Source organism: Thamnophis elegans, chromosome 7 (genome assembly GCF_009769535.1).
Source record: "Thamnophis elegans isolate rThaEle1 chromosome 7, rThaEle1.pri, whole genome shotgun sequence".
Classification (NCBI taxonomy): domain Eukaryota; kingdom Metazoa; phylum Chordata; class Lepidosauria; order Squamata; family Colubridae; genus Thamnophis; species Thamnophis elegans.
The window spans coordinates 2350031-2488087 of record NC_045547.1 but is presented as its reverse complement, the minus strand read 5'-3'; the positions used below and the strand labels follow the sequence as shown (position 1 = coordinate 2488087).

General features: G+C 48.1%; 5 protein-coding genes across 6 annotated transcripts in view; 3 read left to right on the top strand and 2 right to left on the bottom strand.

The window, feature by feature from the left end:
* The first annotated feature begins 22749 nt into the window (after positions 1–22749).
* On the top strand, positions 22750–38355 carry TUBAL3 (tubulin alpha like 3). Its single transcript, XM_032221215.1, has 4 exons — positions 22750–22862; positions 30197–30440; positions 34670–34818; positions 36966–38355. The coding sequence occupies exons 1-4, from the start codon at positions 22860–22862 to the stop codon at positions 37944–37946; spliced, it is 1377 nt and encodes a 458-aa protein (XP_032077106.1). The 5' UTR covers positions 22750–22859; the 3' UTR covers positions 37947–38355.
* A 1101-nt stretch (positions 38356–39456) lies between these two features.
* COPG2 (COPI coat complex subunit gamma 2) lies at positions 39457–78030 on the top strand. The gene is given in 31 exon segments (XM_032221217.1): positions 39457–39622; positions 44230–44282; positions 46322–46402; positions 48874–48945; positions 50464–50543; positions 52937–53012; positions 55206–55271; positions 55273–55299; positions 55442–55528; positions 58060–58217; positions 59122–59178; positions 59180–59225; positions 59227–59254; positions 61092–61159; positions 61434–61622; positions 63000–63095; positions 64516–64759; positions 65424–65501; positions 67167–67187; positions 67190–67267; positions 67736–67880; positions 68754–68803; positions 69907–70046; positions 71797–71915; positions 71917–71966; positions 73260–73357; positions 74132–74192; positions 74195–74251; positions 74254–74268; positions 75822–75920; positions 77547–78030. Coding segments are annotated over 31 exon segments (2607 nt in total). The 5' UTR covers positions 39457–39585; the 3' UTR covers positions 77678–78030.
* A 1843-nt stretch (positions 78031–79873) lies between these two features.
* Positions 79874–99759, bottom strand: MEST. Of its 2 annotated transcripts, none has more exons than XM_032221528.1 (12): positions 99694–99759; positions 96606–96760; positions 94572–94651; positions 94377–94454; positions 91817–91953; positions 88790–88848; positions 87939–87979; positions 85710–85780; positions 84861–84962; positions 83430–83506; positions 83249–83312; positions 79874–81046 (listed from the first exon to the last, which is right to left on the bottom strand). In XM_032221528.1, exons 2-12 carry the CDS (start codon positions 96757–96759, stop codon positions 80929–80931), a joined length of 981 nt encoding a protein of 326 aa, XP_032077419.1. In that variant the 5' UTR covers position 96760; positions 99694–99759; the 3' UTR covers positions 79874–80928. The 2 variants fall into 2 exon arrangements, with proteins under 2 accessions (XP_032077419.1, XP_032077418.1); XM_032221527.1 differs by lacking the exon at positions 99694–99759 and adding an exon at positions 99173–99195.
* Positions 99760–101913: 2154 nt separating this feature from the next.
* Positions 101914–119682, top strand: CEP41 (centrosomal protein 41). The gene is made up of 11 exons (XM_032220603.1): positions 101914–102008; positions 107790–107853; positions 108927–108974; positions 112452–112513; positions 113005–113074; positions 114383–114527; positions 115900–116048; positions 116523–116590; positions 116780–116894; positions 117772–117993; positions 119475–119682. The coding sequence occupies exons 1-11, from the start codon at positions 101976–101978 to the stop codon at positions 119621–119623; spliced, it is 1125 nt and encodes a 374-aa protein (XP_032076494.1). The 5' UTR covers positions 101914–101975; the 3' UTR covers positions 119624–119682.
* Positions 119683–126676: 6994 nt separating this feature from the next.
* The window catches only part of CPA1 (carboxypeptidase A1), a 16651-nt gene continuing 5270 nt past the window's right edge, over positions 126677–138057 (bottom strand). The window contains 13 exon segments of the mRNA XM_032221750.1: positions 126677–127097; positions 127100–127195; positions 129119–129163; positions 129166–129206; positions 130411–130480; positions 130483–130594; positions 130713–130856; positions 132073–132180; positions 133529–133630; positions 135355–135456; positions 135590–135691; positions 137046–137180; positions 137478–137559. Of these exon segments, the coding sequence (XP_032077641.1) occupies positions 126856–127097; positions 127100–127195; positions 129119–129163; positions 129166–129206; positions 130411–130480; positions 130483–130594; positions 130713–130856; positions 132073–132180; positions 133529–133630; positions 135355–135456; positions 135590–135691; positions 137046–137180; positions 137478–137559 (1381 nt within the window). The 3' untranslated portion in view covers positions 126677–126855.

Below are 138057 nucleotides of genomic sequence, written 5' to 3'. Positions count from 1 at the left end.
CTGGTCCTTGGATATGATTATTCTACACTATCATGCTCATATTTATAAAACTCAGTGCCTCTGTGAAAGGTAAGGGTGACTACTGCGTTTGTGGTGCAATCGGAACATTGCGTGTGTCGAAGTTGTTTTAACGCAAACCAAAGATGCCTTTTAAAAAACAAGTTTATATCATATTCTTATGCATGCCAGTGCTGTGTGTGGGGTAATTTAAGGTGGTTCTGACAAGTGTCGTCGGCATCTTCGTATCCGCTCACATGGGTGGCAAGCCACTCCCATCCGGTCACATGGGTGGCAAGCCACTCCCACAAAGGAGGCCACACCCACAGAGTAGGTTCGAACAATTTTTGAAACCCACCACTGATAGATAGATAGATAGATAGATAGATAGATAGATAGATAGATAGATAGATAGAGACAGAGAGAGAGAGAGAGAGAGAGAGAGAGAGAGAGAAGAAGAAGAAGGGAGGGAAGGAAGGAAGGAAGGAAGGAAGAAGTACGGTTGTTATCAAATGAGATGGGCGTAGTGATGGCAGAAAAGGCACCTCGATTATATTTCTAAATTTAAGAGGAGAAAAATTGTTATAAATGTTAAAAGATAACACATATCGTTAATAATAGTTAGATTATATATTTGTGAGTGTATGTATGAGAAATAAAAATTTTAAAAACTGTGTGACTACCAACAACCACAGTGATTCGCTTAACAGCTGTTGGGCAAGAGGTTGTAAAAGGGGGCAAAACTCACTTAACAAGCTGCCTTGTTTAACAAGGGAAATTTGGGGGTTGGTTACGGTCGGAAGTCGAGGAGGTTGCATATCCCATTAAAAAGGCATAAAAGTGAAAAGAGAGGATCTGTTTCTTATCTACATTGGCAGTTACTGGAAAGGGGGGGGGGAGAGAGCATTTTTGGGAATTTTCCCACAGACATAACACTCATCCTGCAGATATTTCACTTCTAGGCCAAGGACGTTAGAAGGGGCAGACGGATTCCCCCACCACCACCACTTTCTGAAGTGGGTGGGGATAAAAAAAATTTAGGAGTGTGTGTTTGTGTAAAAATGAATTAAAGTTCAGTTATCACTTGCTTTCTGTCGTGGCACGACAAAACCGCGGTCCACTAAAGCGCGCCCGATTAAAGCGCGTACCTGACGTCATCAGCAGCGCGACAAATACGACCGCGGGAAAAAAAGGGCGCTTCAAAAAGCGCTTTTAAAGCAAGCCGATTCACATAAAGGTAAGGGTTAGGTTTAGGATTAGGGTTAGGGTTAGGTTAAGGGTTAGGGTTAGGGTTAGGGTTATGTTAAGCGTTAGGGTTAGGTTTAGGGTTACGTTAAGGGTTAGCGTTAGGTTTAGCGTTAGGTTAAGGGTTAGGTATAGGGTTAGGTTTAGGGTTAGGTTAAGGGTTAGGCTTAGGGTTAGGTTTAGGGTTAGGTTTAGGGTTAGGTTTGGGGGGGTTAGGTTTAGATTTACACGTTAATTTTAAGTTTACCGCTCACAGCGTGCTGTTTTCGTCGCGCTGTGATGATGTCACGTACGCGCTTTCGTCGAGCGCGCTTTAGTCTACCGCGGTTTTGTGGTGGAACCGTTTTCTGTAACTTGTTTTTATGGGTTAGCTCTCGACTTAGGACCACAATTGAGCCCAGCAGTTTTCTTGGTTTAGTGAAATATTTGTTAAGGGAATTTTGCCCCATTTTTCTACCTTTTGCGCCGGAGTTGTAAAGGGGTCTCCAACCTTGGCAACTTTAAGATTTCAAGATTTAATTAATTTGTATGCCGCCCAATCCCGAAGGACTCCGGGCAGCTTACATAAAAACAGTTTTAAAATACTAAAAAATTTAAAAGACAAAGCCAGTTAAAAGAACACACAACACGCACTCAACCTTAATGGGGCTTTAAGACTTGTGGACTTCAACTCCCAGAATCCCCCAGCCAGTCTTGCACTCCTACCTGTATTAACTGGGAGCAACCCATCACCGGAACGAAATCCAGAAGGACGTTTCTTCCAACGGAAACCATCTCACAGGGTCGTCGTTGTGAGGAAAATAAGAGGAGGGAGGTGTGTTGGATGTGTTCAGTGCCTTGAGTTATCTGTGAAACCAACAAAAGCAGGATACCAATAAAGTGGGATAGGAAGGAGGAAGGGAAGAAGGTAGGGAAGCAAGGAGGGAAAGAGGGAGGGAAGGAAGGAGAGAAGGAGAGTAGATAGGAAGGAGGGAAGGAGGGAAGAAAGGAGGGAACTTAAGAGAAGAGAAAGGAAGGAGGGTAGGAGGAAAGGAGGGAGGGAAGATATGAGAGGAGGAGGGGGGGAAGAAGAGAGGAAAGGGAAGGGGAAGGAAAGGCGGAAAGGAAAAGAAAGGAGGGAAGGAAGGAGGGAAGGAGAGAAGGAGGGAGGGAAGGAAGGGGAGTGGGAAAGAAGAAACAAGGGAAGGAAAGAGGGAGGGAGGGAAGAAGATACCTAACCTTTGATGTCTATAATGATTTTGATATTATGGGAATGTCTTGAAACACAGTCAATTGTAAAGCGAAACAGTGGATGTTGTATTGTCTTTTACCAGTTATTGGTTGTTGTATTTTTCTTTTACTAATAAAAATACTTTAATTAAAAAAAAAACCCTGACAATCTCACTGATATTTTCTTTCTTTCCAGTATTCAGTTTATTATGCATTAACTTACACCCAGCAATTCTTTGTTGGAAGAAATGTCCTTCTGGGTTCAGCTCCAAGTGGGGAAAAAGACACCGGAGACATGGAGGCTGCTTGGAAAGATGGTTTATTGTTGGACAGGGCCACATGGCTTGAGCCCTGTGCAGAAAAGGTGATCACATGCTTCAATGTTGGTGGAGAAGAAGAGAAGGGTTGAGGGAGGGGCTTGCTAGGCTTTTTATAACCTGTTCAGTCCCGCCTCTCTGTTTCCTGTTCCTGTGTAAGAAATGTATTCTGATTGGTTGTCAGACTCCCATGGTGCCACACAGGGGGCTACTCTCTAGGCTGTGATGAGTTCTCAGATGCCTTGTGGTCAGTTGAGTATATTATCATGCCTTTCTGTAGCTGCTGGTGAAGTCTTTATTATGTAAAGTGGGCTAGCCTGGCCATCTCAACGGCCCATTAACTGGGGATGGGCAGGAAGCTACAGGCAACTATTCTGTCTTTTAAAACATGTTTCTTTCTTTTCACATCCAGAGAAATATTCTGCCTTTTCAATATTTCCTAGGATATTTCATTTTTCTGGGAGAGGGCTGGATGATAACTTCCCACATCTTCTTTTTAACTTTTATCTTCTTTCCTGCTTTGGGCTCTTCTTCTATTTTTTGACCAGCTTCCTTTCCTACAAAGACAACAGTTGCCTGTCCTTTTTCCTTCCTAAGGCAGATTCTTACGATGCCAGGGTTATGACCAAATTGTGGGCTAGAAGAAGCCATGATTTCAAGAGTTTATTAGCTATTCTTGTTCAAAATAATAATAATGATGCTTCCTCGACTTCTCAGCAGAGGGCGCTGTGGGTTAGCGTACATTGAAAAAGATTCTGCCTGCTTTCTTCCCCATCCATAAGAAGTTGGTGCGGGAATAAAAGTTTATATTCCATAAAAGAACTTTTTTTAAAAACTTTCTTTGAAGTAAAGCGGGGGAAGAAGTAGAAAGAGAGCCACGTAGGCGCTGTGGTGAAGATGAGGGCCTAGAAACCAGGAAACTGTGAGTTCTAGTCCTGCCTTAGGTGTGAATATGGCTGGGTGACTTTGGGCCAATCGCCAGGAGACGGTGAGTTCTAGTCCCACCTTAGGCATGAAGGCCAACTGGGTGACTTTGGCTTAATCACCAGGAAACTGTGAGTTCTAGTCCTGCCTTAGGTGTGAATATGGCTGGGTGACTTTGGGCCAATCACCAGGAAACTGTGAGTTCTAGTCCTGCCTTAGGTGTGAATATGGCTGGGTGACTTTGGGCCAATCGCCAGGAGACGGTGAGTTCTAGTCCCACCTTAGGCATGAAGGCCAACTGGGTGACTTTGGCTTAATCACCAGGAAACTGTGAGTTCTAGTCCTGCCTTAGGTGTGAATATGGCTGGGTGACTTTGGGCCAATAGCCAGGAGAGGGTGAGTTCTAGTCCTTCCTTAGGCATGAAAGCTGGCTGGGTGACTTTGGCTCAATTACCAGGAGACGGTGAGTTCTAGTCCTTCCTTAGGCATGAAAGCTGGCTGAGTGACTTTGGCTCAATCACCAGGAGACGGTGAGTTCTAGTCCTTCCTTAGGCATGAAAGCCGGCTGGGTGACTTTGGGCCAATCACCAGGAGACTGTGAGTTCTAGTCCTTCCTTAGGCATAAAAGCTGGCTGAGTGACTTTGGCTCAATCACCAGGAGACGGTGAGTTCTAGTCCTTCCTTAGGCATGAAAGCTGGCTGAGTGACTTTGGCTCAATCACCAGGAGACGGTGAGTTCTAGTCCTTCCTTAGGCATGAAAGCCGGCTGGGTGACTTTGGGCCAATCACCAGGAGACTGTGAGTTCTAGTCCTTCCTTAGGCATAAAAGCTGGCTGAGTGACTTTGGCTCAATCACCAGGAGACGGTGAGTTCTAGTCCTTCCTTAGGCATGAAAGCTGGCTGAGTGACTTTGGCTCAATCACCAGGAGACTGTGAGTTCTAGTCCTTCCTTAGGCATGAAAGCTGGCTGGGTGACTTTGGGCCAATCACCAGGAGACGGTGAGTTCTAGTCCTTCCTTAGGCATGAAAGCTGGCTGGGTGACTTTGGGCCAATCACCAGGAGACGGTGAGTTCTAGTCCTTCCTTAGGCATGAAAGCTGGCTGGGTGACTTTGGGCCAATCACCAGGAGACGGTGAGTTCTAGTCCTTCCTTAGGCATGAAAGCCGGCTGAGTGACTTTGGTTCAATCACCAGGAGACTGTGAGTTCTAGTCCTTCCTTAGGCATGAAAGCTGGCTGGGTGACTTTGGGCCAATCACCAGGAGACGGTGAGTTCTAGTCCTTCCTTAGGCATGAAAGCTGACTGCGTGACTTTGAGCCAATCACCAGGAGACGGTGAGTTCTAGTCCCACTTTAGGCATGAAACCCAGCTGAGTGACCTTGCCCCAGGCACTCTCTCTCTCTCGGCCCAGCCCACCTCACAGGGTTGTTGTTAGGAAAAGGGAAGTTGTGTTCGGTCTGTTCATCACCTTGAGTTACTGATAAAAAATAATAATAATATTAGCCCATTCGTATTACCAACGGAGCCCCCTGGAAGGATTTAGTCCCAGGATTTTTACAAGGCTCAGCATTTTACCGGTGACTGCTTGTGGCTGCCTCCCTGAGCGACGAACTGCGGCGGCTTGGTTCGGCGGCTGCGGCGCGGGAGAGAAGATGGCGACGCCGCGCTGATGATCTCGGCGTTTGCAGCTTCTCGGCTCTCCCCCCCTTCCTGCTGGTCGTGACGGGCTTGGAGTGGTGCGGAGAGCTTGAGGGGGCTCAATTGACTGATTTTTGCCATCTTTTTGCCGTCTTTTTGGCTCAGCGTTTTGCGGCTTCTCGGCGCTCCCCCCCCCCCTGCTGGTCGGGACAGACTTGGATTCGTACGGAGAGCTTGGGGGGTTTAATTAATTATTTTACCATCTAACCATCTTGAAGGCGAAGACTAACCAGTTAAGGACTATTGGGAGTTGTGGTTGGGGTGGTTGGGGTGATTGGCTGCGTTTACCAGCTCGTAGCCCCCACCCCCCCCCGGACATCCTCCTCCCGTTATCTTGCTGACTCTGCTGCCAGCTGCCTGTCTACTCCTAGGGTCCCTGGGCCGTTGCCTGCTTGGCTAGGGGACTGAACGGAGGACAGAAGATGGAGCTTTGAGTAGGACGTTTCGATCTGAGGAGGAGGAAGAAGGTCCGGACGCCCCTCCCCCCCCCCAGCCTTGTCCCATTTACCATCGCAGCTGCCTGAATCATCATTCCTTGTTATTAGGAATATTGGGAACAACAGATAATGGCAGCAGTAGGGACAAGGTTTGGGTATCAAGAAAACCATCGCTTTCCCCCCCTTTGCCTTTGCCTTGAGCAGCTGGGGCCAGCCCTAGATCTTGGCCCACCAGACTATGGACATTATATAACCCTAGGAAAGAGACTTTCTCCTATGTGGTCCGCTGATTCTCTCTGGGACTTTAAGGGAAATAAGACTGAACAATTCTTGCTTATAAACATCAGGCATTTCTGCCTCCCCTTTATTACACACGACTGCCTTGTATATTATCGAACTTTGACCTTCCGGCTGTGGACTTTTCTTTGGGGCATAGCAGAAGGAGAAGAGTGGAGCCCCCCATTAGGGTGTGACCCCCCCCCCCTCAGGAGAGGGTGGATTATTACGTTGGACTATTACGAACTTAATACTATCTTGAACCTGCGCAACCCTATCATTTTCTAATTTTAACTGGTATGTTGAGTGCATGGGATTGTCTGGTTGTATGAATGATCTCACTTTTATTTTTATTTAGCTGTATTTGTGTTTTAATTCTATCAGTGAGGACTGCTTGTGTGAGAGTTTGAGTATGAATGATTCGGAGGACCTGGCGGGACAAGCGGGGGCCATGGGGGTGGTTGGGGGAATTATGCCCACGGGAGAGAGTCGGAGCATTGCGGTCATAACAGGGAGAGGCAGATATGGCGGGGACTTTAGGGCTGGCCATTATAGGGGAAGGAGGGTTCGCTATATTGCAGAGATCCCTCCTTCCGGCCCTATGAGTCCCACTCCAAGGTCAGATGGCGTGAGCAATCAGGACCCTGGTCTCAGGCTGCTGTCGCTAAATGCCAGGTCTGTTATCCATAAGGCTCCCCTCGTCCGGGACTTGATTGTAGACGAGGGGGCAGACCTGGCATGTATTACTGAAACATGGCTGGGCACGGAGGGAGGAGTCCCCCTCGTAGAGCTGTGCCCAGACGGGTTTCAGGTGCTTCATCAGCCGAGAGCCCAGGGAAGGGGTGGCGGTGTGGCTATTGTAGTCCGGGAGTCTTTAGCTCCTCGTAGGATCCCTGCTCCGGAGCTTGTCGGGTGTGAGTCCCTGCTAGTGAAGTTGGACCTCAAGGGTCAAGCGGGTTTGCTGCTAACGTACCTGCCTCCCAACTGCGTTGCAGCGGCCCTCCCTGCGCTCCTCGAGTCAATAGCCGAGCTGGCAGTTGAGTTCCCTAGACTGATGGTTCTGGGGGACTTCAATCTGCCTTCGCTCGGTGAACGCTCTGATGGAGCGCAGGAGTTCATGGCTTCCATGACAGCCATGGGCCTGACCCAGGTAATTCGAGGCCCTACCCACTTGGCAGGACATACACTCGACCTCGTATTCCTCTCGGAGCAGTGGAGTTATGATCTTGGTCTGAGGGGAAATGAGATCATTCCCCTGTCGTGGTCAGACCACTACCTACTGAGGCTAGACTTCCGGAGGCCAAACCCCCACCGTAGGGAGGAGGAACCGACCAGGTGGTTCCGCCCCAGGCGACTGATGGACCCTGTTAGGTTCCAGACGGAGCTTGGGGTCATTCCAGATGCTCTCGCCCACAGTTCGGCGGAGACTATTGCTGCGGCCTGGCACTCGGCGGCATCAGAGTCTCTAGACCGAATTGCGCCACTACGGCCCCTCCGGGTCAGCGGCTCGCGGAGACCCCCTTGGTTCACCGAGGAGCTCCGCGAGATAAAGCGCCGGAGGAGACGCCTAGAGCACCGGTGGAGATCCGACAGGTCCGTATCGAACCGAGCACTGTTGACAACTTGCACCAAGGAGTATATTTGGGCATTGAGAACCGCCAAAAGATCACACATTGCCTCCTTGGTAGCGTCCGCCGAGTCTCGCCCAGCCGCCCTGTTCAGGATAACCCGCTCCCTCCTAAATAGGAGGGAGACGGGGAACCCCCTGCAGGGTAAGGCTGAGGAATATAGTCAGTTCTTGGCGGACAAAATTGCTCGGTTTCGATCGGAACTGGACTCCACCCCTGCAGATCCAGCCGGGACACAGGGGAATAACTTGGTAGACCATCTCTGGGTTGAGTTTCAGGATGTTGCCTCCGGGGATGTGGACAAGGCTATGCGAGCTGTGAGTTCCTCCACCTGCATACTGGACCCGTGTCCCTCTTGGCTGACTGCCAACAGCAGAGAGGTGACACGAGGCTGGATCCAGGCGGTTGTTACCGCCTCTCTTCGGGAGGGATACCTCCCCACCGCGCTTAAGGCGGCGGTGGTGAGGCCCCTCCTGAAGAAACCGTCCTTGGATCCAGCAGTTCTTAACAACTATCGTCCAGTCTCCAACCTCCCCTTTCTGGGGAAGGTTGTTGAGAAGGTGGTGGCCTTACAGCTTCAGCGTACCTTGGAGGAAGCTAACTACCTTGACCCCTTCCAGTCTGGCTTCAGGCCCGGTTACAGCACTGAAACCGCTTTGGTCGCATTGACCGATGATCTCTGGAGAGCCAGAGATGGAGGCTATGCGTCCATCCTGGTTCTCCTCGACCTCTCAGCGGCTTTCGATACCATCGACCATGGTATCCTTCTGCGACGACTGCGGGAGGTGGGGGTGGGCGGCACTGTTTTACAGTGGTTCTCCTCCTACCTCTCGGACAGGTCGCAGTCGGTGTTGGTGGGGAGGGAGAGATCGTCCCCGAGGCCCCTAACCTATGGGGTGCCGCAGGGTTCGGTTCTGTCCCCCCTGCTATTTAACATATACATGAAACCGCTGGGCGAGATCATTCGAAGGCACGGGATAAAATACCACCAGTATGCGGACGATACTCAGTTGTATCTGTCCGCCCCGTGCCAACTCAATGAAGCGGTGGACGTGATGAACCGGGGCCTTGAGGCTGTTAAAGACTGGATGAGAGCTAACAAACTGGTACTCAACCCGGAAAAGACCGAGTGGCTGTTGTGCTTTCCTCCCAAAAATTTGGCTAACGTTCCACCAATCAGGCTGGGGGGGCAAAACTTATCCCCCTCAGATAGGGTCCGCAACTTGGGAGTCCTCCTGGATCCACAGCTGAGTTTTGACCACCACTTGTCGGCTGTGACCAGGGGGGCATTTGCCCAGGTTCGCCTGGTGCGCCAGTTGCGGCCCTACCTGAACCGGGAGGCTCTCACAACAGTCACTCGAGCCCTTGTGATCTCTAGGCTGGAATACTGCAATGTGCTCTACATGGGGCTGCCCTTGAAGAGCATCCGGCGACTTCAGCTAGTCCAGAACGCGGCCGCGCGAGTGATCATGGGCGCACCACGGTTCGCCCATATAACACCAATCCTCCGTGAGCTGCGCTGGCTACCTGTTGATCGTCGGGTGCACTTCAAGGTCTTACTTACCACCTATAAAGCGCTCCATGGTAGTGGATCTGACTATTTGAGAGACCGCCTCCTGCCAATCACCTCCCTGCGTCCCATCAGATCGCACAGAGTAGGCCTCCTCCGAATTCCATCCGCCAGTCAGTGCCGACTGGCGACTACGCGGAGGAGAGCCTTCTCGGTTGCTGCTCCGACATTATGGAACAACCTCCCCGTGGAGATCCGTACCCTCACCACAGTCCAGGCCTTCCGCACAGCCCTTAAGAACTGGCTATCCCGTCAGGCCTGGGGATAGGATTACTCTCACCCCGCCCGAATGTTGAGTGAATGTTGTGTTTTTATGATCAATTTTCTTTTAATCACGATTCCTTTCTTTTTAAGTCTTGTCTTGCACTCCCTTCCCTTCACTGTTGTAAGCCGCCCTGAGTCCCCTCAGGGAAAAGGGCGGCATATAAATTTCCAATAAAATCTAAATCTAAATCTAAATAAAGGTGGGATTAAAAATCTATTTAAAAAAAGCAAAAGAAGAGAAAGATGGGGAATGGGCCCAGAGAAGGAAGAGAGTTAAAATAATAACGAGGGGGAATCAAAAAAGCAGGCATCAAGCTTAATTCCTGGGGATTTCATAAAGACGTCCAACTAGTTCACAGGTCAAAAAAAAAGCGTGTGGATCAAGCCAGAATGCGCATTTTTCACATGTGACAGGCAGCTACGTCCCTGAGCGTGCCAAGTTTCACGCTGAATCGTTTTAAATCTGGAAGATAACTTACGGCTTATTCCCACGTGGGAAATACAAGAGGCCCAGACGTAATTCTGACAAGCCGGGGTTTTGCCTAAGTCAGCAAGTGAAATAGTATCTTTTTTTTAAAAAAACCCAAAAAATGGAATAAAATAAAGTCCACGTTGGGCCTGAGGATCTTCAAAACAGATGGTTTGAAGTTGAACCTAATCCTCAGGCTTCTGACGGCGAGGGGCGTTTTAAATGAAGGACGTCTGGGCCAGGTTCAGTACTTTTGCAATTCCTGCACGGAGGAATTGCCGAGACATCGCTGTATATTTTTATCTTATTTTTTCCCAACAAAATAACAGCACCAAAATAAAAGAAGATGAAAGAGGAAAGAGGGGAGGAATGGGAAGAAGAGGGGAAGGGTAAAGGGGAGGAAGGGGAAGGAGAGAAGGGAAAGGAGAGGAGGAAGGAAGGAAGGAAGGAAGGAAGGAAGGAAGGAAGGAGAGAAGAAAGAGAAGAAAGGGGGGTAGGAAGGAGGGAGGGAAGGAGGGAGGGAAGCAAGGAGGGAAGGAAGGAGGGAAGGAAGGAAGGAGAGAAGAAAGGAGGGAAGGAAGGAGGGAATGTAGGAGAGAAGAAAGGAGGGAAGGAGGGAATGTAGGAGAGAAGGAAGGGGGGAAGGAAGGAGGAAAGGAAGGGGGAAAGGAAGGAGAGAAGGAGAAAAGAAAGGAGGGAAGGAAGGAGGGAAGGAGAGAAGGAGGGAGGGAAGGAAGGGGAGTAGGAGAGAAGAAACGAGGGAAGGAAAGAGGGAGGCAGGGAAGAAGAAGTAGGACCGTTGTAAGATAAGATGGATCTATGGGATGATAAAAAAGCAATCTTCAAGTATATTGTCAACAGTAGGGAAAAATGGTTATAAATACATATTATTAATAACAGTTATGAGATCATATAATTGTGAATGTATATATGAAATTGATAAAATAAAATTATTTTAAAAAAAATAACAACACCATCATAGAGTTGGAAGGGACCTTAGAGGTCTTCTAGTCCAACCCCCTGCTCAAGCAGGAAACGATTCCATTTCAGACAAATGGCTGTCTCATCCCTTCTTAAAAAACCTCCGGTGATGAAGCACCCAGGGAGTCCTCGACTTATGACCCCAATCGAGCCCCGAATTTTTGTGGCCGAGTGAGCCGTTTTCCTAAGGGAGTTTTGACCCGTTTTATGACTTTTCTCCGCCACGTTTGTTAACCGAATCGCTGCAGTCGTTAAATTAGCCAGATGGTTTGTTAAGTGAATCATGGGCTTCTCCCGTGGATTTTGCCTGTCAGGAGGCCGCAAAGAGAGTCCGTGTGACCCCCAGGAGGCTGGGACGGTCAATATTTTGTCCCCAGAAGTGAGTTGGACAGAAAGGATTCAAAATATGGCTCTGAAGCCAATAAACTGAGTCCTGAGGGGTCCCTGCTGCTCCTTGAGCTTGGTGGTTTTCTTGCAGACGTTTCGTGACCCAGCCAGGTAACATCATCAGGGCAAGTGTGATGTAGTAGCACTGGTATTGTTAGCTAGTGTGGGCCATGAAACGTTTGCAAGGAAACCACTGAGCTTGGAGACATCAAGGACTCCACAGTTGTTGTCATCCTCCTCCTCTTCTCCTCCTCTTCTCCTCCTCTTCTACTCCTCCTCCTCCTCTTCTCCTTCTCCTCCTCCTCTTCTCCTCTTCTCCTCCTCTTCTCCTCCTCCTCCTCCTCCTCTTCTCCTCCTCCTCCTCCTCCTCCTCTTCCTCCTCCTCCTCCTCTCCCTTTTCCCCACCACAAACTCACTCCCTTGAGCCCTGATGATGTTCCCTAGTTGGGTCATGAAACATCTGCAAGAAAACCACCAAGCTCAGAGACCACCAAGGACACCCCTACAGACTTCCCTCTCTCCCTTTCCTTCCTCCCTTCCCTTTATTCCTTCTCCTTTCTCTTCCTCCTCCTCCTCCTCTCCACAACCCCCCTCCTTCCCAGCATTGATGACGTTACCTAGTTGGGTCACGAAACGTCTGGAAGAAAACCACCAGGCTCAGAGACCACCAAGGACCCCCTCAGTTCAACCCCGAGTTACAAATATTCTCTTATAAACCGAGTTCTCTTCAGCTGGATTTCCCTCTGCCTTTTATCTCAACCAAGGGGGGGCTATCTATGCAAGCCAGTGGTGGGTTTCAATTTTTTTTTGAACCTACTCTGTGGGTGTGGCTTCCTTTGTGGGAGTGGCTTGCCGGCCATGTGACCTGGTGGGAGTGGCTTGCTGGCCATGTGTTTTCTTTCTTTCTTTGTTTCTTTCTTTCTTTCTTTAGAAAGAAAGAGCCGAGGTGGTGCAGTGGTTAGAGTGCAGCACTGCAGGCTACTTCAGCTGACTGTAGTTCTGCAGTTCGGCTGTTCAAATCCCACCAGGCTCAAGGTTGACTCAGCCTTCCATCCTTCCGAGGTGGGTAAAATGAGGACCCGGATTGTTGTTGGGGGCAATATGCTGACTCTGTAAACCGCTTAGAGAGGGCTGAAAGGCCTATGAAGCGATATATAAGTCTAACTGCTATTGCTATTGCTTTCTTTCTTTCTTTCTCTCTCTCTCTCTCTCTTTCCTTCCTTTTGTCTCTCTGTCCCTTTTTCCTTTTTTTCTTTCATCTCTCTCTCACTTTTTCTTTCTTTTTTTCTTTATTTCTTCCTTCCTTTCTTTCTCTTTCTCTTTCTCTCTCTCTGTGAGTCTGTGTGTGTCAGTGGTGGGTTTCAAAAATTTTTGGAACCTCTTCTGTAGGTGTGGCCTGCTTTCCGGGTCCACTGGTGGAACCTCTTCTAACCGATTTGACGAACCGGTTCTACCGAACTGGTGCAAACTGGTGGGAACCCACCTCTGATGCAAGCCCAACCTTATTCCTCGGTCCTTTTGCAAGCTGCCTCCCACCCACCCTTTGTGCCTTCTCCTTCCAACTCCCCCCCCCCCCGCTCCCCGCCCCACCAACTGTGTCTGAATCACTTCACCTAGCCTTCGGCCTCCCCCTCCCCACCCCAGCCTCTGCATTCCAGCCCTTCCCCTGTCTGGGGAGCCACCTGTTAAAAAACATGCCAGTTATTTTTAAAGGAGCTGGCCCCCATCTGTTTCCTTTCCTCGAGGCCGCAAGAAAATGGAACAAGCGCCGACCTTCAGATCTTTCCCCGGAGACTCTGCCGAATAGCCTCTACGGTGGCAGGCTGGTTTGCTGGACGGAAGGCTGGAGGGTGATGGGATTCAGTGATGGGATTCAGCCGGTTCGCGCCTATTCGGGAGAACCGGTTGGTAACTTTCTAAGCAGTTCGGAGAACCGGTTGTTGGAAGAAATCTTATTTTTTTTAATTATTATTATTTTAATTTTTATTTTCAAAACAAACACAACACATAAAATCTTCCTTTTTTACATACTGTAGGAAGTGTATCAGTTGGTTTCAAAAGACTATCGTGCATCTCTTCCACAGTCATCAAGCATAATTCATATTAACTGAAGTATTTTAACTCAGATATTTATACATATTACCATCATCATACCTCCATTTGACTACAATTGTTTAATTGTTATCCCTCCTTCCTTCCCTCCTTCCTTCCCTCCTTTCTTTTCTCCTTCTCTCCTTCCTTTCCCCCTTCCTTTCCTCCTTCCTTCCCCCCTTCCTTCTCTCCTACATTCCCTCCTTCCTTCCCTCCTTTCTTCTCTCCTTCTCTCTTTCTTTCCCTCCTTCCTTCTCTCCTTTCTTCTCTCCTTCCTTCCCTCCTTCCTTCCCTCCTTCCTTCCCTCCCTCCTTCCCTCCCTCCTTCCTACCCCCCTTTCTTCTCTTTCTTCTCTCCTTCCTTCCTTCCTCCTCTCCTTTCCCTTCTCTCCTTCCCCTTCCTCCCCTTTACCCTTCCCCTCTTCTTCCCATTCCTCCCCTCTTTCCTCTTTCCTCTTATCTTATTTTTTAGGCAGGAAGGAAATAATGCTGGCGTTGTTTCTAGCCTGATCTTCATTGCCCTGCTTACAGAAACTGCCTCTCCGGTTAACCCTGATTGCCATTGTCACAGCTAAGGCGAAGCGCCCATCGATGTGAGTTGGCCACGCCCACATGGTCACATGACCACCGAGCTATACCTGATCATTATGGCAGAGAACCGGTTGTTCAATTATTTGAATCCCACCACTGGGACCTCTATGCCATCGATCAATCGGAATAGAGCTGGAAGGGACCTTGGAGGTCTTCTAGTCCAACCCCCTGCTCAAGCAGGAGACCCGGTTCCATTTCAGACCAATGGCTGTCACCCAGTTGGCTTTCATGCCTAAAACAGGACTAGAACTCCCAATTCCATTTCAGACAAGCGGCTGTCCAGTCTCTTCTTAAAAGCCTCCAGTGACGATAGGATGACAGAAGGGGCCTTGGAGGTCTTCTAGTCCAGCCCCCTGATCAAGCCCCTCTTGACAAATGGCTGTCCGGTCTCTTCTTCAAGGCCTCCAGTGATGGAGGAGCACCCACAACTCCTGGAGGCAAGGAGTTCCACTGGTTAATTTTTCTCACTGTTAGGAAATAGCTCCTTATAGTTCCAGATTGGTTCTCTCCTTGATTAGTTATTATTTCTTTCCAAGGTTTGAACTACAGAATAATAACACAATGATAACAGTTGGAAGGGACCTTGGAGGTCTTCTACTCCAGCCCCCTGTTGAAGCAGGAGACCCAATTCCATTTCAGACAACTGCTTTGTCATCCAGTTGGCTTCCATGCCTAAAACAGGACTAGAACTCCCAATCTCCTGGGGATTGGCCCAAAGCCAATTGGCTTTCATGCCTAAAACAGGACTAGAACTTCCAATCTCTTGGTGATTGGCCCAAAGCCTCCCAGTTGGCTTTCATGCCCAAAACAGGATTAGAACTCCCAATCTCCTGGGGATTGGCCCAAAGCCATTCAGTTGGCTTCCATGCCTAAAGCACTAGAACTCCCAATCTCCTGGTGACTGGCCCAAAGCCATTCAGTTGGCTTCCATGCGTAAAACAGGACTAGTGTTAGATCCGCAGGCTTCAACAACTAGAACTCCCAATCTCCTGGTGATTGGCCCAAAGCCTCCCAGTTGGCTTCCCTGCCTAAAGCACTAGAACTCCCAATCTCCTGGGGATTGGCCCAAAGCCACCCAGTTGGCTTCCATGCCTAAAACAGGACTAGAACTCCCAGTCTCCTGGCGATTGGCCCAAAGCCACCCAGTTGGCTTCCATGCCTAAAACAGGACTAGAACTCCCAATCTCCTGGGGATTGGCCCAAAGCCATCCAGCCGCCTGTCATTCCTAAAGCAGAACTGGAACTCCCAATCTCCTGGTGGCTGGCCCTAAGTCACCCAGCTAGCTTTCATGGCCAAGGCAGAACAAGAACTAACGTCTGCAAGCCGACCACCCAGCTCAGAGTGCACCGCGCACCCCCATGAAACAGTGGCTGTAAGCCGAGGACCTCTTATCCGAAGCAGGACAACTTGGAGCCTTGCCACCTTAGGTGGGACGCAATGATTTTCAGTGATTCGTGTATTTATTTTCGCTGTTCGCGGGGTCCTCGGGGGCGACGGACGGACGGGGTCTTTGCCCCCCCACCCGTCCCCAAAGTTCAAAAGGGTGAATAGCAATAGCAATAGCAATAGCAGTTAGACTTATATACCGCTTCATAGGGCTTTCAGCCCTCTCTAAGCGGTTTACAGAGTCAGCATATCGCCCCCAACAACAATCCAGGTCCTCATTTCACCCACCTCGGAAGGATGGAAGGCTGAGTCAACCCTGAGCCGGTGAGATTTGAACCGCTGAACTGCAGCCTAGGTCAGCATATCGCCCCCAACAACAATCCGGGTCCTCATTTTACCCACCTCGGAAGGATGGAAGGCTGAGTCAACCCTGAGCCGGTGAGATTTGAACAGCCGAACTGCAGAACTGCAGTCAGCTGAAGTAGCCTGCAGTGCTGCATTTAACCACTGTGCCACCTCAACACACAACTGCAGAAGAGCAGAAGTGAGGCGTGCCAATGGCCTTAATAAATGCAATTAAAGACACACCCTTTAATCAAATTATGCGCTATCCACACAGACACCGCGGGCTGTGCAACAGGAACGGTTTCTAACATGTTCCTCAGGGCCCTGGGAGAAGGCACCGTTGAGCATTTCCTGCGGTCAGCATATTCCGTACAGTGGAGCAATCGTGGAAGACGTTTTCCGCGCTGCAAAGCGTGTGCCAGGGAAGATCTAAGACAGGGGGGGGGGAAAGGTTCTCACGGGTCGAGCAGACCCAAATTGGGTCAGGAGGGGGGTCCCTCGTCGTAACTACCTCGTGCCCCCACGCAAGGCGCCCAATGTAGTAAGGATCGGGACTGGCAACTGGCTTCCGAGGTTTACTGCAAATGAGGGCTGCGCTAATTCTGCCAAACAGCCACTGTATCATGGGGGTGCGCGGTGCCCTCTGAGCTGGGTGGTCGGCTGGCAGACGTTTCGTGGCCCTACCAGGGAACATCCTCAGTGCTAGAAGGGGGTGGGGGTTTGTGGAGAGGAGGAGGAGAAAGGAGAAGGAATGAAGGGAAGGGAGGGAGGGGAGAAGGGAGGGAAGGAAGGAAGGAAGGAAGGAAGGAAGGAAGGAAGGAAGGAAGGAAGGAAGGAAGGAAGGAGAAGAGGTTGTAAGTCAAAGACTACAAGTGGAGGAGAAGGAGGGAAGAGGAGGAAGGAAAGAAAGACAGAAGGAAGGAAGGAGAAGAGGTTGTAAGTCAGACTACAGGTGGAGGAGGAGGAGGGAAGAGGAGGAAGGAAAGAAAGATGGAAGGAAGGAAGGAGAAGAGGTTGTAAGTAAAAGACTACAAGTGGAGGAGGAGGAAGGAAGGAAGGAAGGAAGGAAGGAAGGAAGGAAGGAAGGGCTGTGGTGGGTCCTTGATGCTCTCTGAGCTTGGTGGGGTTTTTGCAGACATTTCATGACCCAACTAGGTCACATCATCAGTGCTAGAAGGGAGGGAGGTTGTGGAGAAGAAGAGAAAGGAGAAGGAATAAAGGGAAGGGAAGGAGGGAGGCAGGGAGGAAGAAAGGACTATGTGGTGCTCTCTGAGCTTAGTGATATTTTGCAGACATTTCATGACCCTACTAGGGAACATTATCAGTACTAGAAGGGGGTGGGGTTTGCGGAGAGGAGGAGAATGACTTAGTGGTCTCTGAGCTTGGTTGTTTCCTTGCAGAAGTTTAATTACTCAACATTGTTCCAATATCTCAGGGGTTGCCAAAAAGAAGAGGGAGTCAAACTATTCTCCAAGGCACCTGAGGGTAGAACAAGAAGCAATGGGTGGAAACTAATCAAGGAGAGAAGCAACTTAGAACTGAGGAGGAATTTCCAGGCAGTTAGAACAATTAACTAGTAGAACAAAACTTGCCTCCAGAAGTTGTGAATGCCCCAACACTGGAAGTCTTTAAGAAGAGAATGGACAGCCATTTGTCTGAAATGGTATAGGGTTTCCTGCCTGAGCAGGGGGTTGGACTAGAAGACCTCCAAGGAAGGAAGGAAGGAAGGAAGGAAGGAAGGAAGGAAGGAAGGAAGGAAGGAAAAGAGTGGGAGGAAAGAAGGAAGGAAAGAGGGATGGAGGGAGGAAAGAAGAGGAAGCAAGGAGAGAGGGAGAGAAGAATGAGGAGGAGGAGGAGAAAAGGAAGGGAGGAAAGGGAGAGGGAGGAAAGAGGAGGGAGGGAAGAAGGAGGAGGAAAGAGGGAGGGGGAGGAGGGAAAGAAGAAAGAGGAGGAGGAAAGGGAGAGGGAGGAAAGAGGAGGGAGGAAAGGAGGGAGGAGGGAGGGAAGGAAGGAGGAGAAAAGAAGGAAGGAAGGAAAGAGGGATGGAGGGAGGAAAGAGGAGAAAGGAAGGGAAATACGGAGGGAGGAAAGAAGAGGAAGGAAGGAGAGAGGGAGAGAAGAATGAGGAGGAGGAAAGGAAGGGAGGAAAGAGGGAGGGAGGAAAGAGGAGGGAGGAAAGAAGAGGAAGGAGGGAAGAAGTAGGAGAAAAGGAGGAAGGGAGGAAAGAGGGAGGGGAAGGGAGGGAGGGAGGAAGCTTTGTTTTGCGCCCAGAATTTTCTTTTTTCCTTTCTTTATTTTTGTTAAATTCACTTACTGCCTGTCTGGCCCTGGGGCTGCTACTCCAGGCAGCTTATCACAATAAAAAAGAAGAAGGAGAAAGGAAAGGCGAGTGAATAGAAGTAAGATCCCAGAGCAATAAAACAGGCAGACAGAAAGAACACAGTGAGAAATACAACGGAACGACGAGCAAAAAAGAAAGACGGACGGGGAGAGAACAAAGGGACGTGTGTTTCACTGTATAGATGGACAATTGTGTACATTGGAGAAACAAACACGGTTTGGCAGCTTCCCCTTTTGATAAATGACTAAACCTAAAAGCTGTTTTCAGTTGGTAAGATGGGGAGTCATGACAGCCATGCTGGGAGATGCTAGCTGGCTCATTGGCCTGCGGGTTGCAATCAATGTCTTATTGACAATCAATAGAATTAGGGTGGGAGGGAGGGATGTATATTAGGCTTGACGAGGGGTGTTAGATTTTAATGTAATATGATCGCACATGTATACTCTCTTATTTTTTCTTTAAAACTAAGATATGTTAAGTATATTGATATGGGAGCATAAATACCATCAACATAGAATGGAGTTTGCTCAGAAGCGGAAATACACCAGTGAGAGGAAGAGTGGGAAACAGAGGAGAGAAGAAAGATGGGAAGAGAGGGATAGGAGAGAGGGGAAGGGGGGAAGATGAGGAGGATAAGGAGGAGTGGAAAGGGGAGAGAGGAGAAGGAGAAAGGAAGGGGAAGTAGAGTAGGAAAGGATGATGGAGGGAAGAAAGGAGGTAGGAGAGAGGCAGAAGAAAGAGGTGTATGGAGAGCAGAAGAGCCAATAATGGGTTTTTATCTTTCTGGGCGTTGATGGCAAGAGGAACTGATGTAATTACTACTTAATACAAAAGGATATTGGCTATGGCTAATAGTATACATGTGATTATATGTTATGAAAATGGTAACTAAAAAAGTATATTTTAAAACAAGAATTAGAATTAGAATCCCCCTCCCTTCTGACACTGATGATGTAGCCTAGCTTGGTCTTGAAATGTCTGCAAGAAAACAACCAAGCTCAGAGAGCACCAACGACCCCAGTCCTCCTTCTCCTCCTCCTCCTCTTCCTCCTCCTCCTTCTCCTCCTCCTCTTCTTCTTCCTCCTCTCCACCAACCCCCCTCACTTCTAGCACTGATGGCGTTATCTAGTTGGGTCAGGAAACGTCTGCAAGAAAACGACCAAGCTCAGAGAACAGCAAGGACCCCCTCATTGCGCCGAGGTGGCGCAGTGGTTAAATGCAGCACTGCAGGCTACTTCAGCTGACTGCAATTCTGCAGTTCGGCTGTTCAAATCTCACCGGCTCAGGGTTGACTCAGCCTTCCATCCTTCCGAGGTGGGTGAAATGAGGACCCGGATTGTTGTTGGGGGCAATATGCCGACTCTGTAAACCGCTTAGAGGTGGTTGAAAGCCCTATGAAGCGGTATATAAGTCTAACTGCTATCGCTATTGCTATTTCAACCTTGAGCTGTGACTATTATGGCATGGCATGGCATCATGGAACAGAACAGAATTCTTTTATTGGCCAAGTGTGATTGGACACACAGGGAATTTGTCTTCGGTTCCTAGGCTCTCAGTGTACCTACGAGCCACAAGCAGTAAATCATAAATCATAAGATACAACACTCACTGAGAGTCATTGGATACGAAATAAGCAATCAACATAAATCATAATCGGATACAAAATAAATCAACAAAGTCCTAAGAAGCCAAGGACATAAGTAATAGGAAAGGTAAGAAGGATGATGATGATAATTAATAATAATTACCATTAGCACCAGTCACTGGTATTTGTGATGTATTTTTGAATGTTCAGTTTATTGAGTTTCATGTTTAATGAATAAAGTATATAACAACAACAATAATAGTAACAACAATAGCAATAGCAATAGCAGTTAGACTTATATACTGCTTCATAGGGCTTTCAGCCCTCTCTAAGCGGTTTACAGAGTCAGCATATTGCCCCCAACAACAATCCGGGTCCTCATTTTACCCACCTCGGAAGGATGGAAGGCTGAGTCAACCCTGAGCCGGTGAGATTTGAACAGCCGAACTGCAGAACTGCAGTCAGCTGAAGTAGCCTGCAGTGCTGCATTTAACCACTACGCCACCTCGGCTCTATAATAACAATAATAATAATAAATAGGGATACCCATTGTCATCGGGGCACTTGGCACCATGTCCAAGAATTTTACAAGATACATCCACAAATTGCAGCTTCCTCTAAAAACACCAGCGGAACTGCAAAAAACTGGGCTACTCGGAACATCTTATATTTTCAGAAGGTCCTTGGTTGATACCTAGGACGCTGGCAGAAAACCGTATCAACCATTAGCACCAGTCACTGGTATTTGTGATGCATTTTTGAATGTTCAGTTGGCTGAGTTTCATGTTTAATGAATAAACTATATAATAATAATAGTTAATCCAATTGTAATTGGAGCCCTTGGAGCAATACCTAAAGGGCCACCTCGCTATTTGGAAATTCTATATTTTTTTCGGACTTGAACATTCTGATTCTACACAAAACCACCCTACTTGGAACAGCTGATATCCTCCGACGTTACCTTAACACAGTGTTTCTCAACCTTGGCAACTTGAAGATGTCCGGACTTCAACTCCCAGAATTCCCCAGCCAGCATTCGCTGGCTGGGGAATTCTGAGAGTTGAAGTCCGGACATCTTCAAGTTGCCAAGGTTGAGAAACACTGCCTTAACAGTTCCTAGGTCCTTGGTTAGGACTTGAGCTGTTGAGCTACCAACCAGCCCCAAAGGCTGTGAATCTCACCAAAGATTAACAACAACAACAACAACACAGCCCTAGTAGATGGTTTGACATCCCAGGGCATCAGACAAGTGTTGTAAGAGTTAGTTGTGTAGCAGAGTGATGGCAGGGGGACAAAACCTGTCTTTGGGTCCAGTTCTTTTGCTGTGCAATGCCCCATTATAATGTCGTCCTGTGTGGAAAAGCTGAAACACTTTAGGTCCGGGATATGTGAGATATTAATTCCAGCTCGGGAGGGCTCGGCAAACATGGTGATTGGAGGATTCTTCTGAAAGCCCTTTGAGATTTTGATACACCACCCATGATCATTAGATGAGAGGTGGGATTCAGCCGGTTCTGACCAGTTTTGGAGAACCGGTAGAGGAAAAGTTGAGTAGTTTGGAGTAGTTTGCAAATGCCACCTCTGGCTGGCCCCGCCCTCCCATCTATTCTCTGCCTTCTGAGTCCCAGTTGATCAGGAGGGAATGGAGATTTTGGGTCCACCACAAAACCGCGTTCGACTAAAGCGCGCTCAACGCAACCGCGTAGCTGACATCATCACAGGGCGACAACAGCGCGGAGACAGAAGTACGCTGTAAACGCTAAACCTGAAATTAACCCCTAAACCTAAACCTAACCCCCCTAACCCTTAACCTAACCCTAACCCTAACCCTAAACCTAACCCTTAACCTAACCCTAAACCTAACCCTAAACCTAACCCTTACCTTAACTTGAATCGGCTTGCTTTCAAAGCGCTATTTAAAGTGCTCTTCTTTCTCCGCTCTCGATGTTGTCGCCCTGTTGATGATGTCAGCGACGCGGTTTAATCAGGTGCGCTTTAGTCGAGCACGGTTTTGTCGTGCCATGGGAGATTTTACAGTATCCTTCCCCCAGAGTGGGAAGGGAAGGGAGATTTTGCAGTATCCTTCCCCCGGAGTGGGAAGGGAAGGGAGATTTTGCAGTATCCTTCCCCCGGAGTGGGAAGGGAAGGGAGATTTTGCAGTATCCTTCCACCTGGGATAGGGAGAGAATGGGGATTTTGCAGTATCCTTCCCCTGGAGTAGGGAAGGAAGGGAGATTTTACAGTATCCTTCCCCTGGAGTAGGGAGAGAATGGGGATTTTGCAGTATCCTTCCCCCTGGAGTAGGGAGAGAATGGGGATTTTGCAGTATCCTTCCCCCGGAGTGGGAAGGGAAGGGAGATTTTGCAGTATCCTTCCCCCGGAGTGGGAAGGGAAGGGAGATTTTGCAGTATCCTTCCCCCGGAGTGGGAAGGGAAGGGAGATTTTGCAGTATCCTTCCACCTGGAATAGGGAGAGAATGGGGATTTTGCAGTATCCTTCCCCTGGAGTAGGGAAGGAAGGGAGATTTTACAGTATCCTTCCCCTGGAGTAGGGAGAGAATGGGGATTTTACAGTATCCTTCCCCTGGAGTGGGGACGGAATGAGGATTTCACAGTATCCTTCCCTTGCCCATCAAGCCAAGCCAAGCCAAGCCCATAGAACTGGTTCTAAAAGAATATTGGATCCCAGCATTAGAATCAAGGAATGAAGGAACCACTAGAATCAAGGTTGGGCAATTTGAAAACCCCATGGACTTCAACTCCTAGAATTCCCCCAGCCAGCTGGCTCAAACCAGGAAACCCACCACCCAGGCTAAGGATGATGCTCTCTGGAAGTGTGTGTGTGTGTGTGTTTGTGAGTTCACACCCGACCCCACACGCCTGGAGACCCTTCCAAAGGACCCCCGGCGGTGGAATAAACAACGTGCATGAATTCTGACCACAGTCCCTACCCCATTTCTCCCTCCCACCCCATCCCACCCCTTTGCCTTGAATGGGTGCCTGTTGCTTTAAATGAGCAGAAGACTTCATTTTTCAGGTGGAGTCTGGTCTTGCTTGGGTTATAAATTTGCAGGGAGGAGAGGCAGCAGCTGCTTTACTGGAATCCCGACACAGGCATCATGGTAAGCCCAAAGTCTGGGGGCCTGGGGTGGTCTTTTTTTGGGTGGGGGAGGCACTGCTAAAATCAGGAGTAAAGGGCAGAAGAAGCATCCTTTGTAAACTTTTTATAAAGTTTGTTTTTTGGAGGGGAATCAGGTACGGCTAAAGATTTCCTTCGGGACGATCTGCTCCTTATAAGGCGAAAATGTAAGCTCCAGGAAAAAAAGGGGGGGCTGTTTTGCTTGAGGAAGGGGGTCTCTCTCTCTCTCTCTCCCTTTTGGCTGCCTCCCCCTATCATTTCTCAGTGCAGAAGTGGGGCAAAGTTTTATGTGTTCAGCGTGGGACACTTCCCCCCCCCTCTCCCACCCAGTGGCTATCTTCAGAGGCTTAGAAAAAGTACAGCAAATTCCATATTTATTCATTTATTTTTGCTTCTTCCTCTGTAACATTTCACCCTGCCACTACGAACACGGTGCCCTAACATTGCTTTACTTTAGCACCCAAAAAAATAAAATAAAATAAAATAAATTCCCCTTTCTCCGTCTCTGGTTAAGAGGAAACTGCCATATTGCCTTTGTTTGCTGTAATCCCAAGGGTTGATAAAAACTCAAAACCAAAAGGGAAAAAAAAATGTGTTTTTCTTTTTTGCAAAAATCTTTTATCGGAGGAACGGTCCCAAGCTGGGAAACTTTTTAAAACTTGAAATTCGAAACTTGCTAGCGAAAGCTCCAGGGAGATTATACTGATTGCAATGGCCTATTCATCAACTTTTTTGGGGGTGGGTGGATAGGACTGCAAAATTATTATTTTTTTCTCCCCTTCCAAGGTTAGCCAGAAAACCTCCCTTTGGATCCAAGAAACTAGCTGTCAGTTTATTCTCGAGGCTGGCCCAGGAAAGTTGGCGTAGTTGGCGATAGAATAGATGGGTGTCTTCCTTAGCGTCCCAAGCAAAACTAGATTTAATTGGATGTGTCTAGTGGAATGACGAGAAGGACAAGGGGGTGACATGATAGCAGTTTTCCAGTATTTGAAAGGCTGCCACAAAAAAGAGGTGTCGGAGGGGGGGGGGGGTTTAACCTATTCTCCAAAGCACCTGAACGCAGGAGAAGCAACGGGTGGAAACTAATCAAGGAGAGATGCAACCTAGAGCTAAGGAGGAATTTCCTGACAGGGAGAACAATTAACCGGTGGAACAGCTTACCACCAGAAGTTATGGTTGCTTCATCATCGCTGGAGGCATTCAAGAAGAGTTTAGACAGCCGTTTGTCTGAAGTGGTGTAGGGTTTCCTGCCTGAGCAGGGGGCTGGACTAGAAGACCTCCAATGTCCCTTCCAATTCTCTATTCTATGGATGGATGGATGGATGGATGGATGGATGGAAGAAAGAAGGAAGGAGGAAGGAAGGAAGGAAGGAAGGAAGGAAGGAAGGAAGGAAGGAAGGAAGGAAGGAAGGAAGGAAGGAAGGAATTATTGTGTTATTATTCTGCAGTTCAAACCTTGGAAAGAAATCATAACGAATCAAGGAGAGAAGCAAAGTAGAACTAAGGAGGATTTTCTTAACGGTGAGGACAATTAACCAGTGGAACTCCTTGCCCCCAGGAGTTGTGGGTGCTCCATCAGCTGGAGGCTTTTAAGAAGAAGAGACTGGATAGCCATTTGCTTGGAAATTGTAGGGTTTCCTGCTTGAACAGGGGGTTGGACTAGAAGACCTCCAAGGCCCCTTCCAACACTCTGGTTATTCTCTTAAACAGGATCTTTCGGAGGGCGGAGAAAGGATTCCAGTCCTCTTTTAGCAAATTTAAGATATCTTGTCCATACCAGCCGAAACCTCTTTTGCAAGTTTTGAGGTTTGGGGAAGGCGTGCGCGAATGAGGCAGCCGCCGGGAGCTGCCCCTTTGCCCGTCGGAGGAAGAAATAACACAAATACCAGCAGTTGTTTTGTGCAGGACAGCTGGTGCCACTTGGCACACTTGTTTAGCAAGCGTGCGAGGGAGCACATATGGCCCCGGCCGGGGGCGACTCCGGCAAATTTGGCCAAGAAAGTCTACCCTAAATGGGGAGGCCAGGAGACAAAAGCAAAATAGAAATAAAATAAGAATTTGGCCCTCTTTGGAAATGGTGGTTTTTCAGCTGCGGGCAGGGGACGGCGCTAAGCAGGACACCGCAGTTCTCCCTGGATGAGTTCGGTCGTATAGTGAAGCTTCCGGTTTGTTTTGTTTTTCATGTGGATCAAGGTAGAGTCCTCGCATTTCGACCGCAACTGAACCGCAACGTTTCCGTTGCAAAGGGAGAGCTTGGTTCAGGGGGTTTTGTACCATGGTGAGGCTTTTCTTGCCACCGTCGTTAAGGGAATCCAGCTTCCCCGTTGATTTTGCTGGCCAAGTGGTCGCCGAAGGATGGAATCGTCCCATGGTCCCGGGACCACTGCAACTGTCCTAAATACGAGTCACAGTTACCAAGCGCCCGAGTTTCGATCAAGTCACCGTAGCGATGCTGCAGTGGCCAATAAGTGTGAAAAACGCTTATCAGTTGCTTTTTTGTGGCAACTTTGAACGGTCACTAAACGAATTGCCGTACGTCGAGGACTACCTATACGTCCTCAGTGTACAAGCAGGACTCAGACCGGAAGAATTTCCCTTGATAAACCAAGTTGGTTGTTAAGTGAGACTGGTTTGGGTGTGTGACCTCTTTGGCCACGATGGTTAAGCGGATCACTGCAGCAAAGTGAATTGTCTAGTCGTTAAGTGAATCGCGTGGTCATTAAGCGAAGGCAGGTTCCCCCGTTGACTTTGCTCGTCGAAAGCCGGCTGGGAAGCTTGCAAAGGGTGATCACGTGACTATGAAGATGCGGCGATGGTCGTTAAGTGGGAAAAATGGTCATAATTCCCTTTTCGAGGGCGTTGTGACTTTGGTCGTTAAACGAACGGTCGCAAGTTGAAGCCTACCTGCAAGGGGAGGTACAGATGGTCCTCGACTTACAACAGTTCGTTCAGTGACCGTTCGAAGTTACAACAGCACTGAAAAGAGGGACTTGTGACCGGTTTTCCCACTTAACGACCCCTGCAATATCTCCATAATCATGCAATTTATGCATTGGGATCCTTGACAACTGCTTCGCATTTATGACGGTCGCAGTGTCCCGGGATTACGTGATCAAAGTTCAAACGCTAACAACGGGCTCGTATTTATGACGGTGGCAGCATCCGGGTGGGGGTGGGGGGGTCATGTGGTCCCATTTTACGACCTTCCGATGAGCAGAGTCAATGTGGAAGCCGGATTCACTGAACGACCGTGTCACCAACTTGACAAGTTCCGTGATCCACTTAATAACGGTGGCAAGGAAGGTCGTAAAATGGGGCAAAACTCACTTAGCGACCAAGGTTTTGGGCTCAATTGTGGTCGTAAGTCGAGGACTACTTCTAGAGCTAATTAATTGACGCCTTTGAGTAACAGGCAGTTGGAGTTTCTGTAACTGGTGCTTTTCTCACGCTTGGCAACATGAAGATGGGTGAACTTCAACTCAATACTAGCTGGGGAATTCTGGGAGTTGAAGTCCTGAGGTCTTAAAGTTACCCAGTTTGGCTCCCTGGGGAATTCTGGGAGTTGCTCATCTCTTAAAAGTTACCAAGTTTGGCTGGCTGGGGAATTCTGGGAGTTGAAGTCTTCATGTCTTAAAGTTACCCAGTTTGGATCCCTGGGGAATTCTGGGAATTGAACTCATCTCTTAAGTTACGAAGTTTAGCTGGCCAGGGAATTCTGGCAGTTGAAATCCTCATCTCTTAAAAGTTACCAAGTTTGGCTGGCTGGGGAATTCTGGGAATTGAAATCCTCATCTCTTAAAAGTTACCAAGTTTGGCTGGCTGGGGAATTCTGGGAATTGAAATCCTCATCTCTTAAAAGTTACCAAGTTTGGCTGGCTGGGGAATTCTGGGAGTTGAAGTCCTCATGTCTTAAAAGTGGCCACATTTGGAGTCCCCTGGCCGTATAACTGGGGTATCAAAGGCTCAAATTATCTTGAGTTCTGAGTTCAAGGAAGTAGTTCGAACACCCATATTTCCTTAGTCTAACTTTCCTTAAAAATGGTTAATTGCTCAGAAAAATGAGATGTTTCTCAATATCCATCAGCCTACGCCCATGGCAAATTGATACAGATAGTCCTCAACTTATGACACAGATGTACAGACAGGTAGTTTCAACTTACAGCCATTCGTTTAGTGGCCGAAGTTACACCGGCACTGAAAAAGGTGACTTATGACCATTTTTCACACTTAACGACCTTTGCAGAATCCGCCTGGGTCACCTGATTTACATTCAGACACTTGGACGCTGACTCATATTTATGACGGTCGCAGTGTCCCGGGGGACACGCGATCCCCTTTTGCGACCAGCGAAGTCAACGGGGGAAGTCATAAATTCCCTTAAAAACTGTGTCATGATCCGCTTAACAACTGTGGCAAAAAATGTCGTAAAAAGGGGGGAGAAAACTCACTTAACAACGGTCTTGCTTAGCACGTGGCTCCATCGTGGTCGTAAGCTGAGGACTACTTGTGCTCACGCGATTCACCGACGGACTGCAGCAAGAGCTTGCAAAATTGGCTGTGACCCACATAACAACCAACTCGTTTAGCGGCAGAAGTCCCAGCCTCCACCGTGGTCTTAAGTGGAGGATTTGACCCATTGAGGGTTGTTCTTTGAACCCCAAATACTCCCTTCGCTGCGATGCCGAGTCCTTTCGACACACAAAAGCGAGAATTATTGCTAAGAAAATCTGGGCTTTAAAGTTGAGGAGTCACCCTGGAACTCCCGCAGGGTAAAACATTCTTTTCCCAAATCTATTCTGGCAAACTCCCAAACGGATTAAATAATTCACAGATGTTCTGCGTGCAAACACACCCATGTTCCCCCCCTCTCCCTCTTTCCAGGGTGAGCAAATGGCAGAAAATACATTACGGAGCGGAAAAAATGGGAAGGTAGAGAAGCTGAAAGGGGGAAGAATCGAAGCCAAGCGTCGAGGCTGTAGATTTTTTCTAGATTTGCAAAACCGTCTTTTTTTTTTTTTTTAATCTACCACGTTTATATTTTTATATTTATATTTTTTTTCCATTTTTTAAAAAATTCTCTTACATACCGTTTTAAGTGTACGTTCACGTAATGGTTATTCTTCTTTACATTTCTCATTCTTATACATGTCATTCTATTTCAGTGTTTCTCAACCTTGGCAACTTGAAGATGTCCGGACTTCAACTCCCAGAATTCCCCAGCCAGCATTCGCTGGCTGGGGAATTCTGGGAGTTGAAATCCGGACATCTTCAAGTTGCCAAGGTTGAGAAACACTGTTTTATTTAACTGCCTGTTGTAACACCACCTTCTTTTTCCTTTCTTTTCTCCTTCCCTCCCTTCTCTACTTCCTTCCTTCCTCCTCTCCTTCCTCTTACTTCTTCCCTTGCCTTTCTCCCGCTCCTCCTCTTCCTCCCCTCTCTCCTTCTCTCTCTCTCCCTTCCACCCTCCTCTCCTTATCTCTTCCTTCCTTCCCTCCTCTCCTTCCCCTTCCTTCTTCCCTTACCCGTCCCCTATTCCTCTTCTTCTTCTTCCCCTTCCTACCCTCTCTCCTTCTCTTTCTCTCCCTTCCATCCTCCTCTCCTTCCCCTTCCTTCTTCCCTTATCTCTCCCTTACTCCTACTGTTCCTCTTCCCCTTCCTACCCTCTCTCTTTCTTTCTCTCCCTTCCATCCTCCTCCTTACCTCTTCCTTCCTTCCTTCCCTCCTCTCCTTCCCCTTCCTTCTTCCCATGTCTTTCTCCCGCTCCTCCTCTTCCTCTTCCCCTTCCTACCCTCTCTCCTTCTCTCTCTCCCTTCCACCCTCCTCTCCTTACCTCTTCCTTCCTTCCCTCCTCTTCCTCTCGTTCCCTCCTCCTCTCTCCCTTTCTTTTTCTGTTGTTATCGGTGTCTCTTTCAAATCCCACTTTATGTTTTCTTGGGATGGTGTTTCCGCGAACCCAAATTTAATTTTATAATATTTATAGTTCAACTGCTTGTTTTTAAGATTTGGAACGGATTTGAAAGTGGGTTTCAAAATGACAGCTCGGAAGAATGAGGTGGGAAAAAGATGTTATGTAAGAAATCAGCTGATGCCTTCCTAAGTAAAAGGGATATACAGGAAGCCCTCAACTTACAACAGTTCACTTAGTGACCGTCTAAAGCTACAACGGCGCTGAAAAACGAGACTTAGGACTGTTTTTCATAGTTACGGCCTTTCCCACATCCCCGTGTTCATGTCATCAAAATCCGGACAACTGGTTCATACTTATGACCATTGCACTGAACAAATGTCTCACTTAACGACAGACACGTTGGGCTCCGTTGTGGTCGCAAGTCGAGGGCTGCAGATCGTCCCCCACTCACGATCACAATTGAGCCCGGCGTTTCTGTTCTTAAGCGAGACATTTCTTAAGTGAGCTTTGCCCCATTTTTACGGCTTTGCTTCCCGCCGTTGCTAAGTGAGTCAAGGCAATTATTAAGCTAGTAACACGGTTGTTAAGTGAATCTGCCTCCCCCATTGACTTTGCTTGTCAGAAGGTCGCAAAAGGGATCACGCGACCCCGGGACACTGAAACCGTCATAAATATGAGTCAGTTGCCGTGGCCAATCCTCTGAATTTTGATCACATGACCCTAGGGAGGCTGCAACCATTGTTAGTGTGAAAAACAATCATATTTTTCAGTACCGTTATAACTCTGAATGGTCATTAAATGAACGGTTGTAAATTGAGGACAACCTATATTGGCTCACTTAACTACCACAATTTTATTTCACATCTGCCGTGTTTGCTTTATTTTTTGTTCGCTTAACAACTGCCCTCCAAAAATGTAAGTTATGTCAGTCATGGGGGTGCTTCGACTTACAACGGTCATGCTGTATGACAGAAATTCCAGGCTCCTTTATGGCCGCAAGTCAAGGACTTTCTATTCAGTAAACTAGGTCTCCGCAATCTACATGAGGTAAAAAAACTGAAGTCCTCATCATCTTCTTTTAACGACCCCATAATCCCTTGTCGGGTGGCGTCTGGGCAACTGAATGGAGTTGGATTTACTGGCCGGATGCCGTCCTGTTGCCAATGAGGAGTTTTGTTCGGCAGAAATATTCTCATTGTGCCCAGAGAGAAAGAGAGATCTGCCTCTACCTAGGATCGAACTCAGAACCTCCTGATCTTGAGGCCAGAGCTCCACCTCTAGGAGGAGCACCGCACCACTCCGAGGTTAAAAAAAAACAAACCACACACACAAAACTGAAATGCAGATGATGAAAATGTAGCCAGATGTTGCTGACTCTCCCCAGTGAAGTCTTCTCTGCTCTTTTCCAGAGGGAATGTCTCTCCATCCACATCGGCCAGGCGGGAGTTCAAATGGGGAATGCCTGCTGGGAGCTGTACTGCCTGGAACATGGGATTCAGGCGGATGGCACCATCCTCGACAACCAAGCCCTTCCGAAGGCTATGCCCGAGGCCGAGCAAGTGGATTCCTCTTTCGAGACCTTCTTTTGCGAGACGGCCTCCGGGAAGCACGTGCCTCGGGCGGTGTTCGTGGATCTGGAGCCCACCGTCATTGGTAAGAGACGCGACCAAAATCTCTTGGAAGAAGAAGAAGAAGAGCATCGATTGAGGTTCTTCAACAAGGGTTAGGACAGGGGTGGGCAACCTGTGTGGCTCCGGAGCCGCATGTGGCTCTTTCATCCCTCTGCTGCGGCTCCCTGTCACCGGTCGGCTCCACAATCGATAGGGCTTTCGGTTTGGACAGGTAGAGGAAAAAGGGTACCGCTCTATGAGGAGACTCTATGGTGGGGGAACTGTACTTCCCCCGGAGACATCCCTAGAATGCTTCCGATATATTCTCGCACCCCTTAAAAAAAATAATTTTATATATATATAATTATACACATACACTATCATTTTGAAACTTCTAAACCAGAGGTCAGCAACTTGTGGCTCCGGAGCCGCATGTGGCTCTTTTATCCCCCTGCTGTGGCTCCCTGTCGCCGATCGGCTCCACAGTTGATAGGGCTTTTAGTTAGGACAGGTAGAGGAAAAAGGACGCCGCCCTAGGAGGAGACTCTATGGTGGGGAAACCGGACTTCGGTCGGCTCCATAATTGGGCTTCCGGTTAGGACCTTTGTGGCTCTTTGAGTGTTTAAAGGTTGCTGACGCCTGAGGTAGAACTTAGATCCAAAATGTTTGCAGAATTTCAGAAGTTGTGGCTTCCATCCCTGGAAGTTTTTAAGAGGAGATTGCCCTGCCGTTTGCCTGAAATGGTGGAGAGTCTCCTGCTTGAGCAGGGGGTTGGACTAGAAGACCTCCAAGGTCCCTTCCAAGTCTGTGATTCTGTTAGTTCAACCCCTACTCAGGGCGGGAACCTGATATCATCTCAGTCAAATGGTTGTCCAGTCTCCTCTTAAAAATCTCCACTGTTGGAGCATCCACAACTTCTGGTAGCCAGCTGTTCCACTGGTTAATTGTTCCCACTGTCAGGAAATTCCTCCTTAGTTCTAGGTTGATTAGTTTCCACCCATTGCTTCGTGTTCTGCCCTCCGGAGCCCTGGAGAATAGCTTGACTCTCTCTTCTTTCTTTCTTTCTTTCTTTCTTTTCCTTCCTTCCTTCCTTCCATAGAATAGAGAATTGGAAGGGACCTCGGAGGTCTTCTAGTCCAACCCCCAGCTTAGGCAGGAAACCCTACGCCATTTCAGACAAATGGCTATCTAACATCTTCTTAAAGACTTCCAGTGTTGGAACATTCAAAACTTCTGGAGGCAAGGAGTTCCACTGGTTAATTGTTCTCACTGTCAGGAAATTCGTCCCCAGTTCTAAGTTGCTTCTCTCCTTGATTAGTTTCCACCCATTGCTTCTTGTTCTACTCTCAGGTTCCTTGGAGAATAGCTTGATTCCCTCTTCCTTCCTTCTTTCTTTCTTTCTTTCTTTCTTTCTTTCTTTCTTTCTTTCTTTCTTTCTTTCTTTCATCCATCCATCCATCCATCCATCCATAGAATAGAGAATTGGAAGGGACCTTGGAGGTCTTCTAGTCCAACCCCCTGCCTAGGAAGGAAACCCTACACCGTTTCAGACAAATGGCTATCCAGCATCTTCTTAAAGACTTCCAGTGTTGGGGCATTCACAACTTCTGGAGGCAACTTCTGTTCCACTGATTAATTGTTCTCACTGTCAGGAAATTCCTCCTCAGATCTAGGTTGCTTCTCTCCTTGATTAGTTTCCACCCATTGCTTCTTGTTCTGCCCTCAGGTGCCTTGAAGGATAGCTTGACTCCCTCTTCTTTGGGGCAACCCCTGAGATATTGGCGCACTGCTATCATGTCTCCCCTGGTCCTTCTTTTCATTAGTCTAGAGATACCTTATGCGTAGCCTATGTTAGGTAGCCAGGTTTGAATGCCATCAAATCACTTCTCCTACCCACCTTCGTTTCCTTCCTCACCCCGTGAGGTCTCCTTTCCCTTCCCTTTGGCTCCTGTCAAAATGATTGTGCCGTTTTTTTTCGTGACAAAAGATGGAAGTGGTTTTTTAACCTTGTTTGGACTTCCCGGCTGAAGTCGACAATTGTGTGGTTTCCTGTTGGCGCCTATCACACTCTCAAAGGAGTCCGGTCTCTGTAGCTGTAGGGATGAGGGAAGCTTAGCATCCAGCCCACATCTCTGCAGAGTGGAAGGAAATGCGGAAACGGTGTGTGTGTGTGTGTGTTATATTTGCACTTTTGCGCATCTTTTTTTGAAATCAGAAGCTTAATTAAAAAAAAAAAATTAAGAAAAAAATACCCCATTGCTGGTTTTCTACCCCTGAATTGCAGCTAATGTTTCTTGCACCCCAAAGCTGCTGAAATCTGTTTATCCGTGGCTGTCTTTGGAAAGCTTTTCAGTAAGAGCTCTCTTGCTTTTCGTGAAATGTGTATTTATTTCTCGAATGAAATGCAAGCGTTTTAAATTGAGCAACATTTATTAAATGCCATGCTATTTATTTATTAAATAGCTGGTCTTCGCAATGAAAAAGGGAGAGACCTTGATGGATCACTGAATATTGGGGGAAATCGAGCCATCTCCAATATTGATCCGCAGGAAGCCAATGATCCACCGGCAGAAAGTTCCAGAAAAATCTGAACTGCGGCACTAATCCCTGAGCCCTAAAAAAAGGGGGGACAAACTGGTTAGAAAATGGCATTTTTATGTCCTCAAAAGGATGGCCACAAATCTGATGTGAAGACAACAAATGTTGCAGAAGGTTGGAAAAAACCCCAATCTACGATACCGATAAGAATATATTTGTAGTTTAGGGATTGAATGGTGGCATCCTCAGCGTTCTCGGAGCTTCATTGGTTCTTGCAGACGTTTCGCGACCCAACTAGGTAACATCATCAGTTCTGGAAGGGAGTGGGGTTTGCGGAGAGCAGGAGGGGGATAAGGGGAGGAGGCGCAAGGAGAACTGTGGGGTCCCATGTGCTCTCTGAGCTGGATTGTTTTCTTGCAGATGTTTCACGAACTGTCTAGGTAACATCAATGCACGGAAGCTAAGGAAGGTGGCTTCTAGCACTGATGATGTTACCTAGTCAGGTCATGAAACGCCTGCATGGAAACAACCCAACTGAGAGCATCAAGGACCCCACAGTCCTTCTCCTCCTTCTCCTCTCCACAAACCTCACTCCCTTCGAGCACTGATGATGTTATCTAGTGGGGTCATGAAACGTCCTCAAGAAAACCGTCAAGCTCAGAGAGCACCGAGGACTCCTCCTCCTCCTTCTTCTTTTTCTCCTTCTCCTCCTCCTTTTTCCCCTCCCCCCTCTTCTTCTCCTCTTCCCCCTCTTTTTCTCCTTCTCCTCTTCTTCTCCTCCTACTCCTTTTTCTCCTCCTCCTTCTTCTTTTTCTCCACCTCCTCCTCTTCTTCTTTTTCTCCTCCCCTTCTTCTCCTCCTCCTTCTTTTTCCCCTCCCTCTCCCCTCCTCTTCCCCCTTTTTCTCCTTCTCTTCCCCTTCTTTCCTCTCTTCTCTTCCTTCTCCTTTTTCTCCACCTCCTCCTCTTCTTTTTCTCCTCCCCTTCTTCTCCTCCTCCTTCCTTTTCTCCTCCTCCTCCTCCTTTTTCCCCTCTCCCTCCTCTTCTCCTCCTCTTCCCCCTCTTTTTCTCCTTCTCTTCCCCTTCTTTCCCCTCCTCCTCTACTTCTCCTCCTTCTCCACCTCCTCCTCCTCTTCTTCTTTTTCTCCTCCCCTTCTTCTCCTCCTCCTTCCTTTTCTCCTCCTCCTCCTTTTTCCCCTCTCCCTCCTCTTCTCCTCCTCTTCCCCCTCTTTTTCTCCTTCTCTTTCCCTTCTTCCCCATCCTCCTCTTCTTCTCCTCCTCCATTTTTTCCTCTTCTCCTCCTCCTTCTTCTTTTTCTCCTCCTCCTGCTCCTCCTCTTCTCCTTCTCCTTTTACTACTACTCCTCCTCTTCCCCCTCCTCCTCCTCTCCCCTCTCCTCCTCCTCCTCCTCTTCCTCATGATATCATCATGAAACTAGCAAAGTTCAGACAACATTCCTCCTCCCAAACTCCTCCCTCTCTCCACACACCCACTCCCTTTTAGCGCTGATGAAATTACCAAGCCGGGTCACGAAATGTCTGCAATGAAACCCCCAAGTTCCGAGAGCACGAAGGACCCCCACCGTTCTACCCTAGAGGCCTTCTCCTTCTACCTCCCTTCATTTAGCCTTTCCCTGTGGCTGGCCGACTGTGGCCCTTTCCAAAACGGGACTTTGAGTGGATGAGGCCCATCCGCTAATTCTCCTTCTCTCTCCCCCCTCCCCCGCACCTTGGCAGATGAGATCCGGACCGGGACCTACCACTCCCTGTTCCACCCGGAGCAGCTCATCAGCGGCAAAGAAGACGCTGCCAACAATTACGCCCGAGGCCACTACACCATCGGCAAAGAAATCATCGACACCGTCCTGGGCAGGATTCGCAAAATGGCAAGTCCCCATCTCATTTCCCACCCACCCATCCCCTTAACGACTGCAACTGGAAGCTTTCGCAGGGTGAAATTCCCAAAATTCAAGTTGCATAAGTCTTCGCTGGCAGGGCGGAACGTGGACTTCAACTCCCAGAATTCCTCCCCCCCCCCCAGCCAGTTAAGAGCAGAGATTCCCCCAATCTTGAGACCAGTGGCGGGTTTCAAATTTTTTTAGAACCTCTTCTGTAGGTGTGGCCTACTTTGTGGGAGTGGCTTGCCAGCCATGTGATCAGGTGGGAGTGGCTTGGCAGTCATGTGAGTGGGTGGGCATGGCCAACGTGGTGAAACTCACTTAACAATGCTCTTGCTTAGCAGCCAAAATGTTGGCTCAGGAACTCTGGCATTTGAAGCACGCAAGTCTTAAAGCTGTCAAGTTACAAGACTCTTGCACCCCTAACCCTTTAAAAAAAAAACCCAGGGGTGTTCAAAGTTGACAGCTTTAAGACTTGTGGACTTCAACTCCCAGAATTCCTCCTCCAGTCATGTTGGCTCAGAAACTCTGGCATTTGAAGCATGCAAGTCTTAAAGCTGTCACGTTACAAGACCCTTGCACCCCTAACCCTTTAGGAGAAAAAAAAAAACCCAGGGGTGTTCAAAGTTGACAGCTTTAAGACTTGTGGACTTCAACTCCCAGATTTCCTCCTCCAGTCCTGTTGGCTCAGGAACTCTGGCATTGAAGTGTGCAAGTCTTAAAGCTATCAAGTTACAAGACCCTTGCACCCCTAACCCTTTAGGGGGAAAAAAAACCCAGGGGTGTTCAAAGTTGACAGCTTTAAGACTTGTGGACTTCAACTCCCAGAATTCCTCCTCTCGTTCTTCATCTTGATGATGTGCGGACGGGCAGGGGGGGAGGGAGCTGGAACCGGTTCTAAACGGCACTGTAGATTTGTGGAACCTCTTCTGTAGAAGAGGTTAGAACTGGCAGGAACCCTCCCCTGCTCGAGACCCCTGCTCCACAGGGACAGAAAGGCCATAAAATGGGCCAAAAGTCTTTTAACAATGGTCTCGTTTAGCAACCAAAATTTGGAGCTCATTGCGGTCAAGCACTGCAAGTGGGCAAACTTGGAAATATGCTCTGCTGGCCAAAACGGGCCACAAGGGTAGGCGTATGTTTTTGGCCGGCAGATTCCTTCTGGAAGCCAGGGAGGCTGAAAACAGGTCCCACAAGGGCCTTCTGGGGGCTCTACGTGCCCTGTTTTTGGCCAGCTGGAGGCTGGGGGGTACTATGGAAAGAAAGAAGGGGGAACGTGCATCTTGAGCCAAGGTCAAACGCCCACCATGACCAGGCCCACCCCCAGCTCACCCTGTTCTGACTGAGGCTTCCCGAGAGCCTGAAGCCAACTTCCTGGTCCCTACAAAAACCCCTTTTATTAATTGACTGTGAATTCTGCTCCTTCACATCCAGCAAAGTCTTTCAAGGGAGGATTTACAGTCACAGACCTTATCTGGCTTGGAGAGCTGCCAGGCTGATCTCTGCAGAACCAATGAAGTGAACTAATTGCCTCCTGCAAACTCCACTCCCCTGTTGCTCCCCTTTTATTCCCTCTGGGAGGGGCCATTCACCATCCAACTGAGGCCTTACTCCCAAGTCGACCCCTGTTCTTTAGCTCTTCCCTTCCTCTGGCAGATCTGCGCATGCACACACTGGGAAGAGGCTCCAGCTGTTCTTCTGCCCCACTGATGTCTGACTCTGAAGGCAGCTGATAACCCCTCTCTGCCTCCGACACAGAGCCCTCATCCGAGCCCTCCCCAGACTCCAGAGTCGGCCCTTATTCCTTAGCTGTTCCCTTCTCCTGGCAGCTCTGTGCATGCGTACACTGGGAACAGGCTCCAGCTGTTCTTCTGCCTCATTGATTTCTGACTCCGAAGGCAGGTGATAACCTGCATAGGGCCCTGGCCCCCTCTCTGCCTCCGACACAGAGCCCTCGTCAGAGCCTTCCAGGACTGGCTCATCTTCCTCCCCAACCTCCTTGGGCTACAACACCCCCCAGCCCTCCAAGGTCAAACATAACCTTGATGCGGCCCTCAATGAAATCGAGTTTGACACCCCTGGCCTAGATTTTCTTGAGATGGCGCCAATAACCCCATTTTCTCTCGCCAACGCAGGCTGACCAGTGCAGCGGCCTTCAAGGTTTCCTGGTTTTCCACAGCTTCGGCGGCGGCACCGGCTCCGGCTTCACGTCTCTCCTGATGGAACGGCTCTCGGTCGAATACAGCAAGAAGTCCAAGCTGGAATTCTCGGTGTATCCGGCCCCTCAGGTCTCCACTGCCGTGGTGGAGCCATACAATTCCATCCTGACCACTCACACCACCCTGGAGCACTCGGACTGTTCCTTCATGGTGGACAACGAAGCCATCTACGACATTTGCACCCGAAACCTGGACATCGAACGCCCAACCTACACGAACCTCAACCGGCTGATCGGGCAAATCGTCTCCTCCGTCACGGCTTCGCTGAGATTCAACGGGGCCCTGAATGTCGACCTGATCGAATTCCAGACCAACCTGGTGCCGTACCCCCGCATCCACTTCCCCTTGACCACCTACGCCCCCATCATCTCGGCTGAGAAAGCCTACCATGAGCAGCTCTCGGTGCCAGAGATCACCAACGCCTGCTTTGAGTTCTCCAACCAGATGGTGAAGTGCGACCCGCGGCGGGGCAAATACATGGCGTGTTGCCTCTTGTACCGGGGAGACGTGGTGCCGAAGGACGTCAACGCGGCCATCGCGGCAATCAAAACCCGGCGGTCCATCCAGTTTGTCGACTGGTGCCCGACCGGCTTCAAAGTGGGCATCAACTACCAGCCGCCCACTGTGGTGCCCGGGGGAGACCTGGCTAAGGTCCAGAGGGCCGTCTGCATGCTCAGCAACACCACGGCAATCGCGGAGGCCTGGGCCCGTCTGGACCACAAGTTCGACCTCATGTACGCCAAGCGGGCTTTCGTCCACTGGTATGTGGGCGAGGGCATGGAGGAAGGGGAGTTTGCGGAAGCCCGAGAAGACCTGGCGGCTTTGGAGAAGGATTACGAAGAAGTCGGGCGCGATTATGCCGACGGGGAGGAAGAGGAGGCAGAGGAAGATTTCTAGAACCCCAAAATTTGGGCTTAACCAAGAGAATTACCACCCCGCCGAAAATATCCCCTCAGTTAGCATCGGGATTCTCCCGCCGTGTTTTCGTATGTTTAAATTTACGATTTTAAATCTTCTCTTCTTCAAGGACTATAGAACACGTTGTACTTGGCTAGAAATCACCCCCTCTGTATCCTTTTTAAAAAAAAATATTCTTCCTAGCTAGAGTGATAAAAATAAAAAATAAAATTAACGCTCGAGTGAGGATTGGGGAATTTTCAGGATTGACAAAAGGCATTACGTACGGCTGTTGTAAATCGTTTTCTGCACTGCTTGAACAATCGTGTGAGGGGGGGGATTCCCTCGATATTATTATGAGATGCATTAATCCGCTTCTTTGTACTTCATTAAAAAGTTGAAATAGCAATAGTGCTTGGATTGATCTGGAGCTTCACAGTGTTTTGCAGAGTCAGCCTATTGTCCTGAAAAATCTGGGTCCTCGTTTGACCGACTTTGGAAAGATGGAAGGTGGAATCAACCTTGAGCCGGTCAGGATCGAACTGCTGACAGTTGGCAGGGTTTGCCTGCAGTACTGCCTTCTCACCACTGGTTCACCCATGACTCTTTTGGTAGGAGGAGGAGGTGGCGGCCTTTTTTCCCATGTAGCAATGGGGTCTTTCAGATTCTGACAAGGGTGATGCTTTGCCCCACAGAAAGATGAAATCGTTCCCCTGCGGATCCTGTACTCATCCTATTTTCCTCTTTAACAGTTTCAGGTACAACTAGTCCTTAACCACTTGAAGTCACTAAACAAACTCCCAGAATTCCCCAGCTGGCATGCTTTAAGATGGGTGGACTTCAATTCCCAGAATTCTTTAGTCCGCAAGTGTTAAGAATGGTGAACTTCCATTCCCAGAATTCCCCAGCTGGCATGCTTTAAGATGGGTGGACTTCAACTCCCAGAATTCCCCAGCCGACATTCTTTAAGACGGGTGGACTTCAATTCCTAGAATTCCCCAACTAGTATGATTTAAGCCTTGTGGACTTCCACTCCCAGAATTCCCCAGCTGGCATGCTTTAAGTCTTGTGGACTTCAACTCCCAGAATTCCCCAGCCGCCATGCTTTAAGACAGGTGGACTTCAACTCCCAGAATTCCCCAGCCGCCATGCTTTAAGACAGGTGGACTACAACTCCCAGAATACCCTAGCCAGCATGCTTTAAGATGGGTGGACTTCAACTCCCAGAATTCCTCAGCTAGCCATGCTGGCTAAGGAACTCTGGGAGTTGAAGTCCATACATCAACGTTTCCAAGTTTGAGATACACTGGTAATAAACCAAGGCCGCCTGCAGGGGGCGTCTATGGCTCCTCCCCAACAAGTCGCCGAATCCACCGCGCTCCTTTAGGGCGAGGAGGAGGCGTGGTGGGAAAAAAAAGTGGGCAGGGCTCATGCAAATAGGCAAAACGAGACGCGCGCGCGTGACGTTACCAGGGAGGCCGTTCCCGCCGCTTGAGCGTCATCCCCGCGAGCCGCTGACGTCGCCGAAGGTTGGCCGGGCGGCGACCGGCGAACGAGGCGGGATTTCCTGTCAGCGGGCCGAGCCGGGGACGCCGAAGCGAGCGGCGGGGGGGTTAGCCAACCGGCCGCTGCCGTCGCCATGATCAAGAAGTTCGACAAGAAAGATGAGGAGTCCGGTAGGAGTTTCCCTCCCCACTTCCCACCGCTGCGATTGAACTTGAAGCGGTTGCTGGGCAGATTTGAAGAGCTGCTTCCCTCAACGGGGCCGCCAGCCCCGTCGTTCCATGAGAGACCTATTGGCTCCGCCTCCTGGGAGGCGTGGCCCATGCATCCCCTTCTGAGAGGCTCGAAGCGGTTAGCTGAGCGTGGTGGGCGGGGCCAGAGAAGGCGGGGCCGGCGAAGCGGAGGCTGTTCACGCTTAGCAGTCTTCCCCCCCCCCCCCCTCCGCGTTGCCTGGTTTAAACCCAGCTTCGCTTTGCACGTCTGGACGGAGGGGGTGGACCATGCAAAGCGGGTCAGCAGATTGGTCCCTCTGGGTCAAAGAGCTCCTGGGGTCCCCGGGGCTGAGCGCTCCCTATGTTGCCTCTGGGCGTTTCTCAGGTGTGTTACTTAGCAACCAGCAATTACGCCCCCTCCCCAAATAGAGGGGATAGGGCAGGTGACACGTGTCTCTCTCTGGGGAAGGGCTAGGGGGGGTAGATGGGGGGGAGGGTCTAAATGGACCCACCACTCAAGGCTGGTTGCCTTTTGGGGGAAAGGGGTGAACATGGGAGGGAAAAGACCAGGATTTAAATCCTAGGGAGTGGAAGGGACCTTGGAGGTCATCTAGTCCAACCCCCCCTTTATACAGGTGATTCCCCAATTATGGCATCTTGGAGAATCTGGGTGGATTTCAATTCATGGGGTCTCCCGAGAAGCCTGATACAAGTGGCCCTCCGCTCACAACGGCTCATTCCGTGACCGTTCGAAGTTACGACGGCCTCAGGAAGAAAGATTTAAGACCGTTGTTTCACACTTGCGACCGTTGCAGCATCCTGACGGTTGCAGTGTCCCGAGGTCATAGGATTCCCTTTTGGGGTCCCGACCGGCAAAGTCAGTGGGGGGCGGGAAGGCCAGACTCACTTCAGTGATTTGCTTAACAACTGCAGCAAACAACGGTTGTAAAAGGGAGACAAAACTCAAATTTTTCACAGAGCTGCATGAACGTTGGGCTAAACTGTGGTCTTAAGTCGAGGACTACCTGTACCAAAGATGTCCCATCCCGGCAAATTTGAGACCGGTGGACTTCAACTCCCAGAATTCCCCAGCCGGCCACGAATGAATGACTAGGTGTGTTTAATCCAGTGTTTCTCAACCTTGGCAACTTGAAGATGTCCGGACTTCAACTCCCAGAATTCCCCAGCCGGCCACGAATGAATGACTAGGTGTGTTTAATCCAGTGTTTCTCAACCTTGGCAACTTGAAGATGTCCGGACTTCAACTCCCAGAATTCCCCAGCCAGCATTCGCTGGCTGGGGAATTCTGGGAGTTGAAGTCCGGACATCTTCAAGTTGCCAAGGTTGAGAAACACTGGTCTAATCTACTCTAAGATCTGTGCACTTTAACTCCCGTGAGCGGCTTGCTGGGGAATTCTGGGAGTTGAAGTCCACTGGTCTTAACAGGGGCCAAGGTTATCCTCCCTTGCCTTATGCAATCCTGGTTAAATGGTGGTTTGTTTTCAAAACCCTCCAGCAATGGAGCATTCCCAACTCTGGGAAGAAAATCTGTTCCATTAATTCTCACAGACAGGAAGTTTCTCCTTAATTCCAGGTCGAAAATCTCTCTCCAATGAGCTTCCGCCCGTTTACTTGCCTTGGAAAACTTTTTGTCTCAGTCATGGCAACTTCAAGATGGGTGGACTTCAACTCCTAGAATTCCCCACGGATCGGAGAGGCGTGCCTTTATGGACCACAATTTCTTGGCTGTGTTCCAACTTCAGGACACCTAGATCTAGAACATTCATCAGATAGCCATTGAGTCCCAATACACGCCGGCTGGGGAATTCTGGGAGTTGAAGTCCACCCATCTTCAAGCGGTTGAAACGGAGAACCATCGCCATAGACACTGCTTGAATGCAATGACATTCAACTTGCCGTGTAAAACTCTCGTGTTTTATATGTTGCACAATCTCTGTTATAAAGACTCTGCTTTGATTGATTAGCAACCACGTAGCTGTCCTCATCCTGGCCCTTTAGGCCTTCTGGGTGCAACAACCATGAAGAATGAGGATTACACATAAGATTCAAGATTTAATAAATTTGTATGCTGGCCAATCCCGAAGGACTCCGGTTTACATACAGCAATTCTAAAAATACTAAAAATATTAAAATAGAGAGAGAACAAATTAAAAGGCACATCACACACTCAACCTTAGTGGGGCTGGACCTCGTTGATGAGGTCAACAGCCCCAGGCCTGCTGGAACAGCCAGGTCTTAGTAGACTTTCGGAAGGCTGCGAGAGTGGGGAGGGTCCGGATCTCGGGGGGTAGATCGTTCCATAGGGCCGGGGCAGCTATAGAGAAGGCCCTCCCCCAAGGAGCCACCAGACAACATTGTCTCGGAGAAGGCCCATCCTGTGAGATCTTATTGGACGCTGGGAGGTATGTGGCAGAAGACGGTCTCGTAGATATCCAGGTCCTAAGCCATGTAGAGCTTTAAAGGTGATAACCAGCAGCAATTTCCAGTTCAGAAGATTTATTACTCATGTCTACCCACAAGGATCTAGTTAACCAACGGCCAGCACTACATTGGCTCTGGATAAAAGTCAATGTAATTCAGAGGGAATTGGGCTTGGTGCTTTTGTGACAACGTAATGATTCCAGCCCGATTCCTCTCTTGACTCCACCCCCAGGCTCTGCTTTTTCTTCTCCTGCAAGATCTTCCATGTCCGAGCAAAGGCAGACCTTCTCTAGCCCAGCCCCTTCCCCAAAGAAAGCCCCTGACTCTTGGATTAAGGGAGACGGACTGGCCCAAAGCCCCCCCCCCCAGATTGCCTCCACGGCTCAGATTAGACTCGAACTCCCATCTTCTCAATCTTAGTCAAAACTGAACTACAAATGAGGGTCCGAAAGGGGCTTTTTTCAAGAGGCAACTGGATTTTCTGGGTTTTTTGTAAGACATTTCACTGTTCAAGCAGCTTCCTGGGTTCTGACTAGATGGTGGAGGATGGAAGGATTGATATTCCTTGCAGACAGCTGGTCATTTGCACCCTTTTTTAGAGAGTTGTTGAGGCCACTTGGAGGTTTTATCTGTGTCCTCGGGGTCACCTGAGTGATGTAAATGGGTGTGGAGCCTTCTTGGACCTTGTTGTAGACTGGAGATGGACAACTGTTGAGGGAGAGCTGTTTAATTTTGGCCTAGATGACCTCCTTGACCCCACTTTCAAACCATTGGGCCTCTCTGTCCAGAAAGTAGACTTTGCTCTCTTCCAAAGAGTGGTTTTTGTCTTTGAAATGCAGATGGGACTGCTGAATCTTGTCCCAATGCATTTGTTCTCCGATGTTGTTCATGAAGTGGTTGGTTGTTGTTGTTGTTGTTTTACAAACGAGGGTCCCCAGGTTTAGAGGCCATCCACACCTATCTTACCTCCAAGTGTTTGGTGTCACAAGGTCCTTGCATGGCAAACATTGCCGGGCAACATATTACCATAACTCTCACTGTCATGATCTTTCACCAGGCGAAGCAGTGCGCCATAGGGGGTGATTTTGGAACCAGTGGGCCACTGTAGAGAGTGTGCCCAAAATCTGGGATCTCTTCTTTCCCAGGGAATGAAATTTGCGGGAAACGGTGGCTGCTTCAGTGCTGCTGGGTGCTGCTTGCAGTCAACACGATCTTCATTTTCAACCTTCTGTGACAGTTTCCCAGCCGCTCTCGCAATCCCTCATTCCCTCTGATACTTGTACAGGTAGTCCTCAACTTAGAACAGCTCATTCAGAGACTGTTCAAAGTTACAAACAGCCCTGAAAAAAAAGTGACTTAAGACCGTTTTTCACACTAAGGACCGTTGTGGCATATCCCCCCTCCCCCATGGTCAGATGATCAAAATTCGGATGCTTGGCAACTGGTTCATATTTATGATGTTTGTAGTGTCCTGGGGTTATGTGATCATCATTTTGTAACTTTTTGTAACTTTTTGTAACTTTCAACCGGGAAGCCAGATTCACTTAAACGCGTTACTCGAAGACCTCCAAGGTTCCTTCCCAGCTCTGCTATTCTCTAGTTCAAGCCTTGGGAAGAAAAAGTTCATGAGGCCAAGAAGGCCTGTTTTATTTATTTATTTATTAGACTTATATACCGCTTCATAGGGCTTTCAGCCCTCTCTAAGCGGTTTACAATTTTTTTAGCAAATTGAGTCAGCAACTTGCCCCCACAGTCCGGGGCCTCATTTCACCCACCTCGGAAGGATGGAAGGCTGAGTCGACCTTGAGCCGGTGAGATTTGAACCGCTGAACTGCAGATCACAGTCAGCTAAAGTGGCCTGCAGTACTGCACCCTAACCACTGCGCCACCTCGGCTCATTAATATCATTTGCTTCATATCATATCATTTGCTTCACAGCCTCATGTATGACTCCTATTTCTTGCTCATTTTCACATTGCCAAAAAGCGTCCATTCCGTGGGGATGGGTCCCTTTGATGGGAGCGCCTCACCTGGCATTGCTGAAAGTATCTAAGGGAGTGTCGCAAATCTCCCCCCCCCCATTTGAAACGTCAAGGGCTCACGTCATGTATGCTTGTCTCCTTCAGGTAGCGGCTCGAACCCTTTCCAACATTTGGAAAAAAGCGCGATCCTCCAGGAGGTATGATGGGGCCTTCTTATTTGACTTTATTTTGTGTTGTTGATTCTGTCTCTATGACCATCTGTCTCTGGCTGGTGTGCTAACAGATCACTCTCTATTTTTGTGTGTAATTGCTCGTCTCCTTTGCTGAATTGGTCGGCCTGAGGGACTGGAAAGGACTTTCTCTGTGGTGGCTCCCTCCTTATTATTTGAAGGAACTCACCCTCTCCTGGTGATTGGCCCAAGGTTGCCTGGCTGCCATTCACGCTTAAGGAGCTGCTAGAAGTCTCCATCTCCTAGCGATTTCCCCAAATCACCCAACCAACTTTTATGCCTAAGGCAGGACTAGTATAGGTAGTCCTCAACTTACAACAGTTTGTTAGTGACCATCAAAGTTGTAACATCACTGGAAAAAGTGACTTAGGACTGCTTTTCACTCTTACGACCATCACAGCATCCCCATGGTCACGTGACCAAAATTCAGACGCTTGACCACTAGCTCCCATTTACGATGGTCACAGCATTCCGGCGTCACGCGATCCTGTTTTGCGACCTTGTGAAGTCCGTGGGGAAGCCGGATTCGTTTAACAACTGTGTTAACTTAATAACTGGAAGGATTCACTTAACAACTGTGGCCAGAAAAGTGGTAAAACTCGCTGAACAAATGTTTCACTTAGCAGGAGAACATTTGGGCGTTCAATTGTGGCCGTAAGGCGAGGACTACCTGTACTCGCAGTCTCCTGCTTTCTAGTTTGGTGCCTTTACCACTAGACACAACTAGAGGAATCTTCTTTCTGACAAGTTAAACATACTCAGTTCCTTTAACTACTTCTTGGTGGACGTCACATTGCCTCCCCTGACTATCAAGACTGGGGGTGTCAAACTCAATTTCTTGACGTCACTTGTGTTGGGGGCGCCGGTGGTGGCCTGAGCGCTCTGTCAGCGAAAACGGGCTCCCGGGCTCCATTTTCGGCTACCGCGTCCTCCTGCAATCCTCTGCCAGTAAAAACTCTGTTTTTGGGTACTGCAGCCTTCTGCAACCCTCTGCCAGTAAAAGCTCCCGTTTTTGGCTACTGCATCCTCCTGTAACCCTCAGCCAGTGAAAACGGAGCTGGGGAGTGCCGTTTTTCACTGGCAGAAGCACCTTGGTCCATTCCTTCACTGTTTCCAGGGCGGCCCCGTGGGCCAGATCTAAATTCCCTTGCAGTCCGGATCTGGGCCCACGAGCCTTGAGTTTGACACCCTTGATCTAATGCAAACCTCTCAAAAATAAGTCGTTGAGAGTCGGGAGTTTTTAAAATCTACGTAAACAGAATTGAAAATATAATATAGAATATTCTTTTATTGTCCAAGTGTGATTGGACACACGGGGAATTTGCCTCCGCTGCAGGATTTCCTAGTGGACCAACGACAAAGTGATGAATCGTAAGATATAAACATCAAGGTGATAAAAATGAGTAATGAAAATGATGCTTAACACAGAGTCCAGCTTGATGTCACTTGTGTTGGGGGCGCCTGTGGAGCCCCGTGCGCTCTGCCAGCGAAAATGGGCTCCCGACCTCTGTCTTTTGGTGGCGGGAGGCTGTTGCAGCTGAAAACGGAGCCTGCGGGAACCGGGCACAGCCCTCCCGATCTCCGTTTTCGCTGGCAGAGGCACCGCGGACCGGGTTTATTCACGGTTTTCAGGGTGACCCCACGGGCCGGATTTGGCCTTGAGTTTGATACCCCTGATCTCGGCTGCCCTTCTGTGGACTCCAGCGTATTGACGGCTCTTTCGAAGAGTGGGGTCCAGACGTGGACCCAGAGTCCGACGGGAAACGTCAGCAAATCTTCCCGGAGTCTGACTCTACGTTTCCTGTAGCGCAGTGTTTCTCAACCTTGGCGACTTGAAGTCCTGTGGACTTCAACTTCCAGAATTCCCCAGCCAGCTACAACTATGCTGGCTGGGGGATTCTGGGAGTTGAAGTCCCCAGGACTTAAAGTCGCCAAGGTTGAGAAACACTGCTGTAGCGTTTCCTGTAGCAATGTGAAGTCCTGGATTTGTCTCTCTCCCTCCCCAGGCTCGTATTTTCAACGAGACGCCCATCAACCCACGAAGATGTCTGCACATCCTGACCAAGATCCTTTACCTGCTGAACCAGGTAAATGCCATGTCAGCGTTCCAAATAGTCTCCGAAATTAAATCAGAGTCCGAGGCAAAGGATTCCTCAAAGTCCCAATTGATGAAGAGAGCCATGTTGGCACCTCTGGGGAAACCCGAATCTGAAAGCTTCCCGGTTTTCCCCACCCAGTTGAAAGTTCAAGATCTTGCCCCCCACACCCACACCCACACACCCCCACCCACAAGCCCATCCCACGGTCCAATCTCCCACTGCCATGCTGGCAGTTGCCCCATGCTAGAAACTCCCCATTGCCTGAGGATTTGCCCAAAGATACACATCCAACTTTCATACCTAAGGTGGGGCTAGAACTCCCAATCACCTGGTGATTGGCCCAAAGTCGCACGACCAGTTTTAATGCCTAAGGGGGGGACTCGAACTCCTCGTTGCCTGGTTGGCAACCACATCTATATTTTTCCCCCGGTGAAACACCCGCCTAGACAACAGGTCCATTAAATCGACAGGAAGCGAAAGAGATCCAAGGTCATCTTTACCTTTAGATGAACATTCTTGATTTATTTATTTTATTTCTTAATTAGACTTATATACCGCTTCATAGAGCTTTTAGCCCTCTCTAAGCGGTTTACAAATTTTTTTAGCAAGTTGAGTCAGCAACTTTCCCCCACAGTCCGGGTCCTCATTTCACCCACCTCGGAAGGATGGAAGGCTGAGTCGACCTTGAGCCTGGTGAGATTTCAACCGCTGAGCTGCAGATCACAGTCAGCTAAAGTGTCCTGCAGTACTGCACCCTAACCACTGCGCCACCTCGATGTTTGAGGTGTATCTCCTTAGCACAGTGGTACCTGCTGTATCCCGGAAGCTGATGTGAAATTAACTGGGTCTGTTTTGGTTTCTTTTGTGGGGCGGTCCCATAATTTTTTTTTTATTGAGAATTTTAGGGAAAAAAAACTTTTACAAATGTTTACCTCCCCCCCTATCCTCCCCATCCAACCCCTCCCCCCAAACCTCCCTCCCCCACTTCCCAGAACCAATACAGGGTATAAATCTTTAACAAAGATAGCAATAGCAATAGCAGTTAGACATATACCGCTTCATGGGGCTTTCAGCCCTCTCTAAGCGGTTTACAGAGTCAGCATATTGCCCCCAACAACAATCCGGGTTCTCATTTTACCCACCTCGGAAGGATGGAAGGCTGAGTCAACCTTGAGCCGGTGAGATTTGAACCGCTGAACTCCAGATAACAGTCAGCTGAAGTGGCCTGCAATACTGCATCCTAACCACTGCGCCACCTCGGCTCTTTCTAGGTGTTCTAAAATAAACTTTTAAAAAGTTAGTATCATCTTTCATTTGAGCTCTAACTCCTCTTTGCTAGTCTAAACAGATTATATCATTCCTTGTTTCTTCAGTCATAAACTATCTGGAATTTCTTAGTCCCGTATTTATTTTGAATATAGTCAATCCATCTTCTCCACTCCAATTTATATCTCTCATTGGAAGGGTCCTTGAAATATGTTGATATTTTAGCCATCTCTGCTAGGTTTGTTGCTTTTAATGTCCATTCTTGAATAGTAGGCAAATCTTCCTTCTTCCAGTATTGCGCCACCAACAGTCTTGCTGCGGCTATTAAATGCAAAATCAAGTTAATCTCTATAACTGTACAGTCAGTAATTATACCTAACAAGAATAACTGAGGGGTAAACTTTATCCTTTTTTAAAGAACATTTTGCATAATCCACCATATTTTTTAATCCAAAATGCTTTAACCTTTTTACAAGTCCACCATATATGAGAGTATGTAGCATTGAGACAATCACATCTCCAGCATTTAGATTGTAAATTGTAAATTATGGGCGGTCCCATAATTTGAGACCAGGAGAATTGACAATTGAGTCTAGCAGTTGAAGGGAGCGTTGCCTTAGCCTAAATAGCAATAGCAATAGCAGTTAGACTTATATACCGCTTCATAGGGCTTTCAGCCCTCTCTAAGCGGTTTACAGAGTCAGCATATCGCCCCCAACAACAATCCGGGTCCTCATTTCACCCACCTCGGAAGGATGGAAGGCTGAGTCCACCTTGAGCCGGTGAGATTTGAACGGCTGAACTGCAGATAACGGTTCCACCACAAAACCGCGGTAGACTAAAGCGCGTGTGACTAAAGCGCGGTGACAAAACCGCACCGTCAAAACCGCGCGACAACAGCGCGCCGACAACAGCGCGCTGACAGAAGCGCGCTGTAACATAACCCTAAAAATAACCCTAAACCTAACCCTAAACCTTACCTTAAGTTAAATCGCGCTTCTGTCGGCGCGCTGTTGTCGGCGCACTTTTGACATCGCGGTTTTAGCGCCGCGGTGTTGTCGGCGCGCTTTTGACGTTCGCGGTTATGTCGTGCCACGCAGATAACAGTCAGTTGAAGTGGCCTGCAGTACTGCACCCTAACCACTGCACCACCTCGGCTCTTAAAGTGTCCGCTGATTGCTTGTCTCCTTTAGGGTGAGCATTTCGGGACGACGGAAGCCACCGAAGCCTTCTTCGCCATGACAAGATTATTCCAGTCCAATGATGTGAGTCATTTCTTCCATGATTGATCCTTGGTTTCCTGTTCCTGTGTCGGCGACCGCTGGCAGCGTCCTTAGGGGTGTCCTCTGGTGGGTTGCTCCCGGCATTACGGCCAGTCCGGTGCGTGCGCATTTGCACAAAATGCTTAAAAGGGAGGGGGGTTAAATTAAATTTGTGCAATTACAATTCTTCTGCGCATGCGCAGAACCGGAAATCAAGATGGCGGCCCCATCGGAGAATCGGTTTGGGGGCGTGGCAGGCCTCAGTCGCTGCCATTTCCAGCGACCCAGGCTGCCAAACCACTACTGGTTCAGGCGAACCGGTTCAAACTGGTAGGAACTGGGTGTCCTTTTTTGAAAGCAGGGGTCTCAAAAAATCAGGTGACCATTTTAAGATTTGTGGACTCCCAAGTCCCAAAATTCTGGGAGATGAAGTCCATAAGTCTTTTTCTTTTCTATTTTACTTTGTAAACATTACATGTTAGGTAAGCTCCCCGTTGGGAGAGCGAGTGCGTTCAGAGAAGCGTTGTGAGAGTTGTGTTGGAGAACACACAAACCAGCATACAGAGACAATGCAGATTAAATAAGCTTTTACTTTCGTGGAAATAGAGGTATCAGAGTCCATCAAACACTCCAAGTCATACACGGATAAGACAGTCAGTCATCAATGTCTTTCAATTAAGGGATAATCCAAATAACATAGTCCAGTATCATATGATCAGTACGGCATTCAAGCTTGCTAACAGTTGCAAAACCTACAATAGCTCACGGCACTTTCTAACAGCCAGCTTCCAAAACACTCAGATCAGATCAGCCCAGCATCTAACAAAACAGAGAGCTAACAGTCATTCTGGCTCCCTCTTATGGCCGATTGAGGAAACAGCAACCAATCACATTTTACAGTATGATTTAAAGAAACAGGTATAGCATTGTTACATGATTTATACATTGCCAACCCAACCGTTAGAATTATATTCCTAACAATTCATTTAGAGAATAAAATACAAAAGCAAATAGCGGGATAAACAGTGGAAGGGAAGGGGAAAAGAGTGAGGAAGAGAGGGGGGAAATTAACCCCCCAAAAAGTGCGTTGACTTCCGACTCCCTCTGTCGCAGTAGAATGAGATAGTCACATCCAACCTCCCCTTTTTACTTTTTCCCTAATAGGATAAACTAGCCATTTCCTTTAACGACCAGTAAAACCCAAAATCAAAGTGTCTTCTCCCCGCCCCCCCCCCCACCTCAAGCACAAAGCCCAGAAGTGGTTTCGAAGCAGAAAGAAAACACTTTAATTCTTTTCTTAGAACAAAACGGTCAATTTAGCCATCTCTGCCAACTCCCATCCGCTTCTGTAGACATTCGTCCATGGTGGGAAGAAGTCCACAAGTCTTAAAGGGGCCAAGGTTGGACACACACACACACACACATACACACACACCACCCTAGAGAGGCCCACGGGGATAAAACAGCAGTGGATCATCAACCCCCTTGGAAAATTCAACTTTAATTGTGGTCTTTCCGCAGCAAACCTTAAGGAGAATGTGTTACCTGACCATCAAAGAGATGGCCAACATCTCAGAAGACGTCATTATCGTCACCAGCAGGTAATCTGGTTTTGATTCTGGGGCTAGAAGCATCGATATCTCAGGTGGGATGGGATGGGATGAGAAGTAGAAGAGAAGTTAGAATGGAGCGGAACTGAAGGGAAAGGAAGAAAGAGGAGAGGAAAGGGGAATAGAAAATAGGATAGAGAAGAGAAGAAGGAGTTGAGTAGAAGAAAATAGAATAGAATAGAATAGAATAGAATAATAAAATATAGAATAGAAAAGAAAATAGAATAGAAAGAACAGAACGGAAAAATAGAAGAGAGAATAGAATAGAAAGAAAAGAATAGAATATAGAATAGAATAGAATAATAAAATATAGAAAAGAAAATAGAGTAGAAAGAACAGAACGGAAAAATAGAAGAGAGAATAGAATAGAAAGAAAAGAATAGAATATAGAATAGAATAATAAAATATAGAAAAGAAAATAGAATAGAAAGAACAGAACGGAAAAATAGAAGAGAGAATAGAATAGAAAGAAAAGAATAGAATATAGATTAGAATAGATTAGAATAGAATAGAATAGACAGAGTTGGAAGGGACCTTGGAGGTCTTCTAGTCCACCCCCCTGCTCAGGCAGGAAACCCTATCCCACAGGTGTCAAACTTGCGTTGTCATGGTGGCGTCACATGGCGTATTGCAACTCCCCCCCTTCGCTAAAACAGATGTGGGCGTGGCCAGCTCGGGACACATCTGGCCCGTGGACCAGAAGTTTGCAAGCCCTGCCCTAGACCACTTCAGGCCAATGGTTCTCCCATCTCCTCTTAAAAACTTCCAGTGCTGGAGCATTCACAACCTCTGGAGGCATGGGGTGACTCTGTTTGCCACCCAGAAGCCTATAGATCACATTCTGGAATCCGTTCGGTCACCATGGGATTGTCTTCTGCAGGTTGAAACAAGCCTGTTTTTCGCATCCAGCGTCTCCTGGAGAACCAATTACCCTGCCTAAGGCAGATTGCAGCCACAGCTCGGTCTTCTGGGCACCCTTTAAAAAAACCTAAGCAGACACATTTATCCTGGGAAAGCAACATTTCCCCCAATTTTAATATTCGAATTAAACTAACAGAACGTTTACAAAATAAAACACAGTTTGATGAGAGTTTGATGCAGCGGATAATGCATCAGACTAGATCCGTAATGGCGAACCTTTTTCCCGTCACGTGCCAAAAGTAGGGGGAGCGCAGTGGGGTCGTGCACGGGCATGCCCACACCCATAATACTATGCGGAGATCCATGCACACATGACTCCCCCACCCGCTTTTGGCATGTGATGGGCCCGTTTTTCATCCTCCCCAGGCTCCGGAGGCTTTCTAGGAGCCCGGGGAGGGTGAAAACAGCCCCTGGAGGCTTCAGGAGCTTCCCTGAAGGCTCTGGAATGCAAAAAATGGGCCTATGGGCAAACTGGAAGTTTGGGAACGGACTTCTGGTTTGGCGGTAGTGCCGTTTTTCGTGCTCCGGAGACTTCAGGGAAGTCTCCTGAAGGCTCCGGAGGGCAAAAAACGGGCCTATGGGCAAACCAGAAATTCAGGAACAGACTTCCGGTTTGCCCATTTTTCGCGCTCCTGAGGGCGAAAAATGGGCCTACGTGAAAATGAAGTCACTTCCGGTTTGGCAGTAGGGCTGTTTTTCGCACTCCTGAAGGCTCTGGAGGGCAAAAAAACGGGCCTATGGGCAAACCAGAAGTTTGGGAACGGACTTATGGTTTGGTCGCAGTGCCATTTTTCACACTCCGGAGGGCGAAAAACGGGCCTATGTGAAAAACTGGAAGTCACTTCCGTTTTGGCCATAGGGCTGTTTTTCGCGCTCCGGAGGCTTCAGGGAAGCTGCCTGAAGGCTCCGGAGGGCGAAAAACGGGCCTACGTGAAAACCGGAAGTGACTTCCAGTTTGCCCATAGGGCCATTTTTTGTGCTACGGAGGGCAAAAAACAGCCTTAAGGCTGACGTTAGCTGGCCAGCATGCTGAAGCTGACAGGGCAATGCCTCGTGCCGTAACAAATGGCTCCGCATGCGTGCCATAAGTTCGCCATCATGGGACTAGATAGTGGAGGACTGCGAGTTCTAGTTCTGCTTTAGGCGTGAAAGCCGGATGTCACCACAGGCCAGATCTAAGCACCCCTTGGGCCAGATGCAGTCTATGGGGCCCTGAGTTTGAACCCCCCCCCCCCTCAAACTGTAGGATAACAATTGCAAAGGATCTCAGAATTCACCAAACAGGTCAAAAAAAATCTCCTGGCCGCACTTTGTACCAGCTGAAGCTTCCGGGCTGCCTTCAAGGGCTGCCCCAGGGAGGACTCACGGCAGCTGTCTACCTCTGAGACAGCCAACATTGGGATGGCTGAACCCCAGGCCTCCTGGCATCTGTGTTAAGGCGAGCCTTGTCTTCTGTGTCCTAGCCTAACTAAAGATATGACGGGGAAAGAAGACGTCTACCGAGGACCGGCGATTCGAGCCCTGTGTCGGATCACGGATGTGAGTTTGAAAATTTCCCAGTTGTGAAAACGAGGAATGTGCTGGTTCACGGATGAGATTTTGAACCCCGGAATGAATGCCGTGTGTGTGTGTGTGTGTGTGTGTGTGTGTTATCCGGAGATCTTACCCCGCACCTTCAGTGTTTTTGACAGGTAGTCCTCAAGATACGACCGCAGTCAACTATGGCTGTGAGCCATGGTCGTAAAGCAGGCCACCGTGTGACCGATCTGATTGTCTAACCTTGTGTTGGCTTAGTTGTTCATCCTGGCCATTAAGCAAACATCTTTATTTTCCATGGGGCGGTTTGGCCAAAAGCCAGAAGTGCAGTTTTCACAAAAATGTCATAAATTGTCATTGTGGGTCCGCAAACCTTTGTGTGTGTGTGTAGACAGTTGCTGACGGCAAAGAAGGAAGTCAGTCAGAACTTTATAACTGGCTTCTAAAGTACCTTTTCTGGGGTAACTTTAAATGGTTGCTAAGCCACCAGTCGTAAATCAAGAACTACTTGTTGACTAACGGGTATTTTTGGCAAGCTTACAAATCTTGACCAAACCAGCCTCTTCTGGAGGTGTGGAATCTTTTAGCTAAAAGATTAATTAATCAATTAATTTTACTCTTTTTGTGATTTCTATTGTTTTAAATGTGGTTTTATATTCTGTGTGCCACCTTGAGTCGTCATGGGTGGCAATATAAATTCAATAAATAAACAAACAAACAAATAAAAGTTAGTCAGAAGCCTTTTAAGAACCAGCAGCAGTTGAATAATTATGTTATGTTGATTACATAAAACTTGAAATTTGAAACTTGAAGAGTCGTATTGTTAATAGAAAATAGATGGAAAAGAAATGATAAATTGTTTATTTTTAAAGAGAAAGAAAAATGTTACACATGTTAAAAACTAGAAATTGGAAAATAGGAGAAGAAAAGTAATAGGGCTAAAATTGGAAATAATGGAAATATAACGTAAAATGAATTATGTCTTGGTGGGAATGTTAATGAGGGAATTCGGACAACACTCTGTTCACAAAAGAATTTTTATTATGTAACAAAAATAAATAAATAAAACTTTAAAAAAAGAACATGGAATCATCAATAAATACAGACATAATTTCTATTTATTCTAAATTTAAATAAATCATAACCCCTAAATGGCTGGAAGGGACCATACTTCAATGTTTAATTCTATGTTTCTCAACCTTATTTATTTTAAGATGGGTGGACTTCATCTCCCAGAAATCCCTAGCCAGCATGGCCAGTTGGGGAATTCTGGGAGCTGATGTCCAGCCATTTTAAAATGGCTGAGGTTGGGAAATGTTGGTTGAGAGAGAGAGAGGGAGGGAGGGAGAGAGAGAGAGAGGCGGAGAGGCAGAGGCGGAGGGGCAGAGGTGGAGGGGCAGAGGTGGAGTCTGGGCTGTCAATCAGCCCTCAGATGGAGAGTCAACAGCCCCCAGTCTGGAGCTGGCTGATGAGGAAGAGGAGGAACAGCTGGGTCCAGTGCCTGAGCCGCAGATGCAGAGGAGACAGAGGAGAGGAGAGCAGTGGAAATCTATGGGCTGGTCCTTGGGACGGAAGAGACACTGCTGATAGCAAAGCCCTACCCGAGCTCTGGGGATGAAAGGCAGGGGGCGGAGATGAATAGACGTGCAGAAGACAGAGGGGAGAGGAGAGCAGTAGAAATCTATGGGCCGGTCCTCGGGACGGAAGAGCCACCGCTGCTAGAGAAGCCACACCCGAGCTCTGGGGATGAAAGGCAGGGGTGGAGATGAATAGATGGGGCAGGCAACTCTTCCTCTCCCTGCCGGATGGACTTGTCAGCCTGCGGTGGGAGAGAAACTTTTTGCCGGCGCTTCTAATAAAGGAATCATTGCTTCAACTACAAAGGATTTGCCGTGTTTGGGGAGCTGGGCCAGAACGGAAATTGCTGGCTGAGGAATTCTGGGAATTGAAGTCCACAAATTGCCAAGTTTGGACTCCCCTGGTTTTAGAGGCTCGTTTCCGCCAATGCGAAGGACTAGAAACTTATCTTCTAAATCAAACGGCGAATAACTTTGCCCCCCCCCCCCCCCCAAATGCTCCGTTTTGTTTTGAGAGGTACCAAAGAGCCTCGCGTGAATGTGATTCCACCTTCTTTCATTTCTGGCCCCGTGTGCCGTTCGGACGTCTGTCTCACCTCCGTTCTTCTTGCTCTCCCAGGGAACGATGCTCCAGGCCATCGAGCGATACATGAAGCAGGCCATTGTCGACAAAGTCGCCAGCGTGGTCCAGTTCTGCCTTGGTGTCGTCCTTGGTAAGTGACGAAGGCCGGAGCCCTCGCGCCCGCGATCTGAATTCGAATCCTTGGCAAGCAAGCAAGCAAGCCTCCGTCTCCGAGAAGCGAAATCGGCGAGGGAACCGGGGACGCATCATTCATTTAACGAACTCTTTTCCAGCATATGATGAAAGTCAACTACGATGTGGTCAAGAGGTGGATTAACGAAGCCCAGGAAGCCGCTTCCAGCGACAACGTCATGGTGCAGGTAGGGATTCCCCGGAGCAGGAGGTGGGAATCTGGGGAGCTTTCTGGACCCAGCCTGGAAGTTGGGACACGTTTGGAGGCCCCCCCTGGTTAGTCCACCTTCCCTCCCTTGAAGCCGCCTCTGCAGCTAGCAATAGCGTTTGGACCTACAGATACCGAGCCTTTATAGCGGTAAGCGGTTTACCGAGTCAGCCTCTCTTGCCCCCAACAATCTGGGTCCTCATTTGACCCACCTCAGAAGGATGGAAGGCTTAATCAACCTTGAGCCGGTCAGGATCGAACTGCTGGCAGTGGGCAGAGTTTGGCTGCAATACTGCATTCGAACCACTGCATCACCAGGGCCCTTCCTTCCTTCTCTGCCTTCCTTCCTCTTTCTCTCTCTCCTCCTTCCTTACTTCCTTCTCTTTCTTCCTCCTTCTTTCTCTCTCCCTTCCTTCTCTTCCTCTCCTCTCCCTCCCTTCCTTCCCTTCCTTCCTTCCTATTTCTCTCTCCTCCTTCCTTCTTTCCTTCTTTCTCTTTCTTCCTTCCTTGCTATAGCAGATAGACATTTATTATTTCAAAGGGCTTTACAGCCCTCTCTAAGTGGTTTACAGAGTCAGCCTCTTTCCCCCAACAATTTGGGTCCTCATTTTACCCACCTCAGAAGGATGGAAGGCTTAGTCAACCTTGAGCCGGTCAGGATCGAACTGCTGGCAGTGGGCAGAGTTTGGCTGCAATACTGCATTCGAACCACTGCATCACCAGGGCCCTTCCTTCCTTCTCTGCCTTCCTTCCTCTTTCTCTCTCTCTCCTTCTTCCTTCCTTCCTTCCTTCCTTCTCTTCCTTCCTTCCTCTTTCTCTCTCCCTTCCTTCTCTTTCTTCCTTCCTCTTTCTCTCTCTCACCCTCCCTTCCTTCTCTTCCTTCCTTCCTATTTTTCTTACTCTCCTCCTTCCTTCCTTCATTTCTTTCCTCCCTTCTCTTCCTTCCTTCCTTGCTATAGCACATAGACATTTATTATTTCATAGGGCTTTACAGCCCCATCTAAGAGGTTTACGGAGTCAGCCTCTCTTGCCCCCAACAAACTGGGTCCACATTTTACCCACCTCAGAAGGATGGAAGGCTTAGTCAAACCTTGAGTCGGTCCGGATCGAATTGCTGGCAGTGGGCAGAATTAGCCTGCAATATTGCAATCTCATCATTGTGCCACCACAGCCCTCCCTCCCTCCCTCCCTCTCTTCCTAAGCAGTTAGAAGCACTTAGATTATATACCCTTCACAGTACTTTACAGCCCTCTCTGAGCCGTTTACAGAATCACGGTCACCCCATTGACCCCAACAATCTGGGTCCTCGTTCTACCGACCTCAGAAGGACAGAAGGCTGAGTCAACCTTGAGCTGGTCAGGATTGAACTCCAGACTGTGAGCAGAGTTAGCCTGATTTGCTGCACTCTAACCACTGGGCTATCGCAGCTCTTGATTGTTGGTCTACAATGCCCATCATTCTCAGTCAGCTCCACAGTGGCTAAGGATCGTGTGGGCTGTCATCATGATGTCAGTAGTGGAGGACCTGTGTTCACACATTCTAGGTCGATCCTCCCAGGAGGGAGGCATGAGGAGGTGCTACCTGTGTTGAGGGCTCCTTCAAACTTTCCCTGGCTTTGAGCCGATCCTGGTGTTCTGGCCGAGGCTTCCCAAGATCACGAAGCCGACTCCTCGTCCCGATAAAACCCCTTTATTTAGTTTAATTCCTCTCCAGCAAAGTCCCGGCCAACGGTCTTTCATGCGATGTCACAATCACAGGCTTTTATCAGGCTTGGAGAGCTGCCAGGCCGATATCTTCCAAACTCCACGCTGTAGCGGCAATTCCTTGGCAAAGCGTCAGGAACAGATCTTCACCCTAATGATTGAATTGTCTCCTGCAAACTCCACTCCCCTTTCGCTCCTCTGTTATTTCCCCTGGGAGGGGCCATTCACCGTCCACCTGTGGCCTTACTCCCGAGTCGACCCCTGTTCTTTAGCTCTTCGTCTGGCAGCTCTGTGTATGCACACAATGGGAAGAGGCTCCAGCTGTTCTTCTACCTCACTGATGTCCGACTCTGAAGGCAGCTGATAAGTGTTTGCTAATTCGTTCCTTGATTATCTTTCCCAGAATCTTTCCTGGTGTTGAGGTCAGGCTGATAGGTCTGTAGTTTCCGGGATCTATTTTTTTTCCTTTTTTGAAGATGGGAACCACAACAGCTCTTTTCCAGCTGGTAGTTCCCCGGTGCGCCAGGATCTGTATACGGTACAGGATCTGTATTGTACTGTTCAGGCAGCTGATAACTGTCAGACGGCCCTGGCCCCCTCTCTGCCTCCGACACAGAGCCCTCATCCGAGCCCTCCCAGACTCCAGGACTGGCCCAGGTTCCTCCCCAACCTCCTCACTGTCCAAATCTGCTTCCAGATCCGCTGGTGGGCCAGAACACTTTCCCCTGGCTTTGAGCTGACCCCGGCCACCCGCGCGTGTGTGTGTGGGGGGGAAATCAATCCTTTTCCTTCTTTCTTTTGTCCGCAGTACCATGCCCTTGGCTTGCTCTACCATCTGAGAAAAAACGACCGCCTGGCCGTTTCCAAGATGCTGAACAAATTCACCAGATCCGGATTGAAGTCCCAGTTTGCCTACTGCATGCTGATCCGGATTGCCAGCCGGCTGCTGAAGGAGTCTGAGGAGGGGTAAAGAGATCGGGGTGGGGGGGGTGGGCTCGTCAGGAGGTCCAGAAGAGCATCCCTGCACGACCCCCTCCCCAGCTTCCCAAGGCTTTCCTGAAGGGTGAAAAACAGCCCCAAAAGGCCAACCAAAAATGATCCGTTTGCGGCTTCCGGGGAGCCGGAGAGGGTCCGTTTCCGCCCTTCCCAGGCTTCAGGAAAGCCTCCGGAGCCTGGGGAGGGGTCGTGCGCGCATGCGCAAGTGGGCGGGGAGGATTGAATTGCCAGTGGTGGGTTACGACCGGTACGCCTCGGTACGGGCGTACCGGAGCCTGCTGGGAGCACCAGGTACCGTTCCGGTACGGTGCTCCGGAAGGCCTGCCCGCACTGCTTACCGGTATTTGAGGTTTTTGGGGCTTCCGCACACACCCACGGATGCTCCGCCAGCCAGATGGAGCATCGCGGGCAGTAATAGCAGTAGATAGCAATAGCAGTAGACTTATATACCGCTTCATAGGCCTTTCAGGCCTCTCTAAGCGGTTTACAGAGAGTCAGCATATTGCCCCCAACAATCTGGGTCCTCATTTTACCCACCTCGGAAGGATGGAAGGCTGAGTCAACCCTGAAGCCGGTGAGATTGAACCGCTGAACTGCTGATCTAGCAGTAGCCTGCAGTGCTGCATTTAACCACTGCGCCACCTTGGCTAAGTATGCATGCGTGCGCTGTGCGCATGTGCGCACATTCATGTATTGGACGCCCGGCTCCGTTGCACCGTACCAGTTGCAATGGGCTCCGGAACCCAGCACTGGGGTACCCATGCGCTCACGATAGCCCGTGCGCACAATTTTGGCACGCCATAAGAAAAAAGGTTAGGAGATTAACGGTGACGTCCCCCAACCTGGTTAAAGGCAGCCTCTCTTCTCCCCGCAGGCACGACAACCCCCTCTTCGACTTCATCGAAAGCTGCCTGCGCAACAAGCACGAGATGTGATTTACGAGCCGCCTCGGCCATCATCCACCTCCCCAATTGCACGGGCCCGGGAACTGGCCCCGGCGGTCTCAGGTGAGCGCAACATGGGAGCCTGTCCCTTCGTGTCAGACCCCGGAACCCCCGGTGGACGAGGCGACCTGCGGCCTCGGAGAGTTTGTTTATTCATTTTGAACTGTTCAATCGATTTGTGACCCGTCAAAACCGCGCTCGACTAAGCCGCGCCCGATTAAACCGCGTCGCTGATGTCATCAACAGGGCGACAACAGCCAGCGCGGAGAAAGAAGGGCGCTTTAAATAGCGCTTTGAAAGCAAGCCGATTCACTTAAGGTAAGGGTTTAGCTTTAGGGTTAGGTTAAGGGTTAGGGTTAGGGTTAGGGTTAGGGTTAGGGTTAGGTTAAGGGTTAGGGTTAGGTTTAGGATTAGGTTTAGGGGGGTTAGGGTTAGGTTTAGGGGTTAATTTTAGGTTTAGGGTTTACAGCGTGCTTCTGTCTCCACGCTGTTGTCGCCCTGTTGATGACGTCAGTGATGCGGTTTAGTCGGACGCGGTTTAGTCGAGCACGGTTTTGTGGTGGAACCCAATCGATTGACGTAGCCGCCAAGTCAATTTTTTTTAAAAAAAAATCCACCGTATAGAAGTGGTCCCACGGCCACAATTGAGGCCAGAATTGATGTCGCTGAGTGAGACGCTGGCTTCAGTGAGTTCCGCCCCACTTTACAACCACTTTGTTAAGTGAATCACTGTCGTTGCTAAGTTAGCAGCACGTTGTTAAGCGAATCTGGCTTCCCCCTTGATGTCGCCTGTTGGAAAGTTTGCAAAAGGGGATCGCGTGACATACCCACCCCACCCCCTCGGGATGCTGCGACTGTCATAAATATGGGTCAGTGGTCAAGCATCACGCGGCCACAGGGATACTGCAACTGTCATAAGTGTGAAAAATGGTCATAGGTTGCTTTTTTCCATGGCGCTGTAACTTTGAAGGGCGTGGCCAGCTTGACACTACTCCCCAAACTGCTAGCCCAATGTTTCCTCTTCCCACTGGGTAGACTGTGCCGAAGGAACGCAGGCCGGCCTCTTCCATGTTCCAGGATGTCCCCTTGGGCCGGATCAGAGCACATCGCGGACCAGATCCGACCCATGGGCCTTGAATTTAACACCCCACACACACCTAATTTAGACAAAGATGTAGAAGGGGTGTTATTTGGGTAACAAATATGCTAATGGATGAGCTGTCTATCCGGCTTGATCCTCTTCCCTCCTCTCATTGGGCTGCCAGAAAAGCTGCATCAACCGAGGGATAGAATCAAGATCACGTGAAGGGTTAATACCACTTTATAAGGCCTTGGGAAGGCCACACTTGGAATATTTGCATCCAGTTTGGTGGCCACGATGTAGAAAAGATGCGGAGACTCTGGAAAGAGTGCAGAGAAGAGCAAGAAAGAGGATTAGGGGACTGGAGGCTCAAACATATGAAGAACGGTTGCAGGAACTGGGAATGTCTAGTTGAATGAAAGAAGGACTAGGGGAGACATGATAGCAGCCTTCCATATCTCAGGGGTTGCCACAAAGAAGAGGGAGTCAAACTATTCTCCAAGGCACCTGAGGGCAGAACAAGAAGCAATGGGTGGAAACTAATCAAGGAGAGAAGCAACTTAGAAAGGAGGAGAAATTTCCTGACAGTGGACAATGAATCAGTGGAACAGAAGTTGCCTCCAGAAGTTGTGAATGCCCCAACACTGGAAGTCTTTAAGAAGATGTTGGATAGCCATTTGTCTGAAACGGTATAGGGTTTCCTGCCTAGGCCCCAGGGGGTTAGACTAGAAGACCTCCAAGGTCCCTTCCAACTCTGCTATTGCATTGTAAAATTGGTGCGACAGAATTCAAAATTGACATCTTTGCTTCTCCGTTCAGTGCTTCAGCTCTTCTGCAGTTCCCCGAAGCCCGTTCTGCGATATGCGGCGGTCAGGACCCTTAATAAGGTGAGCTCCATCACATAGCATTAACTATTTTATTGCTTTTATTTGATTTTTATTTGATACTGTATTTATATCTTATTACTTTATTTTATATTTTATTGCATTTCATCTTATTATTTTACCATTCTTTATTTTATCATTAGTTCGTTTTTTATTATTTATTTTGTTGCATTTTATTTTATTCTATTCTATTCCATTTCACATTTTATATTTCATGCAGGCTGCAGGATTCCTATTGGCGGCTGTCCTCTAAGCCTTTTCTGGGTTGTGCTTTCAGGTGGCAATGAAGCATCCCTCCGCCGTGACGGCCTGCAATTTGGACCTGGAAAATCTGATCACCGATTCTAACCGCAGCATCGCCACGCTGGCCATCACCACCCTGCTGAAGACGGGCAGCGAGAGCAGCGTGGACCGGCTCATGAAACAGATCTCCTCCTTCGTCTCCGAGATATCGGATGAGTTTAAGGTCAGCTTTCTAAGAACCGGCTCCTGGTTTTTCTCTTCGGCCAGCCAGGATTCTTAGGAATGGGATTCCGGCTTTTCTCGGCCAAAAACTGGCACGGAGGGGAGTCTGCCTGGGGAATTCTGGAGTTGAAGTCCAGCAAAGTGGCCAAGCTTTGAGAGAAGGACTCTTGTGCGCTGTCCTGTGGCACGACAAAACCGCGCTCGACTAAGCCGCGCCCGATTAAACCGCGTCGCTGACGTCAACAGGGCGACAACAGCGAGCGCGGAGAAAGAAGGGCGCTTTAAATAGCGCTTTGAAAGCAAGCCGATTCAACTTAAGGTAAGGGTTAGGTTTAGGGTTAGGTTAAGGGTTAGGGTTAGGGTTAGGTTAAGGGTTAGGGTTAGGGTTAGGTTAAGGGTTAGGGTTAGGTTAAGGGTTAGGGTTAGGTTAAGGGTTAGGTTAAGGGTTAGGGTTAGGGTTAGGTTAAGGGTTAGGATTAGGGTTAGGGTTAGATTAAGGGTTAGGGTTAGGGTTAGGGTTAGGGTTAGGTTAAGGGTTAGGGTTAGGGTTAGGTTAAGGGTTAGGTTTAGATTTAGGGTTAGATTAAGGTTAGGGTTAGGTTTAGGGTTAGGTTAAGGGTTAGGGTTAGGTTAGGGTTAGGGTTAGGGTTAGGGTTAGGGTTAGGTTAAGGGTTAGGTTAGGGTTAGGTTAGGTAGGTTAGGTTAGGTAGTTTAGGTTAGGGGTTAGGGTTAGGTTGTTAGGGTTAGGTTAGGGTTAGGGTTAGATTAAGGGTTAGGGTTAGGGTTAGGTTTAGGGTTAGGTTAAGGGTTAGGATTAGGTTTAGGGTTAGGTTAAGGGTTAGGGTTAGGTTAAGGGTTAGGGTTAGGGTTAGGTTAAGGGTTAGGTTAAGGGTTGGGTTAGGGTTAGGGTTAGGGTTAGGTTAAGGGTTAGGGTTAGGTTTGGGTTAGGTTAAGGGTTAGGATTAGGTTTAGGGTTAGGTTAAGGGTTAGGATTAGGTTTAGGGTTAGGTTAAGGGTTAGGATTAGGGTTAGGTTTAGGGTTAGGTTTAGGATTAGGTTTAGGGGGTTAGGTTTAGGTTTAGGGGTTAATTTTAGGTTTAGCGTTTACAGCGTGCTTCTGTCTCTGCGCTGTTGTTGCCCTGTTGATGACGTCAGCTATGCGGTTTCGTCGAGCGCGCTTTAGTCGAACACTGTTTTGTGGTGGAACCCACATTCCTCCCCTCATACAAAGGTCACATTCTGCTGCCCTCACAATGACCTACATCAAGATGGGTTTGTCCCACTTTATGACCTTTCTCCCTCCATCAGCTCTTTAATTGACCGATACAGACAACTGACCGGTCCTCACTTAACGTTGTACCGGTTGTTTGCCTTGCAGGTGGTAGTCGTCCAAGCCATCAGTGCTCTGTGCCAGAAATACCCACGGAAACACAGCGTCATGATGACCTTCCTCTCCGACATGCTTCGCGATGACGTAGGTCTCTTCATCTGCCCTCCTGCAGCGCCCCCTGTTGGGGGAACTTACCTGGGCCGTTTCTTTGCAAACCTGTCTTGAGGACTATAAACCTGCCAAGCCTAGAGACTCAAGAGCAGGGAAGTCTTAAAAAGTAGTCCTCGATATACAACCATAACAGAGCCACGGTCATATCGGGACATTCGTAAAGCAGGTCACCCACATGACCAACCCAAGAGGTTTTGTTTTTTTGCAGTGGTCGTTAAATGAACCTCTGCAGTTGTTAAGCGAATCTGTTGTTCGCAATTGGGCATTTTTGTTGAAACCTGGAAGCCAACACCAGTTTTTTTGGGGGGGGAAGAGATTCTAAATTGTGACCATGGGACGGCAGGATATGGTAACCAATAGGTGTGATTGCCAAGTGTCTGTTTTTGGTCACCTGAGCTCTGGGGGCGGCCTTCAGAACTTCAGAAACCGGTCGTAAGTACCTTTGGGGGTGGGTGTCTATCATATCTTTGAACAGCCGCTAAGCAGATGGTCGTAAGTCGAGGACTCTCTGTACAGGTTGTCTATGGATGATACAACTTAGGTTGGCTGCCAATATTTTGATGGGAAATAGACTAATTTGTTTGAAATGATATAGGCTCCCCCGCTCGAGCTGGGGGTTGGACTAGAAGCCTCCGAAGTCCCTTCCGACTCTGCTATTCTGTATTCCGTAAGGGCAGAGTCGGAAGGGACCTTGGAGGTCTTCTAGTCCAACCTCCTGCTCAAGTTGGCCAATCTCTTCTTAAAACCTCCATTGTTGAGCATTCACAACTTCTGGAGGCAAGGAGTTCCACTGGTTAATTGCTCCCACTGTCAAGAAATTTCTCCTCGGTTCTAAGTTGCTTCTCTCCTTGATTAGTTTCCACCCATTGCTTCTTGCCTTGCCTTCGGGTGCCTTGGAGAATAGCTTGACTCCCTCTTTGTGGCAACCCCTGAGATATTGGACACGACTGCTATCCTGTCTCCCCTGGTCCTTCTTTTCATTAAAGAAGTTGTTGTGCTACAGAGAGTCCTTGTTTTACAACCATTCACTTAGTGACTGCTCGCTGACAGTACTGAAAAAAGTGACGTATGGCCATTTTCCACCCTCACGACCGTTGCAGCTTCCCCACAGTCACATGCTCCAAATTCAGACGCTGGCTCCTATTAATGACGGTCCCCCTGTCCCCTTTTGCGGCCTCCTGAGGTCAACAGGGAAGGCAGATTCACTTAACAACCGTATGACTAACTTAACAGCCACAGCGGTTCACATGACAACCTTGGCAAGGAAAGTCTTAACAATGGCCTTAAAACTCACGCCACAACTGCCTCGCTTTAGCAATGGAGATTTGGGGGGGGGGGCCTCAATAGCGGTCTTAAGTCAAGGACTGCACCCGTGTTTGCGTGTCCCCCGCAGGGCGGCTTCGAGTACAAGCGGGCCATCGTGGATTGCATCATCAGCATCATCGAGGAAAACCCCGAGAGCAAAGAGACGGGCTTGGCCCACCTGTGCGAATTCATCGAGGACTGTGAGCACACGGTGCTGGCCACCAAGATCCTCCACCTGCTGGGCAAGGAGGGGCCCAGGACCCCCACCCCTTCCAAGTACATCCGCTTCATCTTCAACCGAGTGGTGCTGGAGAACGAAGCCGTTCGAGCTGGTGAGTTTGTGGTGGGGGGAGCAGGGTGGGGGGGCTGCTACGGATTCACCGGGTTCAGGAGAACCCATAGCTTAACGTTATGGCCGGTTCGGAGAACCTCCAAATCCCACCCCTGGCTGGCCCCTCCCCTCCTGCCAGGGGTGAGGGATTCATTATTTTTTTTACTACTGGTTCTGTGGGCGTGGCTTGGTGGGCGTGGCAGGGGAAAGATACTGCGAAATCCCCATTCCCTCCTGATCAGCTGGGATTCAGGAGGCAGAGAATAGATGGGGGCGCGGCCAGCCACAGATGCTACTTGCCGGTTCACCAAAGTACTCAAAATTTCCGCTACCGGTTCTCCAGAACTGGTCAGAACCTCCTGAATCCCACTTCTACACCCCTCCCCTCCCTTCCCCGGAGTCTCCACGTGGCTCATTTTGGATGCAGAGACAAAGGATGACCTTGGCTTTCTAGAAAGAATGTTGTTATGGCTACGTGGCATCTAACTCCGTACAATCCCCCCCCTCCCCTTTTCCCACCATAGAAAAAATGCTCAGTAGAATAATAGAAAGGGTGGAAGGCCAAAGACCCAAGAAAAAAAAATGGCTGCAGGCCTAAGAATAACCTGACGAAGCAGGTAAAAGGAAGCCGTTAACCTTTGGCCTCTGACTTCCTTCCCCTGCAGCGGCCGTCAGCGCTCTGGCCAAGTTCGGGGCTCAGAATGAGAATCTCCTGCCCAGCATTTTGGTGCTCCTGCAGAGGTGAGTGCAGCCCTGCACAGACACACAGACACAAACACACAAAAACTGTATCAAACTCAATCAAAGTTTCTTCCAAACGGATTCTCTCTTTTTTGGCTGGCCAAGAATACCTTGAACGGACTCTCAAACCATCTATGGGGGGCCTTCGTCCTTCTGGGCTTTTGGGGGGGTTGTGCTGAATTTGGTGATCGAAAACCTGTGGGTGATTTCGGCAAAGGCCCCATTTTGGTTTTTAGAGAGGGCAGAGGGCCCGTCTCCTCTCTCTCTCTCTCAGCCCAGCCCACCTCGCAGGGTGGGGGAAAAGAGGATGACGAAAGTTCGTTGGCTATAGCGACAGCAAGAGACCTTAGACTTATATGCCGCTTCACAGAGCTTTTACAGGCCTCTCGTGTCCCCAACAATCTGGGTCCTCATTTTACCCATCTCAGAAGGACAGAAGGCTGAGTCAACCTTGAGCCGGTCAGGATCGAACTCCTAGCAGCGGGCAGAATTAGCCTGCAATGTTGCAGTCAAACCACTGTGCCACCAGAGTCCTTCCTGCCTGCCTTCCTCCCTCCCTCCCTTCCCTCTTTCTCCCTCTGCCTCCCACTCTCCCTTTGCCTTCTTTCCTTCCTTCTTTCACTCTGCCTCTTATTCTCCCTCCTTTCCTCCCTCTGCCTCCCCTCTCCCTTTGCCTTCCTTTCTTCCTCCCTCCCTCCCTTCTTTCACTCTGCCTTTTATTCTCCCTCCTTTTCCCTCATTCCCTCCCTCTGCCTTTCACTCTCCCTTTGCCTTCCTTCCTTCCATCCATGTTTCGCTCTGTCTCTCACTCTCCATTTGTCTGCCTTCCTCCTCCCTCCCTCCCTTCCTTCACTCTGCCTTTTATTCTCCTCCTTTCCCTCCCTTCCCTTCTTTCCTCCCTCTGGCTCTCATTCTCCCTTTGCCTTCCTTCCATCTTTCGCTCTCACTCTCCGTTTGTCTGCCTTCCTGCCTGCCTCCCTCTCTCCCTTCCCTCCTTTTCTCCCTCTGCCCCCCACTCTCCCTTTGCCTCCCTTCCTCCTCTTAAGACTTATATACCGCTTCACAGCCCTCTCTAAACGGTTGACAGAGCCGGCATATTACCACCACCAATCGGGATCCTCAATTTACCGAACTTTGGTAGGATGGAAGCCAACTTGGAGCCGGTCAGGATCGAACTGCTAAAGTGCTGGCAGCCAGCAGCATACCTCTGCCACCTTGAGTTATTTGTAGAAATAATAAAGGCAGGGTAACCAAAAAAAAATCTAAAGAGGTTAGAGGTATGTGTTTGTGAACTTTGTGTTTAAGCTGGCAGTTCATAAGAGCCGAGGTGGCGCAGTGGTTAGGGTGCAGTACTGAAGGCCACTACAGCTGACTGTTATCTGCAGTTCAGCGGTTCTAATCTCACCGGCTCAAGGTTGACTCAGCCTTCCATCCTTCCGAGGTGGGTGAAATGAGGACCCAGACTGGGGGGACTCTGTAAACCGCTTAGAGAGGGCTGAAAGCCCTATGAAGCAGTATATAAGTCGAAGTCTACTGCTATAAGTGTATTTTAAGGCTGGTTGTTTTTGTCCACCAAGAGGCTTCTGAGCAGTGTTGGTCTCACGTTCTTCTTTTGCTTCCTCCTCCTCCTCCTCCTTCCCCTTCCTCCTCCTCCTCCTCTTCGCAGGGTGTGATGGACAGTGATGATGAAGTCGAGACCGAGCCACTTTCTATCTGAACGTCCTGCAGCAGAGACAGCTGACTCTCAATGCGGCCTACATCTTTAATGGTAGGGGTCAGGATAACAGAGGGATCGGAAGGGACCTTGGAGGTCTTCTAGTCCAACCCCCTGCAACGACGTTGTTTTATACACTAAGAAGAAATTGAAGTTAAGCTGGAAAATGTGGAAAGGAAATAAAGACGGCTGAAATGGGAAATGGAAATACGATGCAAAGTGAACTATGCAAAAGGGGGGGGGGGGGACGGACAACACTTGTTTATAAAAGGAGTTAAAATATGTAACAAAAAATTAAAAGAAAAACCTTTGTTGTTTATTTTTAAAAAAAGAAAGAAAACTTGTATAAAAGGTTTTATAAGCTGGCATTTTTGCACCGGCAAGATTGGCTCAAAGGTAGAGAGAGAAGTCTGCCAGATGTTGGAAGCGTAACCAGTCGCTGGGCTCATCCTGCCACATGTGATGGGTTGCCCAAAAGCTGAAGAATCTGGGAGGAAAAAGCCCCTTTTCTTGTCTCGGCAGGTCTCACCGTCTCCATTCCCGGCATGGAGAAAGCCTTGCACCAGTATACGCTGGCGCCTTCCGAAAAGCCTTTTGACATGAGGTCCGTGCCGCTGGCCACTGCCCCCGTCTTGAGCAGAAAGCAGGTACTGGGGATGAGGGGACGGTCAGGCTAAGGCGGGGGTTTGGGGGGCTCGTCAGGAGGGCCACGGGGGCCCTCCCAGCGGCTGCTGAAAGCTGCAGGTCCCTTCGGCAGAGTTGAAGACCAAGCAGAGATTTCCAGGGAGGAGGGGCAGGAGGACGACGGTGGGGTCCTTGCAAGCGTCTCATGACCCAGCTAGGTAACCTCATCAGTGCTAGGAGGGAGGAGGTTGGTGGAGAGGAGGGAAGGAAGAGAAAGGAGAAGGAATAAAGGGAAGGGAGGGAGGGCTGTGGGGTCCTTGGTGCTCTGAGCTTGGCTGTTTTCTTGCAGACGTTTCATGACCCAGCTAGTTAACCTCATCAGTGCAAGAAGGGAGTGGGGTTCGTGGAGAGGAGGAGGAGGAGAAGAGGAGGGGGAGGAGGAAGAGGAGGGCTGTGGGGTCCTTGGTGCTCTCTGAGCTTGGCTGTTTTCTTGCAGACGTTTCATGACCCAGCTAGTTAACCTCATCAGTGCAAGAAGGGAGTGGGGTTCGTGGAGAGGAGGAGGAGGAGAAGAGAAGAGGAGGGGGAGGAGGAAGAGGAGGGCTGTGGGGTCCTTGGTGCTCTCTGATGGCTGTTTTCTTGCAGACGTTTCATGACCAGCTAGGTAACCTCATCAGTGCAGGAAGGGAGTGGGGCTTGTGGGAGGAGGAGGAGGGACACGGAGGTCTGCAAGAAAACTACTCAGAAAGCCCAAGGCAGCGTAGTGCTCCTCCTCCCCTCTTCTCAGGCAGGACAAATGCTGGAACCACCCAAAGAACCAACGATTCAGACAAAGGGCACCGGTGATTCTCTGGCGCTCCCCGGTCGGAAAGATCACCGGTGGCCGCATTTTCTCTTTCAGAGATTTCCCTGGTAGCCAACAAGCCAGAAAAAAACTGGCTCCTTCACGCCAAGATATCTTCCAGGGTAAGAATATTTCCATCCTCCTCCCCTCCGCCATCAGAATTCATCAGCGCTCTCTTTGAACCAGGCAGAATGTCTCCCCATGGAGATGAAAGAGTTCTTTCTTTCTTTCCTTCCTTCATTCTTTTTTCCTTCCTTTCCTTCTTCCTTCCTTCCTTCTTCTTCCTTCATTTTGCAGTGTTCTTCTTCTTTCTTTTTTTTTCTTCTCTATTGTGTTTTTTTCTTTTTTGCCTTTTTTTTTCCTTTTCATTTTTTCCTTCTTTCTTTCTTATTTTCCTTCCTTTCTTTCCATTTCTGTCTGGTCTTTTCCTTTCTTCTTTACTTTTTTTCTTATTTTTTGTCTTCTTTTTCCTTCTTTCTTTCTCATTTTGCCTTCTTTTTTTTTCTTCCTTCCTTCCTTCCTTTGTTTCTTTTTTGTCCTTTCTTCTCTTTTCCTTTCTTCTTATTTTTTCTTTCTTTCTTTTTTTCCTTTCTTTCCTTCTGTCTGTCTGTCTTTCCTTTTCTTCTTTACTTCTTTCTTCTTCTTTCTTTTTTTGTCCTTTCTTTTTTCCTTTTTTTTCTTCATTTTTGCTTCTTTTTCTTCTTCTTCTATTCTTCCTTCCTTTTGTTTTCTTTCTTTTTTTTCTTTCTTTTTGCCTTTCATTCTTTTCTTTTCTTCTTTATTTTTCCTCTTTCTTTTCCTTTCTTTCTTGCTTCTTTCTTTCTCTTTTTCTTTTCTTCTCTTCCTCCTTTTTTCTTTCTTTTTTCTTTCTTCTTTATTTATTTTTTCTTTCTTTCTGTTTCTCTCTCTCTCCTCCCTCCCTCCTTTTCTTTTTCCTGCCTTGATTTTTACAAATAAATCCAGGCGGTGAATATATCCCACCTTCTTCCTCTCCTCTTTTCCCCATAACAGGAACCCCGCCAGGTGGGTGGAGTTGAGAGAGAGGGAGTGGACCAAAGTCACCCAGGTGGCTTTTATGGCTAAGGCAGGACTAGAACCCCGTCGCCTGGTCATTGGGCCAAAACCACCCAGCCAGCTTCCATGCCTGAGGCGGGACTAGAATTCCCCGTCTCCTCTTTCTTATCTGCCCTTCTGACCCCGAGCTCCTTTCTCCCCCCCCCCTTAGAACAACTGGCTGCCATCCCTGAATTCAAGACCCTGGGCCCGCTTTTCAAGTCCTCGGAGGCCGTGCAGTTGACGGAGGCAGAGACCGAGTATTTCGTCCGTTGCATTAAGCACGTCTTCTCCAATCACGTCGTCTTCCAGGTAAGGGGGTTGGATGGGGGGGATGAGGGGGGATTCTCAAAAAAAAGCAAAAATGAGGCAGAGTAAATGAATTAGGAAGGCTTGAAGCGCATTGAGTTGTGTTCCTATCTTCATTGTCGCCTCTTCCTAGAGCAGTGTTTCTCAACCTTGGCAATTTGAAGATGTCCGGATTTCAACTCCAGAATACCCCAGCCAGCGAATGCTGGCTGGGGAATTCTGGGAGTTGAAGTCCGGACATCTTCAAGTTGACAAGGTTGAGAAACACTGTCCTAACCACTGCTGGGGAATTCTGGGAGTTGAAGTCTGGACATCTTCAAGTTGCCAAGGTTGAGAAACACTGTCCTAGAGCACGGTGTCCAGCACTGTCCGATTTAACACCTGCGGACTTCAACTCCCAGAATTCCCCAGGGTTTTCTTGCAGACGTTTCGTGACCCAACTAGGGAACGTCATCAGTGCGGTCATGATTTAACATCAGTGGTTCTCGAAACGTTTCTACAGCAACGGACCCTTTGAATGCCTTTTGTGGCCAGGGACCCTCCAAGACTTAAGATTTAAATCATAGCATTGCTTCGGGCCTTTTGCTTGGGAACACTGAGGATATTACCTAGTTGGTAATGAGACGTCTGCAAGAAGACAACCCAGCTCAGAGCGTCTCAAGGCCCCTCAGTCCTCCTCCTCCCACAACCCTCGCTCCTAGCACTGATGATATTACCCTTGGATCACGAAACATCTGCAAGAAAACCACCAAGTTCAGGGAGCCAAGGACCCCACAGTCTTCCCTCCTCACAACTTCCCTCCCTTCTAGCACTGATGACGTTCCCCAGCTGGGTTATGAAACGTCTGCAAGAAAATAACCAAGCCTCAGAGAGTAGCAAGGGCCCACGCTTCTTATCTTCTTACTCCTCCCTTTCCCTTCATTCCCCCTCCCTTCCCCGTCCTCCTCCCTCTGCAAACCCCACTCCCCTCCACTGATGATGTGACCTAGCTGGGTCATGAGATGTCTGTAAGAAAACAAGCACCAAGGAACCCACTGTCGTCGTCGTCCTCCTCCTCCTCCTCAGAAACCCCCGTCTTATGTAGCACTGATGATGTTCCCTAGTAGGTTATGAAACGTCTGCAAGAAAACCACCAAGTTCAGAGAGCACCAAGGAACCCACTATCCTTTTCCTCCTCTCCTCTCCATTCCCTTCTAACCTTGATGATGTTCCCTAGTTGGGTCATGAAACGGCTGCAAGAAAACCACCACGTTCAGAGAGCACCAAGGAACCCAGTCCTTTTCCTCCTCCTCCTCCTCCTCCTCTCCTCCTCCTCCCCTCCCTCCTCCTCCTCTCTCCAGAAACCCCAGTCTCATGTAGCACTGATGATGCTCCCTAGTTAGGTTATGAAACATCTGAAAGAAAACCACCAAGTTCAGAGAGCACCAAGGAAACCCACTATCCTTTTCCTCCTCCTCCTCCTGCTCTCCACTCCCTTCTAACCTTGACTGATGTTCCCTACTTGGGTCATGAAACGTCCTTCAGCGAAGCAACCCAGATCAGAGAGCACCAAAGGCCCTCATTTCAACTTTGAGCTACAAAATATTCTTAGCGGTTCCCTTTTGGCGTTTGTAAACCCACCCACCTCACCTGGATTTAACCTGAGATTTCTTGTTTCTTCAAAGTGTTACGCTGCTTAGCCAAGTTCTGGAACAAAGGAATGCTAAGAAATCCCAACCAGGCGCTCTCTTTCCCACCCCCCCTTTTTTTTTAGTTCGATTGCACCAACACCCTGAACGACCAGCTTTTGGAAAAAGTGACGGTTCAGATGGAGCCTTCGGAAGCTTACGAAGTTCTCCGCTGCATCCCGGCACCCAGCCTTTAGTACAACCAGCGGGCATGTGCTACACCTTGGGCGCCTGCCTCTGGACGATGCCACCGCAGGTACTGCCTGTCTGACCGAGGCTTCCCAAGAGCAGGAAGCAAACTCCTTGTCCTGACAAAACCCCCTTTTATTAATTCTCTGTGAATCTGCTCCTTGCCACAAAGAAGAGGGAGTCAAACTATTTTCCAGGGCACCTGAGGGCAGAACAAGAAGCAATGGGTGGAAACTAATCAAGGAGAGAAGCAACTTAGAACTGAGGAGAAATTTCCCTGACAGTGAGAACAATTAATCAGTGGAACAGAATTGCCTTCAGAAGTTGTGAATGCCCCAACACTGGAAGCCTTTAAGAAGATGTTGGATAGTAATTGTCTGGAACGGTATAAGGTTTCCTGCCTAGGCAGGGGGTTGGACTAGAAGACCTCCAAGGTTCCCTTCAACTCTGTTATTCTATTCTATTTTATTCTATGGATGGATGGATGGATGGATGGATGGAAGGAAGGAAGGAAGGAAGAAGGAAGGAGCAAGGGTGGGAGGCATTCTCCAAGGCACCTGAGGGTAGAACAAGAAGCAATGGGTGGAAACTAATCAAGGAGAGAAGCAACTTAGAACGGAGGAGAAAATTTCCTGACAGTGAGAACAATTAACCAGTGGAACAGAAGTGCCTCCAGAAGTTGTGAATGCCCCAACCCTGGAAGTCTTTAAGGAGATGTTGGATAGCCACTTGTCTGAACGGTGTAGGGTTTCCTGCCTAGGCAGGGGTTGGACTAGAAGACCTCCAAGGTCCCTTCCAACTCTGCTATTGTATTGTATTGTATTTAAAGCTGAGAAACATGGATCTATCCCGAGTGCGTTTTATCATTCATAACCAGTGGGAAACACCTGGAAGTGCTGAAAACAGCCCATTTACAGTTGGCCCTCGACTTACAACAGTTCATTGAGTGACTATTCGAAATTACGACTTCACTGGAAAAAGTGACTTGGGACAGTTTTTCACACTTATGACCGCTTCCGGCCTCCCCCCGGTCACATGACCAACACCCTTGGCAACTGACCCATATTTATGACGGTTTGCCGTGCCTTCCTGTTGCCACCTTCCAACAAGCCAAGTCCGTTAGGAATCCAGATTCACTTACTAATTTCGCAAAGGCAGCGATTCCCTTAACAAACGGGGTAGGAAAAGTCGTAAAACGGGGCAAAGCTCACTTAAGAAATGTCTCACTTAGCCACGGAATGGTAGGCCGCGATTGTGGTCGTAAGTCAAGGACAGCCTGTAGCTGATTGGTTTTTTTAAAAAGGACCGGTGGGTTAATAAATTATCCTTTGAGCCTTGTTTCTCTCTCTCGCCCCCCTAGTGGCCTGCACGTTTAGCTGCACGATGAAGTTCACAGTTCGAGATTGTGACCCCAACACTGGTGTGCCGGAGGCCGACGGTTACGAGGACGAATACGTGGTAAGAGCCGGGGCGTTTGCGGTCCTTTGGGGCAGGGTTTGGCTCGCGCGATGGCAGCCGCCATCTTCACTTTCTTACATCCCCCCCGACAGATCTTCCTCTTTATGGGAGGTCCTCGGATTAGGACCCACGATGGGAATTAGAATTTTTTTTAAATCCGTCATGCGGGGAAGTCCTCAACTTACGACTGAGCCCGAAATTTATGTTGCTAAGCGAGAAATTTTGTTCCGTGCCCTTGGCCCCGCTTACGACTTTTCTAGCCACGTTTGTTAAGTGAATCGCCGCAGGTTGTTAAATTAGTCACACGGTTGTTAAGTGAGTCAGGTTCCCCGTTGACTTGTCAGAAGGTCATAAAAGGGGATCGTGGGACACGGGGGCATGGCAACAGTCGTAAGTATGTATCGGCTGTCATAAATGTGAGTCAGACCAGCATCTGAATTTTGATCACATGGCACTGGAAAAAGTGACTTATGACCATGTTTTCACACTTACGACGGTTGCAACCTCCCCCACAATCACGTGATCAAAATTTGCACGCTTGTCCCAACTTTAGGCAACGACGGTTGCACTGATTCACTTAACAACCATGTGGCTCACTTAACAACTGCAGTGACCCACATAACAACTCCACTTTCGCTTAACAACTGGCCAAAAGGTCACAACTTGGGGCAAACCTCCCTCAACACAACCGCCTCAGCGGTGGAAGCGTGGGGCTCCGTCGTGGTCGTCAGCCCGAGGACCACCTGCGATTCTTCCTGGGTTTCCCTCCCGCAGCTGGAGGACCTGGAGCTGACTCTCTCCGACCACATCCAGAGGATCCTGAAGCCGAACTTCGCGGCGCCTGGGAGGAAGTGGGCGACGACTACGAGAAGGAGGAGACTTTCGCACTCAGCACATTAAAAGCCTGGATGGTGAGAGAAACGGCGGCTGTTTCCAACCAGAAAGTGGGTTTGGGGGAAGATCACCTAGCCTACGGAGACGGCTAAGCTTTTTGCCCATGTGTGCGCATGGATGTGCTCCCAACTCTCTTTCCTTGCGCCCCATTTGGGGCTTAGCAGGCCTCCCTGAAGCCTCCTGAAACCAAAAACGCATTAGCAGCCCGAGGCTCAAAAATCAGCTGGCCGTCGACGGCCAGCTGATTTTTGAGCCTCTGGCTGCTAATGCGTTTTTTTGGTTTCAGGAGGCTTCAGGGAGGCCTGCTAAGCCCCCCAAAATGCAGTTTGGAGCAGTGATGGCTAATCTTTTTGTCCCCGCGTGCTGAAATCACACGCATGCATGCCCCCACCTATAATGCAATGTGCCCCGCCCCCTCGTGCATGGCCATGCCCCCCCCCACCTGCACCCCGTAATGGGCCTTGCAGTATTCCCTGAAGCCTCCTGGGACCAAAAATGGGGCACAGGATGTGTGTGTGCACCACATACACCCATGCTCCTCCTGCTCTGGGGGGATTCTGGGAGCGGAAGTCCACCCATCTTAAAGCATGCCGGCTGGGGAATTCTGGGAGTTGGAGTCCACCCATCTTAAAGCATGCCAGCTGGGGAATTCTGGGAGTTGAAGTCCACCCATCTTAAAGCATGCTGGCTGGGGAATTCTGGGAGTGGAAATCCACCCATCTTAAAGCATGTTGGCTGGGGAATTCTGGGAGTGGAAATCCACCCATCTTAAAGCATGTTAGCTGGGGAATTCTGGGAGTTGAAGTCCACCCATCTTAAAGCCTGCTGGTTGAGGAATTCTGGGAGTTGAAGTCCACCTGTCTTAAAGCCTGCTGGCTGGGGACTTCTGGGAGTGGAAGTCCACCCGTTTAAAAAGATTGAGGAATTCTGGGAGTTGAAGTCCACCCGTTTAAAAAGATTGAGGAATTCTGGGAGTTGAAGTCCACCCATCTTAAAGCATGCTGGCTGAGGAATTCTGGGAGTGGAAGTCCACCCCTCTTAAAGCATGCCAGCTGGGGAATTCTGGGAGTTGAGATCTATACATTTTCAACTTGCCCCGGCTGAGACACACTGTCCTACAGAGTCTCATCTCCAAATTGCCATAAAAGACCTGCTTGCAATGTGCTTCTCTTGTCTTCAAATAAAGGTAGATTTTTTTAACACAGCTGGAAGGGACCCTGTAGGTCATCTAGTCGAACCCCCCGCCCAAGCAGGAGACCCTATACCCTTTCTGACAGAGGGCAGTCCAAAGCCTCCAGGGATGAAGCTCCCGCAACTTCTGTTCTTGAGTTACGACCATAGCTGAGCACCCTTAATTATGGTCGTGGGTGGTGACGGTCCTAAAGTGAGTCACCATGTGATTGAGCCCGATTTTACGACCTTTTTTTTAACGGTGGTTGTTAAGCAGACACCCCAGTCATTAAGGGAGCCTGTTGTTTTTGCCAGAAGGCTCTGAATCCCCGTGTGCTGAAGTGTGGGCCCGTGGAGGGCTAACCCTGGCTGTTGATGGTTTTTTTTCCCCGAAATGTAGAAGCTGTGAAAAACATTGTGAAGTTCCTTGGCATGCAGCCTTGCGAGAGATCGGATAAAGTGCCCAAGAACAAGAATTCCCACACCCTCTACCTGGCAGGTACGAACCCATGGGGAATTAGGTAGGTGCGTGTGCCGAAGCTCCCGGCAGCTATTGGTCAGGGTTCCCAGTGAAAGCGTTTGCACCTTCACGCAGAAAACACACACAAACGCACCACTTTGGCTCAGGAAGGAGAGCCCAGGCCAATCTTGGGTGAATTTGGGGGGCTTCGTTGTTCGCGATTAGAGTGGTCCCATCGGTTAAAGGCAGGACTAGAACTCACTGTCTCCGGTGATTGGCCCAAAGTCACCCATCTGGCTTTCATGGCTGAGGCGGGACTAGAACTCACCGTCTCCCGGTGATTGGCCCAAAGTCACGCATCTGGCTTTCGTGGCTGAGGCGGGACTAGAACTCACCGTCTCCCGGTGATTGCCCAAAGTCACCCATTTGGCTTTCGTGGCTGAGGCGGGACTAGAACTCACCGTCTCCCGGTGATTGGCCCAAAGTCACCCATTTGGCTTTCGTGGCTGAGGCGGGACTAGAACTCACCGTCTCCCGGTGATTGGCCCAAAGTCCCCCATCTGGCTTTCATGGCTGAGGCGGGACTAGAACTCACCGTCTCCCGGTGATTGGCCCAAAGTCACCCATTTGGCTTTCATGGCTGAGGCGGGACTAGAACTCACTGTCTCCCGGTGATTGGCCTAAAGTCACCCATCTGGCTTTCTTGGCTGAGACGGGACTAGAACTCACCGTCTCCTGGTGATTGGCCCAAAGTCACCCATCTGGCTTTAATGGCTGAGGCAGGACTAGAACTCACCGTCTCCCGGTGATTGGCCCAAAGTCACCCATTTGGCTTTCGTGGCTGAGGCAGGACTAGAACTTACTATCTCCTGGTGATTGGCCCGAAGTTACTCACTTGTCTTTCATGCCTAAGGCGGGACTAGAACTCACCCTGTGCTGGTGATTGGCAGAAACATCACTCAGCTGGCTTTCACACCTAAGGCAGAACTAGAACTCAATCTCCTGGTTTCTCGACCTGCACCTTTAGCACTATAACCTCCAACCGATTGATTGATTGATGATTGATCGATCGCTTTGGGAAGGCCGTGAGAGGTCCTAAAACAGAGGGGTGCGGTGGCCTAGCCATGGAGCTCTCGCCTCGCAATCAGGGGGCTGTGGGTTTGATCCCAGGCGGAGGCAGATATTTCTCTCTCTCTGGGCACAGTGAGAATATATCTGCTGAACAAAACTCCACATTGGCGACAGGGAAGGGCAACTGGCCACTCAGCTACATTCAGTTACCCAGACGCCACCCAAAGGGATTATGGGGTCGTTCAAAGAAGATGGCGGAAGGCCCTAAGATAGCATCCTCTCGTTTCTTGGAGAGGGCCGAGGTGGCACAGTGGTTAGGGTGCAGTACAGCAGGCCACTTCAGCTGACTGCAGTTCTGCAGTTCGGCTGTTCAAATCCCACCGGCTCAGGGTTGACTCAGCCTTCCATCCTTCCAAGGTGGGTGAAACAAGGACCCGGATTGTTGGGGGCGATATGCTGACTCTGTAAACCGCTTAGAGAGGGCTGAAAGCCCTATGAAGCGGTATATAAGTCTAACTGCTATTGCTATTGCTATTCTGCTGAAATCTTCAATCCTGGCCTACCTTCTTTGATTTCCTCCTCCCCAATCCCCAGGGATGTTCAGAGGCGGCTTAGATGTCCTGGTCAGAGCCCGACTCGCTCTTGGCGACGGTGTGACGATGCAAGTGACTGTCCGGAGCATCGTAGAAACCCCCGTGGACGTCATCCTGGCTTCCGTCGGCTAACGCTCGTAACCCCGATGCTGCCCCGTTCCCGACTCCTCTTCCGCCGGGCAAGGCGCAACCCGGATCTGGGGCGGTGCGTTCCTTCGGTTCCTCGTGCGAATCCCTTCGACTGTTATTTGTCTTTCATGGAATTTTGGCGTTCCTTTTTCCATTCCCCCCCCACCCACCCCTGCAAGGCAAAAACTTCGTTTCGGTTATAAATTATTGCCTTTGTGGGTAAGATTAGATTGGAGGTGGGGGGGGGGGGTTAACCTTTTTTTTTTTTTTTTTTTTTTTTTTTTTTTTTTTTTAAAGAGCGGTTCGTTGATTGGATTTTTATTGGCCGCCAATAAATGGGCTGTTTTCAGCACTTCCAGATGTTTCCACTGGTTATAAATGATAAAACGCACTCGGGATAGATCCATGTTTCTCAGCTTTAAAATACAATACAATAGCAGAGTTGGAAGGGACCTTGGAGGTCTTCTAGTCCAACCCCCTGCTTAGGCAGGAAACCCTATACAGTTTCAGACAAATGGGCTATCCAGCATCTTCTTAAAGACTTCCAGTGTTGGGGCATCCACAACTTCTGGAGGCAACTTCTGTTCCACTGATTAATTGTTCTCACTGTCAGGAAATTTCTCCTCCTTTCTAAGTTGCTTCTCTCCTTGATTAGTTTCCACCCATTGCTTCTTCTTCTGCCCTCAGGTGCCTAGGAGAATAGTTTGACTCCCTCTTCTTTGGGGCAGCCCCTGAGATATTGGAAGACTGCTATCATGTCTCCCCTGGTCCTTCTTTTCATTAAACCAGACATACCCAGTTCCTGCAACCGTTCTTCATATGCTTTAGCCTCCTGTCCCCTAATCCTCTTTGTTGCTCTTCTCTGCACTCTTTCTAGAGTCTCCACATCTTTTCTACATCATGGAGACCAAAACTGGATGCAAATATTCCAAGTGTGGCCTTCCCAAGGCCTTATAAAGTGGCATCAACCCTTCACGTGATCTTGATTCTCTCCCTCTGTTGATGCAGCCTAGAACTGTGTTGGCTTTTTTGGCAGCTGCTGCGCACAGCTGGCTCCTATTTAAATGGTTGTCCACTAGGACTCCAAGATCCCTTTTCACAGTTACTACTGTTGAGCAAGGCACCACCTATACTGGACCTGTGCATTTCGTCTTTCTTGCCTAAATGTAGAACCTGACTCTTTTCACCATTGAAAATAGGCTTTAAGTCTAGCTGGCTGGGGAATTCTGGGAATTGAAAGTTAAAAGTTAAAACTCTTAAAAGTGGCTAAAGTAAAAAAAAAAAATGATGGGCCAAAAGCAACTTTTTCCACCACCAGGAAAGTCCTTGAGGCGTTTCGACTTAGGACAAAAGCAACTTGCGATACAGGGAGTCCTCAACTTATGTTTCGCTTAGTGACCATTTGAAGTTATAACGGCACTGAAAAACGTGGCTTTGGGCCCATTTTCCACCCTTACGACTGTTTCGGCATGCCCGTGGTGATGTGACTCCTATTTATGACAGTTGAGGGAGTTAAGGGACCCCCTTTTGTGCCCTCCCGACGAGCATAGTCCATGGGGGAGAAGCCAGATTCACTTAACAACCGGGTTACTCATTTAATAACTGCAGTGATTCGCTTAAGAAATGTGGCAAGAAAAGTCGGGGCAAAACTCACTTAACAAGTGTCTCGTTTAGCAACATAAATTTTAGGGTCCACTGTGGTCGTAGGTTGAGGATTACCTGTAGCTCATTTAGTGACCGTTAAGTTACGATGGGACTGAAAACAGTGACTTACGACCATTTCTCACTCACGACAGCATGAAATCAAAATTCAGCCACTCGGCAACTGACTACTGTTTATGACGTGTGTTTGTGTGTGTGTGCGACGTATTCCTCTTTTGCGACCTTCTGAAAAGCAAAGTCAGTGGGGAAGGCAGATTCCCTTAACAACCGTGTGACTAACCTCCAACAACTGCAGTGATTCACTTAACGACTGCGGCCAGGAAGGTCGTAAAAACAGGCCAAAACTCACTCAACGGGTGTCTCGTTTTGCAACAGAAATATTGGGCTCAGTTGTGGTCGTAAGATGAGGACTACCTGTAATTGGGGGTGTTTAAAAAGGCAGCAGGGAAAATAATCCACTTTTATACGATCCAAGGTTATAAATAGGGAGCCGGCTTTGTATAATACAAATTTATAATTTAGACGGACCAAAAAGGAAACGAGACAGAAAACTAAGTTTATCAAGGATGCCACAAGGCAGCCATCAACTTACAATGCTTCATTTAGCGACCGTTCAAAATTACAACAGTACAGGAAAAAAAACCCACATATTTTCCACGCTTCTCTCCATTCCAGAATCCCCATGATCAAACTTCGGTCGTTTGGCAACTGACTCATACTTATGATGGTTGCAGCATCCTGGGTTCACGCGATCCCCTTTTGCAACCTTCCGGCAAGCCAAAGGGGAAGCCGGATTCACTTAACAACTGGGTGACTCACTTAACAACCGTGGAGATTCACTACACAACGGCGGCGAGAAAAGTCGTGTAACGGTGGCCAAGAGCGCTTTACAAATGTCTCACTCAGCGGCAAGATATTTGGGGCTCTGTGGTCATAAGTTGAGGACTTCCTGAAGCTTGTGCACGGAGTGCCAAGCGATGAGTCCCTGGGGCAAACCTTTTGTGTCAAAATGCGCTGAGGACCAAATTCGATGCGTTTCAAAGCAGTCGAGTCCCAAAAATGACCACATGATCCGAGACACTTCAACCGTCTTAAATACAAGTCCGGTACCAAGCATCCGAAGTTCGATCCCCTAACCACGGGGATGCCACGGCGGTCATAAGTGTGAAAAACGCTCAAAGTTCCCTTTTTTTCAGCGCAGTTGTAACTTCAGACAGTCACTAAACGAACCGTTCGTAAGTCCAGGACTACCCGTACGGTTATCATCCCGATCCTGATGGGCCGTTCTCATTTCTGCTCGCTTATTCCCCTGGACTTTCTCTCCCCGCATCCTCCAGAGGCAGGATTTTGGGGGGAATGGCCGGGGGGGGGGGTGCCTCCCGCCAAACTGCTTCAGACCCCTCCACCACCGTCCCCACCAATCCGTCGGGTAAGATTCTGTCAATTTACTCGCCGACGCAGAGATTGCATGAAAGACTGGTTCACCGCCGTCCGGAGTTTCCATCCGCTCTTCCCACGCCTCTCCTGTTGCTCCAGAGTGCAAAATTGTCCTCGGAAGAGCAGGAATGGTTTCTGTCCATCGTCTTTGTGGCTCAGAAGGAGTTGATGAAGTTTAAGTAGGCGTTCAGAAAACCCTGAGGCTCCTCCAGCTGTGGATAATGGCTGATGTGGTCATCCAGCACCGTCACTGTCGACGTGGGAAGCATCTGTCTGTCAAAAAAACAACAACAGCAGAGGTTCTTGGGTGCTACCTCCAAGGTGCATGGGGACGAGGGGGACTCTCTGTAAACCGCTTAGAGAGGGCTGAAAGCCCTATGAAGCGGTATATAAGTCTACTGCTATTGCTATTGCTATTGTGAGGGCCATTTACACGGGGAGGGTCCCTAAACTTTTAAGACTTGTGGACTTCAACTCCCAGAATTCCTCCGCCATCCAGCTGTTCTTCAGAACTGAAGAAGCTTCTTGAAGGAGAAAGCGAAACCTCTTCAAGGAAAAAAAAAGTCCAGTTGCCTTTTGGAAAAAGCTTCTATACCTGGTCCTCGAATTATGACTGTAATGCAACTGGAAGTCGTAACACGGTTGTAAAATAGGTCAATCACGTGACCGAGCCAGTTGTGCATTTTTTACAGCGTTTGTTAAGCAAACGCAACCATCATAAGGGGTAAACACCACAGTCACTAAATACAAGTAAATCCTGGTTTTTTTCTCCTTGCAAAACTGTCGTAAAGCTCACTCACACAACTCCTTCCAAACAGCCATAAATGCAGCAATCTCACCCATTTTATGTTGCATTATATTATATTATATTATAATATTATACTAACTAAACTATACATTATACTAGAGTATATTATGTTATATTATTGTATTATATTACATTACATTATAATATAATATTATACTAACTAAACTATACTATACATTATACTACAGTATATTATATTATATTGTTATGTTATTGTATTATAATATACTAACTGTACTATACTATACATTCATTATATATTATACTACATTATATTATATTACATTACACTATACTATACATTATACTACAGTATATTATATTATATATTATAATATACTAACTATACTATACATTATACTACAGTATATTATATTATGTTATATTACACTACTATACATTATACTACAGTATATATATTATATTATAATATACTTATACTATACTATACATTATACTACAGTATAATATGTTATGTTATTGTATTATTATATTATAATATTATACTAACTAAACTATACTATATTATACTATACATTATACTACAGTATATTATATTATATATTATATTATAATATACTAACTATACTATACATTATACTACAGTATGATATTATATTATATTATGTTATAATATACTAACTATACCATACTATACATTATACATTATACTACAGTATATTATATTATAGTATATATTATAAAATACTATACTATACTATATATTATACTACAGTATAATATATTATGTTATTGTATTATTATATTATAATATTATACTAACTAAACTGTATTATATTATACTATACATTATACTACAGTATAATATGTTATTATATTATTATATTAATATATGCATTTATTTTGCCGTAAGTAACCCTTTTTCAAGTAGGTCGTAGCTTCGCTGAGCAGCCGGTCATAAGTCAAGGACTGCCTATATAACAGGGGACCTTCAGAGGTTTCGCAAAGACAGGCATCCCCATTCCAGGGTATAAAAAAAAAAAATATGACAGTTTATAACTATTATAAGGGTGCTTCTTGATTCTTATATGGAGGAATCATTTTATGGAAGGATTTGCACAATGCCTTTAGCCCCTGATGTTCGTAGAACGTAAGGTAATACCATTGGAAGGGTCCCTGGAGGTCTTCTAGTCCAGCCCCTGGCTCAAGAAGGAGACTCTATACTAGGGGTGGCTAACTTTCTTGTCCTCGCTTGCTGAAAGCACTCGCGTGTCTGACAGCGCACATGTGCATGAGAGTTCGGACGGGCGTCCCCACACCCATAATGCCATTCGCACGGCACCCCCACTCCCGCCTGTGCCCTAGCAGACCTCCCTGCAGCCTCCTGGGCCCAAAAACAGGCCGAAGGGGCGCCACTCCCCACGCATGCAGGCGTGACTTCCCGCCGTGCATGCACACATGTCTCCCGCATGGGCGGCACAGAAAATCATCTGGATGATGGGAGGCGCGTGCGCATGCGCGGTGGAGCTGAGCTTGACGAGGGCTTGCGTGCCACCTAAGTTCGCCCTCACGTCCCTACACCGACATAAAAGGATGGAGTTTCTCTTCAGATCAAGAAAAGTGGGGGAGTACCGTTTTTGTTTTGTGAGTCCTTGAAATGTGACGGTGAGACCTTCTGCCCCCCCTTCTCCCCCCCCCCAGCTTACTTGTAAAGCGGGAGAAATTCCGGATGAGGGTTGACCGGATCCAATGGTCCATAAATCAGATGCACTGGAAGAGAGGAAGGGCGACACGTTGGCGCTAAGACCCAAATGAAAACAAATGTCCTACGTTTCTCCCCCGTTCTTACGAAGCCCGTCACAGGTCCGAGGAGCCGGTCCTACTCACAGGGAACGGAGGTGGATTGCAGTGCTCCGACCCATCGGTCTCGGTGTTGCTTCCGCTGGGTGATGTAGTGTAAAAGGCTGCAAAGCAGAATTTAAGGGGTGAAAAATTCCCAGGGTAACGGAGTGGGAAGGGACCTCAGAGGGCTTCTAGTCCAGCCTCCTGCTTGAGCAGGAGATCCGACTCTAACAGGAGTCTTCCAACCTTGGCAATTTTAAGACTTAGGAACTTCAACTCCCATAATTCCCCAGCCAGCCATGCACCTTACATTTCCCCCCAAAACCAGTAACCTTTATTCTGCACACCTAAAAAATAATAATAGAATACAATGGAACGGAATAGAATTAGAGAATAGAATTAAAATGTAGAGTAGAGTAGAACAGAACAAGAAAGTAGAATAGAATTAGAATATAGAGTAGAGTAGGAATGGAATGGCATGGCATAGAATAGGATGGGATGGAATAGAATAGAATAGAATTAGAATCAGAATGTAGTGTAGGAATGGAATAGAATAGAATTAGAATGTAACGTACAGTAGGAATAGAATAGAATAGAATATAGAATAGAATTAGAATGTAGAGTAGGAATGGAATAGAATAGAATTAGAAAGTAGAGTAGAAATAGAATAGAATATAGAATAGAATAGAATATAGAATAGAATTAGAATGTAGAGTAGAGTTGGAATGGAATAGAATAGAATTAGAATGTAGAGTAGAGTAGGAATGGAATGGAATAGAATTAGAATTAGAAAGTAGAGTAGAAATAGAATAGAATATAGAATAGAATTAGAATATAGAGTAGAGTAGAAATAGAATAGAATAGAATATACAATAGAATGAGAATGTAGAGTTGGAATGGAATAGAATAGAATTAGAATGTAAAGTAGAGTAGAAATAGAATAGAATATAGAAGAGAATTAGAATATAGTGTAGGAATGGAATAGAATTAGAAAGTAGAGTAGAAATAGAATAGAACAGAATATAGAATAGAATATACAATAGAATTAGAATGTAGAGTTGGAATGGAATAGAATAGAATTAGAATTAGAATGTAAAGTAGAGTAGAAATAGAATAGAATATAGAATAGAATTAGAATATAGAGTAGAGTAGGAATGGAATGGAATAGAATTAGAATGTAGAGTATAACAGAACAGAACAAGAATATAGAATAGAATTAGAATATAGGGTAGAATAGAAAAGAATAAACAGAGTTAAAAGGGACCTTGGAGGTCTTCTAGTCCAACCCTCTGCTTAGGTAGGAAACTCTGACATTTGTTTAACGACCCCCACAAAAAAAAAATATCAGAAAAATGGATCTGGTTGTGGGATGACCCATTAAAGCCATCATGTCTCACGGCCGTAATTGGCAGGCTCAATGATGGTCGTAGGTCGAGGACTAAACCTGTACTGCATTTGGGGGATTTAACATCCTACCTGTCCACCACAAGGTTTCCGTCGTTTGTTCGCAGGGCCGTCCACATGTCCCACAATTCGGCCTCCGAAGGCTGGGTGTGCGGGCCGAAGACCTCGGCCAGGCTGGAGGGATTCAAGACGAGATGGATTAGCACTGCAGGATTCACACAGCACAAGCCCCCCTCCCCCCAATACTCCTGATGAGCAGTTCTGCAATTCAAATGGCTTAAATATAATCTGATTTTTAGGGCTGTAGGAAGATTATTTGACGAGTCTTATTCTAGAACAGTAATCCTCAAACTTAAGACACTTGATGACATGTAGACTTCAAATCCTAGAATCGCCCATCCAAATGCTTTAAGATGGATGGACTTCAACTCCCAGAATTCCCTAGCCGGCATGCTTTAAGATGGGTGGACTTCAACTCCCAGAATTCTCCAGCCAGCATGCTTTAAGATGGGTGGACTTCAACTCCCAGAATCCCCCAGGCAGCATGCTTTAAGATTGGTGGACTCCAACTCCCAGAATTCTCCAGCCAGCATGCTTTAAGAGAGGTGGACTCCAATTCCCAGAATCCCCCAGCCAGCATGCTTTAAGATGGATGGACTTCAACTCCCAGAATTCCCCAGCCAGCATGCTTTAAGATGGGTGGACCTCAACTCCCAGAATTCCCCAGCCAGCATGCTTTAAGATGGGTGGACTCCAACTCCCAGAATTCTTCGGCCAGCCTGCTTTAAGATGGGTTAAAGACCTCAATTCCCAGAATTCCCCAGCTGGCTCAGGAATTCAGGGATCTTCAAGTGGCCAAATTTGAAAAACGCTGTTCTAAAAGGGCCAAAATCTTTTTAACACCCTAAAAGGCAAACTCACCTTTTGGCGAAGACAAAATAGTTCGTTAGCCGAGTAAGAATGAGCGACAGCAGCCCGCCATCTTTGAGAATCTGAAAAGGAGCGGGACACCTGAAACAGTTTGCATGGGGAGGAAGAGGAGGAGAGGAGAAGAAAAGGGGGGGGGGGCTCTTCACTGCAGCAAAATGGAAGAGAAACAGAGTCAGCTGCTAATAGAAAAAAAAATGGCTTTCCAAAATTAAAAAATTCACATTGCATCTGGTTCCAGGTTGCTAAGCTGCCCCGTTTCTGCCGTGTTCTTTTGCGGTTCGGGACTTCCCAACATCAAAGCGGAGAAAGATCAAGAAACGGAGGCCTCCCTGACGAGACCTGTTCAAGTTCAGAATGAAAGGATATGCGGGTACTCCTCGACTTACGACCGCAATGGAGCTCCAAATTTCTGTTGCTAAATAAGGCAGTTCTGAGGTTTGCCCCGTTAAGCGAACCACTGCAGCTCTTAAGGGAATGGTGCGGCCGTTAAATAAATCTGGCTTCCCTCCTGCTTCTCGGAAGGCCTCAACTGGGCTCGTTGGTGGTCGTAAGTCGAGGACCGCCTGGGTAACGTATCAATAAATTGAACTGGTTGATATTTAAGAGGCAGCCTTTTGGGTGAAAAGAGAATAAGTAAACATCAGCTCGCTAACTCCTATTGCAACTTTTATTTCTCTCTTCCTACGCAGAGTATCTATCTATCTATCTATCTATCTATCTATCTATCTATCTATCTATCTATCTATCTATCATCTATCTATCTATCTATCTATCTATCTATCTATCTATCTATCTATCTATCTATCTATCTATCTTTTAGGTCTTTCTAATTAATCTGCTTTTAAAAAAATAACTGATAAATAGCTGATAATCCGGCGTTGCCTGGGTATTTATTTATGGGGGGGGGAATGTCCGGACCAAACATAATTTCTAATGTTGGAATTTCCCCCTTACCAGAGGGAGCCCCCTTGTGGAGAACTGTGAAGCCGTTAACATGGCAACTCCACTGCGCTGTACAGTAGAAGCCATTTTACGGCAGTACAGTAGAATCCATTTTCAGACACAACAGGCTGCATCTTAACAGAACACACACCCCGAGGGATGTTAGGGGCATCTTAACCCCATAGTATTTTTCTCCAGAGGGTAAGACATCTGCGTGCAAAGTTTGATTGAAATTGCTCGAGGCGTTCCAGAGTTATGCTGGAACATACATACACACACACACATTTATATATATATAACAAAAAGGCAACAGTAAAAATATTGGGTTTCTGCCTGGATGGTCTCTTGTGATGAGCCGAAGGACAGAGAATGGAAGTAGTGAATTTCCTCCCATATTTGGGCATACCAGGGGTTGTAAAAGAAAAAAATCTAATAGATACCTTTCACCCTGGCTTCGCTGATAACAGATAAGAGCCTGTGGCCTAATGGCTAAGATCTCTGCCTAGTATGTAATATAGCCCAGGTTCAAATCCCAGTAAGGGTATGGCTAGCTGATGAGAGCTAAATAGCTTGAAATAGATCTATACTAGTCTCAGCACAAATACAACAATATGTAACAAAAAGGCAACAGTAAAAATATTGGGTTTCTGCCTGGATGGTCTCTTGTGACGAGCCAATGGACAGAGAATGGAAGTAGTGATCTTCCTCCCATATTTGGGCATACTGGGGTTGTAAAAGAAATATATATATATACATATACATATACATAATACATACATACATACATACATACATACATACATACACACACACACATACATACATACATATATATATAGTTATATTTGTGCTGATAAATAAATAAAGGGAGACTAGTATAGATCTATTAGTCTCCCTTTATTTATTTATCAGCACAAATATAACAAATGTAACAAAAAGGCAACAGTAAAAAATATTGGGTTTCTGTCTGGATGGTCTCTTGTGACGAGCCGAAGGACAGAGAATGGAAGTGTGACCTTCCTCCCATATTTGGGCATACCAGGGGTTGTGACTTTAAATAAATAAATAAATAAATAAATAAATAAATAAATAAATATATATATATATAGCTGTCTGTTGCAAGGAAGAAACTTCACTTCCAAAGCTTACTTCCAAAGCTTAAGCAGACATAACACAGACAGGGTTATTTATTGGCTGGATTACTGGCTGATCCAAAAATGGAATTCTTCAGACGATAAATCTCTCCACGAAACCATTTTTCTGTTCACAGCAAATTACCTTCTGGATGAATCTGGGATAATGAACTTCTGGAAAAATGCCTGCAAATTGAAGAGAGGAATGGAAATCAGACGATTCGTTCCAAAACTTTTTCCATGCCACGAAAACAGTTTTTTCCCCCGGGGGGGGGGGGGGGGGAGGGATTACGCTAAGATCCAATGTGGCAGGTGATGGGCCCAAAACAGGTCAGCGGTCAAAAAGCATCTCCTAAAGTTTTAAATTGCACAAAATCCTAGGATTGAAAGGAGCCTTAGAAGTCATTTAGTCCAACCCTCTGCCTGAGCAGGAGACCTTATACAATGCCGGACAAAGAGCTATCTGGTCTTTTCTTGAAAGGATTTAAATTTGCGAGGTGAGTTTTGCTCCATTTTACGATGTATTTCTTGCCACCGTTGTTCAGCGAATCACTGCAGTTGTTAAATTAGTAACCACGGTCGTTAAGCGAACCTGGCTTCCCCATTGACTTTGCTTGTCTGGAGGTCGAAAAAAGGGGATCGCGTGAACCCCAGGACGGTGCGCGACCGTCGTAAAGGTGAGTCAATTCTCAAGCGTCCGAATGTAAGTCACGTGACCGCAGGGATGCCACAACGGTCGTTAAGTGTGAAAAAACAGACCTAAGTCACTACAAAGTCGTTGCAACTCTGAATGGTCGCTAAGTGAACGGTCGTACCTTGAGGAGCCCTGTACCTGTAAAAAGGGAGTGGGGACTTGGATAGTGATGTCATGGTGCCCTCTAACTTGATTGACATCTGGATCCAACTGCCCCTCCCCTCTTCCTCACCCAAAGATTGAACCAATCCTTTTACGCTCTGAGTAATTTTTCCATGGGAATTTTCCGATAAATCGCTTACCTCCGTTTGACAGACACAGGCTGTTGATGAGGACGCATCCCGTTCTGTTCTGTTCATACCTGAAAGTAAAACAGGGTAAAGTAGCGTTAACTACAATCTATATACAGAACAGCTAAATACCACTCACGTACCATCACAAATTCTCCAGAACCGTAAAGCCTACAAACTTGAAATTCGGCCCGTATGTTCCTCTTGGCTCGCTAAGAAAGGTTTTTTCAAAATGACCATCAGATCATCAGAATGTCTTATACAATATTATATTAACACGCGTCGATGCTCTGGAGCTAGACGTTCTACTCCCCCTCCCCACCTTAAAGGGACTCTGTTTCAACTGCCAGTTGCCTTATATGGGCGTGGCCAGCGGGTGACGTATCCGGCCTGCGGGCCGGCCCGATCGCATGGTTTTCTAGCAAAGCATGGGCATCCAGCTAGTATAAATATAATATAAATATGACAATTCGTCAAAGTAAGGTTTGAGGGAAGTTCTGAAAATGTTCTTGTTGTGGCCTATCGGCAGCTGGACCCTTCAGCAGCTGAATCAGGGGAGGAGGAAGCGGCGTGGTCAGCCTCAAGGCAACCTGAGAGCTCCAACAGAGGGAATGGAGCTGTCAGAAAGAGAGAGAGAGAGAGAGGCAGAGCCTGGGTTGTCAATCAGCCCTCAGATGGAGGGTCAACAGTCCCCAGGTCTGGAGGTGGCTGATGAGGAAGAGGAGGAACAGCTGGGTCCAGTGCCTGACATGTGGATGCACAGAAGGCAGAGGAGAGGAGAGCAGTGGAAATCTATGGGCCGGTCCTTGGGACGGAAGATCCCTGAGTGCCTAATGTGTGGATGTACAGAAGGCAGAGGAGAGGAGAGCAGTGGAAATCTACGGGCCGGTCCTTGGGACAGAAGATCCCTGAATGCCTGACGTGCGGATGAACAGAAGGCAGAGGAGAGGAGAGCAGTGGAAATCTATGGGCAGGTCCTTGGGACGGAAGATCCCTGAGTGCCTGACATGCGGATGTACAGAAGGCAGAGGAGAGGAGAGCAGTGGAAATCTATGGGCCGGTCTTTGGGACGGAAGATCCCTGAGTGCCTGACGTGCGGATGTACAGAAGGCAGAGGAGAGGAGAGCAGTGGAAATCTATGGGCGGGTCCTTGGGACAGAAGATCCCTGAGTGCCTGACGTGTGGATGTACAGAAGGCAGAGAGGAGTGGAGAGCAGTGGAAATCTATGGGCGGGTCCTTGGGACAGAAGATCCCTGAGTGCCTGACGTGTGGATGTACAGAAGGCAGAGAGGAGAGGAGAGCAGTGGAAATCTATGGGCCCGTCCTTGGGACGGAAGATCCCTGAGTGCCTGACGTGCGGATGTACAGAAGGCAGAGGAGAGGAGAGCAGTGGAAATCTATGGGCAGGTCTTTGGGACGGAAGATCCCTGAGTGCCTGACGTGCGGATGTACAGAAGGCAGAGGAGAGGAGAGCAGTGGAAATCTATGGGCCCGTCCTTGGGACGGAAGATCCCTGAGTGCCTGACGTGCGGATGTACAGAAGGCAGAGGAGAGGAGAGCAGTGGAAATCTATGGGCGGGTCCTTGGGACAGAAGATCCCTGAGTGCCTGACGTGTGGATGTACAGAAGGCAGAGAGGAGAGGAGAGCAGTGGAAATCTATGGGCGGGTCCTTGGGACAGAAGATCCCTGAGTGCCTGACGTGTGGATGTACAGAAGGCAGAGAGGAGAGGAGAGCAGTGGAAATCTATGGGCCCGTCCTTGGGACGGAAGATCCCTGAGTGCCTGACGTGCGGATGTACAGAAGGCAGAGGAGAGGAGAGCAGTGGAAATCTATGGGCGGGTCCTTGGGACGGAAGATCCCTGAGTGCCTGACGTGCGGATGTACAGAAGGCAGAGGAGAGGAGAGCAGTGGAAATCTATGGGCGGGTCCTTGGGACAGAAGATCCCTGAGTGCCTGACGTGTGGATGTACAGAAGGCAGAGAGGAGAGGAGAGCAGTGGAAATCTATGGGCTGGTCCTTGGGACGGAAGAGCCACCGCTGCTAGCAAAGCTCTGGGGATGAAAGGCAGGGGGCAGAGATGAATAGATGGGGCAGACAACTATTCCTCTCCCTGCCGGATGGACTTGTCAGCCCGCGGTGAGAGAGAAACTTTTTGCCGGTGCTTCTAATAAAGGGATCATTGATTTAAACAGTTGGGTCAGAACAATTTGCTTTGTTTTAACAGCGCCAAGTAGCATCAACTTGCAAGGCTACCTGGATTCCAGGTATATGTATCTTAACTGAGGATATGCCCAGTCTCTTGCCCGAAAGGTTGGAATACAAAGGAATACAGGGAGTCCTCACTGAGTGACCGCAATTGAGACCAACGATACGGCCATTAAACAAAGCAGTAGGTAAGTGGACTCCCCAACTGCAACGATGATCCTCCTTGGCTTTACAGACCTGTGGAGGTCACAAATGCGAGGATTAGCAGTTTTCCTCACCACCGTAACTGCAAAGAGTCACTAAACGAGGCTGTCACTAAACGAGGACTGCCTGGGTTGTGACTGGGCTTGCAACACTAAGGACTAAGCGCAACCCTAACCCCAAAATACAGCACCAAACCCCAGCCATAGCGGTTCCTGGCAGTTGACAGGTAGTCCTCGACTTACAACAATTCACTTAGCGACCGTTTGAAATTATAATGGCATGGAAAAGAGTGACCTGTGACTGGTTTTCACTTAAAAGACACTGGCGGCATCCCCGTGGCCACGTGATCAAAATTCAGGCGCCTGGCCACCCACTGACTCGTATTTATGACGGTTGGAGCATCCTAGGACACATGATAAATTGTGACCTTCCCACCCAGTTTCTGACCGGGGGGGGGGGGAGCAGACCTGTTTAATGACTGCACAATTCACTGAACAACCAGGGCGATTGGCTTAACCATTGGCGGCGAAGTACGGTTGGTCAAATTGGCCATGCCTCGCTTAGCAACGGAAACCCTGCCACCCAACGGTGGTCGCAGAGCGAGGACTCCCCGTCGTTCCCACGCACCTGTAGAGCAGTTCTTGGGCGACGGTGTCTCCGTAGTCGTGCGAAAGGAGGTTGATCCGTTGGTTCAGAAGGCCCAGGTGGCGCAACAGGCTTTCCACAATGCTGGCTTGTTCGAAGATGGAGTACCCGTGAGGCCGCTGTTTTGCAATGCAGAGAGAGAGAGAGAGGAGGGAGGGGAGGGGGAGCACCGAGTTCGAATCAAGCCCTGTTACTTCAGCGGCCCATCTGAACCCCTACCTGTCAGGTTGCCACCAAGCCAACGGCATTGAAGCGGAGGCAATGCTGCCGTCTCGAGTCTTTTGATGCTGCCGGTGATTGGCAAGACTTTACTTGGGCCTAAGTTGGGTTTCCCCCGACCTGCAGCTCTGTTTTTCTAATGGGATTTCTGCATTTATTTAGGTTGTGCCTTTATTATTCCGACAAATAACTCGGCAAACATATCCAACACACTTTCCTTTCTATTTTCACAACAACCTTATGAGGTGGGCTGGGCTGAGAGAGGGACGGCCCAAAGTCACCCAGCTGGCTTTCGTGCCTAAGGTGGGACTAGAACTCACCGTCTCCTGGTGATTGGTCCAGTATTGCCTACCCAGTTTTCGTGCCTTAAGGCGGGACTAGAACTCACAGCTTCCTGGTGATTGGTCCAAAGTCACCCAGCTGGCTTTCCTGCCTAAGGTGGGACTAGAACTCCCCGTCTCCTGGTGATTGGTCCAGTATTACCAACTCAGTTTTCGTGCCTTAAGGCGGGACTAGATCTCACTGTCTCCTGGTGATTGGTCCAGTATTACCTACCCAGTTTTCGTGCCTTAAGGCGGGACTAGAACTCCCCGTCTCCTGGTGATTGGTCCAATATTACCTACCCAATTTTCATGCTTTAAGGCGGTACTAAAACTCACAGCTTCCTGCTGATTGAGCCAAAGTCACCCAGTTGGCTTTCATGCCTAAGGTGGGACTAGAACTCCCCGTCTCCTGGTGATTGGTCCAATATTACCTACCCAGTTTTCGTGCCTTAAGGCGGGACTAGAACTCACGACCTCCTGGTGATTGGCCCAAACTCGCCCAGCTGGTTTTCACAACTAAGGCAGGACTAGAACTCCCCGTCTCCTGGTGATTGGCTCAAAGTCACCCAGCTTTATTAATTTTACAAATAACTCGAGGCGGAAAACGGCACAGAAAAAAAAGTGAATCATGGCCTTTTTCACACGTACGACCACACATCCCCCATGGTCACACCATCAAAATTCAGATGCTTGACAACCAACTCATATTTAAGACGGTCATTTCTTTAGGCTGGCCGAATCCAAATCCTGCAACCGTTGTGGATACGTTTTAGTCTCGAGGGCTTTTCGTCATCTTAGCGGCTCTTCTCTGTACTTAATTTCCAAAGTCTCAGCACACGCGGTGACTAAAACTGCGCGTATTTATTCCCGTTTTGGTGCTTTGGTGTGTTCCACTTTTTGTGCTGGCTTTGCACTTTCAAACCGGCAAGATTCCGTCAAGGTCGCCTTCGACGTAAGACAGAATTGGACCGTGGGATCCGTTTCCCCTCTGGCAGGTTGACAATATTTGGGGAATAGCAATAGCTATTAGCAATAGCAGTTAGACTTATATACCGCTTCATAGGGCTTTCAGCCCTCTCTAAGTGGTTTACAGAGTCGGCATATTGCCCCCAACAACAATCCGGGTCCTCATTTTACCCACCTCGGAAGGATGGAAGGCTGAGTCAACCTTGAGCCGGTGAGATTTGAACAGCCGAACTGCAGAACTGCAGTCAGCTGAAGTAGCCTGCACTGCTGCATTTAACCACTGTGCCACCTCGGCTCTATCTATCTATCATCTATCTATCTATCTATCTATCTATCTATCTATCTATCTATCTATCTATCTATCTATCTATCTACCTACCTACCTACCTACCTACCTACCTACCCACCCACCCACCCACCCACCCACCTACCTACCTACCTCTATTTATTTATTTATCTATCTATCTATCTATCTATCTATCTATCTATCTATCTATCTATCTATCTATCTATCTACCTACCTACCTACCTACCTACCTACCTACCTACCTACCTACCTACTTCTATTTCTCTATCTATCTAATCTATCTAATCTATCTATCTATCTATCTATCTATCTATCTATCTATCTATCATCTATCTATCTATCTATCTATCTATCTATCATCTATCTATCTATCTATCTATCCATCCATCCATCCATCCATCCATCCATCCATCCATCCATCCATCCATCCATCCATCCATCTATCTAGCAATAGCAGTTAGACTTATATACTGCTTCATAGGGCTTTCAGCCCTCTCTAAGCGGTTTACAGAGTCAGCATATTGCCCCCAACAACAATCCGGGTCCTCATTTTACCCACCTCGGACGGATGGAAGGCTGAGTCAACCCTGAGCCGGTGAGATTTGAACAGCCGAACTGCAGAACTAGCAGTCAGCTGAAGTAGCCTGCAGTGCTGCATTTAACCACTGCGCCACCTCGGCTCTTGAATGAAATGAAGTTAAGAAAGCATCCTTCCAAAGGTACTCACAGGTTTGTCGCTGAAGCCGAAGCCCACAAAATCCAGCGCGATCACACGTTGGAATCGCTGCGTGAGCCCTTCCCAAATCTGCAGCCGGGATGAGGAAGAGAAGGAGGGGAGGGAGGGAAGTGGGGTTGACTTCCTACAGCGTCTCTACGCCCCCGTCCTGCCCTTCAATCCAACCGGTCCGTCCCCTCCCCTCACCTTGTACCAGTCGTAACTCGAGGTGGGGAATCCATGCAGGAGGACCACGATGTCCGAACTGCCGACAGCGCCGGGCGAATCTAAAAGAGGCAAAAGGGAGTAAACATTCCTTAGAGCGCTTTGGGGTTTGAGCAGAGCGTACCGAAATAAAGAAGAGAAAGTTCTTAATTTAAATGTGAAATGCATCGTGAATTCTTAACAGGGAATTGCAATTGGCTTGAGATAAAAACAGTTCTGGGGGTTCGGTTTCCCAAAATTTAATGAGCAAAGAGAACGGTACCCAAAAACTAAACTGCATCTCTGCTTGAGGACTCTTGTGCGTGTCAGAAGACTAATTGTCCAACTTTGTGGAAAGACACACAAAACGCATAAGCACAATGCTTTTAAATGGAGGCTCAAACATATGAGGAACGGTTGCAGGAACTGGGAATGTCTCGTTTAATGAAAAGAAGGACCAGGGGAGACATGATGGCATCTTCCAATATCTCAGGGGTTGCCCCAAAGAAGAGGGAGTCAAACTATTCTCCTAGGCACCTGAGGGCAGAAGAAGAAGCAATGGGTGGAAACTAATCAAGGAGAGAAACAACTTGGAACTGAGGAGAAATTTCCTGACAGTTAGAACAATCAATCAGTGGAACAGAAGTTGCCTCCAGAAGTTGTGAATGCCCCAACACTGGAAGTCTTTAAGAAGATGCTGGATAGCCATTTGTCTGAATTGGTGTAGGGTTTCCTGCCTAGGCAAGGGGTTGGACTAGAAGACCTCCAAGGTCCCTTCCAACTCTGTTATTCTATTTTATTTTATTCTATGGAAGGAAGGAAGGAAGGGAGGGAGGGAGGGAGGGAGGGAGGGAGGGATTCTCCAAGGCACCTGAGGGTAGAACAAGAGGCAGTGGGTGGAAACTAATCAAGGAGAGAATTTCCTGACAGTGAGAACAATTAAGCAAGTTAACAATTAACTTGCCTCCAGAAGTTGTGAATGCTCCAATACTGGAAGTCTTTAAGAAGAGGTTGGATAGCCATTTGTCTGAAACGGTATAGGGTTCCCTGCCTAAGCAGGGGGTTGGACTAGAAGACCTCCAAGGTCCCTTCCAACTCTGTTTTTCTATTCCATTTCTATTTCTATTCTATTTCTATTCTATTTCTATTCTATTTCTATTCTATTTCTATTCTATTTCTATTCTATTTCTATTCTATTTCTATTCTATTTCTATTCTATTTCTATTCTATTCTAAATTTGCAAAAAGGAAGCATGCCCCCCTTGTGTTTAAAAGAATCCTTTGAACCCTGGGTGCATGTCCCCCCCCCCAAGGATATCCCTGGACCACGACTTCTGCCTCTGCCAGATGTTAAACCGCAAACTAGCCTCGACAAGCCTAAGATTTACTACAAGTCTGTAGAGGTTCTCCATCATCTAGCTCATGGTTGTAGATTTGTAGATTTTGTAGATTTTATTAATATTTGTAGGCCGCCCTTTTCCCTGAGGGGACTCAGGGCGGCTCACATAAAATCGGGGAAGGGGAATTTGGTTGTCCCAAAGATGCTTTTTTTTTCAAGAGGCAACTGAACCCCTCCCCATTGTACATGCACGCACAACCCCTCCCATGCTCCCCACACTCCTCGCACATGTGCGGGACAACTCCCCCCCCCACGCTCCCCCACGCAATGTGTGTGACACCACCAGCCCCGTTTCGGGCCTAGCAGGCCTCCCTGAAGCCTCCTGGGAGCCAAAATGAGGGCAGGGGAGGGGGCGCACCTCCCGCGCAACCCTCCACCCCTTGGGGATGCGTGCGTGACCCTCACACATGCAAGCACATTTCCTGCATGTGTAGCAGAGACCTGAAAATCAGCTGGCCAACGGGGGGCGCACACGCATGCGCAGTGGAGCCAAGCTGAGCGACGGCTCTTGAGTGCTCAGAGTGGGCTCCTCATGCCCCCCCCCCGTGGCACGCGGGTTCGCCATCACAGGTCTATAGCGAATATCCAAATGGCAAAAACTGGCCTAAGGTCTTGACCCCCCCCAAGCATCTACGCCACCTCTGAAAAAGATGTCTTGCGTTTTGTAGGTGAAGAAACTCCCCGAGGAGCGCCAGGAATGCAGAGCCGGAGACAGCTTGGGAGGCGGGATGTGGAGGTAAACGGCAAGCAGGGGAAGCATCAGGAGGCCGACTTGGATCCACCACTCTTTCATTCTGCAATTGGGAGAAGGGAGGCCCAAAAGATATATATGAAAATAAAAAGGAAGAGGAATGGCAGAAGCTGGGGGCGGTGTCAAAAGAGGAAGCAGCCTAGAATCCCTACGTAGTCGCAATAGCAATAGCAATAGCAATAGCAATAGCAATAGCAATAGCAGTTAGACTTATATACCGCTTCATAGGGCTTTCAGCCCTCTCTAAGCGGTTTACAGAGTCAGCATATCGCCCCCACAGGCTGGGTCCTCATTTCACCCACCTCGGAAGGATGGAAGGCTGAGTCAACCCTGAGCCGGTGAGATTTGAACAGCCAAACTGCAGATAGCAGTCAGCTGAAGTGGCCTGCAGTGCTGCATTTAACCACTGCGCCACCTCGGCTCTTTTTAATATAGATATAGAGATATATAGATATACATATAGATATAGATATATAGAGATAGATAGATAGATAGATAGATAGATAGATAGGGAGGGAGGGAGGGAGGGAGGGAGGGAGGGAGAGATAGGTATACATATACATATACATATACATATACATATACATATACATATGCATATGCATATACATATACATATACATATACATATACATATATATATATATATATATATATATATATATATATATAGAGAGAGAGAGAGAGAGAGAGAGAGAGAGAGAGGGGGATAGATATAGATATCGGTAGAGATATAAATAGCAATAGCAATAGCAATAGCAGTTAGACATATACCGCTTCATAACGCTTTCAGCCCTCTCTAAGCGGTTTACATAGTCAGCATATTGCCCCCAACAACAATCCGGGTCCTCATTTTACCCACCTCGGAAGGATGGAAGGCTGAGTCAACCTTGAGCCCGTGAGATTTGAACAGCCGAACTGCAGTCAGCTGAAGTAGCCTGCAGTGCTGCATTTAACCACTGCGCCACCTCGGCACAAGCAAATTACCATATTTCTTAGACTATAAGACGCACGGAGCATAAGAGGCACTGTGATTTTGAAGAGGAACATTTTTAATAAAAAGGTTTTTGCACTCTGCAGGCCTTCCAAACCCTCTGCACACCTCGTTTTTTTGCAAAAAAAAAAAGGGGGGGGCATACAAAGCTTTGGGAGGATTGTAGAGTGCTCCTGGGGGCGGGGGGGGAGGAAGGGAAACGAGCAAAAATTGCAGTTTTTGAGTTCTAGAATATCAGCCGCCACCACCCTTCTTTTTTAAGAAAATTAAGTAATCCCCTAAGAAATAATCATATTTTCCTGGACGCTCTACAAACCAACTCTGTTTTCTTACAGATGTTTTCATAACGCAAGGCAGCAACATTCTCAGTGTTAGGAGGGGGGGGGAGTTGAGGGGTTTATAAATGAGCCCCCTCCTAGCACTGATGATGTTCCCTAGTTGAGTCATAGAACGTCTGCAAGAAAACCAAGCTCAGAGACCACCAAGGACCCCACAGTCTTTTTCCTCCTCCTTCTCTGCACAAACCCACTCCCTTCTTGCACTGATGATGTTCCCTAGTTGGGTCATGGAACGTCTTCAAGAAAACCAAGCTCAGAGACCACCAAGGACCCCACAGTCTTTTTCCTCCTCCTCCTCTCCACAAACCCACTCCCTTCTTGCACTGATGATGTTACCTAGTTGGGTCATGAAACATCCGTGAGAAACAATTAAATCCAGAAAGCACCAAGGACCCCCCACAGGTGGCTCAGGGGCTAAGACGCTGAGCTCGTCCATCAGAAAGGTCGGCAGTTTGGTGGTTCGAATCCCTAATAGAGGTCTCCTGCATGAGCAGGGGGTTGGACTAGATGACCTCCAAAGTCCCTTCCAACTGTTATGTGTACTGTCCTCCTCCTCCCAACCCCTCCCCCTCCTAGCACTGATGATGTTCCCTAGTTGGGTCGTGAAACGTCTGCCAGAAAACCACCAAGCTCAGAGAACACACAGATGACGCCACAGTCCTTCTCTGCCTCCTCCTCCTCCCCTTCTCCTTTGCAAATCCCTCTTTCTTGCAACACTGATGATGTTCCCTAGTTGGGTCATGAAACGTCTGCGAGAAAACCATCAAGCTCAGAGAACACACAAATGACGCCACAGACCTTCTCTGCCTCCTCCTCCTCCCCTTCTCCTCCCCTTATAGAGCCGAGGTGGCGCAGTGGTTAGAGTGCAGTACTGCAGCCACTTCAGCTGACTGCTAGTTCTGCAGTTCGGCAGTTCAAATCTCACCGGCTCAGGGTTGACTCAGCCTTCCATCCTTCCGAGGTGGGTGAAATGAGGACCCAGATTGTTGGGGGCAATATGCCGACTCTGTAAACTGCTTAGAGAGGGCTGAAAGCCCTATGAAGCGGTATATAAGTCTAACTGCTATTGTTATTGCTATTCTCCTTTGCAAATCCCTTTTCCTTGCAACACTGATGATGTTACCTAGTTGGGTCATGAAACGTCTGCCAGAAAACCATCAAGCTCAGAGAGCACGAAGGACCCCACAGTCTTCTCCTTCTCCTCCTTCCCACTCCCTTCTAACACTGATGATGTTACCTAGTTGGGCCATGAAACGTCTGTGAGAAAACCACCCGGCTCAGAGAGCACCAAGGACCCCACAATTCAGCCCTAAGCTGCAAATATTCTCTAATTGGTGAAGCCCAAATCTTACAGAACCTTTTCAGCTGCACAAGCAGTGCATTTCCTAGGGAGGAGGGTGCAAATAACCCCCCCTTCTCTTGCTCAGCAAAATGCACCACACACCCCCTATTCTTTTTCTGCCTTTGTTTGCAAGTTTCCATCCCCCCCTTCCTTCCCCCTAAAAAAAGAAAAACCCCCCCCCCGCCCCAGAGATCCCCTTCCTTGCAGAGAGAAAAAAAAACAGGGAAGGGGGCGTCTATTCCTCCTCGCCCCCCCCCTCCGCCTCTGTCCTGGGGAAGGACGCACATGCGCCCTCGGCTCACCTGAGCTACAGTCCGGAAGAAGTCCCAGGCAGGCGCGTGGGCCAAGGCGCATGCGCGTCCCCGGCTGCTCCTGCCCCCCTCCGCCCCTCGGGAGGCTTCCCACGGGTTGATTGCGCAATGCGAGTTTTGCAACCGGCGCCGCCGCCGCGGCCTTTTTGCAAGCGGGGCGGCGGGAACGTGTGAACGGGCGGCTGCAGGGATGGGGAATCAGGCCGGGGAGGGGGCGTTGTTGTGCATTGTTTAGGAGGGAAGGGGCTTTGCAGGATCTTTGTCTCCGGCGACAGGTGCAATAAAGCCTAATGTGAGTTTTTATCCTTCCTTTCTTTTTTCCTTTCTTTTCTTTTTTCTTTCCTTGAATTCTTTCCTTCCTTTCTTCTCTCTTCCTCTCTCCCTCCCTCCTTTCTTTCTCTCTCTCTATCTTTTCTTTTTTTCTTCCTTTTCTTCCCTTTCCTTTCTTCTCTCTTCCCTCCTTCCCTTTTTTCTTTCTCTCGTCCTTTTTCTTTTTTCGTTATTTCCTTGAATTCTTTCCTTCCTTTCTTCTCTCTTCCTCTCCCTCCCTCCTTTCTCTCTATCTTTTCTTTTTTTCTTCCTTTTTCTTTCCTTTCTTCTCTCTTCCCTCCTTCCCTTTTTTCTTTCTCTCTTCCTTTTTCTTTCTTTCCTTGAATTCTTTCCTTCCTTTCTTCTCTCTTCCTCTCTCCCTCCCTCCTTTCTTTCTCTCTCTATCCTTTCTTTTTTCTTCCTTTTCTTCCCTTTCCTTTCTTCTCTCTTCCCTCCTTCCCTTTTTTCTTTCTCTCTTCCTTTTTCTTTCTTTCCTTGAATTCTTTCCTTCCTTTCTTCTCTCTTCCTCTCTCCCTCCCTCCTTTCTCTCTATCTTTTCTTTTTTTCTTCCTTTTTCCTTCCTTTCTTCTCCCTCTGCCTTTCACTCTCCCTTTGCCTTCCTTCCTTTCTTTCTCTCTCTATCCTTTCTTTTTTCTTCCTTTTCTTCCCTTTCCTTTCTTCTCTCTTCCCTCCTTCCTTTTTTCTTTCTCTCTTCCTTTTTCTTTCTTTCCTTGAATTCTTTCCTTCCTTTCTTCTCTCTTCCTCTCTCCCTCCCTCCTTTCTTTCTCTCTCTCTCTATCCTTTCTTTTTTTCTTCCTTTTCCTTTCTTCTCTCTTCCCTCCTTCCCTCTTTCTTTTTCTCTCTCTCTTCCTTTCTTTTTTCTTCCTTTTCCCTTCTCTCTTCCCTCCCTTCTTCCCCTCTTTTGACTTTCTTTTCCTTTCCTTCCTTCCCTTCTTTCCCTTTTTTCTCTTCTCTCCGTCCCTTCTTTCTTTTTCTTTCTTTCTTTCTTCCTTCCTTTCCTTCTTCCTTTCCCTCTTTGCTTCCTTTTTCTCTTTCTCCTTCCCTTTATTCTCTCCTTCCCTCCTTCCTTTTTCTATCTTTCACCCTGCCTTTTTCTTTCCTCCCTCCCTCCCTCTGGAAGCCTACACCCTTGCTCTTCATTGGGAAGGACGTCTGAAATGCAAGCTTTGTGATCTATAAATAAAAACAAGTGATTTGGAAATGTAATGTTCATAATGGTGAATCAAGGGAAAAAAATAACGTTGGCTGCATTCACACGGCGTACAGACACACAAAGACAAAATACACGCGCAGACAATAGATGGTGTGGGATTCCAGATCCCAGAATGAGCAGCCCATACATGTGGAGACCATAAAGGAGGAAAAAAATCAAGGTCCTCTGAGTTTTGAATGTACCCACACAGAACACGTGTGAGTGCAGAAAGGAGGAAAACACGCGTCAGAACGCGGGTTGGCACAAAGGCACTACTTCTTCTCCTCTCAGCCCCGCCCCTCCCGTGCAGACCCCCTCAGCGGAAGGACACCGCGGTAAAGCGTCCCAGAACTCCTGTTACATGATAATCCCGCCTCAAGCGCCGCTCGGAAACGAAACCCCCCCCCCCCAAAAAAAAACCAGGCGCGCGGAGGCGTCCCTCGTCACCCAGGGAAACCGCCGACGCTCGCCCTGAGCCCCCGCCAGCCTCAACGCGCACGCGCGAAGGAGAAAAGCCGAACCGGGACTTTTAAAATCCGCGGGCGTGTGTGGCGGGGGGGGGGGGGGCGGCGACCGACTTGGCAACAGCGCTGGGAGGAGGGAGGGGTGGGCGGGAGAGCGCGCTGATGGGCGCGGGGACCGGCCAATCGGAGAGGAGGCATGGCCTGAAGAGCCGGCGCGGATTGGGCCGGCGAGGGCGCGCGGGCCGGCGGAGGGGCGGGGCCTGCGCGAGGCTGACAGTTGGGCAAGGATGTCGGCGAGGAGGCGCATCGGCGACCCTGAGGTGAGGGAAGCGGGGGGCTCCGGGGGGGTGGTGGTCGTGAGGGGGCTTCCCAGAGGGCGGGGGAGGAGGCACGTGACCCCGGGTTTAAAGGGAGGGGAGGCCTGAGGGGGTCCCCCAACCCGGGAAGGCCCTGAAGAGGCCTCGGGACCCCAACTCGGCCCCACACAGGAGCTCCTTCCCTCAGGCCTCGTCGCTGTGGGGGGGTCCCCGGTATCCTGAGGGAGTCGGTGGGGGCGCTGTCAATCAAACATTGGGCCCCTTTTCTTATATTTCTTGATATATGTGGGTGTGTGTGTGTACTCACATACACACATATATACATAAATACACACACACACACACACCCATATATAAAGTGTTTTTGTCAAAGCACCTGGCATGCCCAACTATGGGAGGGAGCATACTGCTTCCCTTTTGCCTTTCAGCCTCCACCCTAGGAGCCTTCCAGGCAGGAAATCATTTTTGTGTTGCATTTGTGCTGATAAATAAATAAAGGGAGACTAGCATAGATCTATTCCAAGCTATTTAGCTCTCATCAGCTAGCCATACCCTCGCTGGGAATCGAACCTGGGCTGTTTTTACATGTTAGGGAGTTGTATTAGCCTCTAAGCCACAAGCTCTCCTCCCTTATCAGCTGAGCCAAGGAAATGCTTAAGTGTTATGTCAAAGCACCCAGCATGTCCAACTATGGGAGGGAGCATACTGCTTCCCTTTTGCCTTTCAGCTCCACCCTAGGATCCTTCCAGGCAGGAAACCGTTTTTGTGTTGCATTTGTGCTGATAAATAAATAAAGGGAGACTAGTATAGATCTATTCCAAGCTATTTAGCTCTCATCAGCTAGCCATACCCTTACTGGGATTCGAACCTGGGCTGTTTTTACATGTTAGGGAGTTGTATTAGCCTCTAAGCCACAAGCTCTCCTCCCTTTTCAGCTGAGCCAAGGAAATGCTTAAGTGTTATGTCAAAGCACCTGGCATGCCCAACTATGGATGGGAGCATACTGCTTCCCTTTTGCCTTTCAGCCTCCACCCTAGGAGCCTTCCAGGCAGGAAATCATTTTTGTGTTGCATTTGTGCTGATAAATAAATAAAGGGAGACTAGCATAGATCTATTCCAAGCTATTTAGCTCTCATCAGCTAGCCATACCCTTACTGGGATTCGAACCTGGGCTGTTTTTACATGTTAGGGAGTTGTATTAGCCTCTAAGCCACAAGCTCTCCTCCCTTTTCAGCTGAGCCAAGGAAATGCTTAAGTGTTATGTCAAAGCACCCGGCATGTCCAACTATGGGAGGGAGCATACTGCTTCCCTTTTGCCTTTCAGCTCCACCCTAGGATCCTTCCAGGCAGGAAACCGTTTTTGTGTTGCATTTGTGCTGATAAATAAATAAAGGGAGACTAGCATAGATCTATTTCAAGCTATTTAGCTCTCATCAGCTAGCCATACCCTTACTGGGAATCGAACCTGGGCTGTTTTTACATGTTAGGGAGTTGTATTAGCCTCTAAGCCACAAGCTCTCCTCCCTTTTCAGCTGAGCCAAGGAAATGCTTAAGTGTTATGTCAAAGCACCTGGCATGCCCAACTATGGATGGGAGCATACTGCTTCCCTTTTGCCTTTCAGCCTCCACCCTAGGAGCCTTCCAGGCAGGAAATCATTTTTGTGTTGCATTTGTGCTGATAAATAAATAAAGGGAGACTAGCATAGATCTATTCCAAGCTATTTAGCTCTCATCAGCTAGCCATACCCTTACTGGGATTCGAACCTGGGCTGTTTTTACATGTTAGGGAGTTGTATTAGCCTCTAAGCCACAAGCTCTCCTCCCTTTTCAGCTGAGCCAAGGAAATGCTTAAGTGTTATGTCAAAGCACCCGGCATGTCCAACTATGGGAGGGAGCATACTGCTTCCCTTTTGCCTTTCAGCTCCACCCTAGGATCCTTCCAGGCAGGAAACCGTTTTTGTGTTGCATTTGTGCTGATAAATAAATAAAGGGAGACTAGCATAGATCTATTTCAAGCTATTTAGCTCTCATCAGCTAGCCATACCCTTACTGGGATTCGAACCTGGGCTGTTTTTACATGTTAGGGAGTTGTATTAGCCTCTAAGCCACAAGCTCTCCTCCCTTTTCAGCTGAGCCAAGGAAATGCTTAAGTGTTATGTCAAAGCACCTGGCATGCCCAACTATGGGAGGGAGCATACTGCTTCCCTTTTGCCTTTCAGCCTCCACCCTAGGAGCCTTCCAGGCAGGAAATCATTTTTGTGTTGCATTTGTGCTGATAAATAAATAAAGGGAGACTAGCATAGATCTATTCCAAGCTATTTAGCTCTCATCAGCTAGCCATACCCTCGCTGGGAATCGAACCTGGGCTGTTTTTACATGTTAGGGAGTTGTATTAGCCTCTAAGCCACAAGCTCTCCTCCCTTATCAGCTGAGCCAAGGAAATGCTTAAGTGTTATGTCAAAGCACCCAGCATGTCCAACTATGGGAGGGAGCATACTGCTTCCCTTTTGCCTTTCAGCTCCACCCTAGGATCCTTCCAGGCAGGAAACCGTTTTTGTGTTGCATTTGTGCTGATAAATAAATAAAGGGAGACTAGCATAGATCTATTCCAAGCTATTTAGCTCTCATCAGCTAGCCATACCCTTACTGGGATTCGAACCTGGGCTGTTTTTACATATTATTTATCAGCAAAAATGCAACCCAAAAATGATTTTTCTGCTGGAAGGCTCCTAGGGTGGAGCTGAAAGGCAAAAGAGAAGCAGTATACCAGGTGCTTTGACATCACACACACACACACACACACACACGTGCGCGCACGCACACGTGTGTATATGTAAGGTGACAGATCGATGGATCATAGATGATAGACAGATGATAGAGATATAGAGCTGTTTTTACATATTAGGCAGTTGTATTAACCTCTAAGCCACAAGCTCTCCTCCCTTATCAGCTGAGCCAGGGGAATGGTTAAGTGTTTTTGTCAAAGCACCTGGTATGCCTCTGTGTGTGTGTGTGTGTGTGTGTGTGTGTGTGTGTGTGTGTGTGTAAATAATTTCTAGTGCTTCTGTTATTTTTTTCTTTTTTTTCTTTTTTTTCTTTTATTTTTTAATTAATGTTTTTATTTTCCATTTTTCATTTTCATACAGTCACATATATACTGTGCATAACCGAGGCCGTACAACATTAAACAATAATCACAGCAGTTCCTCTTGTCAACAATACCCCCAGAAATATAAATAAAATAAGACTCAAACTCAAATAGAAACCCAATATACCTCTTCCGCTCTCCATACACCTCTTTCTTCCACCCCCCTCCAACTTACTATCTTCCCTCCATCATCCCCCTCTACCCTACTTCCCCTCCCCCTCTACCACTCCTCTCTCCCAGTCCACTCCCTCCCTTCCTTCTCACCCTCCCTCCCATCCTCTCTCTCGCCCTCTCTACCCCTCTTCCTTCTTTAATTTCTAGTGCTTCTGATGGGGGGGTGACAATGACCTCAGCCAGAAGAAGAAGAAGAAATAAGAGAAATAACTGGAAAAACCGTAAAAAAAGTGAAATGCAGGGTGCGCAGTGATGTCAACTATCTGTAAAAATTGAATAAGAAATGATCAAGAACTATGTAAAGAGAATAAGTGGAAGTTGGAATAGCAAAGCCAGGATTAAAGATGATTAATTTCTAAAGATGAATTAATAGTATATTAGTTGAAGCCAAAAAAGAAAAGGGGGCTTAGTAACTGTTAGCGTAAATGAATTAATGGGAAAAGATAAAGGATTATATAAAAGAAGATGAATATGGATAAAAGTGGGAAGGCTAGAATATATGGAAACTATTATTATAAATAGGATGTGTAAGATGTGATCTGGAAGTGCACTCCTTGCTAGCACTGATGATGTTACCTAGTTGGGTCATGAAAGGTCTGTAAGAAAACAATCAAGCTCAGAGAGCACCCTGTCAAACCTGAGCTACAAATATTCTCCTCGAAGAGTAGAAACGCCTTAGATTCTGCAGCTCAGCTACTTGGCTGAGTCATCTGGTCATTTGTATTCTTCTAGAGAGTTGTTGAGGCCACTTGGAGGTTGGAGGGAGGGCAGAGATAAACCTCAACCACTCTAAAAAGGATGCAAATGACCAGTTGTCTGCAAGAAGAATCAATCCTTCCATTCCCCACCCTTCCAGTCAGAGCTGAAGAAGCTTCTTGGGTGAGAAGTGAAACATCTTCAAAGAAAATCCAGAAAATCCAGTGGTCTCTTGGGAAAAAAGCACCTTTGTGACTCCTTTTATTAATTATTTAATTCATCTGAATTCATAATGAATTCTGTCCTCCAGAAATTGGATGGTGGTAGACCTTCCTGAAATTGAACTTCTTAAGCGGGAAGTAGGCTAACCTGGTTTGCTTGAGATATGTTGAAATTTAGTTCCCATGGCTGTAATAATATATTTGGCAGGGTGGTACCAAGTTAGTATAGATGGCTTGAGGCCAGGTACCTCCCTGTGAGAGGCCCTGAAATTACAGTTTTCCTCTTTCTGGGAATGCCTTGTATGCATGCTGATTGGTATCAAGAAACACTAGATTAACTCAATTAACCAGTTTTTTAGTTGATGCAATATACTGAGCCAAAATTTAACCAAATATGCAGCTTTATACAACATATAAGACACACACACACAAAGTATTAGCACTAGCCAAGTTTAGCAATGTAGTCTAACCCCTTGGCTTGATTTGTTTGAGCAAATATTGTGAAATCAGGATTAAGCAAATTGTAAACCCAAAGTATCTAAAAAAAGATTAAATCATGGCAACTGGACCCAAGTCAGAGACACTCTGCCTAACTAATTTTTTATTTTGACTGATGAAATTACATCAATGAGTAACAAAATGTCTCAGGTTAACAAATTTTGGTCCAGTTGCCATGATTTCACCTTTTTAGATACTTTTGTCCTGGATGATGGAGTTTTCATTGACACAGGAAGCCAGGTAGTCCTCACCTTAACAGCCGCAATTGGAAAGCAGAAGTTCCATTGCTAAATGAAGTGATTATTAAGTGAGTCATGTCCAATTTTATTAACCTTTTTTTGCTGCTGTTATTAAGTGAAACACAGTTACGTGAATCTGGCTTTCCCCCCTTTAGATGATAGTTGAGCACTGTGAAGGCAGCATTATACATCCCCCGTGAATAAAATGCACATTTGTGAGAAAATGACAGGGTCACCCAAATGTCACATTCATCCATTGAAAAAAGAAATAAGTTGCCAATGAAAAAGGGGAAAAAAAACCCTAGCAAATGAAACCAAACAGATTGGATTATGGCTTGGAGTATGTAATGTGTGAAAATTTAACAGGCTTTCTTTTTTCTCTTTCTCTTGACATGCTCGAATTGTAGAAATTGGGGATGTGTGTGTGTGTGTGTGTGTATGCATATATATGCTTGTGTGTGCGTGTGTTGATCACATGGCCCCGGGACACTGCAACCGTCATAACTATGAGTCAGTTGCCAAACATCCACATTTTGATTATGTCACTTGCAATGGTCGTAAGTGTGGAACATGGTCACAAGTCACTTTTTTCAGCGCCGTTGTAACTTCAAATAGAAGCAAATGGTTGTAAGTCAAGGACTACCTATATGAACTTTGGGTATTTCAGCATCATGCATCTTTTACTGTGGTGGTTCTGGGTCTTTGTTTTCTAAAGTTCTGTGCATATCGCAATCATGCTATTTTTCCATCTTCCTGGGTAATTTTCTGATCGTTTTTCTTTCTACTTTCTCCCCCTCCCGGTAAGCAGTTCTTGACCAAAAGGATCCCACAGAATCCTAAATACCAGCATGTAAAAACTCGCCTTGACACTGGTAAGTTGAAATCTGCTCTTTTTGTGGGGGGGTGTGTGTGCGGGGGGAGGTATGAAGGGACAGCAAAGTGCTTAAGAGTTTTTCATTTGCCCTGGACTTTCCATCCAAGCCCTGGACTTTGTGTGAGAAGCTGTGACTTCACCCAGGACTTGTGTGCACCATGAGATCAGGGCATGAAGGCACAATGGCCACCAGGAATGGGTTACCCTTGAAAGCTTACTAAATTGTGGGGTCCTTGGTGTTCTCTGAGCTTGGACCTTTTCTTGCAGGCGTTTCTTGACCCAACTAGGTAACATCATCAGTGCTATTAAGAAATGGGATTTGCTCATAGTTTATATCCTTAAAGGCTTGCTCTGATGATGTTACCTCATTTGGGCAATGAAACAACTGCAAGAAAACAGCCAAGCTTTTAGAACACCAAGGGCCCCTCATATTCTCCTTTATTAGAGACATTTCATTACCCAACTAGGTATCCTCATCAGCACTAGAAGGGAGCAGAATGTGCAAAGAGGAGGAAGACTGTGAAATCCTTGGTGCTCTCTGAGCTTGGTGCTTGTTTTGCCTACGTTTAGGTAACATCATCAGTGCTGGAGGGGAGGGAGGAAGATGACAACAGCAACACTGACAACTGTGGGGTCCTTGGTGCTCTCTGAGCTTGGTTGTTCTCTTGCAGACATTTCATTACCCAACTAGGTAACATCATTTGTGCTGGTCATTGACTGAATATTATAGATGGGTTCCTGGTTGCGCCTGTCAAAATAAATAATCTGTTTACAAGCCTAAGCCTGAAGCCGGCTTTCTTTTCTCAGCCTTATTAACATAATCTATTATTGAGAGGACAAAAATAGGCAGGGGAAAATGGCTTCTCTGCAGAGGCCTTTGAAGAGGAATATGTGAGAAATAAATACATATTTCAAAGCACCCAAAGCCAGACTTGCCATTCCGAGGATGTTTCTGATTTCCCATCCCTGCTAATCCTGTTAATTACACATAAATGATTAACTTGGAGTAAACAGAGTTTTTGGTATAAAGATGGCCATCTCTTTCCTAATTGGGTGTCTTTTCTTCCACAGGTAGCAGTATGACCAAGTACACTGAAAAACTAGAAGAGATCAAGAGAAGTGAGTCCCATATATTGCAATAGGAACTCAAATGTCTGTAATCAGCTCACAGGAGGGTGGCAGGCTAGTCCAGTCTTTCTCAAACTTGGCAACTTTAAGATGGGTGGATTTCAACTCCCAGAATGCCCCAGCCAGCTTGGCCACTGATGAGAATCCATCCATTTAGAAGTTGCTTGGAGCTTTGGGAAGCACTGGTGGAACAGTAACAAAAAGACGCTGTTTTTATTCATTTATTATAATTTTATCCAATCTTTCTTACTTTATAAGTAACTGAAGGAGGCAAGCATACCTAACGCTCTTTCATTCTCCTATTTTCCTCATATCAACAACTTTGTGAGATGAGTTGGACCGAAAGAGAGTGATTGGTCCAAGTCACCCAGACAGTTTTTGTGCTTAAGGTAGGACTAGAACTCCCTGTCTCCTAGTGATTGGCCCACAGTCACCCAGCTACTTTTCATGCCTAAAGCGGGACTAGAACTCCCTGTCTCCTAGTGATTGGCCCACAGTCACCCAGCGGCTTATATACATAAGGCACGACTAGAGCTTACAGTCTCCTGATGATTGGCCCAAAGTCACTCTGCTAGGTTTCATGCCTAATGCGACACTAGAACTTTCCCTCTCCTGGTTTCTAGGTCAGCACTTTCACCCCTACATCAAACTGGCTCTTTCCTCTTCCTGCTTCCTCCTCATTCATTTACTTTCCTCCTCAGCTTCCACAGGTGCCATGAAAGACCCATCTCGACACAGGCTCCGTCATCTTCCCAGAATAATTTAACTCCTGTGTTTCGGTATCATAATCTGGCCACACCTTCATTAATTAGGACTAGAACATTTCCCAACACCCCCACCTCAACAGTGTTAACATTTCCTGCACAGTGAGTTTGGGTGTGTCTGTTTTGTGCATGGGAACTGACTTAATGAACCAGGGATGGGCGCCAGAGTACATTATGCGTTTCGAGCACCGTTCCTACTATCTTTTTGCCCCCCCGGCAATCTTGGCTGGTCCCGATGGAATCTGAAAAACACCTAAGAGGTTTCTAAACTGCCTGCTTTGATTTTAGAACCATTGTGTCATGTTGGCAGAACTTCAGGTATCCTCATTTTAAGTTTATTTTTCTTTTTAAGCGCTCTTCCTCTGCTCTTCATCCTGACTGCTTCGTTCGGCTGAAAGAGCTGGTTTCATAACATCCTCCTTTTAATGGAAGGCTTTTGAGTGCCGAAATACTAGCCGTGGTTTGTTGTGACACTGTCACAATCCTTGCTGTGTTTCTGTCCTTTTTTTTCGTTTGTGCTTTGAATTCTCTGCTCCGCAGCCCTGGTGTGCCTTTTCTCTTAGCCTGGCATTGTGCTTCAACTCTGCTTAGGTGGCAAAGCGTGCTCTTCAAGTGAATAAGCACCTTGTGTGCGGCTTTAGGTAACTGAGCTTTCTCAGGGATATATGAAGCCCTAAGAGGCAATCTGAAAAGCCCACACAGGGTCGCTTCTGTCTTTCTTGTGTAAGTTGAGTTGTGAAAAAGGCTGGAAAATCAAAACCGAGGCGCCCGCAGGTGCCGTCCTCACTTGCCTCTCTGACGGACAGAACCAAGAAAGGACAAGTCAAGATTATTTCTCTTTTGCAAAACCGGCATCCCCGCTGGTCTGAAAGGATCATTTATTTTTCTTAAACCGACGTTGCATCTTGGATTTAAAATGTCTGAAAACTCGAACGGATCTTCTGAATCAGCTCCAGGTAGACTGCGCTGGGGACTTGGGAGGAACTGTGATTTTTGGGCTGCTGGGGTGATGGATGTTGTAGTGGGCACCTCAGGAAGGTCTCAGATTTGGGGGGCATTTATGATCTTTGCTAAAATATTAGAGCCAACAGGGCAAAGATGCAAAAATTATAGTCAGGAAACTATTGTATCTTTGTGCTTGCTTGCATTTTTTAATGGGACTTTTTGCAGTAAAATATCTTGGTCCAATTGTCCACATATCTTATATATATTATCTATATATTTGCTGGTGCTTTATTTAAACTACATTTGTAAATCACTGATATGCAGAGCTCTAGCCATACACTAAATAAATAAATAAATATTCTTGGTCTGATCCTTATGGGAAATCATCCTTGTTTTCAGGCTATTATCAGGTGGTGAAAGATTTTTGTTTTAATAGTGCCAAAGTCCATTTCTGTAGACTGTGAAAATAATAAGTCAAGTAATTCTTGTTCTTTTCTTTGCTCATATTATCTGGAATTCTTATCATTCCTTTTCATCAAACCTCCGATTATCAGCCTAGGGAGGGCTTGGCACATATTGGGCAAGAGATTGAAAGCAGGCATGTCCAATCTTGGCAACCTTAAGAACTGTGGACTTCAAATCCCAGAATTCCCCAGGCAACCATGCATGGGAGTTGAAGCCCATTGGACACCCTCTGCTTTCAAGTTTGCTTCAAATGGATGAAATCAAGAGTTAGTTTGGTCTAGTGGTGAAGACATAGGCTGAAACCAGGATACGCTGAGTTCTAGTCCCACCTTAGAACTGGCTGGATGACTTTGGGTCAATCACCAGGAGACGGTGAATTGTAGTCCTGTCTTAGGTGTGAAAGCCCACTGGGTGACTTTGGGCCCCATCTCACTGTCAGCCCAGCTCCCCTCACAGGGTTATTGTGGTGAAAATAGGAGGAGGAAAGCAGGAGTAATAGATATGTTTGCCACCTGGACTTGGCGGGATACACCCAAAATTAATAAAATAAACTGCTTTGACAAAGCACAAAGAAAACTAGATGCTCTCTCCTACTGAAGACACAGCTGCACTTTCAAATGACAGCTGTGCTCTGGGCTTTCTCAAACTGGAGAACTGAGTCAAGTTTAGAGACATAAGGAATTTGTCATAGTAGATCTCAAATTGGGCTGAAGTTTTACTTCCGTGCATTCTACATATTTCAGAAACCAAAACTGGAGAAAAATGTACTCTGTGAATTGGATTTGTTTGCTTATTTATTTGAAAGATTTACAGGGCCACCCCGTTAAAACAACTCTGGGCAGCTCATGATATAGGACAGGCGACTCCAAACTTTAAGACTTGTGAACTTCAATTCCCAGAATTCTGGGAGTTGAAGTCCACAAGTCTTTAAGTGGCCAAATTTGGAGACAATCAGAGTAGAAGATAAGCAGGCAGAGCCCGAGGACGGGGTCAAATGCATCATCAGTTTGGAGTCACTGCGTTCCCATGAGAGACCCAAGTCCAGGCCCCCACCTGCCCCCCATGAATTCCCTTGACCCTTTTCTAGCCCCAATTTGGCTTGACCATCAGTAAATCAAATTCTTGTGTACAGGTAGCATGTCATAAACTTTTGAGTGTTTTGAACTGCTCTTGTTCCTGGTGACTTGTACCTGAAACACATTGCGTGAACTGCCTGGAAATTCCAGATTTTTCTAAATTAAAAGCTTTGTCCTTTACTGAGTTTATTAACGGAATACTCCTCTGTGTTTTACAGATTACAGATACAAGAAAGATGAGCTCTTCAAGAGACTAAAAGTGTCTACATTTGCCCAACTGGTAAGTTCCTGGTTTTGTCCATGAACATTAAACACTCCCCTCCCTTCCAGCTCTGGCCATCTCAGTGGGGATGAGTGGGGTCTGTACAGAAACCAGGTGGGGAGAGGGCTCTGACTGACTTTAGAAAACCCCTCCCCAACTTCATGGCCCCAGGCCTGTGGTCCTGCAATTTCTAGACCAGCAGTTCTCCACCCTGGCAGCCTTACAACTCCCAGAATTCCCCAGCCAGCATCCCTACACAAACCCCAATCCAGATTTCTGGGAGTTGAAGTCCACACACCTTAAAAGTACCCTGAGTTGAGAAACATTCAACTAAGCAGCAGAAGGTTCATTAAGTCTTAAGTGCTATTGCTATTGCTAAAGAGACAAACACTCTCAATAGCGCTAGCTGGGGAATTCTGGGACTGGAGGTCTACACACCTTAAAATTGTCAAGGCTGAGAAACATTGTCCTAGACCTAGGTTGATTTCTGCCCTTTCTTCTTCCTGCAGGTTATTCAGGTTGCCACTCTGTCGGATGAAACTTTGAAAGGGCCACCTGAAGAAGGCCAGAAACTAGATGGTGATTTATTGATTTATGTCATTTGTTTGCTGCCCATCTTGTCACAAAGCGGCTTACAAATTAAATTCATATTCTTTTAAAAAAAATCCTATTAGGAAAGGAGGTTGGCTAGAAGCTTACTGTCTTTCTTTCTTTCTTTCTTCTTTCCTTCTCTCTCCTTCCCTCATTCCTTCTTGTTGTGAGGGTTTCTCCTTCCTTCCTTCCTTCCTTCCTCACTCGCTCGCTCACTTACTTACTTACTTACTTACTATCAAATTTATTTGCTGCCCATTTCATAGTTCAAGGCGACTCTGAACAGTTTACAGCAAGATAAAGCACACAAAAATTTAACAGTTATTCATACAAAAACTTCATCTACATTGTGCTAATTTATTTTTGTACTGTTCTGTGTTTCACCTCTATCCCACTCTGGATCGCATGTCAAGCAACAGCTACATACATCGATTAAATACACAAAATGGTTGCTTTGCATCCTGAAGCCAGAGACACATCTGAGTCCCTCTATGGAATTTGGGAGGATTTTTAAATGGGATTCTCACATTTCATAGGGCGGGGGGAGAGGGGAGGTCTCTGTATGCAAAACCTCTGCTCTGCCTCTTAGCAGATGCCTATAAAACAATTGATATAGTATCTGAATGGGCACAGCCAGTTGGTTTAATGATTATCAGGCTAGAAACCAGGAGGCTGTGAATTCTAGTCCCACCTTAGGCACAAAAGCTGGCTGGGTGGCTTTGGGCCAGTCACCAGGAGATGGTGAGTTCTAGTCCCACCTTAGACATGAAAGCTGTCTAGATTACTTACTCAATCAACAGGAACCTATGAGTTCTAATCCCGCCTCGAAAGCTGGCTGGGTGATTTTGGGCCAATCACCAGGAGGCTGTGAGTTCTAATCCCGATTTAGGCATAAAAACCGACAAGGTGACTTTGAGCCACTCCCTCTTTGCCAACCCAATCCACCTCTCAGGGTTGTTTTGTTGTTGTGGGGAAAATAGGAAGAGGAAGCTGTGATGGATATGTTCATTGTCTTGAGTTTTGTAAAAATAACAATAATAAAGGCGGGATATAAATAAATATATTAAAAAACCGGATGCATTTCAAGGCCGTTAGTCCTGAAATGTCTGTGTTCATCTTTGGATCAAGGGATTCCCGTTGCAAGGGGACAGTGGTGGGGAAAGAGAGGATGAGCTACTCCTGCTTGCAAGCCCTCCACATCCTGGAAGAAGCAAACTGAGATGGACCTTGGGGGTGCTTCCAACATCTCGCTGTGGGTCTGAGAGTTACATACCCCTTTCACTTGCCCCTTTTCAGAAGGCGACGCTGCTCCTACAGAGACCAATCTTGAGGTAGCAGAGACCAACGGCAAAGGCAGCCCCGAGGAGGAGACGCCAGCCAGTCCCATCCTGTTCATCAACAACACCGGAGCTGGAGAGTCATATCGTTCCACCTTACAGAGGTATCCAATATGCAGCGGTCTCCCTCCTTGCCCTCCCCTCCTCTCCTCTCCTCTCTATATGGAGATTCCCTTAACTCCCTGCAAAAACCTCTGATTAAACCACGATGGCTCAGTTCTTAGGCAAAACCCAGTTAGAAGGGTATCAGGCCTGTTAGCCATCTTTCCTTTTGGCTCTTAGGCCTGCCACACTTTATTCTATTATGCATTTTCTATTGTGGGAAACTGAGGGGGGGCGGTTGGGGTTATACAGAGTTGGATGAGATGTAGCCATAACAAAATTCCTTCTAGAAAGCCAAGGTCATCCTTTGTCTCTGCACCTGACCAGATCTGGATGGGTGGAACTGCCAGCATGGCAGTGGGAGATTGGACCATGGGGTGGACTTGTGGGTGTGTGGGGGGGAGATCTTGATCTTTCAACTGGGTGGGGAAAACCGGGAAGCTGTCAGATTCGGCTTTTCCCAGATGTGCCAACATGGCTCTCTTCATAAATTGGAACTTAGAGGAATCCTTTGCCTCGAACTCTGATTGACTTTTGGATGCTATTTGGAACCCTGACAAGGGGAGAGATCGACAGTACAAGATAGTCCTCAGCTTATGGCCACAATTGAGCCCAACATTTCTGTTGTTAAACAAGACAGTTGTTAAATGAGTTTTGTCCTCCTCTTCTCCACAAACCCCACTTCCTTCTAGCACTGGTGATGTTACCTAGCTGGGTCATGAAACGTCTGCAGGAAAACCACCCAGCTCAGAGAGCACCAAGGAACCCCACGGTTCAATCTTGAACTACCAAGATTCTCTCCTATCAGATTTGATAATAGATGGCCTTAGTCTGAACCTGTGGGGTTTGGGCTTCCATTCTGCCATTCTTCCTGAGCTTAGTTTTCGATCTATAATCCTTATTTTTGCAACGAGCCTAAAAAAAGTCAGCAGAACACTCAAATTCTCACAAAGGCATTTTTTTTTCTTTTGAAGACCTTTCGCTTCTCATCCAAGAAGTTTCTTCAGCTCGGATAGGATGGTGGAGAATGGTTTATATTCCCCACTATCCTGTCAGAGCTGAAGAAGTGAAAGGTCTTCAAAAGAAAAAAACAAGAAAATCCAGTTGCTTCTTGAAAAAAAAGCACCTTTGGGACAACCCTGACCTGGAGGACTGAGAATCTCCACAGACCCAAATTCTCAGCTCTTGGGGGGGTGGGGGTGGGGTGCTCGCCAACACCTGTGATTTGGGGGGGGGGGGATCTTTCTCCTTTCTACTGACCGCCTGAGAGACTTTCTCTTGGATACCGATTGCTGCAGAAGCCAGCAGTTTAGATCCAGGAAGGATCTAAGGAAACCTTATTCCGGGGTCCCTAACGTCACTTCTTTCTCCCAGTGTCATCAGTGGGGTAGGCGAGCTGGACCTGGGCAAAGGCGACCCCAAGGAGACGCAGGTTCCAAACGATGGACCTTATCCCGACTGCCCTTACCTGCTGCTGGACGTGCGAGAGCGAGATGCCTATGACCAGTGCCACCTTGTGGGAGGTGAGACAAAGGGACTCACCGCAGGGGCATTTTGTGGGAGGACAGAAGGGGCCACTCTCCCTGCCACAGACCCTTCCTTCTAACTGGGTTGTCTGCCACATCTATTCATCTCCGCCCCCTGCCTTTTATCCCCAGAGCTAGGGTGGGGCTTTGCTAGCAGCAGTGGCTCTTCCGTCCCGAGAACCGGCCCATAGATTTCCACTGCTCTCCTCTCCTCTGCCCTCTGTGCATCAGGCACTGGACCCAGAATGGAAGCGTCTGAGTAGGCTGCTCAGCCTCATATTAGAAATCCTAGCTAGTTGAGGAATTCTGGGAGTTGAAATCCACAAGTCTTAAAGTTCCCAGGTTCGGAGAGCCCTGCTGTAGAAGCTCGGCCTCCATCTCCATCTAAGAGCCTAATGCTTTGGACTCAGCCTCTGTTATTTGACCCAGTTCCTTTGTGCTTTTTCCTAACATGTTTCTCTTGCCTTTCAGCTCACTCCTATCCCATCGCTACTCTCTCCCGAACGATGAATCCCTACACCAACAGCATTTTGGAATACGTATCCTTTGTGAAGTGATGACGTTCCTTGGCTGGGTCATGAAACGTCTGCAAGAAAACAACCAAGCTCAGAGTGCACCAAGGACCCTCAGAAACAGACTCAAGAGGGAGGAGGACTGGGGGAAGGCTGCTTCTCCATCTGTCTCTTCTCCCCATGGAACTTTGGACCCTTAACCCCTCCATCCGCTAGAAAAATGCTCACGGGAAGATTATCATCCTTTATGACGATGACGAGAGGGTGGCCAGCCAAGCAGCCACCACCATGTGCGAGCGGGGCTTCGAGAATCTGTTCATGCTTTCTGGAGGTAGGAAGGCTCGGAGGCCTTAGGATTAACCTCCTTCCCAGCTGGGATCCACTGAGCACAGAGAAAGGCGAGGAAGTGGGCATTAGGACCGCCTCTCCTGACTCTATCCCTGTAATTGGAGGGAGATTTTTAGAATGAGAAAGAATTAGAATTAGAATAGAATAGAAAATAGAACAGAAAATAGAATAGAAAATTGGAATGGAATGGAATAGAAAGGAATAGGAATAAAATAGGATGCAGAATATAGAGAATAGAGAAGAATAGAAAATAGAATAGAATTGGAACAGAACAGAATTCTTTATTGGCCAAGTGTGATTGGACACACAAGGAATTCGTCTCCAGTAGAGAAGCTCTCAGTGTACATATAAGCAACAAGTGATAAATCATGATCATAATCATGAAATACTATCATCACAAATCATAAAACACCCAATGATAGTCATAGGATACTAAATAAACAGTCAACATAAGTCACGAGTTACGAACCACAAAGTTATAGTCATAAGAAGCGAAGGAAATATGTAATTGGAAAGGTAATAGCGTCCTACTACGTGGTTTGACATCCCAGGGCATAAGGACAAGTAGTGGGAATTAGTTGTTTAGCTGTGATGGCATGAGAGAGAAAAAAAACTCCTTGTCTCGAGTTGTTCTGGTGTGCAGAGCCCTATAGCGTCGTTTTGAGGGTAGGAGTTGAAACCATTTACGTCCAGGATGCGAGGGGTCTGTAGATATTTTTGCGGCCCTCTTTTTGACTCCTGCAGCGTACAGGTCCTCGATGGAAGAAGGCAGGCTGCTTGCAATTTCTTTTTTGTGCCGTCCTAACCACTGCATATTTTTTAGACTTCCCTGCCATCTTGTCGTCCTCCTGTTCTCCCAGGTCTCCGAGTCATTGCTCAGAAGATCCCCGAAGGCCTGGTGACCGGCTCCTTCCCCGCCTCCTGCCTGGTGGCCAGTCAGCAAGGAAACTCCCGGAAAAAAGCCACCCCGCCTCCGCCGCCCCTCGCCCACGCCGCCGAAAACAAGTGGAGGTTTACCACAGAGGATCTGCAAAAGATACAGTACTACCTGCAGGAGGAACAGCTTCCCAGCGACCCTGCCAGTAAGACTCCCCCCCCCCCCCTCCCATTTGTCTTCAAGGCCAGAGACCCCTTTCCTGCAGGGCTGTTCTGGGAGGAATTTGCTCTGGGCTTAAGAGGCTCCAATCAGGCCGCAAAATCAGGTCCCAAAGGTGTTTTTTTTCCAAAAGGCAACTGGACTTTCTCCAGTTGGTTTTGTTTCTTTCCTGCAAACATTTTGCTCCTCGTCCAAGAAGCTGCTTCAGTTCTAACTGAAAAGCTTTGACTAGAACTGAAGAAGCTTCTTGGATGAGAAGCGAGACGTCTTCAATGGGGGGGAAAAAGCCAAGAAAGTCCAGTTGCCTTTTGGAAAAAAGCACCTTTGGGACAACCGAAGCATCTCCAAAGACAACGAAGGACAAGTTGTGATTCAGAGCGCACACAAGCACCCAACCAGGAGAAGGCAGGGTGGCTGCTGTCAGGGGTTCCCAGCCAATGGTACAGGCACAGCCACCCCATTGCCCCATTGACGGGACCCTCCTGCAGGCCTGGCTACAAGGCATTGCTAGGTGACTGGTCTGGTGTGTTGCTGCAACAACCTCAGACAACTGGCACACACATTGGGGCTGCCCTTTGCATCACCCTGGAGGTAACACTGCCACAGCCACGCTGATGGAGCGAAAGTAGCTGGCACATGGGGGCAGGGATCAATTTGGGAAGGCAACCCTTTTGTCGCTCATTTATGACGGTCCCTAATGTGACTTTTTAAATTGTGCGGCCATTGTTCCTCTGGGTGGTTCGTGTGTGTGTGTGTCAAAAAAGTCAAAACGGTGGCACCTCCCAACTCACTGGTGGAGCCTCCTGCCTGGTGCTGTGCTAATGAGAGGCAATTTCTACAGATAGTCCTCGACTTACAACAGTAATGACCATTTGAAGTTACAGCGGCACTGGAAAAAGTGACTTATGACCATTTTCCACACTTATGACCGTTGCAACATCCCCTGGGATGTCAAACCACCTAGTAGGGCGCTATTACCTATTATCAGCCCTCAGATAGAGAATCAACAGCCCCCAGGTCTGGAGGTGGCTGATGAGGAAGAGGAGGAAGAGCTGGGCCCAGTGCCTCACATGCAGAAGCACAGAAGGCAGAGGAAAGGAGAGCAGTGGAAATCTATGGGCCGGTCCTCGGGACGGAAAAGCCACCACTGCTAGCAAAGCTCTGGGGATGAAAGGCAGGGGGCGGAGATGAATAGATGGGGCAGACAACTCTTCCTCTCCCTGCCGGAGGGACTTGTCAGCCTGCGGTAAGAGAGAAACTTTTTTGCTGGGGCTGCCGGCATTCCTAATAAAGGAATCATTTGAGTTCCCTTCACAGGGCTTTGTCGTGTTTGGGGAGCTGGGCCAGAACAGGGGGATATAAATAAATATAATTGGTTACAAACCCCGCCCCCTATCCACTAACACAGCTCTCCTGCTGGACTGTCCTGCGCCCTGATGGCCTTTCCTCTCGGTCCCTTCTCCACAGGCCGCCTCAGCCGCTTATCATCCGCCCGGGATTGCAAAGCCGCCGCCGTGAAGAGCAGCCAGAACCTGCCCAGCACCAACCCAGCTACGGCGGGCCTCACCACCCGCTCCCTCAGCAGCAGCAGCCTGCAGAACAGGCCTTGGCGGTAGCCCGGCACCCTTTTGCGAGAATAAAAGAGGGCCCGTTTTCCTGGGGCCGTTTAACCCGACAGGCCAGGCCCCCCTCTTTGCTTTTTAGGAAGGTAGTTTGCATGGGGCGGGGAAGGGGGCTGGAAAGCACGTTTGGGGGGAGCTGATCCTGCCAAGGGTTGTCGTGTCTTTCCTCTTCCTGTGAAACCCACAGAATAACTGGGCTGCACGAGAGAAAAATCAGCCAGGAAGTGGCCGATGCAATTGGACCAAAATTTTGCTTTAACATGAAGCAGCTGGAGAGTTTCTGGGCTCAGCAAAAGGGGCACAGAGACTGTTTACATCCTCATCCTCCTTCTCCCCCCTCCCCCAGGAGCTTCCCCATAATAATCCTTGGATATACTGGGAAAAGAGGGGGGGAAACCCCCAAAACCCACCCTTTCCTGGCTTGCCTCCAAAGCTATTTGGGCCTTAGAAAGACAGTCGGTCGATCAATCCCCAAGCTAAGAGGATTGGGACTGTGCAATGGGAAGCCCACCCCTCTTTTACTCCTGGCACACCTAACAAGCAGGCAAGGGTTTGGGTGGCACCCTTGGCTTCCCCATCTTTTTTTGACCCCGATGCCCACAGACAAGAGGAAAAACAAGATGAAGCCCTGGCGAGGAATTTGAGGCAGTCGGGTTTCATGGAAGAGGGTTACCGGGTTTTTCGGAGTATAAGAAGCACCTTTTCCCCCAAAAAAGAGGGTGAAAATCTGGGTGCGTCTTATACACTGAATACAGCAGTTTTGGCCACCCGAAACCCTGCTCCCTTCACCAAAATGGACACACAGAGGTTTGGGGAGGCCTGCAAAGTGCTCCTGGGGAGTGGGGGGGAGGCAAAAATGAGTGGTTTTGCCCCCCCTCTAGCCCCCAGGAGCACTTTGCAGGCCTCTCAAACTCTCTGCATTCCCCATTTTCCACAAAAAAACGAGGCGTGCAGAGGGTTTGGGAAGCCTGCAGAGTGCAAAAACTTTCTTTTTAATTGACCTCTTCAAATCTTGGTGCATCTTATACTCCGAAAATACAGTAATTTAGTTTAAATCTTTGTTCAGTAAAATCTCCACAAATAAGAGGTGGTGCCAGGAGCCACCCTGCGGTCTTGCTCTTTGCCCTGCTGGGGTTTTGAAGGAAGGGACCAACCCTGGTGATGGAATAGCCCGTCTCCCACCCACCGCCCTGGCTCCTGGGTGATTCCCTGCCCCCTTACAATGGTACCAACGGAAAAGCCAACTTGTACCAGCCCAGGAAAAACTGTGTTAAATTGCACCCTGTATCCTCCCCAGCTGGAGGGCACCAGACCTGGAAGGGCTGCTGTGGGCAGCCACGGAGGGGAGATGGGTATGGCTGACGGGGAGCACGGGCTCCTGGCTGATGGGCCAAAGTGGTGGGCGTGCAAAGAAGGGCTGGCACAATCTCTCAGCCTCTCTTTCCCCCCCCACCCCCCCGTAATGGAAAGCAGCATCAGGGGGCCGCATCGCAGAAGCGGCCAAACGGAGACCAGGGGATGGGCAGGGAAAATGGGCATTGCCCCTTCTCCCCACAGCTCACCCCCTTAAAAAGATGGAAGAAGCTGTGCTTGAGAAAGCAATTTGGAGCTGAATTGCACGATCCCTTCCCTTCCGCCCTGCCTTTCCTTCTCTGCTGCTGAATCAGGATGAGGGAATAGCCAGATTATTTCAGACATGGCCTGCTTTGTGTCTAGGATTAGCCCTGGCGGAGGGGCACCTGGCCTTGGTGGGGCAGCAGGACAAAGGAACGACAGCTGACGATGTCAGCCTCTCTACCCCTCCCCCCCCAAAAAAAAAACCATTATCCTGGCCATATTTATCAGTATTTGTCTGATGCTGGAGCAATGTTTTGGGTTTTAGAATCTCGATCCTAAGAGGCCCCCATCAATGTTAATGGCTGTCTCTGCTCAAAGGCATCATAATGCTGCACTTCGGATGCTATCTGCCTGCTCAGCTGAGCTCTTCCCATGCTCCACCTCTCTCACCCCTAGCCTAGAAGCTGGCCTGCCCCCCTTCCCTGCCCCCAATCCCTGCCCCTCCCCCTTGCATTTGCTGTTGGATTCATTCCCTTTGCTTAAACCCCCTCTGGGGTTGAAAAGCGTGCATCGTCTTAGAGCAGGGGGTTGTCTCCAAACACAGCCACTTTTAAGACTTGTGGACTTCAACTCCCAGAATTCCCCAGCCCACCATGAGGAATTCTGGGAGTTGAAGTCCACAAGTCTTAAAAGTCGCCAAGTTTGGAGACCCCTGGCTTAGAGGTCAAAAATTTTCAACCTCTTTTGTGTGTGTGTGTGTGTGTGTGTGTGTTGAACAAGAATTGACAATTCCTCTTTCAGTGCCCTTTGGTTATCACACCTGCATCTGATTCTCCAGTGGTGGTTTTTTTTCCACCTTTTTTTTAAACCTTGGCAGCTTTAAGCTGGCTGGGGAATCCTGGGAGTTGAAATCCACAAATCTTAAAGCTGCCAAGATTGAGAAACTACCCCAGAGAGACAAATCGCCGGGGAAAAAACCAAACCTGGACATCAAAAGCCCAAATTCAAAAAGGAACTCTACCAACCCTATCACCCCACTTCCCACAAGGCACCCCCAGTTTTTGCCGTCCTTGGCGAACAACACCGCAGTCCTTTCGGCGATGCCCAGACCGAGTGGTATGCATGCTTTCAGGGGGGAAAACCCCCCAATATTTAAAAAGGACTGAGGCTTTACACCTTCCCATCCTATTTATCTTCCCTCATCGCCTCCAACGCCGATAAGCCTCCCTGTGTTTTTCCTCTCTGTACAGATTTGTGTAAAATGTCTATTTTTATATTAACTTAATCATGCGTGGTTTTTAAAAGTCTGAAGAAGGTTTGTGGGGCTTTTGTCGTTGGTTTTTTTTGGGGGGGGGTCCGCGTTCCTGATTTTGTGTTGCGTTTCCTTGATTTGCAGACCCCCAACCTTTCTTGCTTGTGAGGTTTTATAATTTTTGGCTCCAGAGCTGTTTGCTTCTCAGTTCTGCTTGGATAAACGATTGCCGGCTTTTTGCTACGCCCTTGTCCATTCGGTTATTTGAATTAGGACCCAGAGCAAATGCTTCGTGAATAGATGAGCGGCTGGATGTAATGGCATCCCAAATTGGGGCTTCCGTGCTGTGGCCGTCTCCTTTGCCACAGCAGCAGGACAAGTCACCACAAGTTGTTAAGGCTGAGACCCCTAAGGATGTCTCTCCACCCAACCTCGTGATCCCTCTTCTCCAGCTTCCTGATTCCGCCGCCCTTCCATCCTGACCCAGTAGCAATTTCTTGGCAGCTTGAGCCGAGGTTTGTGTAAATACCATGTCTTTATTACGACCAGGTTTGTGGTTTGATGTCAGTTTGTTGCCAGTTTTTATTCTGCTACCTTCTTATTTTTAAATGTATTCAATCCACCTCTGTAAATTTTTCAGGTGAACTAGAATCACATGTGTTTTCTTCTTAGCTTACAGTTTTGGTGTGCCTGGTACTGTTTCTTTCTTTTTTAAAAAATGTGTGTTATTTAATGTAAATTGTTAGCATAATCGTCCCTCAGTCGGTGCTGAAAGCAGCGGCAGTCAAGCTACAGATTAGCAATGCAAGGAAAACGACCCCTCCAGAAAACTCCGGATTTCAGGACTGTTGGGAAAAACGGAAAAAGTTTGATTGGAATCGTTGAATACACCTCTCTTGCTTTTGGTAAGCAAAAGGAAACGGCTCCTCACCCTTGGCTGGTGATATTTTCTTCTTCCCACAATGTCTTGGGGTGGGAAAAAGGAATCAACACAATTTGATTCTGTGGCTGTGGCTTCGTCCGAGTAACTGTGAAACTTCTGCAGAGGTTTTGAAAAGAACATTGAACGCTAAAAACTCACAATCTCTAGAAGCGTCAAGCGTGAGGCTCGTATCCAGAACCTTTTTCAGAGTATCAAGCGTGGGCTTTGGTGTGACCAATGGGCACAGGGTGGTGTGTTTCCGTGCTGACGTTTGCCCAGAGGACTGAACCATCTGGTGCAGCAGAAGGACAGATGCCACCGCCCGGATTCCTTCACCCCAAAGAACCTTTTTAAAATCCTTGGCTGTTGGAAGGCCTGACCTGCTCAGTGGATTTGGGATGCTTTACTCATTAAGCGAATTAAGGCAGCCATTGCTGTTGCTGCTGCTGCTTCTTAGCACTTCCATTTTTGTGCTGTGTTTGACTTGCCTGTTATATGGTTTGCCTCTTAATAAATACAGAGCGGCGTGCTATTATTTTTAAGCGGGTTCATTTGCTTTCCCCAGAAAAGTGGAGACTCTGAAAAGAGGGCAGAGAAGAGCAACCAGGATGATGAGGGGACTGGAGGCTAAAACCTACGATGAACGGTTGCAGGAACTGGGCCTGGCTGGTCTAGGGAAGAGAAGGACCAAGGGAGGCATGAATAGCAGTGTTGCAATATTTGAGGGGCTGCCACAGAGAGGAAGGGGGTCAAGCTATTTTCCAAAGCACCCGAAGGCCAGGCGAGGAATAATGGATGGAAACTGACCAAGGAGAGATTCAGGATATAAGGAGGAATGTTCTGACAGGGAGAACAATCAACCCATGGAACAGAAGTTGCCTTCAGAAGTTGTGGGAGCTTCATCACTGGAGCCTTTCAAAAGAGACTTGACTGCCCTGTCAGAAATGGTGAAGGGTCTCCTTCTTGGTGGGGTGAGGGGGTTGGACTAGATGACCTGTTAATCTATTAAAGATGCTAACGACCTGTGGACTTCAACTCCCAGAATTCTTGAGCCGGTCATGCTGGCTGAGGAATTCTGGGAGTTGAAGTCTTATGAGTTGCCCACTCCTGCCCTAACAGCTGGAAAAAACTTATTTTCAAAAGGAAGATCCAACCCTTACACTCGGCATCAAAATTAAAATGGAGACAGCCCTAGGTAGGTCATTTTTTAATTTACGGTCGGTAGTCATGACGGCCGTGAAGCAAATCACTCAGGTGCCCGACCCAATCTTACGACCTTTTTGCAGCAGTTGTTAAGCGAATACAGCTGTCCTAAGGCAGCCGCCATGATGGTTAAGCAAACACCCCAGTCGTTGAACGGACTCTTCGCTATGAGCAGTTTTCGCTGAAAACGGAAAGCAGATGCTGGTTGTCAGCAGAAATGTCATAAAATGAGTCAGCTGACTGGGATGCTGCAAACGGTCATAAAAGGAGATAGGTTGCCATACATCCAACAAGCTGTCATGTGACTGGGGGGGAGGGGGAGGCCATCGTAACTTTGGAACCACATCGTCAGTATCTTTAATGGGGTCTGTCGTAACTCTGAATAGTCACTAAGCGGCCAATAGTAAGTCAAGGACTACCTCTAGAGATAATCTGTCAGTCCATAAGGAGTGCCCACTTATTGACAAGTATTCCCTTCTATGGCCAGAAAGTGCCAGGTAAATAGTCCCAAAACACCACTTGGAAACTAATCGAGATGAGAAGCAACTTAGAACTAAGGAGAAATCGGGGGGCTAAAAATTGTGGGTTGTTTTTTTTTAAAATCAGATTTTTTTAAATTGGATTTTAATTTTTATCAAATTTATTTTAATCCAATGCTTTTGGAGTAAACATCTACCTAAAGATAGTTTTCTATTTAAGATACATTCATAATTAAGTTTATTCAGCCCGAAATGGAGCTTAGTTCTATAGCTTGAGAGGCTGTGCATTCTGCAATATTGGGACTGTCGGTGAGTGAACAGCGGGACAGAGATGACAGCTGCTCTTTCAAAATCAGGACTTAAATTGAGCTGATTTAAATCAAGCCCTTTTTGCTAGTGATTTAAATCAAATCCACCCTGGGAGAAATTATGAGGACCCCTTGGTGCTCTGAGCTTGCATATTTTTCTTCAGATGTTTCATGACCCAAATGAGGTAACATCCTCAGGGCTAGAAAGGAGTGAAGGTTGCTGTATTCTACTGGTAATATAATAATATTCTAATATAAGAGAATATAAACTGACAGCAAACTACTCCTTATGTCAGATTCAGGTTAATGCCAGGGTTCCAAATAGCATCCAAGAGTAAATCAGAGTCCGAGGCAAAGGATTCCTCAAAGTCCCAATTGACGAAGAGAGCCACGTTGGCACATCTGGGAAAACCCAAATCTGAAAGCTTCCCGGTTTTCCCCCCTCCCAGTTGAAAGTTCAAGATCTTGCCCCACCCACAAGCCTGTCCATAGTCCAATCTCCCCCTGCCATGCTGACAGTTCCACCCATCCAGATCCGGTCAGGTGCAGAGGTTCAAAGACAAAAGATGACCTTTGCTCTCTAGAAAGAATGTTGTTATGGCTACATAGCATCTAATTTCGTACAATCCCCCCTCCCATTTTCCCACAATAGAAAAAAATGATATAGAAATTGTGGCAGGTCAAAGACTCAAAGAAGAGATGGCTGCAGGCCTGACACCTTACTACCGTAGCACTGATGATGTTACCTAGTTTGGGTCATGAAACATCGGTAAGGAAACAAGCTCAGAGAGCACCAAGAATCCCTCATTTCAACCCTGAGCTACAAATATTCTCCTTTATTAGTAAGGAGACATTGCTTGACCATGAGAAGAATCTATCAGTGGAACTCCTTGCCTCCAGAAGTTGTGGGTGCTCCAACACTGGAAATTTTCAAGAAGCGATTGGACAGCCATTTGTCTGAACTGGTGAAGGGTCTCCTGCTTGAGCAGGGGGTTGGACAAGACCAGTGCCAGGTCATAGCATGCCAGAAACTGGGCTGCGGAAACAAGCAAAGCTCGATAAGCGGGCATCACGCAAAACCACACATCCATCTGGTCTGCGGAAAAACGTCCATGGAACCGGTCCCTGGTGCCCAAAAGACCAGTAGAAGACCTTCAAGGTCCCTTCCTACTTTATCCTTCTCTTAAGCTACTGAATCCTGAAATGGGAACTTGTTCCAGTATTCCATATTTAATTTATAACTTTTATCTCCCGTCATTTGGACTGACTTAGTGCAAAAAAGTGCCGGGCACACAAAAACACAGATCCACACACAACGGTCCAATTAGAACTACTTATTGCTGAAGACGCACAGGAATCTTCTCAACTATCAGCGCCTGCCGGGAGTTAGATCTCAGGGCCAGTGGAATTCCAGGGAGGGTAGATTTCATTCGCTTGTGACTATGTAGGGATGCTAGGCTGATCCCTCCTTTGACTCCACCCCAGGTTCTGCCGCACTGCCATTACTACCGGCAGCAGAAATGCAGCAGGAGCCGATGATGTGCAAAGGGGCTATTGGTAAGAATCAGGCAGGAGGCGCCCCCGGGTGAATCCCAAATGCGGGCTGAGGGCCAGGCGGCCTGGGGCAAGGACCGTCGCCGTAAGCCCGGCCCCTCCGGCTTGTAGGGGTGGTCCCGCGTGTGCTCCATGATGGCCATCAGGGCAAGCCAGGTCTCCTCTGCCGTGGGAATGATCTGGTTAGCCGGAGCAGGAACCCGTATCGGCCCTTGTCTCTCAGCTCAAAGGTGTAGGAGTACTTAATGCCTTGGTCGTAGGTCCAGTCAACCGTGCCTCCGTCTGCTTTGTCTAGAGACAGGAAAGGGGATGCAAAAGAAGACGATTCGTGAAAACCGTCTCTCGAGCAGGACAAAAGCACCCATCACCCCTCTCCCTTCGAGCACTGATGACGTTGCCTAGCTGGGTCATGAACACGTCTTCAAGGAAGCAATCAAGCTCGGAGAGCATCAATCACCTTTCCTCCTCCTCCCCTCTCCCTTTTCCCTCCACAAATCCACTCCGAAGGCAGCTGATAACTGTCGGACGGCCCTGGCCCCCTCTCTGCCTCCGAAGCCCTCATCATAGCCTTCCCCAGACTCCCAGGACCGTCCAGGTTCCACCCCAGCCTCCTCACTGCAAGCCACCCTCCGCTGACCAGCCACAACACTTGGTTCGTTTTGGTTTTCTCTCTGCCTTCCACGGAGGGCGAGAAGGAAAAGAAGTGCTTTTTCATTCCTGAAAGGCTCCCAGGTTCACTACGTTCCCCTGGGAAGAATCCGGGAGAAAATCAACAGAGCGAGGCTTCCCCACTGTAAGGTGATTGTGGTGCGAGTTGGCGATAAAGGAGAGATTTGGGAGTCCTGGGATGTGGCATAAGTCAAGAACTGTCACCAACGCCGGTGGCTTTATAATAGAATGAGAGCGATGGGTGGGACCTTGGAGGTCTTCTAGTCCAACCCCCTGCTCAAGCAGGAAACGATCTACTGGACTCCTTATGGACTCAATCCACTACTCAAACCTGATGTCATCCAAGTCATTCTTGGATGCCGAGGTGGCGCCAGTGTTAGAGTGCAGTACGCAGGCCACTTCAGCTGACTGTTATCTGCAATTCGGCGGTTCAAATCTCACCGGCTCAGGGTTGACTCAGCCTTCCATCCTTCTGAGGTGGGCGAAATGAGGACCCAGACTGTGTGGGGCGATATGATGACTCTGTAAACCGCTTAGAGAGGGCTGAAAGCCCTATGAAGCGGTATATAAGTCTAACTGCTCTTGCTATTGTCCCAAAGGTGCTTTTTTTTTTTCAAGAGGTAACTGACTTTCTGGGTTTTTTTTGAAGATGTTTCACTTATCATCCAATAAGCTTTCTCAGTTCTGACTGGGTGATGGAGGAAGGAAGGACTGATACTCCTTGCAGACAGCTGGTCATTTGCATCCTTTTAGAGGGTCGTTGAGGCCCCTTGGAGGTTTCTCTGTGTTCACAGCGTCACACCTGAGTAGTGCAATGGGTGTGGAGCAAAAAAACTGTGCAATTCAAGAAGCCTCCACCACCCATTTGCACCACTCAGGTGTGACCCTGAAGACACAGAGAAACCTCCAAGTGGTCTCAACGACCCTCTAACAGGATGCAAATGACAGCTGTCTGCAAGGAGAATCAGTCCTTCCTCCATCATCCAGTCAGAACCCAGGAAGCTTCAGGGATGAGAAGTGAAACATCTTCAAAGAAAAAAAACAAGAAAGTCCTGTTGCCTTTTTGCGGGGAAAAAGCACCTTTGGGATAAGTAATCCTAATCAAACCGTAGGCCCATTCCAATACAGGTAGTCCTTGACTTTACAACCCCCCCAAATTCTGTCGCTAACCAAGGACATTTATTAAATATCCGTTTTCTCCCGTTTTAACACCACACCTTGCCACCGCTCTTAAGCGAATCTCTGCGGTGGCTGGAGTTAGTAACCCGGTTGTTAAGCGAATCCGGCTTCCCCCACTGCTTGTCAGACAGCCCGCCCAAGGGGAATCACGTCACCCCGGACGTTGCAACCGTCATAAATACGAGTCCCTGCCAAGCCACTGATTTGATCACATGACCAGGCGGGGGGGTGCTACCTCGGTTGCGTGAAAAATCGGCCCTGCCCCCTTTTTTTCCCCCCAGCGCCGCATAACTTTGAACGGTCACTAAAACAACGGTCATAAGTCCAGGACCGCCTGCAATTCCATCAGCTGGCCGTTTCGGTCACTTACAGATGGTGTGATGATGTCGCCGTATCTGTACTTGGTTCCGTGAGGGACTCCAGAGCAGCGACGGCCTTCTTAGGCCAGAGCATCCTGGGAAGAGAGAGGAGGAGAGAGATGGGAGGACCAAGGGGGAGGGGGAAGTTTCTAGAAGGGGTTTTTTTTGGGGGGGGTGGGGGCTTTAGTTAGGGAAGATGAGCAGCCGACAGAAAACCTCTGGTTGAGAAGAAGTTAAGTGGCCTGTTGGGTTGGCCAAGCGTTCTTTGGGTCATCCTCCATTCACAACCGCGACGGAGCCCAACGTTTTTGTGGCTAAGCGAAACATTGGTCCAGTGAATTTCCTCCCCCGGGGGAGGAAATGTTTCTTGCCCCCGTCGGTAAGTGAATCGCTATCGCCATACGGTTGTGATAGCAAGCTGCACTCCTTGCTAGCACTGTTGACTGTTACCTAGTTGGGTAATGAAACGTCTGCAAGAAAGCCACCCAGCTCAGGGAGCACCAATCGCCCTTCCTCCTCTCCCCCTCCCCCTCTTCCTCCTCCCCCTCTTCCTCCTCCTCACCTCTCCCTTTCCCCCTCCACAAACTCACTCCCTTCAGCACTGATGAAGTTAACTAGCTGGGTCATGAAACGTCTGCAAGAAAACCACCCAGCCCAGGGAGCACCAATCACCCTTCCTCCTCCTCCTCCTCCTCCTCCTCCTCCTCCTCCTCCTCCCCCCTCTCCCTTTCCCCTCCACAAACCCACTCCCTTCAGCCCCGATGATGTTACCTAGCTGGGTCATGAAACGTCTGCCAAAAAACCACCAAGGTCAGAGGTCACCAGGGACCCCCAGCCCCTCCTCCTCTTCCTCCTCCTCTTCTTCCTCCTTCTCTCCCTCACAAACCCACTCCCTTCTAGCACTGATAGTGTTACCTACTTGGTCATGAAACATTTGCAAGAAAACCACCAACCTCAGACAGCACCAATTGCCCTTCCTCCCCCTCCTCCCTCTCCCTTTCCCCCTCCACAAACCCCCTCCCTTCAGCCCTGATGACGTTACCTAGCTGGGTTGTGAAACGTCTGCAAGAAATACGTGAGCTCAGAGGACCCCCCTCCTGTCAACTCCAGGCTACAAATATTCTCCTTTATATTTAATCTTTTGAATAAAATTATATATACCTACATAGGGATGTGTGTGTGTAATTTATTCAAAAGATTAAAAGACACACACAACCCCCCCAAAGTCGGAACAAAACTAAGGAGAACATTATTAAAAGACAGGTGAATTTCCGGATGGTTCTTCCGGGGAAGCTTAACCAGCTCCTGTGATCTGCCGCTTTCTCCGTGGTGTAACCATAAGGGTAGAGGAGCATCTGGGAGTAACTGGGATGGAGACGAAGGCCTTGATGTTGCCGTGTTGACGCACAAAATCCGCAATGGCTTTTCACCTCCGGTTCAGACTCCGCATAAGCCCGCGGTAGGTTTCGGAGCAGGGTTCCCGCTGGAGCCAAGTCCCTGCAATGCAAAAATGACAGGGGTTGGACTAGAGGACCTACCAACAGCCTTGGATTTCTTGCGCCACTGCAGGCGGTCTCGACTCGCGACCACAATTGGGGCGCCGACTTCTTCTCGTTGATGAAGCTGCCCAGTCCCCCCCACCCCCACCAATGTTTTACCTCCAAGCCTGCTGCCAATTCGGTTGGGTCGACTCCGATGCAAGTGGATCCCGCTATCTTCGATCTGGTCTTACGCCACATACGGTTCTGCAGATCAGGAATGCCCATCAGTAGCTGTAGCACTTATATGCCGCTTTCACAGGGCTTCCCAGCCCTCCCGAAGCTGTTTATAGAGTCATCCGATTGCCCCATATAATCTGGGAGCACATTCTAAGGATGGAAGGCTGAGTCTAACCTTGAGCCGGTCAGGATCGAACTGCTGGCAGTGGGCAGAAGTAGTCTGCAATAGTGCATTCTGACCACTGTGCCACCAGGGCCCTTCCTTCCCTTCCCTTCTCTCCCTTCTTTCTTCCTCCCTTCTTTCCTTCCTCCATTCCCTCCTTCCCCTTCCCTTTCTTCTTTCCTTCCCCTTCCCTTCCTTTCCTTTGCCTTTCCGTCCGTCCTGCCTTCCTTCCTTCCTTCCTTCCTTCCTTCCTTCCTTCCTTCCTTCCTTCCTTCTCACTTAGCAGTATCATTTAGACATATACCGCTTCACAGTGCTTTTACAGCCCTCTCTAAGCGGTTTACAGGGTCAGCCTCTCTTGCCCCCAACAATCTGGGTCCTCATTCTACCGACCTCGGAAGGACGGAAAGCTGAGTCAACTTTGAGCTGGTCAGGATTGAACTCCTGGCTGTGGGCCAGAGTTTGCCTGCAATACTGCATTCCAACCACTGCGCCACCACAGTTCACTCCTTCCTTCCTTCCTTCCTTCCTTCCTTCCTTCCTTCCTTCCTTCCTTCCTTCCTTCATTCATTCATTCATTCATTCATCTCCATTCTCCTTCCTTCCTACCTATGGCTCCCAACAATCTGGGTCCTCCTCCTACTGACCTCAGAAGGATGGAGGGCTGAGTCATCCTTTAGCTGGTCAGGATACTGCATTCTAACCACTGTGCCACTACAGTTCTTCCTTCCTTTCTTTCTTCCTTCCTTCCTTCCTTCCTTCCTTCCTTCCCACTTAGCAGTATCCCTTAGACATATACCACTTCACAGTGCTTTACAGCCCTCTCTAAGCAGTTTACGCAGTCAGCCTATTGGCCCCAATCATCTGGGTTCTCATTTGACCGACCTCGGAAGGATGAAAGGCTGAGTCAACCTTGAGCGGGTGAACATTGAACTCCTGGCAGTGGGCAGAATTAGCCTGCTTCATTCTCACCACTGCGCCACCACAGCTCAATGAACGTCAGAAGGAAGTAGAGCCTAAAGCATTTTCATGCTGCACCTCACATATGCCACCGATGTTCCACCACCAGGAACAAGATACCTTGGCGTGGGTGTAGGCATAACCATCCGGATTGGTGACGATCTCTAAGAGATATCGAACTGGTTCGTGATGTGTGAGAGAAGGATCCTTCCCGACTTCTTCAAAGATCTAAAGAGGATCGAAATCAATTGAATGAAGCTGTTTCCTGGCCAGATGCCTTTCCTGTTGCCAATGAGGAGTTTTGTTCAGCAGTTATAATCTCATTTTGCCCAGAGAGAGAAATATCTGCCTCTACCTAGGATTGAACACACAGTCTCCGGATTGTGAGGCAAGAGCTCAACCTCTAGGCCACAGCACCACTCTACATTGCATCCATCGAACTGCCTTAACGGTGCATTTATGGCAGTGGCCCCCAATCTTTTGGGCACCAGGGACCGCTTCCGTAGAGACAAGTTCTCCACCAACCAGAGGGGGGGCATGGTTTCGTGTGCTGCCTGCATCCCACGGATGGGGCTTCGCTCGTTGGTACGGCCCAGTTTGTGGCATATCGTGGACCGGTACCTGTTCACGGACCGGGAATTGGAGACCCCCGATTTATGGGATCACTATGACAGGACACCCTTCACAAGCCAACATATTTTAGGACCTGGAGTGGGGGGGAAAAAATCTAGAAAATATCAGATTGGCCATGGCTTTTATTTTATTTTTATTTTAGGACTAAATGGGGAACAGAAGCCATGAAATGGGGTGGGGGCAGATGTTCTGGACCGTCCCCGTTTTTCCTGCATTTGGGGAAAATTACAGGAGTATCATCATCGTTCTTTTAATGACCCCATAATTCTTTTGTGAGGTGGAGCCTGGACAACTGAATGAAGCTGAGTGTTTCCTGGCCGGATGCCTTTCCCTGTTGCCAGTGCAGAGTTTTGTTCAGCAGATATATTCTCATCGTGCTCAGAGAGAGAAATATCTGCCTCTACCTAGGATCGAACTGACCGCCTGCCGATTGTGAGGCCACCGCAGCACTCGGAAAATTACAGGACTATCTCTAAGAAAAAACAAGGTGGTATATAGATAGTCCTTCGGCTCACGATCACAATTGAGCCCCGAATTTCTGTCGCTAAGCAAGACATTTATGAAGCGAATTTTGTTCCATTTTGCAACCTTTCCTGTTGCAGTCTTTCTATGAACCACTGCAGTTGTTTTAAGTGAATAATGGGTGTTAAATGTTGGTCAGAAAGTAACAAGAAGTGATCCAGGACACTCATCGATAGGAGTCAGTTGCCAAATGTCTGCATTTTAATCACGGGACTGCAGTGGTCGTGTGAAAAAATCAGGTTTTTTTTCCCGTGCCCTTGTAACTTCGAATGGTCACTAAATGGACTGTTGTACCCCGAGGACTTCGCCTGTAGTGCAATTGGAGCCCCCGTCAATCCGCCAAACTTGAAAAGCCCTGATCTAACCAAGAGATGATGGTTTAGCTTTCCCCTCTCCGCCTACAGAAAGTTTGCGGCTGTACCTTCTTTGCAAACCAAATTCCGCTGGCTTGAGTGACCCACTCGCGGGAATGGATGCCGGTGTCAATCCAGATCGCTGGCCGGTTGGTTCCCCCGGTGCTGAACTGTGCCAAGCAAAGAACAAAGAGAAGACTTCCATCTAAGCCAGTGTTTCTCAACCTTGGCAACTTGAAGATGTCTGGACTTCAACTCCCAGAATTCCCCCCAGCATTCGCTGGCTGGGGAATTCTGGGAGTTGAAGTCCGGACATCTTCAAGTTGCCAAGGTTGAGAAACACTAATCTAAGCAACCATCTTGATTTGAATCTTACAGACATTTCATGACCCAATTAGACAAGGGTGAGATTCAGCCGGTTCGGACCGGTTTGCCAGGACCGGCTGGCCCTACCCCTCCCAGGAGAGTCCACACGGCCCGTTTTGGATGCCGGGTAAGTGCCTGGAGGCTCTGGGAGGGCGAAAAACTGGCCAACCGGAAGTTCTGGAAGTCTGGAAACGGACTTGTTTCCGGCTTCTGGAGGGCCTCCAGAGCCCAGGGAGGCCATTTTGCCCTTCCGGAGGCTCAAGGAAAGCCTCCAGAGCCCGGGGAGGGTGAAACGACACCCCCCCCCACACACACACACTGTGAGGAGGCCGAGGAGGCCACCCAGCAACTGAGCAGAGAACCAGTTGTTAAAATTTTCCAATCTCACCTCTGGAACTAGTAACATCGTCAGTGTTAGAAGGAAGGGAGGAGGAGGAAGAGGAAGAAGGAGCAGAAGAAGGGGAAAGGGGAGGAAGAGGGGGAGGGGGAGAGGAGGAAGAAGAAGAAAGAAGGAGAAGAAGAAATAATAATCATCCTTGGTGCTCTCCATGAGGGATATTTTGATGCTCTCTGAGCTTGGCAGTTTTCTTGCAGACGTTTCATGACCCAACTAGGGAACATCATCAGTGCTAGAAGGGAGTGGGGTTTGTGGGATGGAGGAGGAGGAGGAGGAGAAGGGAGGAGAAGGAAGAGGAGGAGGACTGTGGAGTGCTTGGTGCTCTCTGAGCTTGGTTGTTTTCTTACAAACGTTTCATGACCCAACTAGGAAACATTATCAGTGCTAGGAGGGCATAGGGTTATGGAGAGGAGGAGGAGGAGGAGGAGAGGAGGAGGAGGAGGAGGAAAAAGGACTGGGGAGGTCCTTGGTTCCCTCTGAGCTTGCTTGTTTTCTTACAGACGTTCATGACCCAACTAGGTAACTTTATCAGTGCTAGGAAAGCAGAGGGGGTTATTGGTGTTGGTGGTGGGGAGGAGGAGGAGGAGGACGGAGGAGGAGGAGGAGGAGGAGGAGGAGAGGAAGAAGAAGAAGAAGAAGAAGAAGAAGAAGAAGACAGAGAAGAAGAAGAAGAAGAAGAAGAAGAAGAAGAAGAAAAAAAAAACTACTGTGGGGTCCCTGGTGCTCTCTCAGCTTGGTGGTCTTCTTGTAGATGTTCATGCTCACTAGGTCACATCATCAATGCTGGAAAGAACGGTGGTTACTCTCTGTTTATATACTCACTGAAGATGTTACCTAGCTGGGTCATGAAACGTCTACAGCAGTGGCTCCCAAACTGCAACTTTAAGACTTGTGGACTTCAACTCCCAGAAATTCTCCAGCCAGCTGGAGATTCGGGGAGTTGAAGTCCCAAGTCTTAAAGTTGCCAGTTTGGGAACCACTGGTTACAAGAACACCACAAAGATCTCCACGTTCAACGCTCAGCTACCATCTTCTCTTCTCTTGGGGTTTAGTTATGTTGAAAAGACACGACAACTTTCCCCCCCCTCCAGAAGTCCTCCCTCCAAAATGAGCATCCAAACGGAGACTGACCTTCAAGACATTGATTGGACGTCCTTCGGTTGTCTGGCCAATCTCAATCTTGCTGACCAGGAGGGGTTTCGTGCGCACCAAAAGGTCCATGAAGCTATAGATCTAGCAAGCAAAGAGCAGATGCCACAATGGGGTCTCTAAGTGGTCCTCTAGAAGTCTCCTCCACTACTGAATTCAAATATTCGCAGTCGTAAGATGGTTGGAGACCCCCCCACCGTGCCTTAAATGTACTTACTGTATCCAAGTCGTGGTAAGCAGCGAAGTTAAAATTGGTGAGTGACAACTCTTGGACTTGTCGTTGGCGCATCATTTGACTCCTCTCCTCCTCAATCAGTTTCTGAAGGAGACAACGAGGAGAATCACAAAGGGTCAGTTGAGCAGGAGGTTAATCTCTCCTCTGCGTCTTCCACTCAGAGCTGAATCCCACTCCATCCTTCTGCGGAATCAAGACTTTTTCTCAAATCCATTCTCCCGTGATCCATCGAACCCTTCCAGGAATTTCAGGAAGGTAAATGTTCCCCTCGCTTTACTTCTATTGTAAAGGTAAAAGTAAAGGTTCCCCTGGCACATATGTACTAGTCGTTCCCGACTCTAGGGGGCAGTGCTCATCTCTGTTTCAAAGCCAAACAGCCAGCGCTGCCTGAGGACATCTCCGTGGTCATGTGGCCGGCATGACTCAACGCCGAAGGCGCACGGAACGCTGTTCCCTTCCCACCAAAGGTGGTTCCTATTTTTCTACTTGCATTTTTTGACCTGATTTCGAACTGCTAGGTTGGCAGACGCTGGGACAAGGAACGGGAGCTCCCTCCGTTACGTGGCGCTAGGGATTCGAACTGCCAAACTGCTGAGTATTCTGATCCACAAGCTCAGCGTCTTAGCCCCTGAGCCACTGCATCCCTTCTGAAAATTCCAGGAAAGCCAACCCCAAGCCCTTGGTCATGTTGGCCAACTCATCTGATGGAAGAGCAGCCTAGAACTTCTTCCAATCCATAACATTGACTCAAAACATCTGATGGTCCGTGGGGGATACCTTCTTAACGATGGTGTTTCAACATTGAGATAGGGTCAACTTCCTACGCTACATTTTTTGGGTGACGAGCCTAAAACATACAGCATAGACCAGAGTTAAAAGGGACTTGGAAGGTGGTCACAGAGGAAATCTCATTCCATTTCGGACAAATGGCTACCCAATCTCTTCTTGAAAACCTCAGGTGATGGTGAACCCATAACTTCTGTTCCACTGATTAACAGTTTCAACTATCAGGAAATTTCTCCTTAGTCCTAAGGTTGAATCTCTCCTTGATTAGCTTCCACCCTTGCTTCTTCTTCTACCTTCAATGTTTTTTGGAAAATAGATTGAAGCTCTCACTTTTTGTGGCATCCCCTTAGAATTACAGTTCAATATGGTTATGGAGAGGCAGTGTTTCTCAACCTCGGAGACTTTAAGTCCTGTGGACTTCAACTCCCAGAATTCCCCAGCCAGCTATGCTGGCTGGGGGATTCTGGGAGTTGGAATCCACAGGACTTAAAGTCACCAAGGTTGAGAAACCGCTTCTTGGAAAAGCACCTTCGGGACACTTCCATATGTCCTTCTCCATGACACGTTGCTTCTGATGTCAGATCTATTGAGATTGCAAGAGTGGTTCTTCCCGAACCTTTCCAGGTCCACCTCATGTGGTCAGAGCACTCACCTGAAGGTTGACGATCATGATGGAGTATTGGATGTCATTGGTCTCCAGGAAGGCCTTGACCCCTTGAAGGCTGTGGAAGGGCACGCGGACATCTATGGGGAGGTCGGGATGAGCCGGTGCTCGCCAGAAATCCAGCTACGCATCCAAATGAGAATGAAGAGAGAAGATTATTGACATGGTGTCATCATCGTTGTTGTCTTCTTTTAACGACCCCATCATCCGTTGCAGCGTGGAGTCTGGACAACTAAATGGAGATGTTTACTGGCCGGATGCCTCCCTGTCACCAATGAGGAGTTACATTCAGCAGATATGAACTTTGGAAACACATCCTATATAGCTCAAGAACAATTTCCTATTCCTTCACATTCTTTATTAATGAATAACTTCATCATTCTGGCCCTGATCGTAGGAAAGGTTCTTGTTAATCAGTACCTGAAGATTCTCCAGAGCTTCCAGCTCCTTCAACGTCTCCACCTGAGCTCCATCAGCAGCCCTGATTCTGAGCACCTGATGTCTGCGGAACAGAATAACAAGAATTGGAAGGGGCCTGTAGGTCATCTAGTCCAACCTCCCGCACCCAAGCAGGAGGGCACTACCACCATTCTGACAGAGGGCAATCCAGTCTCTTCTTGAAAGTCTCCAGGGATGAAGCTTCACAACGTTTGTGTGGGGTGACAGAACAGAATCCCCCCCCCATAAACGGCATATATTAAAATGAAATTTCGTTGCATACAACTCTCAAAAGAGTCACCACCTCCAATATGCACCGCATGACATGACAAGATAAATAAATACAAAATGATGCATATACCCGCATATATTGTGTGAACAGTAGAGAAACAACACAGTCTCTAACAATGCTTCAAGCTCTATGCACATAGCGCTTATGAGCAGTATCCTGAATAGCGGGAAGCAAGCTTACTATAATCTCCACTGTCCTCACCACTCTCTGTAGGGACTTTCTATCTGATTGTTAAAACGCTCCCCATCGCGCCTCGTTTTAAAAGTGGCC

What these genes read in the sequence shown, in the direction of transcription:
- TUBAL3 (XM_032221215.1), top strand. An exon ending in TCTGGAGCCCACCGTCATTG is followed by an intron (nt 30,441 to 34,669) that starts GTAAGAGACGCG and finishes GCACCTTGGCAG; the next exon opens with ATGAGATCCGGACCGGGACC. An exon ending in TGGGCAGGATTCGCAAAATG is followed by an intron (nt 34,819 to 36,965) that starts GCAAGTCCCCAT and finishes TCGCCAACGCAG; the next exon opens with GCTGACCAGTGCAGCGGCCT.
- MEST (XM_032221528.1), bottom strand. Translation starts at nt 96,759, where the DNA reads ATGAAAGAGTGGTGGATCCAAGTCGGCCTCCTGATGCTTCCCCTGCTT. An exon ending in GCCCAAGAACTGCTCTACAG is followed by an intron (nt 88,849 to 91,816) that starts GTGCGTGGGAAC and finishes TTTTACTTTCAG; the next exon opens with GTATGAACAGAACAGAACGG. An exon ending in GAATTTCTCCCGCTTTACAA is followed by an intron (nt 81,047 to 83,248) that starts GTAAGCTGGGGG and finishes TTTTTTTGACAG; the next exon opens with ACAGATGCTTCCCACGTCGA.
- CEP41 (XM_032220603.1), top strand. Translation starts at nt 101,976, where the DNA reads ATGTCGGCGAGGAGGCGCATCGGCGACCCTGAG. An exon ending in GGCGCATCGGCGACCCTGAG is followed by an intron (nt 102,009 to 107,789) that starts GTGAGGGAAGCG and finishes CCCGGTAAGCAG; the next exon opens with TTCTTGACCAAAAGGATCCC. An exon ending in CCAGTGCCACCTTGTGGGAG is followed by an intron (nt 116,049 to 116,522) that starts GTGAGACAAAGG and finishes CTTGCCTTTCAG; the next exon opens with CTCACTCCTATCCCATCGCT.